This window comes from Lytechinus pictus, chromosome 11 (assembly GCF_037042905.1).
Source record: "Lytechinus pictus isolate F3 Inbred chromosome 11, Lp3.0, whole genome shotgun sequence".
Classification (NCBI taxonomy): Eukaryota; Metazoa; Echinodermata; class Echinoidea; order Temnopleuroida; family Toxopneustidae; genus Lytechinus; species Lytechinus pictus.
Window position 1 is genome coordinate 17,316,949 of NC_087255.1, and position 144,179 is coordinate 17,461,127.

The 144,179-nt window shown below is 37.5% G+C and overlaps 2 protein-coding genes and 4 pseudogenes across 2 annotated transcripts; all 6 read left to right on the forward strand.

Moving 5' to 3' along the window:
* Window positions 1–1,652: 1,652 nt before the first annotated feature.
* LOC135153097 (deleted in malignant brain tumors 1 protein-like) lies at window positions 1,653–11,518 on the forward strand (annotated as a pseudogene).
* Window positions 11,519–12,073: 555 nt separating this feature from the next.
* LOC129271877 (deleted in malignant brain tumors 1 protein-like) lies at window positions 12,074–41,551 on the forward strand (annotated as a pseudogene).
* A 4,816-nt stretch (window positions 41,552–46,367) lies between these two features.
* On the forward strand, window positions 46,368–52,121 carry LOC135153098 (deleted in malignant brain tumors 1 protein-like). The gene is made up of 6 exons (XM_064107037.1): window positions 46,368–46,551; window positions 47,555–47,866; window positions 48,591–48,947; window positions 49,354–49,686; window positions 50,086–50,424; window positions 51,907–52,121. Exons 1-6 carry the CDS (start codon window positions 46,368–46,370, stop codon window positions 52,119–52,121), a joined length of 1,740 nt encoding a protein of 579 aa, XP_063963107.1.
* A 9,617-nt stretch (window positions 52,122–61,738) lies between these two features.
* Window positions 61,739–70,384, forward strand: LOC129270905 (deleted in malignant brain tumors 1 protein-like; annotated as a pseudogene).
* A 6,136-nt stretch (window positions 70,385–76,520) lies between these two features.
* On the forward strand, window positions 76,521–102,921 carry LOC129271899 (deleted in malignant brain tumors 1 protein-like; annotated as a pseudogene).
* Window positions 102,922–116,639: 13,718 nt separating this feature from the next.
* Window positions 116,640–131,341, forward strand: LOC129271883 (deleted in malignant brain tumors 1 protein-like). Its single transcript, XM_064107038.1, has 7 exons — window positions 116,640–116,946; window positions 118,243–118,614; window positions 122,122–122,451; window positions 123,951–124,289; window positions 124,477–124,797; window positions 130,363–130,695; window positions 130,998–131,341. Exons 1-7 carry the CDS (start codon window positions 116,754–116,756, stop codon window positions 131,339–131,341), a joined length of 2,232 nt encoding a protein of 743 aa, XP_063963108.1. The 5' UTR covers window positions 116,640–116,753.
* Window positions 131,342–144,179: the final 12,838 nt, after the last annotated feature.

Sequence of the window (144,179 nt, forward strand, 5' to 3'; positions counted from 1 at the left end):
ATAAAAGACTAGTTTCCTCAGATGTTATGTAATATCAATTGCATAAGTTTCAATTTTGAATGCTTCATGAGGACTAAAAAAAACCCAATATTTCTTTCACGAGTGGGTAAGAAATAATTTGTATGTTGATGCACTTAAGGTACAACAAAAGTTTTTTTTTTACATTTTTTAAAGAAAATTACATTTAATTTAATTCTTAACACATGATGTTTGGGGAAGCTGCGCGAAAATGACGTCAAAAATAACAAAAAATCAAATTCTAGTAATTTTCTAAATCTATTTTTCTCAAACCTCTACGTATGTTCCTTTTTTTAAATAAAATATTGTTAGGATGAACCTCCCCTATAAAGAATTTAGCTTTTTTAATGCTCAATTGAGCTACATGTATATAGAATCAATTTTTAATTTGAACAGAAGTCATCTCGCCTTGCCATTCGCAATTACATGCATATGTGCAATTTAACCAGGATTAAAAAAAATATTTTACAAGCATTTGTATACCATATTGCCTATCGGCAGAAGTAAAAGGCTAAAAAAAAAGAATGATTACCATGCATTCGGTGTATATCCTCACACAACGCTAAATGAGGACTACACGGTTGATCGTGGATGACCGTTTGTGATGACGTCTGGGATCTTAGAGAAGCAAGGGTAGTCTGCAGAATGTTGGGGTTCAACGGAGCTTTGGAAACGTCTGGTTCGGTTAGGTTTGGGCAGGGAACCGGTGATATTATGGATGTATGGTGTTCCGGAACTGAGGAAAGCCTGTCGGACTGTCCACGCCTCGGGAAAATATCTTTTTGCGGTCATATCGAAGATGCAGGTGCCAGGTGCTATTCAGGGGGTATGTAAAAATTGTCATTGCTTATCGATAAGCATGAATCAAATGGTCCCTTTGATTCAATATAAATAAAGTGAAATTTGAATCATATTCATTCAAGCAAACTCCCCTTGCTTAAGATAAAAATCAGGTTAATCATTTACAGATAAATTGGCATGTCCAGATTCAAAGCATAGTAATATTGGATTACTCTTAATTAATTCATTCACGGTCTTTGTTGGCTTGCAAATCCAAATGACTATGACGTAAAAATTGTTCTGCACTTGTATTACGGAAAACATTGCCATGTCAGGAAAATAGACTGGAATATCAAACACATCAAATCCTGAGTATTAAACAATTCCAGAACATTATATGCCCTACACAAACTTTTCGAGACATTGCTACACCGAATCCGACGTCTTAACACACATTAAAATTTGTTAAATGCAAGAAAATGAAGCTTAAGTTGTTCCGAAAATGGTGGTAATGTAAATTAATGTTGAAGCGTTTATATTTCTGTAATATTGCATCATGCATGTCCTACCTCCCTTGAGTATATTGGCTGGATTGAAAGAGTCATGACAATCTTTTTAAATATATATTTTTAAATTTTCACTTGGTGTGTTATAAACATATATCTATCCAAGAGAGCAGTGAAATATAGCTTTTCTCTATCAGTCATCCTCGTAATTTTGCGATAAGCAAAAACACCACATACTATGCAAACCACTGGATTTGGCCGAATCACGCTAAACACGTTATTAATACAAAGTCACGATTGAAGGTCTTGTACGGTGGATCATGGATGACCGTCTGTGGTGTTATTAGGATGTACTATGTTTGGGATCTAAGGGAGGCAAGGGTAGTCTGCAGAATGATCGGCTTCGACGGGGCGTTGACAGCGCCTCGTTTGTCTAGGTTTGGTCGGGGAATCGGTAGTATTGTTGATGTCCGTTGTTACGGAACAGAAGACCGCCTGGCAGACTGCCCCTATGTCGAGATTGATTCTTCATGTGGGCATCAATACGATGCGGGTGCCGTGTGCTATTCGGGAGGTATGTGCTCAATTTACATCCGTCAACCAATAGTACTTGCAGATGTGGGCCTACATTACTATGAAATAAAGAAAAATCTTTTGAGCTAATGCAACAATATCAAAATTTAAATTACAAATTAGAACTTGATTTTTTTTCTAAATTGTCTTGTCCTCTTAATATGAAATACTTACACATCAATTAAAGTAATAGCTGGCGATAGCATAGAATACTTGCAGTGTTCCTATACATGTATCAATTGTTCAGTCTTTAAAACGAAACAATTCATCAAATTCTAGTATCTGAAATGATACCGTCTTTATCATTATTACTAAAATGGAATAACAGAAGACGAAGTAATATCTAGTGACAAAATTCTATCAGGAAATTTAGATTAATGTCTCTTCAATGGCTCGAACAATCTTGAATGAAGAGTGGAAGTATTGTATGCTGGATGGTGGATGACCATCTGTGGTGACAGTTGGTATGGTTGGTGGAATCTAAGGGCTGCAATAGTTGTTTGCAGAATAGTCGAGTTTGACGGGGCGTTAGAAGCTCCTCGTTTGTCCAGTTTTGGTGCGGGAACTGGTTATATTGTTGGCGTATTTTGTTTTGGAATTGAGGAAAGCCTGACGGACTGTCCCAACCTTTGGAAAACCCCTTTATGTGAGCGTAACAAGGATGGAGGTGTCATGTGCTTCAGGGGGTATGTAACAAAGTTCATTGCTTATCAATAGTCATGAATCAATTTTCAAATTGTTCTTTACAGATTCAATATGATTAAAGTGAATGCCTGTGCTTGTATATTCGTGAACAATCTCCACTTGATTTAGAAGTGATAGGTTTAATTCATCACATAATAAATTTATTCGAGCAAAAAGTATTCAAACTGTGCAAATCAAAATAACAATATTGAATGAAGAGTGGAGGTCTTGTACAGTAAATCATGGATGACCGTCTGTGGTAGAGGGTGGTGGGATCTAAGGGAAGCAAGGGTAGTCTGCAGAATGCTCGGCTTCGACGGGGCGTTGGCAGCGCCTCGTTTGTCTAGGTTTGGGCAGGGAACCGGTGATATTATTGATGTCCGTAGTTGTTACGGAACAGAAGACAGCTTGGTAGACTGCCCATATGTTTATATCCATTCCTCGTGTGGGCATCAATACGATGCAGGTGCCGTGTGTTATTCAGGAGGTATATGATCAATTTTGTATTCGTCAACCAATAGTTCTTGCAGATGTAGGACTACATTATCATTACTGAAATACAAGAATTTTAAAAGTTAATATCACATTATGAAAATTTCGATTACAAATAAAAAAATCAATGTTAACAGCTTGTCCCCATATGTTATCTTTTTATAGAAGTAATAGCTATCACAAGCGTAACAGTTTTGCGTTGTTTAAATTGACATTGTCCAGTCCCTTTGAAATAAAATAATTTATCAACATTTGGATATCTAAAATGATATTTCCTCTTCAATCATGGCGATGACTCGAAAAATGTTGCATGGAGAGTGAAGGTCTAGTACAGTAGATCATGGATGACCGTCTGTGGTGATTGGAGGTGGGCTCTATGGGCTGCAAGGGTAGTTTGCAGAATGCTTGGCTTCGACGGGGCTTTGGAAGCGCCTCATTTGTCTAGGTTTTGGCAGGGAACCGGTGATATAATTGATGTCGGTTGTTACGGATCAGAAAACAGCTTGTCAAACTGCCCAGTTCTGAGGAGGGAACCTAGTTGCAAGCATCAGTATGATGCAGGTGCCGTGTGTTATTTGGGAGGTATAAACAAATTTAAACTTAAAATTACACTTTAAATTAAAATAATGAATCCTATGCATTCTCAGATTTTTTTTTTATAATGTCAGTTTGTTTTGGTCGTCGATGTGCCAGCTACAAAAGTTGACTGGTTAACCAATCCTCATCATGTCTTTCCAATCAAGATTGACATCCTGTCAAGGGTTTAAACAACGCTGAAGGAAGGGTGGAAATGGTGTACGACTGATCCTTGAGAATAGTTTGTATTCGTGGCTGTTGTTAATTTCTTTGGGATCTACTCGATGCGACGGTGGTATGCAGAATACTAGGGTTCGAAGGGGCGTTGAAAGCACCTCGTTTGTGTAGATTTGGTCAGGGAATTGATGATATTATTGATGTCCGTTGTTACGGAACAGAATACCGCTTGGCAGACTGTCTATTCGGGAGCGCTTCTTACTGTAGGCATCACCAAGATGTGGGCGCCGTGTGGGCGCCGTGTGTTATGAAGGGGGTGTAACAAAATATCAGAATTTTCACATTACAACCTACAAAATAGAATTACAATGTTACTCCTGCTATTCTACATCGTTGCATTTCAGTTTCAGAGGATATCAGCACAGACACGTTGAATCATATGAAGAATAAAGTGTATCCATACATTATTAATAATTAATATTTAGAAAGATCTGGCCATTGGCAGAGCAATTTCATCTTATTGTTTTGATAATACACATGCTTTTATCCTGTTCAAATACTCCACCTTTATAAAAGAACACAAATCATGACAATTTCAGGGAAGAGTATCAAAAGATGTGTACAAATCAAATTAAATTCTTCGTACGTGGAAATAGTCCGCTGTATCTGAGAACATCCATTTCTTCCAGACACCCAATTTCATTATTAAAATTTGTTTGATATTTATACATAGTCAAGAGGAAATGTTCTTTTAGAAAATAACACTTGTTCTTTTGAATATTTTTGGAATGACTTTTAATCATTTAGCCCACCCGAATCCACTCCAAGTTCGTCTGGTCGGTGGATCAAACGATGCTGAAGGAAGAGTAGAGGTACTGCATCGCGGATCATGGGGTACTATCTGTGATGACTGGTGGGATCTGAGAGACGCCAGGGTGGTTTGTAGGATGCTGGGGTTTGATGGAGTCTTGAAAGCTCCGAGATCTGCTCGGTTTGGTCAGGGATCTGGCCGTATTCTTCTTTATGGCGTCGGGTGTGACGGAACTGAAGACAACCTGGCAGACTGTGCTCACGCAGGGATTGGAGATTATGGTATTTGTGGTCATGCATGGGATACATGGGCAATGAGTATTGCTAGCCTAAGGTTATATCTGGTATCTTATTTCAATTCTTTGTTTTATGGACTCGTGTTGACGAAGCAGTCTCAATACACATGTCCTATGTCAGTTTAAAAAAGGTGTGCACTCAAAGAGCGATTCTCCTTGGTGCTGCTATCGTCTGATATACATGTTTAGAATTTAATACTTTGTGTACATGATGTAATGTGTGTTCCAGTGGGATTGATTAAAACTGAAGATTCGATGTATTTTACAGTGGATCGTGGATGACAGTTTGTGATGATTTCTGGAATCTGAATGCTGCCTGGTTGGTATGCAGAATGCTAGGGTTCGACGGAGCTTTTGAGACGCCTGGTTCTGCTAGGTTTTGCAGGAACGGGTGGTATTATTGGTGTCAGTTGTTATGGAACCGAATACAACATGGCGGACTGCTCCTTCTGGATAACATCTTCCTGCTGGCATCACGAAGATGCGGGGGCCATGTGTTATTCAGGGGGTACAGTATGTAACAACATTGCTTATGGATATGCATGAATCAATTCTAAATGGTTCATTACAGATTCAATATGATTAAAGCGAATGCCAATGCTTGTATATTCGTGAGCAATCTCCACTTGATTTAGAAGTGATAGGTTTAATCAATCACATAATAAATTTATTCAAGCAAAAAGCGTAATGTTCAAAGTATTCCAAGTGTGCAAATCAAAATAACAATGTTAAATGAAGAGTGGAGGTCTTGTACAGTAGATCATGGATGACAGTCTGCAGTAGATGGTGGTGGGATCTAATGGAAGCAAGAGTAGTCTGTAGAATGCTCGGTTTCGACGGAGCGTTGGCAGCGCCTCGTTTGTCTAGGTTTGGGCAGGGAACCGGTGATTTTATTGATGTCGATTGTTACGGAACAGAAGACAGCTTGGCAGACTGCCCAAATGTGTATATCACTTCCTCATGTGGGCATCAATACGATGCGGGTGCCGTGTGCTATTCGGGAGGTATGTGATCAATTTACATCAGTTAACCAATAGTACTTGCAGATGTGGGCCTACATTACTATGATGAAATCAAACGATATCTTTTGAGCTAATGCAACAATATCAAAATTCTGATTACAAATTAGAACTTGATTTTTTTTTCTAAATTACCTAGTCCTCTTATTATGAAATTCTTACACATTAATTAAAGTAATAGCTGGCGAATGCATGGATTGAATTCCTAAAGTGTCCTAATACATGTATCAATTGTTAAATACTTAAAATGAAAATTTAAAAAAAAAATCTAGTATCTTACTAAAATGGAATAACTGAAGACTAAATGTTATCTAGTGACAAAATCCTATTAGGAATGCAGATTAACGTGTCTTCAGTTGCTCGAACAATCTTGAATGGAGAGTGGAAGTCTTGCATGCTGGATAGTGGATGACCATATGTGGTGACAGTTGGCATGGTTGGTGGGATCAAAGGGCTGCAATAGTTGTTTTCAGAATAGTCAGGTTTGACGGGGCGTTAGAAGCTCCTTGTTTGTCTATGTTTGGTGCGGGAACCGACTATATTATTGGCGTATTTTGTTTTGGAACTGAGGAAAGCCTGGCGGACTGTCCAAACCTTTGGAAAACCTCTGTATGTGAGCATAACGAAGATGGAGGTGTCTTGTGATATGTAACAACGTCACTGCTTATCGATATGCATGAATCAAATTCCAAATGGTTCATTACAGATTCAGTATGATTAAAGTGAATGACAATGCTTTTTAATCGTGAGCAACCCCCGCTTTATTTAGAAATGTTACGTATAATTCATCACAGAATAATGAATTTATTCAGGCTAAAAGCGTGATGTTCAAGTATTCCAAATAAATTATAAAAAAAAGTTGAATGAAGAGTTGAGGTCTTGTATGCTGGATTATGGATGACCATCTGTGGTTGGTACGGTTGGTGGGATCTAAGGGCTGCAATAGTTGTTTGCAGAATACTCGGTTTCGACGGAGCGTTGGCAGCGCCTCGTTTGTCTAGGTTTGGTCTCGGAACCGGTGATATTATTGCTGTCTATAATTGTTACGGAACAGAAGATAGCCTGGTAGACTGCTCTTATTTCCGTTCCTCGTGTGGGCATCAATACGATGCGGGTGCCGTGTGCTATTCAGGAGGTATATGATACATTTTACATCCGCCAACCAATAGTACTTGCAGATGTTGGCCTACATCACCATGATTGAAATAAAAAAAAATTATATTTTGAGCTAATGCAACAATATCAAATTTTTTATTACAAATTAAAACTCGATTTTTTTTCTTCAAAATGTTCTTGTCCTCTTCTTATTAATTAGATTAGTAGCTGGCGATAGCATATAATACTTACAGTATTCTAATACATGTATCAATATTATTGTTCAGTCCTTAAAATGAAACAATTTATCAAAATTCTAGTATCTAAACATGATACCATCTTTATCATCGGACTGTCCTAACCTTTAGAAAACCTCTTTATGGGAGAATAACGAAGATGGAAGTGTTATGTGCTATTCAGGGGGTATGTAACGGCATTCATTGCTTATCGACATGCATGAATCAATTTCCAAGTGGTCCCTTTCAGATTCAACATAATTAAGGTGAATTAAGAATTTTACCCACTTAAGCAAACTCCCTTTGGTTTACACAAAAATCAGGTCAATCATTTACAGATAAATTGGCGTGTCCAGATTAAAAGCGTAGTAATATTGGATAACTCTTAATTTTAATATTCACGGCTTTTTAGGCTGGCAAAACCAAAAGATCATGACACAACATTGTTCTGCACTTGTTCTACGGAACACATTGCCATGTCAGGAGGATAAACTATTTTTTTTTTCAAACGGCATATCAAATACATCAAATCCTGAGTATAAAACAATTGCAGAACATTAAATTCCCTACGGAAACTTTTTGAGACATTGCGACACCAACCATGCCAACTTTGTGGCTTGACAACCAATCCCCACGAGCCCCGGTTACGTCATACAAAGATGATCTACTGTAAACACACATTAAATATTCATGAAATTCAAGGAAATGAAGCCTAAGTTGTTCTGAAAATGATCGCAATGTACACTAAAACTGAATGGTTATTTTTTTTCTGTTAGGACACATTACATCATGCATTTCGTCCCTCCCGTAAGCATTGGTTGGATTGAAAGAGTCATTAAAGAAATTGAATTTTTACTTGGTAGTTTATAAACATATATCTATCCAAGAGAGCAGTGAAAGATTTTCTCAATCATTCATGTAATTTTGCGATGAACAAAAACACTGCACACTATGCAGATCATTGGATATGGCCGAATCACGCTAAAACACGTTATCAATACAAAATGACGATTGAAGGTCTTGTACGGTGGATCATGGATGACCGTCTGTGGTGATATTAGGATAATTCGTCAAAGGTTATATGTTTGGGATCTAAGGGAGGCAAGGGTAGTCTGCAGAATGCTCGGCTTCGACGGGGCGTTGGAAGCACATCGTTTGTCTAGGTTTGGTCGGGGAATCGGTAGTATTGTTGATGTCCGTTGTTACGGAACAGAAGACAGCCTGGCAGACTGCCCCTATGTGGAGATCGATTCTTCATGTGGGCATCAATACGATGCGGGTGCTGTGTGCTATTCGGGAGGTATGTGACCAATTTATATCAGTCAACCAATAGTTCTTGCAGATGTGGGTCTACATTACTATGATGAAATACTGCAACAATATCAAAATTTCTATTACAAATTAAAACTCGATTTTTTTAATTCTCTTGTCCTCTACTTATGAAATACTAACACATTAATTAAAGCAATAACTGGCGAAAGCATAGACTACTTGAAGTGTCCTAATACATGCATCAATAAAAAATGAAACAATTTATAAAAAAATCTAGTATCTTACTAAAATTGAATAATTGAAGACTAAATGATATCTAGTAACAAAATTATATCAGAAATGCAGATTAACGTCTCTTCAATGGCTCAGTCTTGCATGCTGGATAGTGGATGACCATATGTGGTGACAGTTGGAATGGTTGGTAGGATCAAAGGGCTGCAATAGTTGTTTGCAGAATAGTCAGGTTTGACGGGGCGTTAGAAGCTCTTCGTTTGTCTAGGTTTGATTCGAGAACCTATTATCTTATTGGCGTATTTTGTTTTGGAACTGAGGAAAGCCTGGCGGACTGCCCAAACGTTTAGAAAACCTCTGTATGCGAGCATAACGAAGATGGAGGTGTCATGTGCAACTTAGGGGGTATGTAACAACATTCATTGCGTTTCGATTTGCATGAATCAATTTCCAAATGGTTCATTACAGATTAAATATGATTAAAGTGAATAACAGGGCTTTCATATTCTTGAGCAAACTCCACTTGATTTTAATAGATACATTACGTTTAATTAATCACATAACAATACATTTATTCATTCTAAAAGCGTAATGTTGAAAGTCTCCGAATTGTACAAAAGAACAATGTTGAATGAAGAGTGGAGGTCTTTTATGATGGATCGTGGATGACCGTCTGTGGTGATTGGAGGTGGGATCTAATGGAAGCAAGGGTAGTCTGCAGAATACTCGGCTTCGACGGGGCGTTGGCAGCGCCTCGTTTGTCTAGGTTTGGTCTCGGAACCGGTGGTATTATTGGTGTCGGTTGTTACAGAACAGAAGACAGCCTGGTAGAATGCTCTTATTTCCGTTCCTCGTGTGGACATCAATACGATGCGGGTGCCGTGTGTTATTCAGGAGGTATATGATCAATTTTGTATTCGTCAACCAATAGTACTTGCGGACGTTGGACTACATTATCATGACTGAAATACAATAATTTTTAAATTCAATAACACATGAAATTTCGATTACAAATACAAATTAATTTATGTTAATCGCTTGTCCCCACTATGTTACATATTTATCGAAGTAATAGCTAGCGATAACATAAAAAAATTGCTTTGTTTTGATGGACATTTTCCAGTCCTTTTAAAATTAAAATAAATTGTCAACATTTGGATACCTAAAATGATATCGTCTCTTCAATCATGGCAATGACTCGAACATTGATCAATAGAGAGTGAAGGTCTTGGATGACAGTGGGATCTGAGGGCTGCAAAACCTGTTTACAGAATGCTCCACTTCGACGGGGCGTTAGAAGTGCCCCGTTTGTCTAGGTTTGGTCTCGGAACTGGTGATATTATTGATGTCGGTTGTTTTGGAACAGAAGACAGCCTGACTGACTGCCCACATGTGTATATCCTTTCTTCTTGTGCATGTTGTGCATCAAAACGATGCGGGTGCCGTGTGCTATTTGGGAGGTAGGCCTATATGTGACCAGCCATCCCAAAGCCAACGATAAGTCGCCCAAAATGAATCTTTTATTGAGTTTGAAATGCACATCCTAAGCTTTAAAATGAAAATGATTTATGTTTTGTTTAATTATTCAACGATTACCCACGCAAATATTTGATTGCATGCAGAGGAAACTACGCGAGATCTTAGAAAAATATGGAGAAAATAATGTTTGAAGTTCTGAGTTCACTCAGGTATGAGATGTGCACTCTGTGCAATCTCAGAAAAGCTTGTGTCAAAGAAACTCTTGTCTTGTTTTCTATTCAACTTTACAACTTGAAATCTTGACAGTATCTGGAAGAATAATTATTCCTTTAGATGTTTTTATTTATTTTTCTATTTTAACACAAAAGCCCTTGTAATATAATTTATCAACATTCTAGTATCTAAAAAGATATACCGTCTTATCATGGTTACTAAAATGACATAAGTGAAGACTGGAACATGTTATGAAGGGGGTATACACTTTTTGTAAATACTTGCAAATATCAGAATGTTCACATAACTATCTACTATTATACACCGAGGACATTTCAATTTCAGAGAATATCAATACAAACACTTCTAATCATATGAAGAATAAGACTATTTATACTTGATATTCAGGAAGAGCTGGCCATAGACAGATCAATTTCATTTTATTAATTTGATCATACATATGATTTGTACTGTTCGAAAACTCCACAACCTATTAAACTTTCAGGGGAGAGTATCAAAAGATCTGTGTAAATCAAATCAGACTCTTCCTATGTGGAAATGGTCTGCTGTTTCTGAGAATGCCCTCTTCCACCGGCCACTCCATTTGATTTATCAGTATTTGTGTTCTGTTTGAACATTGTCGATCTAAAATGTTCTTTTAGAAAATAACAATTGTTCTTTTAATATCATATGGAATGCATTTTAATTATATAGCACACCCAAATCCACTCCAAGTTCGTTTGGTAGGTGGATCAAACGATGCTGAAGGGAGAGTAGAGGTACTGCATCGCGGATCATGGGGTACTGTATGCGATGAGTGGTGGGATCTGAGAGACGCCAGGGTGGTTTGTAGGATGTTGGGGTTTGATGGAGCCTTGGAGGCATCGAGATCTGCACGGTTCGGTCAGGGATCTGGCCGCATACTTCTTGTTTACGTCGGGTGTGACGGAACAGAAGACAACCTTGCAGACTGTGCTCATCCAGGGATTGGAGATTACTGTAATCATGCTTGGGACGCAGGCGCAATCTGTTATTCGTTTGTATTTATTTTTAATCCATAAAGCTGCCTGGAGGTGGAACAATTATTGACCTGATCAATGGTTCCGGCTAAAGATGGAGCTTAATTGTCATGATGCAATTGAGATGGTGACTCCATATTGGACAGTGCAGTTAGAAAAATTCAACGTGCTATTTTACAATTGCTGTTCTATTTGAACTAACTTATTGGTTGGTAAAAAAAAAAAAAAAAAAGAACCAGGAGGTATATGATCAGATCTAAATTTATCAACCGATAGTAATTGCAGATGTAGGCGTGCATTACCATGACTGAAATACAATAATTTTTTTATTCAGTAACACATTATGAAAATGTTGATTACAAAAAAAAAAAAAAAAATCATCTATGTTAATAGCTTGTCCCCTTATGTTATATATTGATCGAAGTAATAGCTAGCAAAAGCATAAAAGTTTTGCAATGTTTAAATTGACATTGTCCAGTCCTTTAAAAAAAAAAAATATCAACATTAGGATATACAAAATGATATCGTCTCTTCAATCATGGCGATGGGTCGAAAAATGTTGAATGAAGAGTTGATGTATTGTATGCTAGATCGTGGATGACTGTCTGTGGTGACTGGTGGGATCTAAGGAATGCAAGAGTAGTCTGCAGAATGCTCGGCTTTGACGGGGCGTTAGCAGCGCCTCGTTTGTCTAGGTTTGGGCAGGGAACCGGTTATATTATTGATGTCGGTTGTTACGGAACAGAAGACAGCCTGGTAGACTGCTCTTATATCCATTCATCGTGTGGGCATCAACACGATGTGGGTGCTGTGTGTTATACAGGAGGTATATGATCAGTTCTAAATTTGTCAACCGATAGTACTTACAGGTGTAGGCCTACATTGCCATGACTGAAATACAAGCATTTTTTAATTCAATAACACATTATAAAATTTCGATTACAAATACAAAATCATTTATGTTAATATCTTGTCCCCATTATGTTACAAACTTATCGAAGAAATAGCTAGCGATAGCATACAAATTTCTGCTTTCTTTTGATGGGCATTTTCCAGTCCCTTAAAAAAAACTATTTATCAACATTTTGGATATCTAAAATGATATCGTCTTTTGAATCATGGCAATGGTTTGAACAATGTCGAATGGAGAAAGGAGGTCTTGTATGCTTGATCGTGGATGACTGTCTGTGGTTGGGGGTGGGATCTAATGGAAGCAAGGGTAGCCTGCAGAATGCTTGGCTTCGACGGTTCGTTGAAAGCGCCTTGTTTGTCTAGGTTTGGTCTCGGAACCGGTGATAGTATTGGTGTCGGTTGTTACGGAACAGAAGACAGCTTGTCAAACTGCCCAGTTCTGAGGAGGGAACCCAATTGCAAGCATCAGAAAGATGCAGGTGCCGTGTGTTATTTGGGAGGTATAAACAATTTTTACACTTATTAAATGAACCATAGGCATACTAGGATGCTTTTTATAATGTCATTTTGTTTTGGCCATCGATGTGCCAGCCACAGAAATTGAATGGTTAACCAATCCTCATCATGTCCTTCCAATCAAGATTGACATCCTGTCAAGGGTTCCAACAACGTTGAAGGAATTGTGGAAATAGTGTACGACTGATCTTTGAGAATAGTTTGTATTCGTGGCTGTGGTTAATTTCTTTGGGATCTACTCGATGCGACGGTGGTATGCAGAATACTAGGGTTCGAAGCATAGAGCTAAGAGCTCTATGGTTCGAAGGGGCGTTGAAAGCACCTCGTTTGTCTAGATTTGGTCAGGGAATTGATGATATTATTGATGTCCGTTTTTACGGAACAGAAGACCGATTGGCAGACTGTCTATTCGGGAGCGCTTCTTACTGTAGGCATCACCTAGATGTGGGCGCCGTGTGTTATGAAGGGGGTATAGAATTTTCACATGGCTACCTACAAAATAGAATTACAATGTTACTTCCGCTATTCTACGTCGGGGCATTTCAGTTTCAGAGAATATCATTACAGACACGTTGAATCATATGAAGAATAAAGTATATCCATACATTATTGATAATTAATATTCAGGAAGATATGGCCATAGACGGAGCAATTTCATCTTATTGTGTTGAAAATACACATGCTTTTATCCTGTTCAAATACAGCTTTAAAAAAGAACACAGATCATGACAATTTCAGGGATAAAAGTATCAAAAGATCTGCACAAATCAAATTAAATTCCTCGTATGTAGAAATAGTCCGCTGTTTCTAAAAACATCCTCTACTTCCAGACACTCAATTTCATTATTAACATTTGCTTGATATTTATATATTGTCAAGAGGAAATGTTATTCTAGAAAATAACACTTGTTCTTTTGAATATTTTTGGAATTACTTTTAATCATTTAGCCCACCCGAATCCACTCCAAGTCCGTCTGGTCGGTGGATCAAACGATGCTGAAGGCAGAGTAGAGGTCATGCATAACGGATCCTGGGGTACTATCTGTGATGACTGGTGGGATCTGAGAGACGCCAGGGTGGTTTGTAAGATGATGGGGTTCGATGGAGCCTTGGAAGCACCGAGATCTGCTAGGTTCGGTCGGGGCTCTGGTCGCATTCTTCTAACCTTGGTCGGATGTGATGGAACTGAAGACAACCTAGCAGACTGTGCTCATCCAGGAATTGGAGATTGGAGATACTGTAGTCATGAATGGGATGCAGGGGCAATTTACTGGCTCTTACTTGTTGTATTTCAGGTATTTCCTCATGCGTGCAACACAGAAATGTAAATCTTTTTATTTTTTTAATGGCATTTCAAAGATAAGATTTCAGAGCATCTATTAACATCAAAATCAATTCTAAATGGTTCATTACAGACTCAATATGATTAAAGTGAATGCCAATGCTTTTATATTGTGAGCAATCTCCACTTGATTTAAAAGTGTTAGTTTTAATAAATCACAGAATAATAAATTCATTTAAGCAAAAAGCGTAATATTCAAAGTATTCCAACTGTGCACATCAAAATAACAATGTTGAATAAAGAGTGGTCTTTTATGCTGGATCGTGGATGACCGTCTGTGGTAATTGGCGGTGGGATCTAAGGGAAGCAAGGGTAGTCTGCAGAATACTCGGCTTCGACGGGGCGTAAGAAGCGCCTCGTTTGTCTAGGGTTTGGGCAGGGAACCGGTGATGTTATGGATGTCTATAATTGTTACGGAACAGAAGACAGCTTGGCAGGCTGCTCTGTGGGGCTCTATTCTTCCTGTGGGCATCAATACGATGCGGGTGCCGTGTGCTATTCAGGAGGTACATGACCAATAGTTCTTGCAAATGTAGAACTACGTTATTATGTCTGAAACACAATAATTTTAAAATTTAATAACACATCATTAAAATTTAGATTACAAATTAAAAATCAACTATGCAAAAAAAACTTGTCCCGATATGTTATATATTGATCGAGTAGTAGGTAGCAAAAGCGTAACAGTTTTGCGTTTTTAAAATAATTGACATTGTCCAGTCCCTTTGAAATAAAAGAATTTATCAACATTTGTATATCAAAAATGATATCCTCTCTTCAGTCATGGCGATGGCACGAATAATTTCGAATGAAGAGTTAAGGTCTTTTATGCTGTATCTTGGATGACATTCTGTGGTTGGGGGTGGGATCTAAGGGCTGCAAACGTTGTTTGCAGAATTTACGGGTTCGATGGGGCGTTGGAAACGCCTCGTTTGTCTTGGTTTGGACAGGGAATTGGTGATAGTATTGACGTCTATTATTGTTAAGGAACAGAAGACATCTTAGTAGACTGCCAATATGTGTATATCACCTTCTTATGTGGGCATCAATACGATGCGGGTGCCGTGTTTTATTCAGGAGGTACGTGATCAACTTTATATTCGTCAACCAATAGTTCTTGCAGATGTAGGACTACATCATCATGACTGAAATACAAGAATTTTCTAATTCAATAGCAAATTATGAAAATTCCGATTACAAATAAAAAAAATCAACTATGTTAATACATGTAGCCTGTCCCCACATGTTATCTCTGGATCGAAGTAATAGCTAGCAAAAGCGTAACAGTTTTGCGTTATTGAAATAATTGACATTGTCCAGTCCCTTTAAAATGGAATAATTTATCAACACTTGGAAATAAAAAAATTATATTGTCTTTTCAATCATGGCAATGGCTCGAACATTTTTTAATGAAGAGTTGAGGTCTTGTATGCTGGATCATGGATGACCGTCTGTGGTGATTGGTGGGATCTAAGGGAAGCAAGTGTAGTCTGCAGAATGCTCGGGTTCGACGGGGCGTTAGAAGCGCCTCGTTTGTCTAGGTTTGGGCAGGGAACCGGTTATATTATTGGTGTCCATAGTTGTTACGGAACAGAAGACAGTTTGGTAGACTGCGTATATGTGTATATCACTTCCTCATGTGGGCATCAATACGATGTGGGTGCCGTGTGCTATTCAGGAGGTATATGATCAATTTTGTATTCGTCAACCGATAGTTCTTGCAGATTTATTACTACATTATAAGAGAAAGGAATTCTTGTATGCTAGATCGTGGATGACCTTCTGTGGTTGGGGGTGGGATCTAAGAGAGGCAAGAGTAGTCTGCAGAATACACGGGTTTGAGGAGGCGTTAGAAGCACCTCGTTTGTCTAGGTTTGGGCAGGGAACTGGTGGTATTATTGATGTCGGTTGTGTCGGAACAGAAGACAGCTTGTCAAACTGCCCAGTTCTGAGGAGGGAACCTAGTTGCAAGCATCAGTATGATGCAGGTGCCGTGTGTTATTTGGGAGGTATAAACAAATTTACACCTACAATTGCACTTAAAATGAAAATTATGAATCCTAAGCATTCTTAGATGTTTTCTTTTTTATAATGTCAGTTTGTTTTGGCCATCGATGTGCCAGCTACAGAAGTTGAATGGTTAACCAACCCTCATCATATCCTTTCAATCAAGATTTGCATTCTTCCAAGGTTTCAAATAACACTGACGGAAGAGTGGATATAGTGTACGACTGATCTTTGATAATAATTTATAGTCACGGTAGTAGTTGGCTTAGATGGGATCTTCTCGATGCGACGGTGGTATGCAGAATACTAGGGTTCGAAGGAGGTGTTGAAAGCACCTCGTTTGTCTAGGATTGGACAGGAAATCGGTGATATTATTGATGTCTATTGTAAAGGAACATAAAACAGCTTGGCAGATTGTCTTTTTGGAAGCGTTTCTTACTGTAGGCACCACAGAGATGTGGGCGCCGTGTGCTATGAAGGAGGTATAAACTATTTATACCTGATGTAACTTGATATTCAGGAAGAGCTGGCCATAGACAGAGCAATTTCATTTTAATGATTTGATCATACACATGATTTTTCCTGTTCGAAAACTCCACATATGAAAAACACGCAACCTATTATACTTACAGGGAATAGTATCAAAAGAACTGTATAAATCAAATGATATTCTTCCTAAGTGGAAATGGCCGGCTGTTTCCATTTGACAATTTTTTTATTATCAGTATGTGTATGATGTTTGAACAATGTCAAACTAAAATGTTCTTTTCGCAAATAAAACTTGTTCTTTTTTATACATATTCTGTGGAATGCCTTTAGCCCACCCGAATCCACTCCAAGTTCGTCTGGTCGGTGGATCAAACGATGCTGAAGGCACAGTAGAGGTTCTGCATGATGGGTCATGGGGAACTATCTGTGATAACGTGTGGGATCTGAGAGACGCAAGGGTGGTTTGTCGGATGCTGGGGTTCGATGGAGCCTTGGAGGCACCGAAATCTGCTAGGTTTGGTCAGGGTTCTGGGCGTATCCTTCTAACCTTGGTCGGATGCGATGGAACTGAAGACAACCTAGCAGACTGTGCTCATTCAGGATTTGGAGACTGGAGTGTCTATCGTGGTCATGCAAGGGATGCAGGGGCAATTTACACTGCAGTCTAAATCTTACAAAGCAATGTAGACACAGTCCTGTATCGGAAAAACCGCTTATTTGTATTCAAATAGCGATTCCTCTTGGTGTGATTACCTATTAGGCGCAGCGTTCCTTATCAAATATAAAAATGAATACTTATTGTTCAATCGCTTACCTGTTATTGGTGTAAATGTGTATCCCCATGGGAATGCTAAAAGCTGATATGTTGTACAGTACTTGGTAAATATATATCTATTATATAAATTAATTCCGAGCTGCCCATGGTACATGGTACATTCCAATGATGTGCACACTGTACACATCATTGGATAGCCTCATCAGGTGCAACAAATATGAATATTTTTGCTGATTTCAAAGGTCAAATTATATCGTCGATCCATGCAATTCTTCTGACGTCTAGTGCGTCATAAAGACATTTATACGTACAAATTTTCGTTTCTATTAACATGATGGCATTGTTAGGTATAATCATTCTTCAACAAAGATATTTGTTTCGTTGGTGGTTCCAAGAACTCTGAAGGAAGAGTCGATGTATTTTACAGTGGATCATGGATGACCGTTTGTGATGATTTCTGGTATCTGAATGCTGCTAGGGTGGTATGCAGAATGTTAGGGTTCAGCAAAGCTTTGGAGACGCCTAGTTCTGCTATAGGTTTGGGAAAGAAACCGGTGGGATTATTTATGTCGATTGTTTTGGAACTGAAGAAAACCTGACGGATTGTTCATACCTCAAGAAAACTTCTTCATGTGGGCATCACAAAGATGCGGGTGCCGTATGTTATTTAGGGGGTAAAAACATTTTTTTTTTCTAAGGTTGGCCAGCTTTCCCTGGAAAACCGCTGTTAGCGACAGTTCATTTCCTACTCATTCAAATTCATATTTTCTCCAATTTTAGAGGACAGCACCATGACTCCCCCCAAAAAACAATCACATTACAAAATGCCAAATGTAGAATTTGTGATGCTATTTTTCGTCAACATGTTCAATATTGTTCACCTTTGTAATTAATCATTTAGTATAGTTATGCGCCTTACTGTTGTAATCTGCTATACATTCTGTTAAAGTAAAACATAATTATACTGAATTAATATGCAAAATGAATGAAAAATTCAAGAAACATTCGGTTTCTAGATTAAATTAGGGAATGTAAATGCTTTATTCCCTTTAGTTCTAACATTCATCTGAGTTTCTAATGAAATTTTGTTCTAATCCCCAGCACACCCAAACCCATTCCAAGTTCGTCTGGTCGGTGGATCTAATGATACTGAAGGCACAGTAGAGGTTCTGCATGATGGATCATGGGGAACTATCTGTGATGACTGGTGGGATCTGAGAGACGCCAGGGTGGTGTGTAGGATGCTGGGGTTTGATGGAGCCTTGGAGGCACCGGGATCTGCTAGGTTTGGTGAAGGTTCTGGTCGCATTCTTCTAACCTTGGTCGGATGTGATGGAACCGAAGAAAACCTAGCAGACTGTGCTCATCTAGGGATTGGCGATTACTGTAATCATGCATGGGACGCAGGTGCATTTTATTACCTCTTAATTTGTATATTTCCTTATGCGTGTATCATATAATATACAAATATTTAATGTTGATGAGTGCGATCGTTCCGAATATTGCATGAGTGTGCAAGTTGAAACAGTCTATTCAACGACGCGAAGCGGAGTTGAATAGACCTTTTCAACTTGCAACGAATGTAATATTCGGAACGCCGCACGAATACAACATTGAATATTTATTTTATACAACACCGATAGCGTACAGTTTAGACTAGATCTAGATAGGCTAGATCTATAGGTCTAGTCTATGACTAACGCGCGTTAGGTCTTATTTTGCTTACAATGTTGTCTTTTGAGCGTCGAGTAGATTTACTCCAGTAATCCCAGGAGAGTCAGGTACTTTCAACATAGATCCATAAAGTCATAGATCCATGAAGTCCAATTTGTGAACGAATTCCATAAAATCCAGAAGAAAATCCAAACGGTAAGCAGCCGCACCCTGGGAATAATTAGCTTAGCAACGTACGTACGCGCATTGTGCTCAGCTTAGCAACGTGTATGCGCAGTGCTAGTACGTACATCGGTCAGAGATACGAAAACGTGATTACGTATATGCGCGTATACCGCTAATTCACTTAACGTGTACGGGGCATGTCCATGGGTTCAGTGTGCCCAGGGATCTTGCAGTGCTGGCTCAATTACTTCAGCGTGCTATAGTCGACTATAGCACGAGCGTGCAATAGTCGACTATAGCACGGCTAGCGTATCTTAGCGTGCTATAGCTGATTCCTCTGAATGTCATGTGACACGCTTTCATCCAATCAGCTGTCAAGGATCTATCCATGTGTTGTATAAAACTGAAAAGGTATCGTTAAGAATGATCAACCAGACGTTGTTCTAGAACAAACACAATAATCGTGGAGGGGCTTGTACTAATACTATGGAAGAGAATTAAGACACCGGCTATGGAGGAAAAGGGTTGGCATTTGTGCCGAAAGCGACCCTATTTGTGTATCTTTATTGGTCCAATTATTGTTACCGACATCAATGATGATAAAAGATATCAAGATTGAGTGCTCGGACGGTGGGAAAAAATGTTATTTCATCATCAAAATAAGCTACATGCTCAATGGATTCTTTAAAAACACCATGTACATTCATACTCCCTACCTTAATAGTCGTAAACGCGTGCTCCAACACAAAGTGCTTACAAGCGGTCTTAAAGCTTTGTTGCCCCATTATATCGCAATTTTTTATCCCACGAGGAAACACTGAGCGTGGTAATTCAAGTGTCCACCTCAGAAGAATGATGATATACACTCTATTTATTTGCAGCTTCATTTTGCTGTGACATGTTTCGTCTGTTCTGACTAGACTTATTAGTGAATGTGATCCTGTAAAAATTCCATATGTTGTTTATTTTATCAACGCAGATTTTTTTAAGTGAACAAGATCATGAAGTTTTAACCCTATCTAGGCCGGGGTATTTTGGGAGTTCATATGGCCGGGTGGGGGGGGGGGGGGGGGCTCGGAGCCCCCCCCCCCGACCAGCCTACATGTAGATAGGGTTAAAGGTTGCCCATCTTTTCGGGAAGCCATGAGAGGAAAATGGTAAATTGAGAATTATTATTGCCTTGCCTACCTTACTTTGCCAAAGCATGTGTCCATTTGTAGATTCAAGGAAAATTACTGTTCTTTTCTTACAGAGTCATCCTAACCGAGGATAATGGTATGCATTTGGACATGCTTGAACCTTCTGATATCAATAAGGTATTACATTTTAACGATGGTTCGACCCCAAAATATATGTGTCTTATTAGATCATTCCACTGCTGCATCAGGTCTGCCGTTAGATTCACCTGAAACATTCGATATTGTTGACCGTGACATTATCGTCAACGTAAAATCATCCATCGGGATTCGTTTTTGAATGGTTGAAGTCTTATCGGGGTAGACGTCAGCAGTTAGTTTACGTGAAAAAAAAAAAATCACATACTCGTCAGCCCAGATGTGGCGTTCCGCTATGGACAATTGGAGACCCAATTAAAGTGATGCTTATCGCACTGCCAAAACTCTAGAAACTTGCTTAAACATGTGCAATGAAGTTACTCTCAATAAAACGTTATACAGGTAATAATTTCGTCGAAATATTTTGTTATATTTTCAGTACATTATAAAGCGTCAGTTACCATCAAAGTGATCAAGGAAGAGCAAGGGATCTATTATTGCATTCTAACGAAATCTGGATGCTAAACCATGGCGTCAAGATATCAACGAAACTATTTTCCCAACTCTGATGCGATCTTAGGAAAATACAGCAAATTATCAGGTATTTAGAAAAGTAAAATGATTTAGAAAGGTAATTTTTTTTCCCAATCTAGAAATTTATAACCAAATTGTGTCTTGTGTTAACCATTTAGCACGATACCTGGTCTAAATTTTGTGATATATATATTTCAAAGTCGATGGCAATTTTATCTGATGTAGATTTGAAGAAAATGAAAGTGTCATTTAAAATCCAAAAATCCAAATTGGCTTTCGAATGTTGAGTTACGTAATCATGGTAATGGAGTGAGTGAATTTATATATTTCATCGCCCATTCCTTTTAATGCACACACGAAACATGTCACTGAAAAAATACAAGTCAAGCCATTTTGAAAATCGTGAAGATGTGCAAAATGCAAAGAGTTACTCTATGTGGAAAATATAACTAACTGTGAAATAGTAAAGCATGAAAAGAGAGATAAATGCATTTGGATTGCCAGTATGTATATTATATACCCATAATTTCCGTAATGATTTTTAAATCTAAATGGAACAAATCAAATTTTGTTCCAACTATGAACTTATTTGCCAATGCATTGAAACTGTACACCGCACTGAACTTTTGCCAGCCCTAAGATCATTAAAATTTTCTAATTATTATGGTAGTATTATTTACCATATTGTTGAGCACGATGACGCAGAAACAACCCTTTTATATAGAGACGGTTTATCATTATAATGGACAATTCAAATGCCGTAAAACAATATCAGAAGCCAAGAAGATTATGCTCTGAAGTGAAAGACATTTCTCTAAAATTAACCAGAAATATTTATTGATTAGTAAGTATATATAACTCCGTTTTGCAATCTAAACAAACTGACGATTGTTTTATCATGCATACAAAAATACCAAAAGTGAAAACTTCCATCACGTTTCTGTTAGAAATTGCAGGGTCTAAATGAATGAAAATGTGCGCTATATGAAGCAGAAATGGTAAACCCTCACAATCGCGATTATCCGGCGGAGCCCGATTAAATCAATATAGCTTCATATAGAAATAATAAACGAGATTACCCGAATCCTTTTAGAAATAGGGAAATGATTCGGAAATTTGTAATTCTTTATGTGATAATAGAAGACATTGAACGTTAAGTACAAAAGCTCTTATCAAGTAATCGAGCTGTCGTATTGATAATAGGGAATGTATAGACCCATAGATATTGAATTCTGGTTCCCACAGTAACCCTCATAGGGAAACCAAAACCTGTCAAACGCTTGTCACAATTCAGTTTCAAGAGACCATTTTAGACACAGGAAAAGAAAATAGAGTAAAATGAACTGTTCACATCCGTTATTTCAGAAGATCACTGTACATTGATTAAAAACAAATTATTTGACATTTTAAGGTCATATTTTAATTTAAAAAAAAAACGACTGAAGGATTTGCGCAGGTCTTCTGCCATCCTTGATACGAGGGCCGGCTTTAGTTCATTCAATACAGCAGTTTTGCCATTTTCTCTACATGAATAGTGCTATAAGTACAATGGCGGTTACCTACATCTTATTCATGATTATCTCAGTCCCATATATATCCAAGGCAGTTACGTCAGTAATCACTGGTAAGTAGACTGTTACTGTACAGGATTAGCCAATAAAAAAAAGGAAGAATATGACAAAATTTTATTTTTCTTGCCTCCCACCAGTTCATCATTAAACATTTTAAAGGGTGGTATGGTCCAGTGGTTTGAGCATTGGACTCATAATCGCAAGGTTGTGAGTTCGAATCCCCACTCTGTCATTGTCTCCACTTTGATACCCGAGAATGATACATGTCGTTTATAAGGTCAGCCATTATGACTGACTAACCTAGACGTAAAATGTTTCCTAGGTTATACACCAGCTAGGCGTTTACCAGCAAAACGCGGTCCTGCCGAGTCCCTACGAGGGTTACCATAGACAAAAGTTAATATTCTAAAAAATGAGCGGAGAATCTCATCAGGGTGAAGGACAAAATGTAATGGAGCCATCCGCTCGGTCAAATCAGGCCATATCTAATATATTTCACTGTACGACGCTATACATCCGAAGAATATAGCGAGAATGATTACCAGTCAAGCTGTTACCTTCTTTTATCAAGATGTATGTCTGGTCGGGGGATCTAATAATGCAGAAGGAAGAGTTGAAGTCCTCTATGACGGATCCTGGGGAACCGTCTGTGAAACCTGGTGGGACGAGAACGATGCAAAGGTCGTGTGTACCATGCTGGAATTTCATGCGGTCCTAGACGTAACACGATCAGCCAGATTTGGTCGGGGATCTGGTAATATTTTCCGTGTGGATTGCTGGGGTACAGAGGAAAACCTGGAGGAATGTCCGTTCGTAAGGATCACCACTTCCTGCGAACATCACATGGACGCAGGTGCCATATGCTACGTAGGAGGTAAGAATACTACAATTCACTATCATGACCATTGTCCAAATAGTCACACCAGGACTTCTCTTAAAGAGAGGTCAAGGTGGACATCACACAATACATGTTCTGTTTATGCCCATGGAAATCATGTCTAAAGCAGCTGAAAATAATGCTTCAATTAAATCCATTTTGAAAAATGTAGTCCTTCCGAATCGACTCGAAGTTCGACTTGTCAATGGGTTTAATGTTTCTGAAGGAAGAGTGGAGATCTTGTACAATGGATCTTGGGGAACTATATGTGATACATGGTGGGATCTGAGAGACGCAAGTGTCGTTTGCAAGATGCTAGACTTCGACGGAGCCTTGGACGCACCTGGATCGGCTAGGTTTGGTCAGGGATCTGGAATGGTTATTCTCGATAGGGTCGATTGTGATGGAACAGAAGACAATCTTGCAGACTGCGGTTATTCGGACGATGCCCGTTACACTTGCAGTCATACAAGCGATGCAGGAGCTGTTTGCTACTCGGGAAGTAAGTTTTCCTCATATAGTAATAGACCTATAACTACGTAAATGATATGTTTCCAAATGAATATAACGGACTGCATTAAAAAGAAAAACAAAGATTGACGCAAAGAAAATTAAGGCTCCAATGTCAATATACACCATATGCACATGATTGTACAATGGAGGCATTTCCATCTTCATGACTGGACAGATCTTTATTTGTTGTCGGTAAACCTAAAGTATACGTATTCACCAATGATGTAACAATTTGTTGGCGTAATACATAAAAGAATATTAACCGAACGTTTGCTGGAGCATGGTAATGTGTCGTCTAATGAAGCTTTTTAAATTTCTTGCAGATCATCCGAAACCGTTACAAGTTCGTCTTATCAGTGGATCTAACGATGCTGAAGGGAGTGTACAGGTCCTGAATGGCGACTCATGGGGTACTGTCTGTGATGACAGTTGGGATCTACGAGATGCCAGAGTGGTTTGTAAGATGCTTGGGTTTGCTGGAGCCTTGGAGGCACCGAGATCCGCTAGGTTTGGTCAAGGATCTGGTCCTATTAGCCTTGATGCTGTCGGATGTGACGGTACAGAAGAAAACATTGCCGAATGCATTCACCGAGGGCTTGGAGTACATTACTGCGGACATGATGAAGATGCTGGTGCCATTTGCTACAAAGGAGGTATGGTGTACTGGAACATGCACGTTTTGATATGTATGCTTAAATATTATTTGTAGTATCAATGATAAGAATAGTAAGGTTACTAGGCTCGAATCAAGAAATTGATTTGCAAATCATCCATATGTAATGTGTAAAGTGTGTAGTTGATTTATACCATTTATTAGTAATTTCCAGAGATCCGAACGTATCCACTAAATAATTGATTTTAAAAGTGTAGAACTGACTCTGTTTAAATGTATAACGTGTTTAATTCGAATTGTGTGTATATTGACAACGGATTTCCTTTCCATGTACTGTAATCCTCGATTGCTGACTTCTTTCCGCCTCAGAGCATCCCAAACCTTTCGATGTCAGACTTTCTGGTGGATCCAGCAGTGCTGAAGGCAGAGTGGAAGTCTTGTACAATGGATCATGGGGAACTGTATGTGATAATGGATGGGATCTCAGAGATGCAAGGGTCTTCTGCAGAATGCGAGGGTTTGATGGGGCTTTGGACGCACCTACTTCTGCAAGGTTTGGCCAGGGTTCTGGGGTTATACTCCTAGATCTCGTTGGTTGTGAAGGAACAGAAGCCAATCTTGCGGACTGTGCACATCTAGGGATAGGTGTTAATTACTGTGGACATGACGAAGATGCTGGTGCCATCTGTTATTCAGGAAGTATGATTTCAGACTTTTACTATTACATGTATAACCACATTATCAATTTGTCAGAGTAAATTGTTGGTAACCATCCTAGAATATAAAGAGTTTTTGGCAGTTTGCAGCCGTAATGAATCGTTCATTTGTAATACATTTTTAATAGTTCGGTCTCTGGAAACCGATTTTTTTACCACCCTCAGTTCACGTCAGTGAATTTAGAAATAAAAATATATTTCATTACATTAAGTAGACCAGTAAAGACTCGTTACGGAACTAAACGATCACGTCTATTATAGAAGTTTCGTTATACACGTCATCCTTCCCGATATCTATATATCTTTAAATAAAATAATTTAAATATTGATCTTGACTGGGACAAGATGAAATTTGTTTACATATATAGGGCCTTATTTTACACGAGATACAAAGGGCTTTGAGATGCCATCCGTGGTCAGCATTGGAGATAAAAATATATACAAATTAACAAACTCCAGTGCATACGTGATCAGGATATAACAAGATAAAGTAGATCTGCAAGTTTTACTGTGACTACCACGGCTATATGATATAATGAAATAATTTCTATAATTCTTTTTTTCTAGATCATCCAGACTCTTTAAGAGTACGCCTTATTAACGGATCCAGTAACTCTGAAGGAAGGGTGGAAGTCAGCTACAACGGTACCTGGGGTACAATCTGTGATGATGGGTGGGACTTGCAGGATGCCAAGGTCGTGTGCCGGATGCTGGACCTTGGCGAGGCTTCGGCTGCACCGGGTTCAGCCCTGTATGGTGAAGGGTCTGATGAAACATTTCTTTCTCTCGTCGGGTGCGAGGGCACGGAAAAGAATCTTGCAGACTGCGGACACCTCGGGTTTGGAGTGCACAGCTGCAAACATAACGAAGACGCTGGTGTTGTGTGTCTCGTAGGAGGTACTATTATTTTTTTTCTCACAGTCTTTTGTATCTCAATTCTTTAAGTGAACCTCTAATTATTACAAGAATAGCTTACAGTGGTACAATATATGAATATCCAAGAAGAAGGATATTCATGTAACAACGCATGAGGGAGTTTAGGGCACATACAAGACTCAAAGGTCAGGTCATGGAATAGGGAAATATAATACACAAATAATTTATCGATATATTATGGTATCGACATGTATGACTAGTGATACTATTCTTTGGGCGTTTTAGTTATTATTTCAACAATTTATGAAATACAAAATTACGTACAAACACAAGGAAGGGTCACCTTTATAGCAAGACATTATGTAATTTTATTTTAAAAAAACCTGTTGATTTACGGTGAAGCAAATTAAGAATACATGTGAGGAAATAAAAAATAATTTTTATTTAAAATACAAGACTGTATTTTGTATTGGTAAAAGAGCATATGGGAACTACCAACCCTCATGCACTCTGTGTCGAGCAGGTATTCAGTGACCAAGTGTTTGTCATTATACAAAACTTATGGGCAAAAACATTAAAAATTCACTCTTATCACTACAGCCACACGAACAAAACCGATTCTAAAACGACCCATAAATCGTTAATGAAAATTACATCATTAATCTATAGGTCTTGATTAATGACTGTAATGACAATTACTTTTTGCTACCTCTGGTCGGACAATATGAGCAGACAGATTGCTCACTTTTATAGGGGAAGGTTGAAAAAAATTGCAACATTTCTTGAATGATTTGAAATTACTCGACTGGCCGCATGGCATGTGGCCGCAACTGTGACACATAATAAACATATTCTTACATACTCATCTTGTACAAATTTTTGTAATGGGAAATTCTGAGGATTCCACATTTTTAAACTGCTATTTCGCCAAATTTCAGGACAAAATAAAGCTTTGATATATATTTCGTCATATGTTTAATATCTCTGTTTTCTGAAGGAATTCGCAGAGTTTGAAATAATGTATTCCTGTTCAGTATAACATCTAAATCTGTTCATACGAAATAAGGATTCAGTGCAAAGGCTAGTTATTGTGGTGCAGTGAATCGCGTCTTCAGCTTTAAATCTATCGTCAGTTTATATCACAGTAGTGTTATTTCCGTAAAGTGCTCTTGCCGAACATGTTTACGTTATCAAAAAACGCACCCCATAAGTAATTTCGTGATTGAAAAACGAAGTGCCAATCTCTCTTTTATATTTGCAATCCAATCCAGTTCGACTTGTCGATGGAGCTAATGAATATGAGGGAAGAGTTGAGATTTTTCACGAAGGGTCTTGGGGGACTGTATGCGATGATTTATGGGACCTGGACGATGCTACCGTTGTGTGCAGACAATTAGGATTTGACGGAGCTTCGGCTGCTTTACCCGGTGCAAGATTTGGTCAAGGTTCTGGAAACATATTTCTGGATGGCGTTCGATGCAACGGGACAGAATCCACCCTCAAGGATTGCAAACATAAGGGACTAGGTGTCCACGACTGCGGGCACAAAGAGGATGCCAGTGCCAGATGCATCGTTGGCACTAATACAGGTGAAGTATTAAAAACACAGAGCTAATAGAACTTCTAACAATGCCTGTGGATCTAGCACGTATAAACAGTCTCGAATCTAATTACTCTACAGGAAGATTACATGCAAAGCACGAAGAAGACCATCACACTTAAAAATATATACTACTTCATGATCATGATGATAATAAAGAATATTGAAATGAATTAGTATGCCTATTGATCTACTGATCTATGTCATCATAAGTAATGGACCCAAATTCACCAGCACATTCCTATCAGTTAAAGATGAGACAATGAGCCCACATTCAAATCGGAATCAATGTTTTCTTTTTAGTAAATGGGCCTTAACAATATGACCATACACCCTCACGCACCCACCCACACGTATGAATGTTTTGTTCGAATTACTATTTCGAATTTACGGATTCCAACCGAACTAATCTTAATGGATCACATGCCTGCTAGTGCACTGGAACTTCTTACTTCAGAATGTTCGTTCCTAAATCATCTTCTTTGTCTTGTTTACCTACTAGGTTCAGGCACGTATCCCCATTCTGAGGTGTCAGATGTAACGATGTCTTTCACGCCTTCTACCTACCATGAGATGCTAGCTGTGTCCAATACTTCAGCTGTAACAGTTGTGCCAGTCACCCAGACCATTTCGAATAACCTGACAATCCCTGGTACAACGGATCTACCTAACACGCGAAGTCTAATGGCAGAACTTCCAAAGATATTTCTGCTCGGACTAAGTGTTTTGTTCTTCAGCATCATTCTGGTATTATTCTTCTGGTTCTGTCATCGTAGAATCAGCCGGAGAAGGGAAGAGAACGATTTAAATGCCGATATCTATACCGATGTCCCTCATATCGGCGCACTCAAGGCCAACTCGCTCATTTCTGCTTACCAAGACTTAAACGCTCCTCCTCGGTTACCAGATAGACGGAAAGGTGATATGATTCCTTACAATATCGATTCAAATAAAGAATATGATGGCTATGATAAAGCAGATCGGAATAGCTCACAATATACCACCGGCAAAGAACTCCATGATTACATGGATATGAATCCTGTATATGACACACCTCACGATGGAAATGACTCCGATCCCGATGGGTACATCCTTCCAACGGAGAATGCATCGGATGAGAAACCGGGATCAAAGAGGGATGAAGCATTACCTGGCAATAGATCAAATAGATCTGACTACATTCACATGAACACTGTTTATGAAACGCCATCAGTGGGGAAAGATGAATACGTTGACGAATATACACTACCGTGTGTGGAGAATTACAAAACTGACTCAAGAGAGAATGACAGGGGACAAGATAATGGGAGTGATCATTAGTAAACATGGAAATGAGAGAGAGAGAGAGAGGGAGGGGGGTATTTTATTATACAGAACTAACACGCAATGAATGAAATACCAAAAGCAGACGAAGGGATTATTCACTATTAGACTTTTACTTCATTTCTAGTTCACTGCTTTAATACTCCTGGTATTTGGTAGATACAAATAAAATAAAAAAAATGTTATTTCTGGGACATTAATGGTAATGGTCTTTTGAGAGACAGAGTGGAAATAACAACATATATAAGAATAAGACAAAAGTTGAAAAAAAATATATCTTGTTATACCGCTAATTATGCATTAACAATGTATCTTTAAGTTTGCTGAATAAGAAAAGGAGGCAGGAACTGTCAAAGCTAAAATGAAGGACCCTCGTTAATCAAGACATTATATCCTCATGCCTGCCTAATTTGTGTATCAGTATCATCTGTTTTAAAGGTCTGGACCGTCTGGTGTTCTACTGTTCACTCTTGTTTACTGTAAGAGTTCTCCAAACATTGAATTCAACAAAGTTGATTGTTAAGCTCATCAACAATAATTTATCGGACATGAGTGATTTAACCCTTTCTAAATGCTTTTGAATTATAATCCGTAAAAAATCATTTTGTTGTTCTATGAGATATAAGTCTTGGATTGTGTATTTTCTTTTAATACAAAATATGTTTCTATAAAAGTGTCCTATATTACATGTAAATATTGAGGAAATAAACTTCAAAGTTTCTTACATAAATTATGTTCTCCTACAACACTTGTCCATGCAACCTGTAAGACTCCGCAATAATGATCAAGCATAGGAACAAACATTATTGTACACTGGAGTGCAATAATGGATAAGAGTAATGGAATTCTATCATTGTTGCAGATTTCCAGAAAAGAATAGAAATGCAAACATGAATAATATGCGTTGGAATTTCAAAAATACAAGTTGAACATAATAAACTATACAAATGATTAAACTAAAGATTAAAATAATTTTCACTAATAAAGAACGACATGATAGTAGTCGATCTTAAAACTTGCAAAACGATAATGGCACCCAATATTCAACGACAATGTACCCAACCCAAATATGACGTCATGGCCCAACATTTTGATAGTAAATGGGCGAGATCTTATGAACAATATTACAATTCTATTAGCTTGGCACGTCGTTATTTTAAGGTCTCGATTTTAGGTGCTTAATAATTCATTAATAATGATTATTCAAAATGCTACTTTAAAGAAAATAATCACCAGTATCAATTTTATCCTAATATTCAATTTTATATAATTGTGTATAATTTTCATATAGCGCTCATCTATCGCTACAGAGTCTACCGTATTTTCTGTCAACTTGTATGAGCATAATATATTATGATAAAATGAGATCTCACTGTTTTTCTCTTTAAAACATCCCTCCATACAACATAAACATGATAAAGGTGTAGACTAGTTTTTAATTGCGAAAAAATGACAAATATGTGAAAATACATTATGCACATCGATGATTCCTAGCACTATTGCCGACGTCAGAGGTAATGTAGTTTTGCTACAGATTCTTTCCGAAGCAGTAATTTTTTGTGTTCGTTCTTCTTTTGTGAACCGTTTTCCGTCACTCTACGTCAGATTCCGCCGAAATTTCATTAATCGTTTTTCATTATCAATTTTAGAAATATTGATGAAAGCAATACGAACGTAAAATATTTTTAAATGACACTTTTTATACGTTTACTTTAAAATACACAAATACAATTATAATGAGTATATTGTGGAAAAAAGAGACGATTATTTTAGAAATTGATATAATTTCTGTTTGATATGAAATATTGCAGGTATTTTCTACGGAAACATATAGCAACATATAGCAAGATGAAATGAAATTGTTCACCTGGCCACTTGAGACAGTCGTATTTTTGGTCGAGATGTTGCTAGTATTACATTACGTTTACCTGGAGATTACAGATCTCAATGATAGCTTCGATGTTATATTTTGAATAAAAATGATATTTTATTATACCGTCACGCGAAATTGTTTCTCATTCGAGTACACACAAACTATTACACCCGGAATGGAGTAGATTACAAACATGTTAGATAAGAACTATACAATTTCAGTAAATCAAGACAGATGATTTTCCTATGAAACTATTTTTAGAACACAAGAGGACCTACCAGTTGGCAGGTATATGTTTATATTTTTTACCTCTGGAACGTAGCTAGGTTAGAGTTCACCAACAGCAAGGCAAAAAACGTACAAGAATTAAATGGCAAATGATATGCTTGTTCATCTCAAATGCAGCTGTTAAGAGAGAGAATTTTTAATGTATGCATACATCGGTCGTTTCTTGATCTATATACTCAGATAAACGGTGAAAATATTTTAATTAAATAATTAGAACATGGTCGTAGTTTGAACTAACTTTCATTCTAGCTGACAAAATGGTGAAATAATCATAGCAACATCTCTCCAAGAACCAACCTCCCGTTCAATAGCGTTCCAAGTGTGGTATTGGGGTGCGTCTTTCAAAGGTGAAGATTTTTTTTTCCATTGGATGTATTGTTATTATGTTGATGACCCAAAGAAATGTAACATTTTACGTAAAACTTTAAAATTTAATCTGTATTGGGCTGTCGTTGTGTGAGCCGAGGTCAAATGTCATGAATGTAGTAAATTAGCTCCAGCTGCTATTAATGCGCTCGGTGCATTAAAGGATTTAATAATACCTGGTACCCTTTCACCTTACTTGGGTTGAGTCATGTTGCACAATGTGGGTAAACTTATTTTTGAAGGAAAACACGCCATGGCTGGGATTCGAACCCACATCATGCTGATTGAAAGACGAAAATCGCAACCACTAGACCGCAATGCCCCCATAAATTAAAAACTGGGTCATTTTAAATTCATACACAATCAAATATGAACTCGTTTATTTCATTAATCTACAAACTATTCAATATTCTTAATTTATCATCGATCTTCTGTTCCCAAGTACATTCACGCTTGTAATTTTATACTACTGTAGGCCTTATGTAAAAATTTGATTTTATTATCATTCGATCGATAAACGCTTATCCATCAGAGGAAAACGCAAAACTAAGTTGTTTATATCTATTTTCAATATTATAACATGTGAATGACAGAAAACCCAAATTATATTCTATATTTTTAGTTTGAGTCACAAACCCCGACACATGCAGTACACTACGTTTTCGTTACTGAAAACACGAGAATCTTGCTGAGATAAATACTTTTGATAACTGATTGCCTTGTTGAAAGATATTAAAATAAATCAAAATACTTAAAATGAAAATCATTATGCACACTCAAATTGATAAGTGAAATACGATATTTTTTACACGTTCATTCAGGACCGTTAAATTGAAAAGTAAAAAAAAATATTGAATTAAAATCACTCAACACATGACAAGAAAACACTTTCATACAATCAAATAAGTTTACTGCATTTGACTTTTGTAAAGTGGCTTTGAGGCATTTCTAGTGACTTAAGTGGTTTCTGTCGAAACTGGAAGAGCTGACAACTAAGTGTGGAATCTGCATTTTGCTTTGTAGTAATTTCGGCTTCATCGAGATTTCTCTTGACGTTTCTTTCCATGCCAGAAAGGGATCTGCAAACTCGAACTGTTGTGTGTTTAATGCAAATAAGGGTAAGAAAATACGCATTTATCTTTCGTCGTTGTTGTTGTATAATTCGCTATTCTATTATTAAGTAAGAATAATAAAAAAAATATTACACGACGAATTATTCACAATGAATTATAATGCAATCATATAAAAATGGGTGCAAATGATATTCAAATTAATCAATATCAGTAAAATCGATCCTTAAGTGCACATAATAATGAATTTGATCACACCTTTTTTTTTTCTTTCATGAGTACACCGAATGAAAATTCAGATATGCATTCGTCATAGGTACGTACCCATATACAAGAAATAGATAATCATATTTGATTTAATTCCGTTTTGTTCATTTCCGATTTTCAATGAATATAATAATGCCGTTAAGGGTCGTCCATCTTGATATATAAGAGAACAAAATAAGCATATTGTACAACGAGTGTTTGTACTACTACAGTAAACATACTGATCAAACAAGATAGCATTATACGAAAATCGTCAGTTCATGAACATGAGACTATTACGAAATAATTTAGTTTAGTAGTCTTTTTTGAAATACGAGTCGTATCAATGTAGCCGCTAACATTAATACAGGTACACACGGTTAAAATACACAAATATCAACAACAGGAACAAAACCTACCACCGTTTTAAGGCGTATTTAAAGAGTCTCGAATATTCCGTCAAATCGTTCCATCAGGAAATTTAATGTCTATTATCAGGAATCACCTACTCCACATCCATTGACAATACGAAGTAAACATTTATTTTTGAAGAAAATGATTGTAATTTTGATTCATTAGGAAGGTGTCTGATACAAGTAGCCTATGTAACTAAAATCTCGACGTCTTGGCCAACGCAGTCTTAACTCTTAATCATGTTAATGGTTGCTCGTAAGTGTTTTGAAAAAAGTCTACATGCAACAATGATCTTGATTGGTCATTGGCATTTAGCGATTGAATGCTAACCTTTTTGTTCCGGAGCCCAGGACATATGATTTTCAAGCAAGATAGAGTTTCAAATTGGCGTGTGTGTGTGGGAGTGCGTGAGGATGTGTGTGTGTGTGGGAGTTGGTAATTTTCGAAGCCACTTGGTTGAGATTCTTTGGCCCGTATTCTGAAGTCAGTTTAACTTAGACCATGGTCTAACTCTGCTAAAATTATGGGAAGCCAAATATGTCAGAATTTTTATTAAGTTATATTATTCTTATGTTTACTGTGCTCTATCCTTATTCATCCATGGTGAAGACAATCATCTTTTTATACTTCCTAGACAATTATGAATGATTTGAGACCCAATTGAGCTGAAATATGATATATCTACTGTTAGTGATCTTTGTAGCAATTGGCTATCCATACTTAAACCACAACTTTAAACCTGAGTTTAATTTAAACCCGACTTCAGAGTACGGGCATTTGTGCCGAAGTAGTATACACGGAATTGCTCCTTTCAAATAACCGTAAGTTGAGATGCTTAGATGTCTTTAATTTCAATTTTTACATTACTGCATCTTCAATCTATCAAACATTTTTGTTTGTTTGAATATTTTAAGTATGACAAGAAATTATGATAATGCCAAGTTCTGCCTCCAAACATCGTTTGGCGCAAATTGATTTGACTGATTTTATTGCTGACATAATGGAGAGCGATTTGTCACCAAAATACTGTAATTATATTTAATGAGACGTTGCAGTATTATAAAAACAGTTTAAAACCAAAGTAAAGTTTCTATTTCGGTGATGGAAATATTTTAAACTAATCATGTATGGTTAGTTTAGTATTGTTCAATTGAATTCAATTTCAAATAAAACATGGTTTATTGCTGTATGGAAACATGTCACCAATTGCTGAATAGATCATGTATATAAATAATCTAAATATACATAACTTTGCAAATACAAACAACTACTATCGGTAATAAATGCAAACAGTTGATCATTAATGTAATACCACATGTCTCTAAAGTAATTATGCTAAGCGTTTTTGTCGTTCAAAAGTGAGTTATCATAAAGCGCTGTAAATATATATATAAACAGTTTCGCGAAGATGTTGCGATGAAACGACAGTTGAGTTTAGGGGCAATGCTGCTAAGTAACGACGGTTTTTTAAAATCTTTTTTATATTATTATTCCACGTGGATTATAAAGTCACCCTGTGTTTATTGCTGCGTATAAAGTTGTGATTTTAATGCGTTGAAAGGTGTGATTTTTCTTCAAATCCTGAACATGCTGAATTGAATTGTATGATAAGATCATCTTAAAATATACAGTCTTTTCGAAAATAAAGATGCACGTCGGCACATATCAAATGCAATATGGCATAGGTATCAACTAATCAACAAGGAAATAAATAAAAACTACGTGGACAATAAATTCTAGGTATTTGTCAAGATGATCCTGGAGTTATATCTGTAATGACTGGTGGAATCTGATAGACGCCAGTGTGGTTTGTAGGATGCTTGGGTTTGATGGGGCCTTGGAAGCACCGAAATCTGCTAGGTTTGGTCAGGGTACTGGGCGAATCCATCTTAATTGGGTCGAATGTTATGGAACAGAAGACAACCTAGCTGACTGTGCTCATCGAGGGATTGGAGATTGGAGTGACTGCAGTCATGAAGAGGATGCAGGTGTCATTTGTTACTCAGGAGGTGTGTTACCACAAACAACTCAGAACGAAAATACCTCTAAATATATTCTCTTGATTAAAAAAAATCAGGTTTGTATTTGATTGTCTCACCTTTGTTTTGGTTTCGGGCTCATAGTTCGCTTTTTTTCAGCAAAAAATATACTTAAAGCTTATCCATGAAATAAATTATATCCGCTGCATTATACTCATCATAAAAACGAATAAAAAAAAAAGAAATATGTAATTAAACAGACGAAAAAAATAAATTGAATTTAATTACATTAAATGAAATAAATAAATTATACATACATCTTATCAAGAAATTAAAAGACTTTGTGCGTTTTGTCATTAAAATGGCCTTGCCATAATCAGAATTGTCGACCAACTTCCTTGTTCTTTTCTCAGACCCCTTTAAAACTCGTCTTGTTGGCGGACCTTCCGATGATGAAGGGAGAGTAGAGGTTTTGTATGACGGATCCTGGGGAACTATCTGTGATTATAACTGGGATCTTAGAGACGCCAGGGTGGTTTGTAGGATGCTGGGGTTTGATGGAGCCTTGGAGGCACCGGGATCTGCGCGATTCGGTCGGGGCTCTGGTCGCATTCTTCTAACCTTGGTCGAATGTGATGGAACAGAAGACAACCTAGCAGACTGTGCTCACGCAGGAATTGGAGATTGGAGTAACTGTGGTCATACATCGGATGCAGGTGCCATTTGCTACTCAGGAGGTGTGTTACCACAAACAACTTGGAACAAAATCTGATAAAAAACCATTAAAATAGCTAAATATTTCTAATGCTTTATTTGTAAATTATTCAGGTGATTTTATTCTTTAAATATAGGAGTGCTCTGGAGTTTGTTATTTCAGCGACTTCTGTGAATAGGAGTGAATTAGGCGATCCAAGAATGTACATATATATATATATGCACATAATACTCTATGTCTCAAGGTTCGCATTTCCCCCTCAAAACGGCTCCGATCTTGTTTCAACATTGCGAGGTTTCGAGCCGAATGAAAAGACAAAATTATAGGGCCAATACATCAATATCTTGTACTCACTACATTATCCCCCCTCAAAAAATTAAATGATAAAGATATAAATCAATGAATGAAATAATAAATTAATTTATAGATAAACAATGAATGAAACAATTATCCGTTTGTCTATCAAATACATAGAGCACCCAAATCCATTTCAAGTCCGTCTGGTCGGTGGATCTAACGATGCTGAAGGGAGAGTAGAGGTACTACATGACGGATCCTGGAATACTATCTGTGATGATTACTGGGATCTGAGAGACGCCTGGGTGGTTTGTAAGATGCTGGGGTTTGGTGGAGCCTTGGAGGCACCGGGAGATGCTCGGTTTGGTCAGGGATCTGGAATAATTCTCCTCGACAACCTCGGCTGTATTGGTTTAGAAAGCAATCTAGCAGAATGTGCACACCGTGGGACTGGAGTTCATGACTGTGTACACGCCGAAGATGGAGGCGCTATTTGTTACACAGGAGGTAGTTGAGAAACTAAATGTTTAATAATCACTGTTTTTACGATCATAAGTACATGTTGTTGGCGAGATTTTAAAATACACTTAATGATTAAGCCATTAAAAAAAAGGTTCTCCCAAATGGTAATCTGCCGATCGTTCAACACCTGCTTGCCTACTTTCCATTTGGTTCCATCCCGTTTGGTCTTAATTGCTATTTAGGCCATTTATTATTTCTTCTACTAGATTTTCAGAATTTATACATGTATATTGTATATCATGTATTTGGCCAAGCACCATCCAGTCCACAGTGTTAAAAAACTCTTCATAAAGCATTTTTTTTTTTATTTGACAAAGGAAAAAACACCGATAAGAAGACAAAATGGGAGTTTTATTTATTTTTCTTCATTTTTCAATTTCAATTTCAATTTTTGCTGTGTGTGTGAACACCACTATAGAAAAATGACTGACGTAAGAGAATAGGGAATTTTCGCAACTGCAACGGGGAAGGAGTCTGCAATGTGGTAAAAATCTATTGAAAATGCAAGTCAAATCAGAATGGACAGCCGAGAGATTTTTGTCAAAAGTCGGTGTACCGGACAGCAGATTTTGACCCGACCAGAAATTGCAAATATGTCATTTGTCCAGAGTCCAGGGCGACACTGCTGTTTTGATTCACCAATTGTCGACAGATGCTGCTTCGTCATGAAGGGCTTTTGACAATACATTCTCTGCGTTCTAGAAAGCGAAAACTCCCTATTATCAATGTCATTTTACCAAATTTTTCTTCTTTTTTTATCAATTCTATTCTAAATTATCATAGTTGGCTTCCTTGGCGATCCTTGTAAATAGTTGCAGTAAACATGCTAGAGGCAATTGTGTGCGCTTTGATGTTAAGATATAAATGCTACAAGCATATACTCAAAGCTTAAAACCGGGCTTTATTGCTGATTTATTGATATCTTACATCCCTGATACTCATTTCTTCTTCAGATAAACAGCATCAGTGTATGGCTAGATAATAGAAAATACGTTTTTTTTTTTTTTTTATACCAAGTGAATTGCGTAGTTTAACTAATTCAAACAATATCCCTTCCGAGTCTACTGTCTTGTTTGCCTTTTTTTTTTTTTGGGGGGGGGGGTGTTTTCTTCCTCTTCTAACATTGTGTCTATTTCTTTTCAATAATTGGTTCGCTGCTTTCTCACACCTTCGCCACGCGTCAGTCAAATAGTAAATAATATTGTAGGTCATTGGTGTTTTCTTTTTATTAAGTTGCGACTCAAAGAAATTAAATTTGATTGATTTTATCATTTACTTAAGAGCACCCGAATCCATTACAAGTTCGCCTTACCGGTGGGTCTACCAATGTTGAAGGCAGAGTAGAGGTACTGCTTGATGGATCCTGGGGTACTGTTTGTGATATCGACTGGGATGTCAGAGACGCTAGGGTGGTTTGTAGGATGTTGGGGTTTGATGGAGCCTTGGAAGCTCCGCGATCTGCTCGGTTCGGTCAAGGATCTGGGCAAATCCTTCTAACTTGGGTCGGATGCGATGGAACTGAGGACAACCTAGCAGACTGTGCTCACGAAGGGATTGGACGGTACTCATGTAGCCATTCGAGGGATGCAGGAGCTGTTTGTTACTCAGGAAGTACGTTGTTCTCCCCTACAAAAACACACCCACATACTCACCCAATTTCTATCCATCCTTTGGAGCAGTGATAACGGAGTGTTCTTAAAATTTCTTGGGGCAATCTATTGTGTAATATCCATTCTTCTCCCGCAAGTCTTTTTTTGTGAACTGAACGTTTCGGCGCCATTTTTTAAAGATCTGTTACCCTAAATATTGTTCCATTAAAAAAGAAGACAAAATCAATGAAAGTACAGATTCTAGATATTTATCCAGAAGAGGTAAAGTATCCAAACTTTGCCTACTGGAAAAACTTAAAGGATACGATTTACAACGAAAATATAAATGAACAAGATAAGTATATTAAACTGCGAGGATATTTTTTCTACGGTTATTATGTATATGATATTGCATTCATAGACACACTTTACACTTTAAATCTGCTTATGTATGTTAAGTTTGTGGGAACCAACAGCAAACTTGGCCTTTCAAAGTTAGAAAATAAAACAAAGGTGTTTGGTGATGTCGAGATCCAAGGAACCACATCTATGTATCTTTTGAATGTTGATGAAATGTTGTTTTAAGTGATAGTTATGTGGTTTGATAATATCATCACCTAAGATTAAGAAACCTGCATGGTCTGCTTTTTTCTCTTAATACCAGAAGTATCTTTCACGTTTTCTTTTTTTTCTCTCAGAAAATCCAGACTTGTTACGGGTTCGCCTTGCCGGTGGATCAAACGATGCTGAAGGCAGAGTAGAGGTACTGCATGACGGGTCCTGGGGTACTATCTGTGATGGCTGGTGGGATCTCAGAGACGCCAGGGTGGTTTGCCGGATGATGGGATTAGATGGAGCCTTGGAGGCACCGATATCTGCAAGGTTTGGTCAGGGGTCTGGTCGTGTTCTGCTGAATTATGTCAACTGTGAGGGAAGTGAAGACAACCTGGCAGACTGTGCTCATGCAGGGATTGGACTGTACACATGTAACCATGCAAGAGATGCAGGAGCCATTTGTTATTCTGAAGGTAGTGGTAGATTTTCTCCACTTAAAATTAGTTATCTTTTTTTTCTTTTGCAACATACACCAAAAGACATTTGAAATGAAAAGGTACTAAGACATTATATCATAATATTATTATCCCTAAATGAAGTATTGTAATGTGGCTCCAGAAATGGTATTAATGAATCCATTGATAAGTTATACAAACAATTATAAATAAACTCTTTCTAATTTGCAATGGTATCTTTAATTACCGCCTTGAAACTTTAACTTAATTGATTGTTCTTAATATGTATCTTATATCTTAATAGGTCCTCTTTCCCATATGCCTCTCACCACTGTCGGGTGTTTACTTCAAGGTCTACTTCAACGCTTTATATTTTGTAACATATTTTCCTTATTCCTTCTATTCCTTCATCTTTTATTCTGTTCTTCTGCTTTGCCAGTAAAATAATCACTTTGATGGCTACAAATTTTAACTGCAATTACCCCTGACAATTGTTAGTATGAAAAGTCAATTCCAAAGATGAATTGTACGCCTGATATAAATGATATTTTGTTATTTTTCTCTGTGATTTGAACTATGTTAGTTTTATATTGTGTATCTTGTAATATCCTACTTTTTCTTAATGTTTCGCCAAACATCTATAAATGTTTTTTTCTTCTTCCAGTTCTTACTAGTACTTCTAATTTCGAGACGAATATGTGGACTTTGGTCCCAAGTACAGAACCAGAAGGGCTCACAACCGATATGGGTAACACTTCTCTGAACAGAAATCTTAACAAACTTGAAAATTTCAATCTCGATGAGCCTACAAATCTACCATCAAATAATGTCCATGGCGAACTTTTCCTGTGGCTCGTAATTTGCATTCCTGTCTCGAGTTTCATGGTTTTAGCAGCCTTTGTATTTGGTCTAGGTCAAAGGCGGATGAAACGAGTGAAACAGAGTTCTGAAACTAGTACATACATGGATTTGATGCATTCAAATACTGTTGCCCGCCAGGACTTAACATATCAAGATCTGAGTTCTCCACCAAAATTACCGGAACGCTGGTCAGCCATTATTTTTCCACATAACAAATCACAAATAGCCTCAGCAGAATATGAAAGTCCGACCGACGTCAGTCACGAATACACGGACCTTAACACCATTTTCGAGAAAAAATCAGTTTCTCATGATGAATTTAATGATGATTATCTTTCAACAATTGCTAAAGATTCAGAGCCAAGGGTGTATATGGAGATAGGAAAGAAATCAGATGAAACATATTATGAAAATCGAATAAGGGTGCAACGAAAAACAGAGAATATTAGGCAGGATGCTGCTCATAAGTATATGGACATGAGGCCAATCGGACAAAGGATCTCAGAAACTCAAGACACAGTGTTAGACAGTTATCTTCGACCAACCCCTGCAAGCATGTCCAAGTCATGTTTGCACTTATCAGAAGGAACACCTCCCTCTGATGTGGCAGAAAATGACAACATCACTGTTCAGGATAAAGCTCACAAGTACATGGATATGAATATTCTGTATCAAAAGCCTGCATATGGTTCAGACTTAGATCTTGATGGCTATCTTCTTCCCGATATCACGTCAGCAAACACTGACCAAGATATTGACGGATATCTTCTTCCAAGCTTTACATCCACCAAACGCAAAGTGATTCCGAATAACCAAAGCAATATCAACAGGTCCAACCAACAGCAGAAGTGAATTAAGTATTAAAAGAACATCGCAATCTAGCGGACAAAATGGGAATCATGATTACATGGACATGAAATATGCTCGCCAAGATCCCAAAGTGTACAAGACCATAAGGCATTGACGAGTCATCTCTGACAACTGACTTCTATATAGGAAACGAACTTTCTTTAGATTACGCTCCTGACTAACAGGGTTATAACTTTAGAGCAAATACCAACAAGAAACTGAACCCCACAAAGATGTCATTAAAATCGTGACTAACAACATTACCATTTTTAATGCACTTTCAAATGTTCTTATACAGTTACGTAGATTTACCTCTGCTTTCTCACTACTTATGTGCTGTATTTGTTTAAATTTGTAATTAATATTCCCAACACAATTAGCAGTATATATTCCATGTTCACATGCCATTATGCATTTACCCATGATATATATATATCGAACCCTCTTGGTCGAAACGAACTTTATTTTCTCCAAAATCTTGAAAAAAGAAAATGATATCCAAATTTCATTTTTAATGAGGACATACATTATGAATCCATATCACACAGACATGTCAATTTCAATATAATGACAATCAAGGAACATCATGAAATAATTACAAAGGGATGTACATATTCAACGATGAGATAACATCATCATGGACGTTTTCGCACTTTTGTTTTTCATTCTTACCAACAAACGAGAATATGTAATGAACTATTGTACAAAACACAACTGATATACGTTGGTGGTTTTCAACTAATTGTGCAACACAAATCAATCCACTTCACTAACAGAAGTCAATATATCAATACTCATGCTAACGAATTCTTTGTGTTGAGGAAAAGTGGTACAAATCATAATCACTACTCGCTAAAGGAGACAAGTTGTTGGAAATTACGTCTTGGCATCATAAAACAAAAATTCGTTTGCTACACATGATGATAACGATGAATTTATAACAATAATAATAATGAAAATGTATTTACATTGTACTTTACACGTGCTGTTTTCTAAACGCCATTTATGACCGTCTGCCTTTGTTTCCTTTAAGCAAAGGAGTTTGCTGGTATTTCGCAAACAATCGTTTACATTTTCAGTTTTTTCCACTTAAACAAATTAGAAGCGGTCTAATTGTATTCGAATATTGATATGTTGTACATAGCAGTTATACAATTTATGTACTACTTGGTTAAGTTTGTTTTATATATATAAGTGGAAATGAATCAAATCTATAAAATCAAATAATATTCATATAGATTGATGGTTTCCCTTATTTGAATGTGGCATCTATATCTTGTATGATAATGTGTTCCTGTAAATAGTTGTATCTACCCCTAATCCTACCGGGTACCCATTCACCTCACCAAGGTCGAGTGCAGCACAATTGGGGTAAATTTCTTGCTGAACGAAAACACGCTATGGCTGGGATTCGAATCCACGAAAGTCGTAACCACTAGACCACGACGCGTCGCGACGCCACCCAAAAGTAGTCACAAAACTTCAATTGGTTCTTGTTATACATGTTTTTTGGCTCGGCGCATTTGCTTGTTGCAAAGTGGAAAATTGTGATGATTTATGGCAGCAATCAGTCTTGCACTGAGCAACATGATGTTGATTACCATAAACATTGTCATTTCTGTATAGCGTGGTGTATGGTTTTCCTAACATTATACAGATGTAGGCCTCCTTTATATTTTTGGGCGCCCATATTACATATTTCTCAGGACACTCAGTATTCTTGCCGGTAGACAAATTTGCAAGATTATATCATATTCGGCAGAAAGAGCGATCGAAATTTTGTTTTAGCTTTGAAATGAGATTATCATAATTAAGTATTTTGATATTCATACCAGACTTCTAGTTAGTGGAGGATTCAAAGGGGAACATCCGGTTTGTGCCACCCCCCCCCCCCCCTTGAAACCTAAAATAAAAGTGGAAGGAAAGGGAGAGGGGAGAACAAGAAAAGGAAGAAAAAGGAGCGGAGAAAGAAAAGGGATAAGGAAAGACAGGAAATAAGGAAAAAATGAAAAGAAGGTAAGAGGTGGGGGATTAAAAAACGGTAGGGGAAAGAGAGAGACAAAATAAAAAAACAAGATGGAAAAATGAAGAAGAACAGGAATGAATCCAAAATATCAGTTGTTATGTCACAATATTGTGAATCTAAGAGCCCCAAAGTCCTTACCGCCTTTTCTATCGAATTAAATAGATTTTGAAATGAAGTGAAGATATATATGCGAACCCGAATCTGGAGGCACAGACCCTTGGTTTTCACACTTCGAATAGTGCATACTGCAGAGGCTCAAGTATTGAGACTCGATTCATCATGTACTGTTCACCACAAACATCTAGGCTTTGCTCTAGACGTGGTATAATTGGTTAAAGTGTCAAATTTGAATATGTGCTTACAGACTAGGCGGACCCTTGGGCCGCAGCTGCGAAGCCCCCTATTTTTAGTTTAAGTCACAAACCCCGAAACATGCAGTACAATACGTTTTCGTTACTAAAAACATGGGAATCATGAACAGATAAAGATACTTTTGATAACTGATTGCCTTATTGATTGTAAGGATATTAAAAGAAAACAAAATAAAGAGTATCATGCGCACTCAAACAAAAACCGATGACAATGAATCAAATCATTCAAATCATGACAAGAAAACACTTTCATACAATCAAATAAGTTTACTGCATTTGACTTCTGTAAAGTGGCTTTGAGGCACTTCTAGTGACTTAAGTGGTTTCTGTCGAAATTGAAGAGCTGACAACTAAGTGTGGAATCTGCATTTTGCTTCATAGTCATTTCGTCTTCATCGAAATTTCTCTAATTGACTTTGCCTACCATTCCAGAATGGGATCTACAATTTCGGAGTGTTTGTGTTTAATGCAAATAAGGGTAAGAAAATACGCATTTATCTTTCGTTGTTGTTGTTGTATCATTCGTAATTCTATCAATAAGTAAGAAAGAATATAAAAAAAACACGACGAATTATTCACAACAAATTACAATGCAACCCTTAGTTGCTTATGCATAAATCATATGACAATTTGTGCAAATGATATTCAAATTCATCTATATCCGTAGAAACGATACTTCAGTGCACATAATAATGAATTTGATCACACTTTTTTTTTCTTTCATGAGTACACCGAATGAAAATTCAGATATGCATTCTTCATAGGTACGTACCCATATACAAGAAAGAAGATAATCATATTTGATTTAATTCCGTTTTGTTAATTTCCGATTTCCAATGAATATAATAATGCCGTTAAGGGTCGTCCATCTTCATATATAGTACAACGAGTGCATGTACTACTACAGTAAACATACTGTTTAAACAAGATAGCAATATACGAAAATCGTCAGTCCATGAACATGAAACTATTACGAAATAATTTAGTCTAGTAGTCTTTTATTGAAATAAGAGTCGTATCAATGTAGCCATTAACATTAATAGAGGTACACACAGTCAAAATACACAAATATCAACAACAGAACCAAAAGCCTACCACTGTTTTAAGGCGTATTTGAAAGCAAAGTAGAGTCCCGAATATTCCGCCAAATCGTTCCATTGGGAAAATTAATGTCTATTATCAGGAATCACCTACTCCACATCCATTGACAATAGGAAGTAAACATTTATTTTTGAAGAAATTGATTGTAATTTTGATTCATTAAGAAGGTGTCTGATTAAAGTAGCATATGCAACTAAAAACTGGACGTCTTGGCTAACGCAACCTAAACTCTTAATGGTTGCTTTTCAGTGTTTTGAACAAAGTCTACATGAAAAATGATCTTGATTGGTCATTGTAGCGATTGAATGCTAACCTTTTTTAAACGGAGCCCAGGACGACTTTCAAGCAAGATAGAGTGTGTGAGTATGTGTGTATGTGTGTGGGAGTTGGTTGAAATTCTTTGCGCCGAAGTAGTATACACGGATACTCCTTTCAAATAACCGTAAGTTGATATGTTTAGATGTCTTTAATTACAATTTTTATCTTTTATACTATACCACCAATCTATCAAATGTTCTTTTTTCGTTTGAATATTTAAAGTATGACAATCAATGATGATAATGCCAAGTTCTACCTCCAAACATCGTTTGGCGCAAATTAATTTGACTGATTATATTTATTACATAATAAACAGCGTGTTGCAAAATTATAAAAACAAATGAGTTTAAAGGCAAAGTAGAGTATCTCTTTCGGTATTGAAAATATTTAAATCTAATTATTGAATTCAATTTCAATTAAAACATGGTTTATTGGTGTATGGAAACATGTCACCAATTGCTGAATCAATCACGTATAAAAAGAATCTAAAGATACATAACAACTACTGTCGGTAATAAATGCAAATAAATAGCTGATTATTAATCAAATACATGTCTCTAAAGTAATGATATATTACGCGTTTTTGTTGTTCAAGAGTGAGTTACCATAAAAGCGCTGTAATATTACAGTTTTGTAAAAAAAAGTTTCGTGAAGATGTTGGTATAAAACGACAAGTGAGTTCAGAGGCAATGACCAGTAACAACGGTTTCCTTTCTTTTTTGTGTTATTATTCCACATGAATTATAAAGTCACCCTGTGTTTAATGCTGCGTATAAAGTTGTGATTGTAATGCGTTAAAAAGTGTGATTTTTCTTCAAATACTGAACATGCTGAACTAAATTGTATATAAAATTGTCATTTAATATACAGTCTTCTCGAATATAAAGATGCATGTCGGTACATCAAATACATATCAAGTATCAATTAATCAACAAGGAAATAAATAAAAACTATGTGGACAATAATTTGTACGTGTTTTTCAGGTTCTGACAAATCTATTTATCTTGAGTCAAAATAATGCTTCAATTAATACATCGAATAACGCATCTTGAGGAAAGCTAAATTAATTCATATTTCAATTCGACAAAGCCCTATGCGTAAAAAAAATCGGTACAAATTATTGTCTACGGAGTTCTCATCAGTGGAACACATATTACGGTAGATCATGGATGACCGTTTGTGGTGGTGACTAGTGGCGTCTCGTAGGATAGTATGCAGAATGCTCGGTTGCGACGGGGCCTTGGAGGCGTCGAGATTAACAAGTTCTGGTCATGGATCTGATGATATTGTCTTCGTCGACTGTTCTGGATCAGAAGAGAGTCTTGTAGGCTGTTACGATGTATCTGATGCTACGAGTTATTGTGAACACAAATGGGATGCAGGTGTCATCTGCTACTCAGGAGGTAAAAAAGTGTGTAAATAATACCTGAGCTTTTGTACTCGTATACTAGGTATACACAGGAATTCAAAAAAGACTCGTACAGCACTTACATACAACACCTTCATGTTCACTATCCCTGAATTCTGGAATTCATTTCCTGTGAATATAAGAGAGTTTAAGCTTAAGTACATTTGAAAAAAAAAAACACTATTTGTTTCTTACTCACAACAGCCCTTCGATCATTTGACAATTGTACATGTCCTACCTCCGACTGTAGCCTTTTGCCACTCATTTTTTCCTTTAACATCCTGTTGTATCGTATTCTTACTTCGTGGAGCGCCCACCCCATACATCTCTGTTTCGTCATTTTCGGCTTCCATGACCAAGCATACATTATCATCCCTGAAATTATCTTTCTGCATACACTTCTTAATATCCTATATAGGTTCCTGTAATATTTGAATTCTGTTTGATAAAAAACAGCATTACACAAGCATCCCTTCTTAGCTGGTGTTCTTTATCCTTAGTTCTTTACTTCTTTTTAAGCATATATACAACTATTCATCGCTTTAAAGTATTTGTTCGTATTTTTATTACCAATGTGTAAGTTTAAGCTCATTATTTTTTTTTTTAATAATTGATTTGCATTGATTTATGAAATGTTTTAGTACTTATGTATCTCTGATTTGTATATTGAATAATATCCATTCTATATTATACAAATGAAATAAACCAAATAAATCAAAATTCAAGTAGATTCAAGATCTTTTGGGCCAAAGAACCTTAATTGTTTCATGCATCATGATTCTTATACCCATTACAGTTCACCATAAAAAATAATAGAAACAATAAATATACATAAATAAAAAAAATAAACAAATATTTATTGTGTTTCTCATCAACTAAACATTAACAAGTAATTAAAGGACTTCGTGTTATGATATTGAAAACAAATGCCCCATTATCGAAAGTCAATGATATAATTATCGACCACCTTCTTTGCTCTATTCCAGACCCCTTTTAACTTCGTCTCGTTAGTGGATCTACCAATACTGAAGGCAGAGTAGAGGTCTTTTACAACGGATCTTGGGGTACTGTATGTGATGACTGGTGGGATCTGTTAGACGCCAGGGTGGTTTGCAGGATGCTTGGGTTTGATGGATCCTTGGAAGCACCGAGATCTGCTAGGTTTAGTCAGGGTTCCGGGCAAATCCTTCTGACTCAGGTTACATGTTATGGAACTGAAGACAACCTAGCAGACTGTATTCATCGAGGGGTTGGAGACTGGAGTTACTGCGGTCATGGCAGGGATGCAGGCGCCGTCTGTTACTCAGAAGGTATGTTCCCACTACAAACTCTGAGGAAAAAATCTGAGATCTAACAAAATATACCTTGAAATATTTCTATTCTGTTCGTTCTATTTTAAATTTCGCTTTGTGACTTTATTCTTTAAAATGTACGAGTCGTCTTAAGAGAGAGTGAAAAAAGGGGATACTTAAGGGAATTAAAGTTTTTTTTACATAATTTATTCAACGCCCAATTTCTCATTAAAAGGGCTCTGATTTTGATTAAGATTGCAGCTATTTAGCCCATATAAAGTTTAGTTTAATGTGTATATTTGAAAAAAAGTTGTTCCGGTGTTTATTTCGAACGATTCAAGTTGGTTTTCATTCATTTTATATTTGAGGCGCTCATAGTAGGCCACTCACAAATCTGGTGAATGAGAATGAAGACTAGACTATCTTTGAATATAACTTCATCCATAAAGATACACAAAGGTATATCGAAGCCCACATCCTGTCCTCAAGAAGGCACTAGATCTATTTTGATTCATTTCAGGCCAAATTAATAGGAAAAATCTCTAAGCCAAATGCCTTTAGCACATATCCATGAAATATGTTATATCCATGCACTTCATTATCCCACTACCGAAAAAAAAAAAAAAAAATACATAAAAATATTCAATGAATGAAGTGATAACTACATACTATACATATTAAATAATTTGCGTTTTGTCCTTAAAGAATTATCCGTTATTGAAAATGGCCATGACATAAATAGGATTCTCGAACGCCTTTCTTTCCATATACTCAGATCCCTTTCAAGTTCGTCTTATTGGTGGATATAACGATACTGAGGGCAGAGTAGAGGTTTATTACAATGGATCCTGGGGAACTATCTGTGATCATGACTGGGATCTCAGAGACGCCAGGGTGGTTTGTAGGATGCTGGGGTACGATGGAGCCTTGGAAGCAGCGAGATCTGCTCGGTTTGGTCAAGGATCTGGTCGAGTCCTTCTAACTTGGGTCGGATGCGATGGAACAGAGGACAACCTAGCTGACTGCTATCATCGAGGGGTCGGAGATTGGAGTTACTGCGGTCATGGCAGGGATGCAGGTGCCGTCTGTTACTCAGGAGGTGTGTTCTCACTAAAAAAACTCTGAGAACAAAATCTGAGATCTAACAAAATATACCTTGAAATATTTTTATTCTGTTTGTTCTATTTTAAATTTCTCTTTGTGACTTTATTCTTTAAAATGTACGAGTCGTCTTAAGAGAGAGTGAAAAGGGGGGGGGGGGATACCTACGGGAATTAAAGGTTTTTTTTAGACAAAATTTATTCAACGCCCAATTTCTCATTTAAAGGGCTCTGATTTTGTTTAAGATTGCAGCTATTTTGCCCTTATAAAGCTTAGTTTAAAAAACGTTTTTTATGATTATCTTTTGAGTAATAAAAATTGTGTGATTGATAATATTCTCATAGGAGATTAGAAAATGTGGGCTTATTATTAATTCAACCAGGACCATTCGTATTTCCGTGCAGCAAATCCACACCCATTACAAGTTCGCCTTGCCGGTGGGTCTACCGATGTTGAAGGCAGAGTAGAAGTCATGCATGATGGATCCTGGTGTACTGTTTGTGATATGAACTGGGATCTCAGAGACGCCAGGGTGGTTTGTAGGATGCTGGGGTTTGATGGAGCCTTGGAAGCAGCGAGATCTCCTCGGTTTGGTCAAGGATCTGGTCGAATCCTTCTAACTTTGGTCGGATGCGATGGAACAGAGGACAACCTAGCTGACTGCTATCATCGAGGGTTCGGAGATTGGAGTTACTGCGGTCATGACAGGGATGCAGGTGCCGTCTGTTACTCAGGAGGTGTGTTCTCACTAAAAACCTCTGAGAACAAAATCTGAGATCTAACAAAATATACCTTGAAATATTTTTATTCTGTTTGTTCTATTTTAAATTTCTCTTTGTGACTTTATTCTTTAAAATGTACGAGTCGTCTTAAGAGAGAGTGAAAAGGGGGGATACCTACGGGAATTAAAGTTTTTTTTAGACAAAATTTATTCAACGCCCAATTTCTCATTAAAAGGGCTCTGATTTTGTTTAAGATTGCAGCTATTTTGCCCTTATAAAGCTTAGTTTAAAAAACGTTTTTTTATGATTATCTTTTGAGTAATAAAAATTGTGTGATTGATAATATTCTCATAGGAGATTAGAAAATGTGGGCTTATTATTAATTCAACCAGGATCATTCGTATTTCCGTGCAGCAAATCCACACCCATTACAAGTTCGCCTTGCCGGTGGGTCTACCGATGTTGAAGGCAGAGTAGAAGTCATGCATGATGGATCCTGGGGTACTGTTTGTGATATGAACTGGGATGTCAGAGACGCTAGGGTGGTTTGTAGGATGTTGGGGTTTGATGGAGCCTTGGAGGCACCGAGATACGCTAGGTTTGACCAAGGTTCCGGTCGAGTTCTGCTAAAGTATGTCAACTGTATAGGAACTGAAGATAACCTTGCAGACTGTGCTCACGCAGGGATCGGGCGGTACTCATGTAGTCATGCAAAAGATGCAGGAGCCATTTGTTATTCCGAAGGTCATGAAGGTAGTGTTAGATTTTGTTAACTTAAAATTAATTATCTTTTTATTTCCATCAAAACAAATCGTTTGCAACAGACACCAAAAAACATTCGAACTGAAATAGTACTAGTACATTGTATCATACATGTAGCTTTATTATCCCTAATTGAAGTATTGTAATGTGGCTCCAGAAATGGTATCAATGACTTCATTGAGGAGTAATACAAACACACATATATCAACTCTTTCTAGATTTGCAATTTTATATTTAATTACCGCCTTGAAACGTAAACTGGTATGATTGTTCTTAATATGTATCTTTTATCTAAATAAGTCCACTGTCCCATGTGACTCTGACCACTATCAGGTGTTTACTTCAAGGTCTGCCTCCACGCTTTATATTCCGTCACATACTTTCTTTCATTCCTTCTATTTCTTCAGCTTATATTCTTTTCGTCTGCTTTACCAGTAAAATAACTATTTTGATGGCTACCATTTTAAAATTCAATTACCCCTGAAACTTGTTAGTATCTTGATAAGTACTTATGAAAAGTCAATTCCAAAGATGAATTGTACGCTTGATATACTGTGAGTGCTTTTTTGTTATTTTTCTCTAAGATTTGTAAAGTGTTAGCTTTATGATTATATTATATAAATCTTGACATTTCCTATGTTTTTCTTCATATTCCACCAAACATCTATAATTTCTTTTTTTTCCTTCTTCCAGTTTCTACTAGTTCTTTTAATCTCGAGACGAATATGTGGACTTTAATTCCTAGTACAGCACTAGAAGGGCTCGCAGCTGATATGGGTAACAATTCCCTGAACAGAAACCCTAACAAACTTGGAAATTTCAATCTCGATGAGCCTACAAATCTACAATCAAATAATGTCCGTGGCGAACTTTTCCTGTGGCTTGTAATTTGCATTCCTGTGTCGGGTTTCATGGTTTTAGCAGCCTTTGTATTTGGCCTATGTCAAAGGCGGATGAAACGAGCGAAACCGAATTCTGATACTAGTACATACATGGATTTGATGCATTCAAATACTGTTGCCCGTCAGGACTTAACTTATCAAGATCTGAGTTCTCCACCAAAATTACCGGAACGCTGGTCAGCCGTTATTTCTCAACATAACAAATCACAAATAGCCTCAGCAGAATATGAAAGTCCGACCGACGTCAGTCATGAATACACGGACCTAAACACCATTTTCGAGAAAAAATCAGTTTCTCACGATGAATTTAATGATGATTATCTTTCAACAATTGCTAAAGATTCAGAGCCAAGGGTGTATATGGAGATAGGAAAGAAATCAGATGAAACATATTATGAAAATCGAATAAGGGTGCAAAGAAAAACAGAGAATATAAGGCAGGATGCTGCTCATAAATATATGGACATGAGGCCAATCGAACAAAGGATCCCAAGAACCCAAGACGCAGTGTCTGACGGTAATCATGTACCAACCCCTGCAAGCATGTCCATGTCATGTTTGCACTTATCAGAAGGAACACATACCTCCGATGTGGCAGAAAATGGCAACATAACTGTTAAGGATAAAGCTCACAAGTACATGGACATGAATATTGTGTATCAAAAGCCTGCATATGGCTCAGGCGTAGATGTTGACGGTTACCTTCTTTCCGATATCACGTCAGCAAACACTGACCAAGATATTGAAGGGTATCTTCTCCCAAGCTTTACATCCACCAAACGTTAAGTGATTCCGAATCACCCAAGCAAAATCAACATGTCAGGCCAACAACAGAAGTGAAGTAAGTGTTAAAGGAATATTGCAATTTAGCGGACAAAATGGGGATCATGATTACATGGCTATCGAATCTGCTAGCCAAAGATTCCAAGATACCAAAGATTACTAGTCTTGACGAATACCTCATCCAACGTTCTGGAAACGAACTTTCAGATAAAGCTTACGTCCAATGGGGTGACATTTATTTTATAGCAAGTGTCGGCAAATAATTAAACCACTTACCATGAATAATACTGGAATGCGTCCCAAGAAGGAATGATTCATAAATGCATGGATATCAAACACATTTTATTTTCCAGTCTCCAGACACGCTACGGAATTTGTGAAGATGCTTTGAGGTGGTTCCAATCTTATATCCAATATAGGAGACATTTTGTTTTGATTAGAAAATCAAATTCACGGACCTGCTATACCAGCTATGGAGTACCTCAAGGCTCAGTTGTCAGACCTTTGGCCTTTAGTTTATACGCTGCTCCACTTTAGGATGTCATCACTCACCATAACATAAGCTGCATGATGTATACTGAGAATACGCAAATGTACATAGTCCTAAAAAACAGTGAGCAGCAAGATGCCACTACCAGACTACAGAGGTGTGTCCGAGATGTGATTTCTTGGTCAACTGATAAAGGACTTAAACTTAATTGTAATGAAACTGCAGTGCTTCATCTCACTAGTAAATTTAGAAATAGTAGACAGATAGAAGGAATAGGACTTGATAATACCTATGTTAAATGTGTAGAAACTGCAAGAAATCTTGGTGTACAACTGGATAGAAAACTAAGTATGAAAGCTCAAATAAACAATGTATGTAAAACTAGTTCGTTTGCCTTGTATAGCATTTTGAACATTCGCGGGTTTTTAACAGAAGCCACAAAGAAATTGGTTCATGCTCTTGTAATATCACACATTGACTTTTGTAGCCTTTTGTATCGCCTCCCTGATAATCAAATTCATAAACTTCAAAGGGTCCAAAACTCGGCAGCGAGACTCATAACAAGAACGAGGCGCAGCGAACACATAACACCCATACTACAAGAATTACACTGGCTTCCTGTAAAATCCTGTATTGAATACAAAATATTACTCCTAAAAAACCAATGCTTACAAGGTCATTCGTCATTCTATCTCAAAGAACTAATTGAACAGTAGGCCTATGTACCCCAATGAAAATTAAGATCAAACAACAAATCTCTCCCAGTAGTTCCCCAAATTAATACTCAATTCTACGGCGCTCGTTCATTCAAAATATACTCTGCTGAACTTTGGAATAAATTACCCGATATTGTTAAACAAGCTAATTATGTATAATCATTTAAGTATCTTTTGAAGACATTCCTTTTTGTAAAATAAGATATACATTTACCTATTAATTGATTATATATTTGCTCCTCTGTGAACAGGCTTTTCTTTTTTTTTCTTCTCCATTCTTTCTATTCTTCTTTCTAAATCGCATAGAGACATGATTATATCATCGTTATATAAGCAATGTTTATTATTATTATTATTATTTCCGCTACTCATGCCTCTTCAAATAAGTGGACAAGGCCATGCAGTCTACTTGCAAAGACGTAGATTATAACTTTGTACTGAGTGGAAGAACGGAAAGAGAGATACATGAATACATAACCATTGGACCTACCTACACAAAACCTTCAAGTGACAAAGACTGATTATAGATGAATATGGGCACATGTATATTTCACCCGCGACTGTACAATCGCAATGTAGAATGTAACAAACCATTTGATTTCAAAATCGAATAATTAACTCTATGCCTTAGCACATTTTTAAAGTTAAGTCGATTATCAAAATCATCGGAAGACTGACAATACGAAATCATTTCAAAGTCAATTGTGCCGATTTCTACCCCGCGCGAATATCTCAGAAAACTACTTTCGAAGAAACGATTAAACGGGGTAACAGCCCGGGGGGGGGGGGGGGGGGCAGTCAAATGTATTGCTGTACACACGCGTTGTCAATTTTTTTTCCAAGTACCCGGTACCCCCTAAGCGAGTTTTTCTCCGTGTGCATTAAAAACCCCTAAACAAGTTTTTTCGGGGGCTTTATTTACACATTTCGGCCCCTAAACAAGTTGCCGCCAGAATATTACCCAGGGGAAAGGGCTCGGGGAAAAAACATACCGTAAACACGTTTGGGTAGTCTTAAAAAAAAGCTTTGGAAAAACATATCCTAAATGCGTTTGACACTGCGATTGACCATTGACCAGTCTTTCAAAACTACCCCTTTAAAAAAAACGAGTGCACGCTCGGCCCGCGACCAAAACTGGGAAACACCCCTTTAACCCTAAATAGACTGGGCTATTTCGATGCCTAAGAAGACAGGGGGGGGGGGCTGATTCAGTCCCCCTTATGATCTCCGCCGTCGATCGCGCGATCGCAACGACACTTGGCACACGCGTTACCCATGGCATAATATACAAAACTACGAGATCAAATTCTTCGAAATATCTCATTGCTAATTAATTATGCTAATTTATGCGTAAAATCAAAAGTTTGCTTTAATTAACTAAATAATGCCCCTAAAATGCTAATGAATCTGATCAAATGTACAAACAAAAAATTCTAAATCACATTTATTTTCTTATGTATTTTAGTGTTTTCCAAATTTCTTATGTATTTCTATGTTTTTTTTACTTTCTGTTTTTTTATTGCATTAATAATATATATATATTTTGACCATAAATAAGATGGAATTCATTGATTTCAATCTGTAAAAGGAAAAATAATGATACATTTATGAATTTTGGCTAAAAACACTATTTGCATTGGATTTGTACACAAATTCACGTTTTTGTGCAATTTTGGGTCTGCATGCACTTACGAAATGTTAGGGTCGCAATTTTGGTCTCAAACGTTGAGCGAGACTTGAATGTAAAAAGTCAGTGAGCGACGCGGTCAAGAAATTTCGCGAGGCAGATTTATCACGAAAAATGTCGAGGGGGCTGAATCAGCCCCCCCCCCTCCAGTTTTCTTAGGGTTAGCCCCGTTTTTTGGTCACGCGTGTGAACAGCAATATATTTGACTGCCCCTGGGGGTAACAGATCCACAGATATCAACATACCCTTTCGAACTGCCGACACCTCCAATATTGGTCAAAAGGCCAAACAAATCATGGACATAAGCTTGTAAATATCGATAGGTACTGGATCTGCTATGCTTAAATTTGTCGTTATTTCCTGACTAATAAGAATAAACGTTTATGCATTTTCTTATGTATTTATATAATCATAGAAAGGGATATAACCATCCACTTGGTATAAACGAATTTTCATCTATAAATATGAAATTGGAAGTAATTCCAAGAATCACTTGTATCGAAGACATATTTTATGAGATTTATAGACATTTCAATATCAATTTTATGACAATCAATGGAAGCCTTCGAATTTGTGACAAAGAAATGGGCATACACACGGAGAAATATAGGTGCAACTTTGCACCTTCCTCAAAGGCAGGGGCGGCGGAACATCAGGCTCGGACAAAGAAAGTGGAGGGGCACCTTTTGTCTGCCAAACAATAGGTGCCCCTCCACTTTCATTGTATGAGCCTGGCGTCCCGCCGCCTCTGCTGAAAGGTGCAAATTAGGGAAAGAGTTCCATTGTATACCCCCATCAAAAAATAAAGATTGTCGAGACCTTTGGTTTGTTAACTTTATATTTTTCTATGGATTTTTAAGTATTGCTTACCTCGCTTGGGACTCGAACTCACCTCGTTCATGTCGTTGTAACTGCACTCAAGACCTCTTCCCGTTATGCTAGCGAAAAGCGTTGATACCGGAAGGGATTTTTAAGCGATTATATGCCGATAGTTTGACTAGTCTAGACTTCACTGACTAAATAAACCGATGTCTATGGACAATGAATTACACGCACTCGATCCTGCTCGAAAATTTGACGGAATAAAGCCATATATTGGTATGTATTTCCCCTCTCCCATCATATATGTTCTATATCAGGGTTAGATATATTATTTTGAACCATATCCATATTTTTATTTAAGGTGGAGAATATCACCCAATAGGTGCTTATTTGCATCAAGAAAGATTTAAAGTTACACCTTAAAGGTACTCCCATTATGGAATCTGGTCTGCACTTTTAAAGGTGCAAAGTTACACCTAAGACTGTGATGGATCCAACTTGATACGTTTTCCTATCACGATGCCACCGTGCCTGGTCATCCGCATTGTCCGTTTGGCCAAGTTGGTTACGGAATTCTTCTGCGCTGCATAATCAGAGTCAGTGATTTCTACCTCTAGCTTTAATTCTGCAATAAATTAATTGGCACAAACAGAAAAGAAATGGTGGATCGTTTATTGAAATAGTTACGAAATGACTTTATTTGCCGAATGACCTGATTTATTTTTTAGAACATATTTATCCAGGTACAAAAATTCAGCATAAAACTGTTTTTCATCAATGACCTGGTGAAAGCATAAAGAACAACGAAAATCATCATATCATACATGAAACTAAACTTTGAGTAAAGATAACAATGCTTGGTAACATAAATAAACAAATATTTTCACTTTAATGATAATATGAATAAAACTGAAATATTTAAGTTATCAAAAGGGAACAGTTAGTAATTATAAAACTACTAATTGTATAATTTATTCACTGATAAATAACACTGAAATGATTTCCCCACAAAAAAATACTTAGATAACTTTTCTTACAATTACTCTCACCAAACCAGTCACGACAAGCGTAACGTGTTGATAATATTCGAATTATGCAATTATTTTATTAATTCACAGACCCCTCAACACGTACGATTTCTGCGTAGATTGTTACCAGACCCTGTAAACTATATACCGCATTATTTAGGAGCAATTTCGCAAGTTAAGATGTAGTTTTATTGTCATTACACTACACAAGACGCACACTCTTACACACACAAAAACATTGCCGAGCAGGTTAACTTTGCGAGCATTTTTATTAGGATGAAGAACAGTAACCTACATGTAGACTATACACGAGGTTCAAACTTGCACCCCAACCACCCGCTGCGGTCCTGCGCAGACGCGGTGGCGAGTGAAAGGTGCAACTATGCTCGCTCTGCACCTTTTCCCGCAAAGTTGCACATTTCTTGCACCCCTATTTCTTAGTGTGTACAGATTGATATACTGGTGTAATGTCTGAGGAAACAAAAGCAAGTTAGACACTTTCGCGCTTCTTTTATTGTTGAAAATAAATTAAAACACGACATACACTATTGTGAAGAACACAAATAATGTATATCACAGTGATAAAATGTTAGGTTTTGCACTTAAATAATATTCACCAATTGTATTGAATGCTATTAGTAGACAATATACTGTATATTTATATAGAAATTCCTTTTTTTTTTAAATAACCCCCAAATAAAGAAGAAATTGTTACTCTCTGGCCAAATGTTTAAAGTTGTTTGATAGTCAGTCTTCACATTGGTAGAATTGAAAGGAAAAAGAAGAAGAATGATAATAATATGTACATAGGTTGCAATACGTCATGTTCTAAGCGCTAAATATGTTTTTTTTTCTATGACAGTTCGCTATGACATTATTACCGTAAGGAAAGACATCTACATTATCAAGGACTAATTTTGAATATGAGACCAGCAATTAATGGCACCGACAAATATTGATGCTTTTTTGCCAAGTTTTTTTTAGCAAAGACGAGATTATTTTCTAGCAGACCTAATGTTTAATTGTATCAATGTTAGAAATGCCAGTTCTCTCAGTTTAGTTGTACCAAAACTAATTTAGAATGATTCATTATGCCGGTGCGAAAGTCTGGAAGAAACCTTTTATTTATTTGCAAAACTGTAATTCGCTAAACAACGTCATGCCTACAGCATCGTGGACATAATGTAAAGTGAGGAGGAGGAGCCGTGGTGTATAGTGGTACTGACTCTCGCCTTGTAAACAGAGGGCAGTGTGTTCGAATCCCATCGCGGTCTGGCGTCCTTTGGCAAGGCGTTAATACACACTTTGCCACTCTCGACCCAGGTGCTCAATGGGTACCCGGGTAGGATGTGAAAGTAATTGTAACTTGTCCAGTGATGTGTGCGCCTCATCGGCGACTGACTGGAATACTTCCCAGTGAGTGAAATATGTGCATACATCGCGTGCGAGAATGACTGATTGAATTCGATGATCGGGGTAATATATATATATATATATACGTAAAGCGCTAAGACACGTCGTTCTGATGTATCAAGCGCTATATAAAAGCAACATCATTTCTTTAAAGATATTCCTAGCCCTGCATGTTAACCTCCTCGTCGTAAAAAAAAATAACATAACCCCTCTCTTATTAACCTCTCTTATTCAATGTATTGTTTAAATGTATTTGATTATTATCGTTCTAATGTTTGCATTCCTTTTGTATTGATTGTAATGATAACTTTTCATTGTTTCTATTTAATTGATTTATTGGATCATTATATTTAAGTTACACTAATTTTCTACGGTCACATGCTGTTAACTAACGCTTATGCAACTATGTATATTCTATTTTACAATAATACTTTGTTTATATAATAAATGTAAAACAGTGTACCATTCTGTTCGTTATCCTGTCAGTACACACAAATTATATTGATTGCATTGCATCATGAGAAAACTGTATATTATTTCATGTTAATAGAAGGAGATTGATAAATAGAGAAACGAAGGAGAAGATCGAGATAGAGATCGCAAAAGAGAGGGAGGAGGGGGGGGGGGGGTAAATGAGTGTGAGAATTTTTTTTTAAAGCCACCATTAATCATCAACATTGTAAACATGATATATGATACACACCTAAAAATTTTCTTTCTACATGAATATTATATTTCTTATATAAAATACATTAATGTTTCATTGTCAGATTATTTTTACCGCGGTTGAAGTCTATTATCAACGCATTGGTTACATTAGGTCAAATTCCATAATGGGCTGCATCAGTGGTGCCTGAATTATTGACAAAAATATTGACACAGGTGACTTAAGAAACTAAAGATTTACCTCAAACAGGCTTCTTGCAAAAGCTTCTTGGAAATTAGTTGCCTCAGCGAAGGTGGTTATATCACATTTGTGGAACAATCTTGGATACAAGACAATGAAGACAATCTGCAGATCTGTATGCAGAAGGAATCACTGAACTGGAGCAGCTTACGTGAGTTTTCAGAATGCTCTTCCCTGTGCTTTTGATAATTCTATTTATGGCATTTGGAAATCATTGAACATGTAATCTGCTTTATACACCTCACACCCAATATAATTTGATCACATGCACCGTTTCAAGACATCTGTGGTTTTCCCTATAAAGTATTGAGCTGACTGACGTCTTATCTCACTGGACAAGTATCGCATTTGATAAGCATTGGGGTGGTGTCACCTAACACCATACTGGGTAATACGGTGTCCCACAAGGATCAGTAATGGGTCCACTGCTGTTACGATGTACTAAAAGACAGTATCCGACATTAAACATGTATAGATTATCACGTTAATGCTGACGACATCCGTTTTGGGTGAAGTTTGTTCCATTTTTTCTGGTTGACCTATCTTCAAAAGCCACTGGTTAAAAACGTAACAATCTAACCAACTCTATAACAACCAAACTGACTTATTGGAAGCCATGCAAGACGTTCAATTATAAATGACATCGAATAAACTAAAATTAAACCAAGATCAAATTGAGCTTGTAGTATTGCTTTAAAAGTCCAGTGTCCTCTGCTGAAGGACTTTACACTAGCCTTAGATAACACCACAGAGTTGAACCTGTCTTTAATGTTGGAACCCTTTGTAAATTCCATGCTTCTGAATTAACAAGTTTCAAATGTCAGGAATATTCTCAAATACGTAGTCTAAGCCAAATCGAGAAATGCCTTAATAAAGAGTGCTGCTTATATTTTTGGTTTTCTGGCTCTGTCATACCTTGACTATTATGACATTATACAGGTGTTAATTAAAGAACATACATCGTCTTCAATGCTCCAGAATTATCCTGCATGTCTTATCTTTCGTCAGTCTAAGAGCACTTAGACTTTACCTGACACTCATCAATGGCCGGCTCCATGTACAACATAGTCAATTGTTCCAAATATACTTGATGATATATCCCCTTTATACAATTCCAAGAGTCCAGTTGTAATGTATATTCGAACGCCAGTACCAGTAAAGTAAACCATATCCCAAGATTTCGAGCCAATGATGACAAGCAAGCTTTGTTTAAAAGCCACTGGTTAAAAACGGAACAATCTACCCAACTATGTAACAACCAATTACACTTGGGGTATTCAAATCTGGTCTAACAACGTAGCGTTTCTGTTAACTGCTTTTCAACGTGGGTCCTTCGTTTGTCTTTTACCAGTTAAATTTACTTTTATAGAAATAAAATGAGGTCAAGGACCGCTTTAAAAAAATAAGCATTATAAACTTTTTGCATAACAAAGTGAAATATAGGATAACTAAATATATAACCTACAATGTTGGAAAATCACTCCTTTAAATCTCGAGTCTCGAAAACAACTGTAATCTTTCTGCACAACTACATTGTAATTTTTTTTTCCGGGAATGAACCTTACACATTTCTTTTAATATTTTTTCAGTGTAATGCAATTTCACGGTAATTTATCGTTAACCTGTAAATGATCAAATTATCTTTAATGACTCTGAGCAATGGGATCTAGCGAATGTAAACATTGGTGAAGGAAAGGTGGATGTATTTTACGTTGGCTCATGGATGACCGTTTGTGATCTCTACGGTTGGAATCTACTCGACGCAAGGGTAGTCTGCAGAAGGCTCGGCTTCAATGAGGCCCTCGATGCGCCTCGAGCTGCTACCTACGGTCAGGGATCTGATGATATTCTCGTTGTCCACTGCCTTGGAAGAGAGGAAAGCCTGGCAGATTGTCCTGACATTTGGGTCGATTCCTATTGTGGACATGAATGGGATGCAAATGCCATATGTTTTTCAGGAGGTATCTTTTTTTGAGGTCTAAATATCTTTTAAGTTGCATGCTATCACCGTGATACAATTGGGGGATGCTGCTTCGTGAAAATCTTTAAATCATCCACTAGTTGTAATTTTATAAACAATATATTCATATAACGACTGATTATATTTTATTCAATTCTTACACTATAAGTCACTGGAAAAAACAAACTGTTCTTATACATAAATTCCGTGTAGGACTATTAAAAACACATTTATAATCAATATTAATTGTCGATCACGGTACCGAGCTTATTGCAAGCCTAAAACAAAATATGCACAGTGAAAATCAACAAAATTAAAGGACTTTGCGTTTAAATATTGAAAAGAAATATGCAATATCTAAATGGTCAATGATATGATGGTCGAGCAGATTATATAACTAAAATGGCTACCCTGTTAAATAAAACGATAAATAAAAAAAAAATCTCCTTCCTTGTTCAATTCCCAGATCCCTTTGACGTTCGTCTTGTTGGTGGACCTACCCATACTGAAGGGAGAGTAGAGGTCTTGTTTGATGGATACTGGGGTACTATCTGTGATGGTGATTGGGATCTGAGTGACGCCAGAGTAGTCTGTACAATGCTGGGGTTTGATGGAGCCTTGAGTACACCAGGATCTGCTAGGTTCGGTCTGGGATCTGGACGAATCCTTCTAACCTGGGTCGAATGCTATGGGACAGAAGACAACCTAGCTGACTGTATTCATCGAGGGATTGGAGATTGGAGTTCTTGCGGTCATGACAGGGATGCAGGTGCCGTTTGTTACTCAGGAGGTAAGTTCCCACAAACAAATCGGAACAAAATCTGCTATCTAACGATATAATATGCTATCTATAAAAGAATACCTACAAATTTTAGTTCCGGTATTAATCTGAACGATTCAAGTTGGTTTTTATTTATTTTATCTTTGAAGTTCTCATAGTAGGCCTACGCTTACTCAGCAAATCTGGTGGATGGGAGTGAAGACAATCTCTGGGATTCTCTGAATAGATATAGGCCTACATAATATAATATAGCTCACAACCTGGCCTCAAAATGGCTCTAGATTTATTTGATTTCACGGTTCAGGCCAAATTAATTAAATTAAATGGCGTTAATACATGTCCATTAAATGTGTTATATTCATGCACTACATTATCCCCACCACCGAAAAAATGAATAAATATACAGATACATAAAAATGATTCAATGAATAAATATATTAAATCATAAAAAAATAGATGAAATTAGATAAAATTAATGAAGTAATAGCAGCATGGTTAAGATATTAAATGACTTTGCGTTTTGTCCTCGAAGGATTATTCGTTATTAAAAATGGCCATGGCAAAAAATGATTCTCAAACACCTTCCTTTCCCATACTCAGATCCCTTTGATGTTCGTCTTGTTGGTGGATCTAACGAAACCATTGGTATAATTGTATTTAGGCCAATACTATTTCGTCTAATTTTCAGTATTTGTACATGTACATTGTTTATTATGTGTTTGATCTAGCCCGATTTGGTCTATTTCGTTAAAATAACTCTTTATAAAGTAGAATCATTTGACAGAGTAAAAAAAGCGATAAGTAGACGAAATGGAAACAAAATGTTTTTTTTTCTTTTTTAAATCTCAATTTTTGCCGTGTGTGAGAAGACTACTATGGAAAAAGGAATGACATAAGGAAATCAATAGAGGGTTTTCACATTTGCAACGGGAAAGAATTTCGCAATGTGGTAAATTTATTAAAAATGCAAGTAAAATCACAATGGGCAATTGAGAGCCTTTTTGTCGAAAGTTAGTGGACCTGGGTAGCAGATCATCCTAAGATTCTGACCGGACAAAACATTTGCAAATATGTCGTTTTTCCCAGAGTCCAAGACAATAATGCTGTTTCGATTCACCGATTTGCGACAAAGATTTCTTTGTCATGAAGGGCTTTTGATAATTAAAACTTCTGCGTCCTAGAAAGGATCTGCGTGGAAGCTGCGAAGACTTCCCATTGTCAAGGTCTTCGTTCCCAATTTTAAACGATGACAAGTTAGTTTTTCAATCAATTCTATTCGTAGTTATCATAGTTCGCTTCCTCGGCGATCCGAGTGAATAGCAGTAAACATGGTAAAGGCAATGGTACTCTCAAATCTTCATGAATCGGGTTTTATTGCTGACTTATTAATATCTTACATCCCCGACATTCATTACTTCTTCAGATAATTTCTATCAAAATATTATTAAAAAATGCGTTTCAATGAATTATTAATTTATACCAAGAGGAATTTATCGTTGAACTAATTCAACGATATCCCTTTCAAATCTACTGCCTTGTTTTTCTTCCTATTTCTAACATTGTGTCGATTTCTATTGATTGATTTTTTCACTGCTTACCGTTAATGGTCTCATGTCTTTCTCACACCCGTCAAGCGCTAGACATATCGTGATAAATGTATTTTCAATATTGTAAGTCTTTGGGTGTTTTATCTTTATTGAAGCAGTGACTTAAATAAATTAAATTTGATTTCATTTTCAATTTACTTAAGAGCACCCGAATCCATTACAAGTTCGCCTTATCAGTGGGTCTACCGATTTGGAAGGCAGAGTAGAAGTCTTGCATGATGGATCATGGGGGTACTGTTTGTGACATCAACTGGGATCTGAGAGACGCCAGGGTGGTTTGTAGGATGCTGGGGTTTGATGGAGCCTTGGAATCTCCGCGATCTGCTAGGTTTGGTCAAGGATCTGGTAGCGTTCTGCTGAAGTATGTCAACTGTGAGGGAAGTGAAGACAACCTAGCAGACTGTGCTCATACAGGGATTGAACGTTACCCATGTGTGCATTCCAGGGATGCAGGAGCCGTATGTTACTCAGGAGGTAGGGTTTGTCGCAATCTCAACGAATTGAGCTATTCAAATTGTACTCGCAAATTCGTACATTTAAACAAGCATTCCTTAAAATTTTGAATTAAATGTTTGGATTTGAACATATCAGAATCTCAATGAATTTCGTTTTCGGTTGCTTTTATCTGTTCATTCAATTCTACACTACAATTTATTCAAATTGCAACAGACCCATTCAGCATTCGTCTAATCAACGGCACCAACGATTTAGAAGGCAGAGTGAATGTACTGTACAAAGGAGAAATGGGAACAATATGCGATGATAACTGGGATCTTCGAGATGCAAGAGTCGTTTGTAACATGCTTGGATTTGATGGGGCTTTAGCCACACCAGGTAGAGCTACGTTTGGGGCTGGAAGCGGCAGAATCCTGCTTGATGACGTTGGCTGCAAAGGGATGGAGGATACCGTTGCTGACTGTTTCCATCGAGGACTTGGAGTCACCAACTGCAGCCATGACAATGATGCTGGTGTTGTTTGCTTTAGAAGAGGTAATTAATTCAAAACAGTGAAAATTCCTAAAACAAGAGCATCAACCAAATTTTGAGATCGGTGCTTTCGATGAGTTCCGAATTCCCTTACGTCAAGCTTAATGAAAAACTGTTATTAGCTCGAAGTATAAACTTTCATTCATGAGCAATGACCAACGTGATGACCGAAAAGCTATACACCGTTGAATTTATTCTTCGAAAAACAGAAACGGGTTCTTCTGTAGAGCCCCGATAAATTAGAAAAAAAATTTTTTTAAACGGTTATCAAAGAATTTAGCAGTGTCTGTATTTTCTTGCGTAAAGTGTTGTGTTTTACCAATATGCACAATTCATAATAACCAGAAAGGATGGATACAGTACAAGGATAACTATTAAAAATCGCGACAATATTTAAGGTGTGACAATCGTTAGCATTGGATGTAACCTAAATAAATTGTCTGTTTTATGTAGTTTTTGTGTAGTCCTTATGTTGGAAGGTGTGTGAAGTTCCATACACACTTACCATTGATTTTGTTCGTCTAGCTGGCAGACACACATTTGTCATGCTCCTGTTTTGCAGTCATATACGTATTATTTGTTTCTCACCAAACGATTATTTACCAGTATCTTGTTATGAAGTCTTTCAGGAAGTAGAACATAATGAATATTTGAATATTTCGCTCATCTTCATCTTTTAGCATGTTTAGAGTACATAGATAGACATATTGAACTCCATGTACTACCCTTCCATGTACTGCTGCAAAAGATCAATCTCAAAATTGACAAGCAAAAAAAAGTCTTCAACCGCAAATAAAGGACATTTCGTACCAGGAAAAAAACTGACAAGCAAAAAAAAAAAACAGGTCTTACAGTTCAAAAGAGGGGGCACACGTCTGTTTTTAATTGCATTTTTACATTACAAATGATTAATTTTGCTTCTCAAAGTGGGGGGGGGGGGGCACGTCCCCTGGATCAGTTGTGACTCGTCAGGGGGGCAATGGTACGTCCCCTGTATGGGTTGTGACTCGTCAGGGGCGGCACTCTGCCCTCCTGCCCCCCCCCCTTAGGTACGCTAGTGTCTCTAACAGAGACGTGTTTGACAGATTCCTCACGTGAGAAGCAGACCAGCCGATTTCCCAAGTTAATTCTTTTCTTGATAGTCAACATGTAATTTAACAAAATATACTTTTGGTTAGAGACTTCAATTTCCATATGGATATAAAAGACAATCCGGATAGTTTGGCGTTTAAAGATGTCTTATACTTTTTCAGGCTCCAGAACCATGCGGCTTTCTCAACCCATTTGTCAGGCGAAACATAGACCTTTCAATATCTGATGCAGGTGATCACATCGTCTCTAGACTAAAGAAAAACTACTTTCCTCAAGTAAGGAATCATCTACTTTCATGCAACATGAAAAACATGAACTTCATTCTATTCTGGCAGGATAATGAATTTGTCAAAGAGACCTGAGGTGAACTTTCCGGATGGTATAGTAGACCTGTATAACATACATGCACCGGTGAAAGATAGACACGTCGTTGTTCGACCAAACGCTTCCTACTATGATTCTCTTCAGCTTGCAAGGCAGGAGCGACGACGCGTCGTTGTGAGCGGTGCATGCTGAAATCTAAAACTGAGATTGATAGACGGATTTACAGGGCTGAGTGTAAACGCTCCTCGGATAAATAAATAGTCGTTCAGTCATCCTACTTTCCATCAGATCTGAGAACTGTTGCTTGAAGTGGATAAGACACAGACAAGTGATCATGACTGTAAGGGGCTCAACGAAAGATGCCATTCTTAACTGTCTAGATATGAAACTCTCCATGAAGCTGATGTTTTGAAACTTATTAAATTGTCATCATCTACAACTTCCCTTCTAGATTCCCATGCCAACTTCTATTACCAAGGAACATTCCCTAGTATTGCTACCATTGATAAAGAAGATTATCAACACTAGTCTCGAAACGGGAGTTTTTCCTTCTCATTAAAAAAAATCAGATGTGACACCACTCAACAAGAAAACTAATGTTTTGGCCGATGAGCTGTCTATCCATCGTCCAATTTCACATCTCTGTTTCATGGGGAAACTATTGAGAAAGCCCTTGTCCGACAACTCCAGAATACTTGTCCGCAAACGATCTGCATAACCAGTTGTCAGGCTGTTTATAGCCACACAACAGTGTTGAAACCGCTCTGCTTAGGGTGCAGAATCACATGTTGGTCTCTCTCGATGAAAAAATGAAGTTCTGCTGGTGCTCTTAGATTTTAGTGCATTTGATCTGATAAACCATGACATCCTGATTTGTATGGTATAGATGGTGCTGTGCGGAAGTGATATCATCCTACCTCTGACAACGTACCCATGTTGTAAAAGTTGAACGAAGTTGTGTCCAAATAAACCGACGATTTATCCGGGGTGCCTCAGGGATCCATACTTGGTCCATTACTCTACACGCTATACAACTCTCCAATATCAGCGATCATCAAGCCCCATGAGCTGGAGACAATGCTATACGCCGATGGCACTCAAATGTATTTAGCATTCAAGCCCCATGATCGACAGACTGCTATAAACAGGATTATTTGTCTTGCAGATGTCCTGTCTTGGGCTCGAAGAAATAGTTTGAAAATCAACCCAATGACTCGTTTCTCATCTAGGTTTATTCCCGCTTTAACATCAGCTTGTTTTGAAGTAAATGGGTTCGATGTACATGAGACAACGAAAGCACGCAGGCTAGGCGTACACATGGATCAACACTTTCAGTTAAAAGAACATGTTAGGATTACGACTCAATATGCAATGTATTCATGGAGAAGAAGTACAAAGATTTCGAATAACAATGAAAAGTTGATTCACACTTTTGTCTCATCTAGAAATGACTTTTGCACTTCACTTTTATATGGCCTGCCTGAAAAATATGTAAAAAAAAACCTTCAAGTAGTGCAAAATAGCGCAGCCAGACATATCATTTGTTGATAAGGGTCAGGATCCCGTAACGCCCTTGCTGACACACCTGCATTGGTTGCCTGCACATAATAGAATTGTTTTCAAGATTCTAGAAATATGCCCTAAAACATTAATTTGTCTGGTCTGATTACTGAATATTTACCACAAAGAATTATCCGCTATTTTAGCCATAATTTATTCATTGTGCCAATGTAAAACACAAGTTCGTTTGAGGATCGTGCCTTTCAGTGAGCAGCACCTGTATTATGGAATAAATTACATCAATTGTGGGCCCATAACTTGTACTTCCATCTTCCACAAACTGTTAAAAACAAACATGTTTTTGTGTTATTTTGTTCATGAAATGTGTATTATATTAATAGTTTGTTAATTTTCCATTTAATATTTATTTTTCTGATTTTTAGTTCTGGTATAAGACTAAATTACTTGTATGTTAGGTGCATAGAGATTCTGTTGAATAGCATGCGCTATAGAAGCATCCGTTATCATTATTAAGTCAGAACGTAAAGCTTTATGCATTATGATGCACTGTAACCTGTATTGTTTTTACCTAAGGTCATTCACCTCCATTCCAAGTACGGCTGGTCGGCGGAGAAAACGATGCCGAAGGCACGGTGAATGTTATGCACAATGGATCTTGGGGAACCGTATGCGACTTTAATTGGGATCTGCGTGACGCCAAGGTGGTTTGTAGAATGTTAGGGTTTGATGGAGCTTTGGAAGCACCGAGATCTGCAAGGTTTGGTCAGGGTTCTGGACGCATTTTTCTAAACTGGGTCGAATGCGACGGATCAGAAGACACTTTTGCAGACTGCATACACCCAGGAATTGGAGATTACAGTTACTGTGGTCATAACAAAGATGCAGGAGTCGTGTGCTTCCTAGAAGGTATGTTTTCTATTCTTTTCTCGATTAAGTTAAGCCCCACAATTAAATGAACCGCATTTGAAATGATACTTAGGCCATTGCTGGCAACCTGGGGCTACAGGTGTAAGCATATAGAAAGAAGAAACAATACATCAAGTTCTTCAATTAGTCTTACCTTGTGTAATTACATCTACCTTTGAAAATCAACAAATAGAACTATAATACCACTTAACAATTTCCAAAGTGTTCTGCAAACTAGACGATACAGATTACGGTATATTGTCCTTAACTTTGCCTTGGTAGTTCGACTTGCAGATGGAGCCAGCGATAATGAAGGAAGGGTAGAGATTCTGGTGGAAGGGTCTTGGGGAACTGTGTGTGATGATTTGTGGGACCTGGATGATGCTACCGTTGTGTGCAGACACTTAGGATTTATGGGAGCTTTGGCTGCGTTACCCCAGGCTCACTTTGGTGATGGTTCTGGTGATATCTTGTTGGATGGTGTTCAGTGCAATGGATCAGAAGCCAACCTCAAGGACTGTAAACACAAGGGGATAGGTGTACATAACTGTGCACATAAAGAGGATGCCGGCGTCATATGCAGAAATACAGGTAATTTAAAACTGTGGCTGACACTGAGTTACAAACCCATATCCTTTGAGTACTCATTCATCTTTTGATCAAGTTATTATTCACTATTACAGATTCATTTCATGTGAAATTACGTTAGATGCTACAGGGATCTGTCGTACTCGATAATTTCCTTTCAAATCCCAGTACTTGTCGTTCTCGCCTTAGATAACCATTCCTTACATTTTACCAAAAACATTTCCGGCTACGGCATTGCTATTTTTGTTAATCTTAATACGTTTCACGGGGATACCTGGATTAAAAAAATTAAATCCGTACAATATAATTTACATCATAAAAATTGTTTATTGGAGAGATATGAATTGGATAATACTCGGCTGAGAGCCCGTTTAAATAGAATCGATTGTTCAGCTTAATCTTAATCCGTGACCCAAAAGCACAATAAACTTGATTATCTGCCTTTTTCACTGGATATATAATGGACCATTACATAATTATGTGTGGCTGTGCGAGGGTGAAAGTGCGTGTGCGTATGTGTGTGCAAAATATGTTAGGCGTCAACATTTTCTAATTTTCATCTTCATTATCTCATATATCTTCATAGGTTTTACGACGTACTCAGACACTAGTAAATCTGATGAAATGTATTCCACAAATACACCATGGTTACAGTCGTCCAAGCATATTCAATACGAAACTACAGATCCACAGACAGTGACTTATAAAGGTCAAAATTTGAAAGTTAATTCAGAACCAGCTCTCGTACTTAGCTTTCACATGATAATAGTCATCGGAATTTGCACGCTTTCCATAAGCATATTAGTGATCTTATCAATCGTGTTCTGTATTTATAGATTAAAAAAGAGAATGGCTGCTAGTAATTCAGACAATGATATTTATATGGATGTCACAAATCTCTCGTCATTTAACGCCCTATCTACCAGTACGCCTTATCAAGACTTACACGCCCCACCCCGGTTACCCGATAGACAAAAGACTGGTGTGATTCGTCACGAGTATGAATCACAGATAATTATGGATCTCGCTGGTAATCACGATGCCGAAGACTTTAATAAACTTCAATATATCGGGAAAGGGAATATTCATGAATACACCGACATGAAAACCATTCGCCAAACATACCAACGAAACGAAGACAAGGACATGGACGGGTATTGCAGACCAGACACAGAAATGCCTTCCAGAGATGAAAAAGCAATTAAGGATTGTGGCAAAACTGAAATCCTAAAAATGTCTGATGACAATGTTGGAATTGAATTTTCGCCCAAAAGAAAAAATGAACACATGACACATGGTTATATGGATATGAAAACGGTTTACCAACAACCGAAATCCGGAGAGGATCTTGATCTCGATGGCTACCTCCTCCCAGACGCAACAAATTCACCGAATCATGGCAATGCTGTAAAATATGAAACAACACTTCTTAATTGAATAAATCGAACATTAATTTCCTCTGTAATAATGAAAAAGAAGATGCTATTCAGACAAAACCTAACAGAGTGGAAACGCAAGTACATGGACATTACGTTTGCTTTCATAGACGCTGTTACAGAAGACACGATAGATCCGAATAATATCTTCTTTCAGGTGACAAAAATTTGATTTTTCCTAATGAAGGGATATTTAGGAATACAATTTGACGCCGCCTCGAGATCATTTTACCCCCTGGTGCACATGGTCTGAAGCCTGTTTTATTGTGTGTCTACATTCAAGCTGGATTCACATCGCCTATTCACGTGACACAAGTCACGTATACATTATTATTGTTCTTACTTCGGTTCGTTAGCTATAACTGTTATTTCTAGTTAAGTGGTCATGCCGGCCTGAGACCACTTGGGGGTGATACACATACCAAATGCAGGACGGAAGCCAATGTGAAGCCGCTTTCAAACCACATCAACAGGTCGACACGGAAGTCGAGCTGCTTCCGAGGCCGGTTTCAGTTCACTTTCGGCCTATGTGTATCACCACACATACGTTTACAAAATGTTTCGTAACTTCGAAACCGCATATGAGGGTGACGCAAATTTGGTCTCAAGAGTTGCGAAACCTGAGAGAAAAGGCATTTAAAACGTCGTGGCGTAATATTTACCCATTTCAAATTTATCGCGAAGAACGTTATCGGGAACTAAATAATCCCCCGCGATACATAGTGTTAATCCTCATTCTCTTAATGAATTTATTATAGAAGAACCTAACTTACGTAATAACTTGTGCACTGAATTGTTATTGTAACATAGTCTGATGAAACCATGAGTTATTGAATGTATAATAAATCACCATTTTCCAAAACAAAACCTCTTCCTATAATATGAAACTGAGAGCGACGTCAAATTCCCATTATTAATGGAGGATGTGCGTTGTCGAAGTGAATTGTAACGATTATATAAAAGATTATGTATCTACATGTAGCATTTAATTTAGCATACAAGATTTCGCAGGTGTATACGTAGGCATGACATATACATGGATATAAATCTATGTTCGTAATGTTTTGAAGTTATTTAATCCTATTGTTGTCTCTGACACTTTTTTTACACACACACCTTCCCTCACCCTCACACGCACACGTATATGTATATGTATATATATATATATATATATATATCCACACACACACACACACGTATGTGTACATATATATAAATATATATATATACATATATATTATGCAAGTACTTCTGCTGCAAGCATTATATTGCATTGTCTTCAAATATTTGCAATATATACTGACGAATTAACTTATGTCATGTATGTTGTGATATTGGTGGCCTAAATAACACCAAAAATTATTTGATAGAATCGGCTAGGTTTATAGGAAGGTGTTTACCATCCAATGACCTGAAAGGGACAAAGCTATATTTTGTGTCTGGGGATATGTGATAGTGATAATGATGATACTTTTACATTCATTGAGTACAGCTGAAATAACAATCTAGATACAAGGAAACGTTCTTTATTTAATGTCATATGTTTATACGTATGAGATTCATCATCTACCTCTCCTCGCGGGTTTAAATTCCATTGAGTATGCCTAATTTGAATGCAATCCAACTTAATACAAAGTAAAGAATATGTATCTATGCAATGCGAATGTAAGAAATAGAAAAGTCACCACAATGTGGATTTTTACATCAATGTGAAAATTGTTTATGGACTGTTATGATTATATTAAATGTATCAGAAGTAGATCATCACTTTAATACTCTTATGAAATAAATACAAGAGAGGAGGACAATGCAAGAAGGTTGGAATAAAAAAAACGCTTTGGCGGTAACTCGTTGGACTTGGATAAAAATGATTGACACTTAGTGTTTTTTACAGTCAACCAATAACAATGAACAGAAGACGAAACATTATTATTTTTTGAAGTCAGAAACTTAACTGTAGGGTGAGTGGTGTGTGTCTGGGTATATGTGCGCGCGTGTGTATGCATATAACTTACATGTGAGGATATGCATTGGGCCAGTTTGGCTCCTTTGAGAAGGAAATACCTTTCCAAAAGCCCAACGCATAGGGAGACTTACATGAATCCCCATTCAACACAACCTTCCCCGTAGGTATGTCTCGCTGACATGTACAGGCCGCAAAGAAACGTTGTTAGCGCTAACGGAGCACTAACAGCACCGTTAGCGAGGTTTCGGCTGCATAGAAGCATAATGTTTCAACGTTGCATGTATCTATGTTAAACATTTCGATGGTCATGATGATCTTTGGAACAGTGGTCACATTCATTTTCTACTTCGGGGACTATTTAAAGAACAAATGAAACAATTTCATATTTTACAAAGTAATACGTAGGGAGGGAATGAAATGAAATTACCCGCTCACTTAATGTACATTATTTTAGACATTGACTTTAATATAACTTTTTAAAAAATTTTGTCATTCAATTCCATTTTCATGAATATGATTTTTGTTACTTAACTCCCTACCTGTCTACGTCCTTTTTCCCTACACCTCCTCTATAGAGTGAGGTCATTCTTTTACTCTGTACGACGAACCTACATCCAACTTTAATTATTGATTTTGCCGTCAATAGCACATTTTGCAAGGAATCTATGTCCAAATACTTATAATTCAGTAATTAACACCGCGGTAAAATATCATCACAAAGTAAGAATCAATGGAGATAAATCCGTTTAATGGTAACAATACATTGAGCCTATGGGATAAAGATCCCATTAATCCATACATACATCACTACGCGCAAATAATAGATTTGCCTAACTATATGGCTAAAACTCACTAATAACACTTGCGTCTAACGGCGCTTTCTGTGCGGTCATTCTGTTCATGGTGTTAGTGGCTGATTTGCTAGTGACCTGTTAGCGCTAAAAACACTACCACTACTCTTTAAAGGAGAATTAAACTCTTGGAGCAAGTTAGCTTTTGTGAAAGCAGAAAAATCAAAAAATAAGATCAACAAAAGTTTGAGTAAAATAGGACTAGCAATAAAAGAGTTATGAGCATTTGAATGTCGAGATCACTAATGCTATGGAGATCCTCCCATTGGCAATGCGACCAAGATCTGTGATGTCACACACGTACAACTCTCCCATTTGGACACTGAAAATATACCCCAAAACATTTCTTTTTGCTCATTCTAATCATATGACAAACGATTCATCAATGATATAATGTTGTGAAACCTCTGTACTTGTCATCTCATAAAGAGAACACCTCACATTGTGATAGACACTATAAAAGTGAGAATATAAGTGAAATAAGTACTAAAGTAATAAGGGAGTTGTACGTGTGTGATATCACAGATCTTGGTCGCATTGCCGATGGGAGGATCTACATGGCACTAGTGATCTCAATATTCAAATGCTCATAACTTTCTTATTATTCATTCAATCTTCCTCAAACTTTCAACAATGTGTTCCTTTGATTTTTCTCTTTGATATGGATTCAGCTGGTTTCAAGGGTTTCATTCTCCTTTAAATGTAAACGATTTGAAATAAACCCTGATCGGCTTTAAATAGTAACCAGCCGAATTGGAATTTATTTCAAATCTTTAGGATTAACTTTTAAATATCAAAATATTTAAATTCAAATCTTAAAGATTTATATTCAAATCCACAAGGTTTGAATCTTAATGTAATATTCGGCTGGTCACGATTCATAGCCGAACTGGATTTGTTTTAAATCCTTGACATCTAGAGTGTAACATTTCTGTGCGACCGCTACAGGGTTTTGTGAGGATTGTAGTTGACCAGTTTGGGTGTGAGTGAGAGCATCGATGTGGGGAGGGGGAAGGACTTTGAGTAATGTTGAGGGTGTATTCGCAGTGGCAAGTTTAAGATGCGCTTTGTTCAGTGAGAGTGTCAGACTCGCATGTGGGTAAATGGGAAGGCGCGTGGATAAGGATGTGACTGAGGGTACCTACATGTATGTGTAGATGACTGAATATGAGTGGTGGAGAGAGTGAGAGTGTGTGTGCATATGAGGCTATCAGTATAGTGGTGAGTATAAGAAATGTGTGTTTCTACGAGTCACAATGCCTTTATTTGTAAATGTGAGGGTGTGCGGGTGGATGTGTGTGTGAGTAGGGTATGGGTATGAGAGTAAGAGTGTGTACACAGGTGGAATGTTGGTCGAGTCTTGAGTGAAAGATGCATGTGTTTCTGTGTGTAGCACTGACATGTTGGTAAGAGTGATGAGTGTGCCTGTGCAAGTGAGAGTTTGGATTCAGTTATAAGTCTAAGATGTGTGTGTGTGTTTCTGTGACTGTCGCAATAAAATGTCTGTAAATATGAGGATGTGTGAGTTAACGTATGAGGGTGCCTATATGTGGATACAGGATTGTGTATGAGGGTGAGGATGTGTGCGTGTATTTATGCGAGGGTATGGATGTAGTAGAGTGTGCAAGATCTGGGGTTTGTGGGGGAACAAATGAGGGTGTTTATGCATGGATTTATCGGCAATTTGTGTGTGGATTTGTGCGTGAAAATAAAAAAAGGTGTGTGTGTTTGAAGGCCTATCTGGCTGATATACCGTATGCAACCGAGTTGTAAATAAAAGTCCAGGGTCCGATCCCCGGGCACTGTACTTATGCACGTCAGGAAGGAATTAAGCAACATTGCTATTTTAACCTACATGCATATAAAAGTAAATGCTATACACTTTCTTGGAAACTATGTGTGCACTTGTTTTAGTGGGTGGATGTGTGCAAGAGAGAAAGAGATGGGGGGGGAGAGTGGGCGTATTTTTTGCTTTGAGGTATGTATGTGTGTACATGATTGATGCAGAAATGAAGAGTTTAGTTGCAAAAGGGGTTAGGTCCACTCTGGACCATTCCGAGAAAAACCATGTTTTTTATTCTCACTTATTGTAATATTCTTATGAGAAACTAAATTGTCATGATGTACTACCCTATCATATGAACTTTGAATTTGGTATAAAAGAAATCTACCTGTCTTCAATTTTTTTCTATATATTTTATAAAAAAATTATTATTGTGGACCTAACCCCTTTGCAAGTAAACTGAAATGGACCTAACCACTTTTGAAAAAAAGGATTTTTCTTTGCCATTTGAGTTCACTTTTTAATAGGAATTTCAACTTTTCTTTGGTATCATCTTATAGAGCTACTAAAAATCTATACATTTAGACATAAATATCAAATTTGATGAAAAATGGACTTAACCCCTTTGGCAAGTGAGCTCTTCAAATAGAGAAATGACAGTTTAACAAAAACTTCACAAAAGGATGGTCATGACCTCATATCGTTTGACCTTTGACCCCTAGATGACCTTTCGCCCAATCATCTTTATAAACACCCACATTTGGTATTAATCAAGGATCATATGTACCAAGTCTGAGCACGATTGGTGCAGAATAAAGAAATGATAGCGAGTTGAGCAAAAGCCTTTAACATTTTTGTAAGAGACTAACAGACCAACGTGCGAACAGGACAGTTGGCTACTGTATCTCCGCGGAACTTCATTCAGCGAGAGAAAAATACGTGAGTATAAGGAGAGTAAAATTTTCGCTCAATTTCATCATGTCGGCAGTATCCATATTTTATCTTAAAAAATTAAATGGGGACAAGGGATTCTTAAAAAAAATCTCCTTGCATAACATAGCGAATTTTGGGAAACTAAATACATATAAGCTTCAACGTTAGAATATTCATCCTTTAAAAAAAAAAGTTCCAGCAGCAAAGTCTGGAGAATAGCTGTAATCTTACTGCACAACTATATTGTGTAGAATTACAGATAAACTGGTATTATAGGGTACGTTATATCACACATTTATTGTAATATTATTTTCCCCTATTTTTGAAATAGCTCGCTTCTTCAAAACCGCAGAAAATTTCATGTACAGCGTTTAAGAGAATAATTCTATTTTTTAAGCGTAATATTATTCCGCGGTAATCAATCAATAACCTTCAACCTATCAACCCATCTGTAAAAATATCTGATCAATCATGTCCATCGGGTCATTGAATGTAACATCGCTGAACAGCTGAAGGAAGAGTGGAGGTCTTGTACGATGGCTCATGGATGACCGTTTGTGGTGTTTACCATTGGAATCTACTCGAAGCAAGGGTATTCTGCAGAATGCTCGGCTTGAATGGTGCCCTGGATGCGCCTCGATCTACTACTAATGGTCAGGGATCTGATGATATTCTCTCTATCAACTGCTTTGGAACAGAGGAGAGCCTGGCACATTGTCCTGATATTTGGGTTCAATCTTCTTGTAGACATGAATGGGATGCAAATGCCATATGTTTTTCAGGAGGTATGGTAATCTGATCTTAAGGTCAAAGATTGTGTACGTTGCATGCTACATATATCACCATGATCACATTGGAGGAAAAACAGTTGCGATTCAGAAATCTTTAAATAATCTACAAGTTGTAACTTTATAAATAATATTAATATGTAACAAATAAAACATATTTTATTTATTTTATGGACTATAATTCATTGTAAAAAAAAATCACAGGCCTTCACCAGAAATCCCGTGTAGGCCTATAAAAAAAATACATCATTATTTTTTTTCGATCGTCGATCACGGTACCGAGCTTATTGCAAGCCTGGGCAAAATATGCAGAGTGCAAGAAATAAAAGACTTTGTTTTTTTGATATTGAAAAAAAATTTGCATTATCGAGAATGTCAATGATATGATGGTTTAGCAGTGTTTATAACTAAAAAGGGCTACTCTATTGAAACAAAACGATAAATAAATGAAATAAAATCTCCTTCCTTGTTCAATTCCCAGATCCCTTTCAAATTCGCCTTGCTGGTAGATCTAACGACGAAGGGAGAGTAGAGCTTTTGTATGATGGATACTGGGGTACTATCTGTGATGATGGTTGGAATCTGAGTGCCGCCAGGGTGGTTTGTTGGATGCTTGGGTTTGATGGAGCCTTGGGTACACCAGGAGCTGCTAGGTTTGGTCAGGGTTCCGGGCAAATCCTTCTGACTCAGGTTGCATGTTATGGAACTGAAGACAACCTAGCAGACTGTATTAATCGAGGGATTGGAGATTGGAGTTACTGCGGTCATGACAGGGATGCAGGTGCCGTTTGTTACTCAGGAGGTATGTTACCACAAACAACTCAGAATGAAATCTGGGATCTACCCTTAATTACCTCTAAAAAAAAATTTCTCTTGATTAATTTTTTTTTCAGGTTTCTATTTAATTGATTCACATTTGGGTTAGTTTCGCGCTCATGGTTTGCTTTTTTCAGTTAAAATGTACTTAATGCTTGTCCATGAAATATATTATATTCACTACATTGTGCTCATCATAAAAAATAATAAATAAAATATAAGAAAGTGAATGAAATGTGTAAATGAAACTGATGAAAATAATAATTACATTAAATTAAATAAATGAATAAATAATACATACATCTTATCATAAAAAGACTTTGTGCGTTTTGTCATTAAAATGGCCAAGCCATAATCAGAATTGTCGACCAACTTCCTTGTTCTTTTGTCAGACCCCTTTGAAATTCGTCTTGTTGGTGGACCTACCGATGCTGAAGGGAGAGTAGAGGTTTTGTATGATGGATCCTGGGGTACTATCTGTGATGACTTGTGGGATCTTAGAGACGCCAGGGTGGTTTGTAGGATGTTGGGGTTCAATGGAGCCTTGGAGGCAGCGAGATCTGCTAGGTTTGGTGAAGGATCTGGTCGCATTCTTCTAACCTTGGTCGAATGTGATGGAACCAAAGAAAACCTAGCAGACTGTATTCATCGAGGGGTTGGAAATTTGAGTTACTGCGGCCATGAAAGGGATGCAGGTGCCGTTTGTTACTCAGGAGGTATGTTACCACAAACAACTCAGAACGAAATCTGATATCTCCTAAATAACTAAATTATTTATATTGCGTTCAGGGCCGTAACCAGAAGCGTTTTGTTGGGGGGGGGGGGGGGGGTGTACCAGCTAAATTTACCAACTAAATTTGGCGTGACAGCGCCAACGTGAGCACAGGGGGAGTCTGATGGGGGATGTGCCCCCTTACAATAATCACATGCTAAGATATTTTGAATTTTTAGAATTGAATTAGTGGCATTTGGTGAATACTTTAAGGTGAATCATACAAAGATATTTGCACTGTAAAAATAAAAAAAAATTGATCAAAATAGAAAGGCTAGTGTGACGTAGTTGCTAACTTGCAGTATAATGATATGCCCTATGCATTAATAATATCAAAATCAAAGATTTGTTAATTTGTAATTGACCTTCTGTGCAAGATGTCTCAACTAAAATTTCAAGAGTGCTACTGCTAACATGTATCTCTTTCAGCCATTAAAAATGTTACAGAAATTATTGAAGTTACCTTTATCTTGTATGTTATTCTATATCATATTTTTAACGTCTTGGTTTTGATGACCAAGTTGTTAGCAAGCGATTTAAGTCGGCAGTATCTGTAAGGTCCTTTTCACAGTTCAGGAGTAGCAGGTTGTCCAGTCGCCGGTCTCCCATGGTTGATCTACAGTATAACAGTTCTTAATATACTTATATGTGACTGAAGGTGCGTTCATCCTTTGCAACACCTATTGGTGCTGTCATGAGAAGCTTGTAAGCATTCCAAGTGAGAGGAAGAATAGACTTCTTGTCAAATGCCAAAGTGGCTGCGTCAGCAACACTTTGCAGATCTCTTGCCACTGCCATGTCATGGAAACATTCTAGTTCAACTTTTAATGCCTCGTGATCTACTTCTTTTGGAAAGAGTTTACAAAAGTCAACAACATCTGCCAAAGTTGGAGTTGCTGGCGTTGGAGGCAAGAGCAAACGTGACATTGGCTTCACTTTGTCAAGTGTTGGCTGCATGTTCTCCTTGAATTGCAGTATCAGTGTATCCAATACGCTCTTGAACTCTTTCCTGTAGAATGCATGGAGTGATAATGCTGCTGCAGTGTGAGGAGCGTCATCAAGCCTTGCTGGTGGGCGTCTAACGCGATGGTGCCAATTTCCAATTTCCTGGCATATAGGTGCATGCAGCCTGAATTTGAGCATCCATGGCAGTGGGTGGTGTCACCATTCAGGCGCTCAAGTGACGAACGTGACAGCTGATTCTGTTAGCTCCAGAGCATCTATGATATTTAAATCTTCCTTCTGGAGTAATTCAGCGAGATTGCTTGTTTTCATCATCACGTTCTTCATAAACATCAGCGATATGATGAAATCTAAAGTCTTCATCTTCTTTAGTATACCTAAAGCTTGCGCACCCAACTGCCTGTCGGTAGGGGTTGCAGAAGTTCTGATTTCTTCCAAAGCTTTTAGAATGGCTTCATATGACGACCATACTGCTCTGATTGATTCTGCCCTTGCTGTCCACCGTGTTGACAGGTTCCGGAGCTTTAGGGCATTGGCAACACTTCCATGCACTTACTCAGGACATCATGTCGCTCAGGGCCGTAGCCAACCCCAACCTGCCCCCACTCCCACCCATCCCCACCCCAAGCACATTCTGACACCATAAATAAAAAAAAAATATTCGGCGACAGAAGTTAGTAAAAATAACTTTGCCAACTGCAAACTTGTAGACAAGTCTACACGTTGTAGACTTGTCTTCATGAATTTGTCAACTGCAGATTTACCAGTTTTTTAAGACCTGTGTTCTGTTCTTCTCAGATCTGAAACGGGGCAGTACTTGTACATCACTTTGCTGACTGGTAGAGCGTATAGTGTTCTGCCACTTTAGGCCCACTTTATAATTTGCCAACTATACTTTGGCTTTGATTATTCAACTTAAACCTTGGAAATTCATCCCACCCCATATTTCTTTACCTAGTCTTGCCTCTAATTTTACAAAACTAATGTGTTTGTTAAATCGTCAATAATTGCGGTATAATTTGCAAACTCACAAGCTTGTTTATATTGGGGGAGGACTGGAAGCTTACTTTGTGTATTATTATAGCTCCATCTTTTTTGTCCTTTTTATTTTGCTGACTAGTAGGGCTCTAAGCCTGGCTACATGGACTTGCCAACTGGTTGTCTTTACTCTATAAGTCGTAACCTTCTTCAAAGTTAGTACCCCTATTTTTCTTTCTTTCTTTCTTTCTCTCCCCCTCTCTCCTTTCTTTTTTCTCTTCCTTTCTTTCCCTCTTTCTTTTTCTCCCCTATCCTCCATTTTGCCAACTGGTACATGATTTTGCCGACTGCCATAAATGTTGGGGGGGGGGGGGTGTCACACCCCCCCATACCCCCCCCCCCCTCTAGTTACGGCCCTGATTGCGTTTTTTAATTATTATTCAGGTGATTATATTTTCTAAATGGAAGAGTGCTCTGAAGTTCATTTTTTCAGTAACTCTAGTAAATAGGAGTGAATTGGGCGATCTATGAATGTACCTAATTATATGCACAAATATATAGACATACTGTATATTTCGAATTTCACAACGATTTCCCTTGAAAAGGATCTGATTTTGTTTAAACAATGCGAGGTTTCGGGTCAAATGAAAATACAAAATTATAGAACCAATGCGCTAGTGTTTATACATCAACTATCATATACCAACTACATTACCCCCCCCCCCAAAAAAAAAATATATATATAAATACAATAGAAATAAATAAGATAAAATAAAATAAAGATAAAAAATAAATAAATAAATAAAAGGGGAAAAAATGATAGCACAAATATAAATTGATTAATATATAAACAATGAATGAACTAAATATCCCTTTGTTATAGCACAAATATAAATGAATTAATATATAAACAATGAATGAACTAAATATCCCTTTGTTATAGCACAAATATAAATAAATTGATATATAAACAATGATTGAACTAAATATCCCTTTGTCAATCAATTACTTAGAGCATCCAAACCTATTCAAAGTTCGTCTGGTCGGTGGATCTAACGATGCTGAAGGGAGAGTAGAGGTACTACATGACGGATCCTGGAGTACTATCTGCGATGATGACTGGGATCTACGAGACGCCAGGGTGTTTTGTAGGATGCTGGGGTTTGGTGGAGCCTTGGGTGCACCGGGATATGCTAGGTTTGGGCAAGGATCTGGCATAATTCTCCTTGATGAACTCAGTTGCATTGGCACAGAGGACAACATAGCAGAATGTCCGCATCAAGGGATCGGAGACCATGACTGTACGCACGTTGAAGATGCAGGCGCCATTTGTTACACACGAGGTAGTTGATAAACTAAATGCATAATCATTACTGTTTTTACGATTATAACTGCATCTTGTTGAAAAGTTCCCATATGGTAATATCCTTGTTGGTCTACAGTTGCTAATCGGGAAATTGACTATTTTATCTAATTTTCAGTATTTTACATGAACATGAAGGATTTTCGACAAAAGATAATGTACGTTCCATAGAACGCATGCGTAGTGGTTGTGAAAACTCCCTATTATCAATGTCTTTGTACCAAATTTTGAACGATTAAAAAATGTTTTTAATCAATTCTATTCTTAGTTATCATAGTTGGCTTCCTTTGCGACCCTAGTGAATAGCTACAGTATAAATGCTAAAGGCAATTGTGTACGCTTTGATGTTAAGATTTAAATGCAACAATCATATACTCAAATCTTCACAAATCGGGCTTTATTGCTAATTTATTGATATCTTGACATTCCTGATACTCAATTCTTCTTCAAATAAACATCATCAATGTATGCCTAGATAATATTTTTTTAATCGTTCTTATAAACTAGAAATTTATACCAAGTGAATTGTGTTGTTAAACTAATTCAAACGATATCATTTCAGAGTCTACTGCCTTTTTGTCTTTTTTTTTTGGGGGGGGTTGTTTTTTACACCTCCACCACGCGTCAGTCAAATGGTGGACAAATATACCGGGTTTGAGAAAGTATAGTGGAAGTACAATGTATTTTCATCCGGGTTTGGTTTGGCAATAACTATTTTAGTAACATTGCCGGACCAACCGATTATAAATATTTCTACTACACTTTCAAAAGAAACGCCCAGTATATTTTGTTTTACATCCCTTCCATAATCATCAAAGTTTGAACGAAAAATATTGGTAATCTTGTCCTAATTGGCCCATCTCCATGATCTGGAAAAAATCTAGATCAGCTTAGCTCTAATTTAAGCAAAATTCGCTTATCATTTTAAGGTAGCCGGTTCCATTATAGACTCCGCGCGGCTACCGTCGGGACGTCGCGCCGGTTCCCAAGCACCACTCAGGGTGGTTTGGTTTTGAGCGCCGCGACGGCTGTACTAGTGAGATCGATCTTCTAATAATTCCACATACCGGTTGTGAAGGTTGTGAACTAACCTTGCTGAACTAAAATAAAGCAGCCCGAATCATCCGATGATCGAATAATGGCCATTATTAATTTTATTTTCAGCATACAGATTCATTATAAACAATTGACATTTATTTATCAGAGAGTTTGTGATTTAGCTAGCAATGCATTTTCATTATTGATTGCGATGATAGCTGCGTCACCGGACCCCTGATAAAGCGTCTGCGCCGTTGCATCACTAGACTTGCCGGTGATTGTGTGGTTTTCAGTCGGACGCAAAATAGTAAATATATGTACATATATATATATATATATATATATATATATATATATATATTCTACTCTGACGTCAGGAACTATTTTGATATCCGATGAATTTCATTTTTCTGGCGATATCATGATTAGTCACGTGAAGGACTCTCGACCAATCAATTAGTAAGGCATATAATATATTTTTAATATTTTTAGTCATTGGTGTTTTTGTCATTACGTTGTGACTTAAATAAATTAAATTTGATTGAATTTTTAATTTACTTAAGAGCACCCGAATCCATTACAAGTTCGCCTTACTGGTGGGTCTACCAATGTTGAAGGCAGAGTAGAAGTCATGCATGATGGATCCTGGGGTACTGTATGTGATATCAACTGGGATTTCAGAGACGCCAGGGTTGTTTGTAGGATGCTGGGGCATGATGGAGCCTTGGAAGCTCCGCGATCTGCTCAGTTCGGTCAGGGATCTGGTGGCGTTCTGCTGAATTATGTCAACTGTGAAGGAACTGAAGACAACTTGGCAGACTGTGCTCACGCAGGGATTGGTCGTAGTTACTCATGTAGCCATTCGAGGGAAGCAGGAGTTATTTGTTACTCAGGAGGTATGTTCTCCCCCACACAAACACACCCACACACTCACTCACTCACCCAATCTCCATCCATCCTTAGAAGCAGTCATAACAGAGCGTTATTATAAAGTTTAGGAGGAGCGAACCAATGTATGTTCACCATTGTCTTACCCTAACTCTTTTTTGTGAACTGAATGTTCCGGCGCCACTTTTTACAGATTCATTCCCCTTAATATTGTTCTATGGCTTTTAACCAATCCAAAGGAAAACACAGATTTTAGACATTCATCGAAGTTAAGTGAAGCATCCAAACTTTGCCTTTTAGAAAAACTTATAAGATACGATGTTCAACGAAAATAAAAATGAACAAGATTTAAAATGCGGTAATTCTTTTTTCTCACAGTTATTGTTTATATGATAATGCATTCATTAGCATACTTTACACTTTAAGTCTGCTAATGAATGTTAAGTTGGTGGAAACCGAAACCAACAGCGAGCTTGGCCTCCTAAAATTGAAAAAAAAAACAATGGTTTGTGGCGGTGCCACGAACCAAGGAACTCTAACATCCCTAAACTACTCTAGTAAAAATCGTGCCAATAAATCTAAGTGGTCTTCTGACCTCTTTAAAGGTAAATGCCGATTTCGAATATTTACGGTGATTAACGCAAAGTATCCAAAATTGGGATTTTTAAAAGTCTTAGCTAGTATTCTGCCTAAAGTATATTCTTTCAGGAATATTCTTAAAGTTTTCATGGTATCAATGTCAATAAAAATCAAATTTGGAAGCGCATCTTACATGTAAACATTTTAATGATATCCTTTTCGAAAATCATTATTCATTGAACGTCATTTTTCTAAATATAATCCAAAATTGCGAGTGGTTCACGTGAATGCTAAGCATACACTCGAAAAACACTAAGTATTTTTTTTACCCAATATTGGGTAGAAAGGGAACATGCATGCTTGCTGGGTATTTTGTTTTTACCCCATATTGGGTTATTTCAACGCAACATAAAGCGTAAAATTTACAAAATAGTTTTTACATTTTTACCCAACCAACACTAGCGTACCTACGGGGGGGGGGGGGGGGGGGGGGCAGAGGGGCAGTCTGCCCCCCCCCCCCTGACGAGCCACCACCCATGCAAAGCCACCACCCATGCATGTATCCCTGCCCCCCTTCTGACGAGCTTGAAAGACCTTTTTGCCCCCCCTGACGAAAATCCTGGAAAATTCTAGGTACGCCAGTGCCAACCAACATGCAATTTCAAAATACATGCATAAGTGTATAGCTCATTTGAAGCAGTGTATGTCTTTCAAAGGCCAACTGTAAATACTCGCGACCTATAATATCATAACTACTGTATAATATTATGAATGTGAATCACCTGTCATGAACTTGCACTTAAATATTTTTTAGAACAACATTCGTTTATAGTGATACATGATGAGATGAAAGGTATTCTGGCATATTTTGAATGATGATGCAGGGGCGGATCCAACTTTCGCCAACAGGGGGGCCCGAAAAATAATTTTACCCATATTTTCCCCGATCGGCAGCTCAAAGTTTATTCTTATCGTTTCTTTGAAGGGGTAGTCCTAAACGTCAATTCTGAGCTTTACTTTTACAAAACATAAATAAATACTAACGTCATATAAGCCGTAATTGAAGAGTACGAACACGAGCTTATTTTTAAAGGAAATTTCATGTATTTTGTCCTGAAAATTGAACATCCTAAGTAATGGTTGTGATCGTGAACATGTAACATGATTGCTGCGAGTGCGAATCGTGAGCAGAAATCTTTAATATACGTTCTGGCCTGATGGAAACAGACCTTGAGGACTGTTTGCAGCTACCCATGGAAACTATATATATTTCAACAATCAAACAATGCGACCACGAAGTGCGAACTAAAAATTGTTGATATTTTGACCTAAACATTTGACATTCTAAACACTTTTTGTAATTATAAACAGGACAGGTATATAACTAAACAAATCATGAGAGCGCGAAGCGCGAGCGAAAAAAAAAGAGATTTAGACCTAAAAACGGGACACACTATTCATGTTTCGTAAATCACGAAAAGGGTGACTAATTGGGTATCTTCCTATATTAATAATGCGAGCGCGAAGCGCGAGAATAATTTTTTTGATATTCTGATATGAATCTGGATAATTCAAGCAAGTTTTGAATAAAGAAAATACTGCTTGGGCCTATCTATTGTGTGTGCATGTTTTTGAAACTTAGACCTAGAATCTGGGAATCTTAAATACATTTCTTTTATTATGAAAATCAATATTGCGCGAGCGCGAGCTGAAAAAAATTGATGGCGATCTGAAGAGGGTCAATTTAAGCACTATTTCAAGCATCGTAGGAAACTTGTGGATATGTATCGTACTTCACAAATGATGAGAGGGCGAATACATATATAAATACTGTGTATCAAACAATTATTTGCACACCTTCACATTTGATTATTATTCTAAGCAAGGAAATTACGCCATGGCTGGGATTCGAACCCACGACCATCTGTTTCAAAATCAGAAGACTTATCCACTGGGCCACAACGCTCCACTATATATAATATTAGTTAGTAAACTTATGCCTTATGAAAAACTATTTTGTCCATGTTTGAATCATTGTTTTATGGGTGTATAAATAATTGTTTAATACACTGTATATATATATATATATATAAATTGGTACGTATTGTTTATTTTTGAATTATCATAATTGATTAAAAAATACCCAGTAAGAAATTGGTGGTAGTAAATGCATACGGCAATAATTTGAACAGATCTAGCCAATCCTATGATGTTTGGATGTGTAAGAATATGTCTAGATTTAAGATAGGATCTAGATTGATCTAAATTAGTCTATATTCATTTTAAAGTCAAAGAGACGATAGAATATAATTATCTAGTATGACTCATTTACATATCATTGCTTAAACTTTTTAAGTTATATTAATCCGTTGCTAAATACAGTTAGGCCTAAAATTTAAGGCCTAACTTCGGCAACTCACAAGCTCTCTGCACCCAACCTGTCTGTGGTGATTCCATGCAACAGCCGATACACAATACAAATTTATAAAGGTCTTTATATCACCTTTATAACAAAAAATATTCAGTTCCATTCACTTATGGTTTATTTTCATAATAAACCAGGGGATCTGTTTTCAGTACAAGTCCAAGTTATCTGTGGAAAAAAATCTAATTAAATTACTATAGCCCCCAGGCTTTCACCCCTGACCTTGACTAAGGCAACATTCATAAGAATAAAAACATAATCATAATTATTTTATACATAAACTTGATATTAAAACAATAACAATTTATGAATATCATTGTCAAATTGATATGTATGAGAACAAGAATATATAGTGGAATTAAGAATAAGATTTTGATCAAATTGCAAGAAAATTTTGAAAAATTTATGTTTCAGGAATAAATATAAAGGCATGTTATATACAATAGTTGATTGGTCCCTTCCGACATTTGTATTACATTTCTGTATACTATGTGCAGGTATACATGACGCTAGAGTTTACAGGTGAGCTTAGTGATGGATAGCACTAAAAGTTTGCTTTATCGAGAATAGTGATAATGCTCAACAGAAAGAGGTTAATGCATTTGAAAGTATGTCTTTAAAATAGCTGTAATGATGTATTTATTTCAGCTTATTTTAATTCATTGAATGTATTTTATTAAAGACAAAAAAGTTATGAAATATGTGCATTATATTAAGAGATGTTATCAATTACAATGAGAATAATCTGTATTTCAGATTATTTTGAAGAAATGTTTTAGAAAGAGGGGAACGTAAGAGAAACGATATTGAAATTAAGAAAAGAAAGTTACATCAAAAGGAATATCAGAAGAGAAATAAACTGACTTGATAAAGAAAAAATATTAACCATGAAAGAGAGCGAAAAAGAGAGCAAAATAATAGAAGGAAATAATATAAATGAGAATATGACGAAGCCACAAAATGAAGAGAAGAATGCAAGGAGAAAAAAGTTTACCACTAATGAGGAAAAAAAAAGAAGACGAACATGTTAGAAATAAAATGAAGGATAAAAACGAGAAATTCAGAAATAAAGAAAGAAAAAAAGACGGAGATGAAGATTAGAAAGAAAGCAGAAAATACAATTTCCTGTGAAAAGGTTCTAACAAAAAATAAAAAGGGAGAAAGGAGAAATCGTAATCATTTGGTATACACTACTCGATTCAAAATGCGCATGCGCTGTACGGGTTTCCGCCCTTTAATTTCTTATGAAGCGAATAATCACTGAAAAGCATAAGGACGCTTAATAGTTTATGCCTCCTCACACGTCCACCGATCCATAAAGATGCAAGAAGCATAAGGGCGCTAACTTTTCAATCGACTGTATTATCTGGAATTGCTTATATTTTCTAGTAATTCATTCTTGATATGAGTTTAAAGACATCTTTAAGTTTTCTTGTGTGAAAAATTAAAGGAAACAATTAACGATAACATTGCGAAATCCATCTTTAAACATCGTCCACAAACTTTAAACGCGATTTTCTCGAAATCGTTTTTGCGCGCGTTAAATCAGTTAACGTCACTATGCTTCTCAGGCGACGGTGTGTTCTTCTAAGAAATATAAATTGTGTGATTCGATAATATGCTTACAGACAATCAGAAAATGTGGGGTTTTTTTTTCATTACAAGCATTTTTTCCCATCTTTTTTTCGCACAGCAAATCCAAACCCATTCGAAGTTCGCCTTGTTGGTGGTTCAAACGATGCTGAAGGGAGAGTAGAGGTAATGCATAACGGATCCTGGGGTACTATCTGTGATGATAACTGGGATCTGAGAGACGCCTGGGTGGTTTGTAAGATGCTTGGATTTGATGGAGCCTTGGAAGCTCCGAGATCTGCTCGGTTTGGTCTAGGGACTGGTCCCGTTCTCCTAACGTTTGTCAACTGTGAAGGAACTGAAGACAACCTAGCAGACTGTGCTCATCCAGGGATTGGTCGTTACTCATGTAGTCATTCGATGGATGCAGGAGCTGTATGTTACTCAGGAGGTATTTTCTCACCCCCCCCCCCGTCTCTCTTCTTTGAGATGCATAACCCTTACAATTATCGCGCCAAAAAAATTAACGGGGCTTCTAACTCCTCCAAAAAGAAAACACCGATATTAAATACCTAAACCTAGAAATAATGCATATTAGCATATCGATTCAATGTTTCTGGACTTTTGGTCATGTGCGTGATATCTGTTTGCCAGTTCCCTGCCAGTTATTATTATTATTATCATTTATTCGACCAATATAAAAAGTACATACACATTACATCAGAAAAAAAAAACAATTACAGTACATGAACATGCAAAGAAATGCGGGAATGGCATGTGGATCAGGGGGTACACAAGCGAAATTCATCACTGTTGCCCAAAGGCACGAACCCCCACACATGCAACTCCCAAGACATAAATCAAATATACAAATACTCTCACACAAAATATTGCACGTTGAAAAGGGGAATACTAAAAAGGGTGCCAAATAATTATTAAATAGATAGGCTTTGAGATGCATTAGGAAAATAAATACCACTGCAAAAATGTAGAAATATAACATAGTAAAACATTAACACCTCGGTGCTGAACAGTATTACGAAAGGAGCTTTCTAAATAAACTTGCAATAGAAATTGGACATTCAAATATATTTGATTAAACAGATCTTGTGTAACTGGAGTTCGGGAAAAAAAAAGGGGGGGGGGGAGTTGGAAGTCCAAAGTAGAATGGAATTAATATCGAAAACAATAAAAACATTTTCAGGATATAACCACTTAAATATCATAACGGTACATGTACAGTAAAAAAGCATGATAACATGATAAAACTAATCAGGCTAGGAAATTGGTACAAGAAAGCATAGGATTGACGAATCGAGGAGATAAAGAGAAAGGATAAGAGTATCACTGTACTAGCCTTAAAATATTTAAGGTAATTTACAAATCTAGAGAAAAGCATGCATTATGTGCATAGTGTATCATTGCATGATTTTGATAGGAGAGAAAGAGATTTATACAAAGTAAAAAGGAGAAGAGAGAGAGAAAGAGAGGCAGAGATAATGAAAAAGAAATGTCTCCAAGGCAAAGCCAAAATCATTGTATTAAGCAGGAAAAGTAGAAAAGCATAATAGTCCTAATCAGGAAATAGAATTGCTTGCTTTACAGACCTAAGGAAAGTAGAAGGAGAAAGAACAGCAACATCCTTGATGTCATTGGGTAGTGTGTCCCACAGTCATGGGCGGAAATCCCAGGGGGACAGGGGGGACGCGTCCCCCCTTCCATTTTGGAAAGGGGGGGGGGGACATAATATCAAATGTCCCCCTTACTATTTGTGGTCTTTTATTATGGAAAAAAATACATAAGTCAAAATCGAAATTATACACATGTATCCTCGAATTTCGAAATAAATATAACCAGATAGTTTTTGTTAAGAACTTGGATAGGAAAAGAAAAGGCATACCGGCCCGACTATATTCTCGAACTCGCATCTAGCCCTATATGCCAGCCAAAGAGTGATGACATTGGCATCGATGCCCATTGTCAATTTCATAACTAATAAAAATGACGAAAAAAGAAAATCGCCCCTGGACACTTATAAGTAAATTTAGTGTACATGTATAGATGGTAGACGAGAATGTTCCATACCCCGTAAAAACATACCTTTGTTCAACCAATTCATTTTCCCTTTATTCCAAATTTACTTGGAATATATATAAGAATATTTTCATTGTTCGCGTACTCAGTAAAAATAATAGTTTTTATGAGTTATGATTAATCCTTCGCAGTGAATTTTTACTATGTTTTTTTTTATTTGTATTTAAATACTCTATTAACGAGACTTTTATATTCCATTTTTACACAAAAATCCTGCCGTACGTGGGAGGGGTCATCAGGTCAAAGGGGCGAAGCGGCGGCCCGCCTCCTATTGGCGTCGCAAAATAGGAAGGTGGGGAGAAAAATAAGAAGAAAGATAGGACGAGGAAGAAAATTAAATGATGGAAGGGGAGGGTAATAATTAAAAGAGAAAACTTTCAGGTCATTGTATAAAAATTAAAAAAATCGCTCGCACTTTGCATTAATACACAGCCATCTCTTTATTTCAAAACGTGCTTAAATTTTTTCTTTCACTTTTTACATCGAAATATATAAAATCGAATCATTTATTTCGGAAGATATCGATCTTTTTCATAATTTGTAGGTTTAAATCTTAAAAAAAAAATTAGCTCGCGCTTTGCGCTCGCATTGTTTATTAAGATAAACTGCTTGTTCTTTATTCCAAAAGTGCTTGAAAGATCCAGTTTTCGCATTAATAGTTTAGATTCCTATCCTGTTCACAATTTTTTTTAAATGACTAAGAATGTCCAGTTTAGGTTGGAAAGTCAAAAACTTTCACCTCTTGCTTCGCGCTCGCATTAATTGTTACCTGTTCATAATTATTTATTTAAAGTACTAAGAATGTCTAGTATTTCGGATGGAAAATAAAAAACTTTCAGCTCGCGCTTCGCGCTCGCATTAATTGATTAGATTCCTATCCTGTTCATATTTTTTTAAGGCGCTCTGTGGGGTAAGTTGTGCTACTATCTGGGGTAAGTTGAGCCACAAAAACTATGTACAAAATGTATGCGGGAAGAACCGGCATGTCAACGTTTTATTTAAAGACTTTTCACTTGCTAATTCTCTATAAATGCTAACATCCTCTAAAAGTAAAAGAACTGTCATGTGAATTTGCTTTGTTCTGGCTCCATATCAATGGCTTTTAAGGTTTTTATTTTTGTTTTTCATTATACATTACCATAAGAATTACCATGGCACAACTTGCCCCATGTTAGCTGGCATACATTACCCCAGTCCGAACTGAATGCGATATTTTCACATCCACACATTTCTTATGCATCCATCATGTAAAAGACTATGACAAGAATGAGAATCCATACCTGGACTAACAATATTGTTCTTATTTCTTTGTTATATTTAAAGACATGTGTGGGTAAAAAGCACTTTTCTATATCACACCATTTTTACTTTTTTTGGCTGAAATTTGTATTTTTCCCTCCATAAAAGTACTTTTTGTTTCAAAGTTGAAACCAATGTGGTGGGGTTTATGGTCATCAATGCATGACACCACCACAATGCCCGACTCATTCATTATTGGCCTTGGGGTGGTGGCTCAACTTGCCCCCATGCTCATCTTACCCCGCCTTCCCTATATAAATATATATATATATATATATATATACATATATATATATATATTTGTGTGTGTGTGTTTGAGTTAGTAACTATGTAGAACATAAAAACGGAAAACTCAATTGTGTCCCCCTATCTTTAAGGAGAGATTTCCGCCCATGCCCACAGTCGAGGTAGTCTTCTGGAGGGGGTGCAGAAGAGGGATTGTGTCCCAGAAGAAAGATGTCGAAAGGAAAGAACTTCCATATGACGTGGGTTAATGAGTATGTTTTCAAGAAGAGATTCAGTCACATAAACCTGATAGGCACTTGTATGCAAATGAGCATAACAAGTAGTCCCTACGAGATGTGAGTGATGACCAGTTAAGTGCCAGAAGTATTTCATCGTACGGCATTTCGCATCGCCTCTGCTTGAGAGCTAAGCGGGTTGCTGTACGCTGAATCTTTTCAATTTTTTCTAGATTGAGTTAAGGTCGTCGGGTGCCAGGCAGGAATGCCATATTCAAGGATTGGCAAGATGAGAGCTTTATACAATGCGAATATGGCATTGGTAGAAGCACCACGTGCAACAACTCGGATAAAACCAAGCAGACGGTTCGACCTAGAGACAATTGATTCAATGTGGGGTTCCATGATAAGTCTGAACTAATTGTAATACCCAAGTACAAGAATGAAGATACGGAATATATGCATGCGTTTCCTAAAAAGTAATGAGGATTTTGGATTCTTTTCTTCCTGGTCACATGCATAACTTTAGTCTTTTGTGGATTAAAGGACATACCATTGCTGGCAGTCCACTGTATCATTTTGGACTATGATTTCGTTAGCATCAGAAGAAATAACACGGAATAAAAGAAGGTCATCTGCAAAGAGAACAGCTTCAGAAGAAAGGGAAATGGAGATGTCATTAATGAAGAGATTGAATAGCTTGGGCCCCAAAACACTCCCTTGCGGAATTCCGGATGGGACATGAATCCAAGGAGAGGTAGAACCCTGAAAGAGAACAGACTGATAGCGGTGAGAAAGGAAAGAACAAATCCATCTCCACAGGTTACCCTGAATGTTGAATTGAGAGGATAATTTGGCAAGAAGAGCATTGTGAGGCATTTTGTCAAAAGCTTTCGACATGTCAAGAAAAACTGCGTCGATTCGTGGTGGGGATCTCTTATCCAAGACAGTCGCCCATCTATGGAGCACATTCACCAGCTGAGTAACACAACTCTTCCCTCTGGTGAAACCATGCTGGTATCTATTAAGGAGACCAAACGAATAGACATGATTATCAATAGCCTTCACGATAATCTTCTCAAGCACTCTGCACAACACAGATGTTAGTGCAACTGGTCGGTAATTAGTAATGTCGGATGTTTCACCTTTCTTAAAAACAGGGCTAAGATGGGCCCGTTTCCAAGAAGATGGAACAGTTCCACTGTGGAGAGAAGCATTAAACAAAATAGAGAGAGTACATGAAATTTCAAGAGCAATGTTACTGAGTACACTGGGTAACAAGCCGTCAGGTCTCGGTGCTTTGTTCTTGGATAGGCGAAGAAGAGCAGAATGAATATCAGAGGTGGAGACGGACAGGTCAGAGAGAGGAGGGATAGGCAAAGTGCATGAAGAAGGGGCCTTAGGAAGAGGTAAAGAAGGACAAAAAACGGAGGAGAAATAAGTGCTGAAAGCATTAGCAATGTCCCAAGGTTTACACATGTTAATATCATTTAACTTGAATTTAGGAGGTGGTACAGCATGCTCTCTATTACGATAAATGACCAGAATTTACGCCTGTTATCTTTACTAGTAAAGAGAGAGTTCACAAAGGTCCAGTAAGATTTCCTAGTTTCTTCCTTTACCTTATTTCTAAGAACTTTGTAAGCAGTCCAATCGTCAGGTCTTTTAGACCGTCTAGCGATTCTAAACAAAGAATAGCCACCTTTCGCAAAACTCAGGGACGGTAAGATTAGGGTCCCCTAACACAAAAATTAACGATTTATCGTACATTCGAATTTCACGAGTAATTGTACATTATAATCAATGGAATCAATCATACAAAACTGTTCTACATTCATTGCTAAGCTTTGTGATACAGGCCCTATAGATCTGCTTTTCGTGTGCAAAATTCTTTCACGCGACACCCGTTTTCATGCATGTGTACGTCTGGTCATCATCGTATATGCCCCCTGAGCCGGCGGCGAACCTCTACTAGCGAAGACAGCTGGCTGGAGATATTCGAAATGCAGGGCCCACAATAGATTATGACATGGATAAGAAAGTGTTTTTTCAAACAAATCGAGTACATATTGAGGAAAAACTTACTGAATTAAGGCTTAGATATAGATAATAACAGTCCATCGAATCGATATTGTATTTAATGTGGATTATTGGTGGATCACTGGCAATTGATTCCATGGGTCAGATGACCTCTCCAGCTGAAACCATTTCGCATGCATTGATATCTACACAGCATGTATACGTCTGAATGCCAGCCGAAATTGCGGGTTTTTTCTTTTGTTTACTCCTTCTACACAAACGATATGCCTCTAGCACACATTAGGCGGTGCTGCACCTTCCCGAGTTTGCTCAATCTCGAGATTTTAGCCCGATCGGCCTACTTCGCGATTAATCTCGAGATTCAAGAAACCCCGTCTCCACCATCGCAAGAAGAGCAATTCCTGCTCGAGCGAGGCAACAAGCCCAATATTCCGAGCATGCGCACTTTCGGATCTTGGAGTTTCAACGGCCCGCGCTTTTGAATAACTTCCCGCGATACAAGCAATGTACTCCTTTCACTAGCACTTTCGCCGAATTCGACCGGTGTTACGCAACAATCCTCTCAGCTCAGCGAGTGAAGAAGTGATGTATTCTTCGTTAAATATGATGGCGGAGTAGGAGGCAACGACAGAGCGGAGAGAGAGAGGGAGAGAAGGAGGAAAGAAATGCTCACATTTTGCGAAGGAATAAGACGACACTGCTGTCAGTGTTGTTATTGAATATGACCATCGTCGATGAGCGCCTCCCCCTTCGGTCTGGTCTCTCCCCAAATCCATTCACTGGTGGGACACCATCGAACGCTATTCGCGATAATATCTATTCGCATGTATAAAGTTTACTTTCGCACGTGTTATGTTTTGACCAAGGCGGAAGTGGAACGCGAATTGCATTATGGACTGACGTCATGAATAAATTACCCCGAGTCCAATCTCGAGTGCGTCTGCACCTACGAATTAGCGGGATAATTCGTAAAATAGCGCGCTATTTTGCAAATAAACCCGAGTTGACTTGGGATTGCAATCTCGAGATTAATCCTACGAACTAGCGCGATAATTGCGTCTCCACTGCAAACTATCTCGAGATTTTTCAGATCGGGATAATTTGCCGGATCAGAAATAGCGCGCTAATTTGAAAACTCGGGATGGTGCAGACGGCCCTTATGTAATGGGCATTATGTTTTACTTTCCCCAGAAATGGGGGATTAGATTCAAATTCCCGGGGGACCACTTCCATCGATGAGTGGATACCAGGCATGACCATGCGGTTTCGAAAAGCACCCTAAACAAGGGAAGCAAGGCTTTTCCAGAGAATGCAAATGCATCTCTTAAGTATTTGGCTTGTGAAACCCTACAAGTATTGGAAATATATCACTTTTTCAGTATTTTAAACATCGTTTTTAAACATCCTTATAACGTTACAAAGGCCTATATACGTAACGTACTTGCCCACTCTGTCCCATTTTACGCGTGGTCGCGCCTGGTATCCACTCGTCAATGGAAATGGGCCCCCCGGGCGGCCTCTCGAGCTCTGGGAGGAGCCAAATGTGGCTCTGGAAAGTCGTCCTAAATCGGATATATCGCTATTACCATAGTAGCAACCATAATTTTGCACACGAAACGCATATTGAATGTTTCTGTTGCAGATGCGAAACGAAAAAAAATATCTTGTCACACAATTTGTATTGCAGGACAGAGTTTTACGACCATGACGACGGGCCAAAAGTCTGTTCCAAAATCAACTACCGTCGTAAATAGGCGTTCGCGTTCTCCAACGAAAGGTCGGGAATGTTTCTGCAAGACGAGTTTCTTTAGTTCTGTTGAGATCCAAGGTGAACATTTAGACTTCTTCTTCAAGGTACTTGGGATAGCATCGTTGACGGCAGCATGAAACAAGTCAAGAAATACTTCGTAGCTTTCCTCAATGTTAACCGGATCAAAGAGAGAATTCCATGGTAATACATGTAGGTGTAGAGTATGCCGAACATGACCAAAGTCTGCCTGTTTCAAATTAAGAAACGATTGGAGAACTGAAGGCGTCGGAGCTGGCTTTGGTGATCGTAGGCGAACACTTACTGCCAGGTGGTCAGACTTCACAGGATTAGCCATGGTATTAACATCCAGGAGAGCGTATTGACGGTTGGTGAAGACAAGATCGATAATTGATCCCTCAGTGGAAGATCCATTCGACAATCTAGTTGGAGAGGATACCATCTGAATCACATCAAGCTCATTCATCATTGATGACAAGTGAATCCGATTTGAAGAATGAACATTTGGCGACATATCAACATTGAAGTTACCTAGAAGGAGACATCCATCATAATCATCAGGTTTGATTACATCTAATTCAGCTTGCAACCTATCCAAATAAGATATGTTGCTATTGGGAGGTCTATATAACACACCAATCAGCCATGTGTCAGAACCATTCTTGAGGGAGGCCCAGATGATTTCAAGACAGCTATTGTTTACCTTCCGTTCCGGTATCAGGTACTGCTTTATAGCAAGCAAGACGCCACCTCCACGCCCATTACCAGGGCGATCGCGACGAAATATAAGGTTATCTTGTGGAATACCCAAGGAGGCATCGTAAACATCGTCATTCAACCATGTTTCATTAATACATATGATGTCTGGTCGGGAAGTACAAATATACGATTCGAACTCGGGTACTTTCTGACGTAGACTTCTGGCATTTAGCAGAATGCAACTTAATTGAAATTGAAACACATATGACACAATGGAAAGGGAAAATGAAGAGAAAAAGTCCATTAATAATACGATTGGTTTTCTCACGGATTTTACTTTAGTTTTTAGCACCAAATATATTCCAATGAGTTTATACTACTATCCACTGGCACTATGCCCAAGTGTGATATGGGGTTAGAGCGAACCGCGAGCTAGCGTAGCCCTACTATTTAAAACATAATAATTTGTGGTGATGTCTAGATCAAATGAACCACATCCATGTATTACAATACTTTGTGCGATATGATATGTTTAGAGACAATCAGGAAATTAAGGCTGTTTCGTTTTAAATGCAACCAGTATATTCCCTGTTTTCGCACAGCAAATCCAGACCTATTACAAGTTCGCCTTGCCGGTGGGTCAAACGATGCTGAAGGCAGAGTAGACGTTATGCATAACGGATCCTGGGGTACTGCATGTGATATCAACTGGGATCTGAGAGACGCCAGGGTGGTTTGTAGGATGCTGGGGTTTGATGGATGCACCGAGATCTGCAAGGTTTGGTCAAGGATCTGGTCGCGTTCTGCTGAACTATGTCAATTGTGATGGAACTGAAAACAACTTGGCAGACTGTGTACATGCAGGGATTAGTCGTTACTCATGTAGCCAATCAAGGGAAGCAGGAGCCGTTTGTTACTCAGGAGGTAAATTTATCTCCCCATTCTAAGATGCCTAACATCCCCCCCCCTTAGATGTTCGTTATTCTAAACAAAGTATAATTTTCTTATATTCACCTAGGCCTACTTGACACTTTCACTCTGCCTATGTAAGTGGAGTTGTAGTGAACCACTAGCTATTTTGAACATATAAAGTTGAACTTAAAAACTATAGGAATCTATGGTAGATGAGATGTTCTTTTGAGTAATATTGATAATAATAATAGTAATAATAGGCACTTATATAGCGCCATCTAAAAATATTATATTCTGAGGCGCACGTTAATACTCTTTATACTCTTAATACAATTTATTTCATGTTTTCGCACAGCAAACCCAAACCCATTCGAAGTTCGCCTTGCCGGTGGTTCAAACGACGCTGAAGGCAGAGTAGAGGTACTGTATGACGGATCCTGGGGTATTATATGTGATGATGACTGGGATCTCAGAGACGCCAGGGTGGTTTGTAGGATGCTGGGGTTTGATGGAGCTTTGGAGGCACCGAGATCAGGAAATTTTGGTCAGGGATCTGGTCCCGTCCTGCTTACGTATGTTAGCTGTGAGGGGACGGAAAGAAACCTAGCAGATTGTGCTCATCCTGGGATAGGACGTTACTCATGTAATCATTTAAGGGATGCAGGAACGGTTTGTTTCAATGGAGGTTAGTAAATTCGTCTCACTGGTTAGCAACATGAAGGAAAAGTCTTACCAATACAAATATAATTGTAAACAATAGTAGTAAGTTAGTATACAAGTTCATTGAGTTTTATACTGTTTTAAAACAGTTTTACTGCAATGCTGGCTTGAACGGGCCGGATATTAAAAAATGTATTCCAGTATCGAACATTTTTAAGAATGAAGTTTGATAACTGATTTCCTCTCTGAATAATTTCAGGGGGTGCTATATCAAGAATATTAAAAACTGTCTACAATAATGTTTGTAGCAATTGCGATACCATAACTAATAAAAGCACAAAAGAAATTGGTTGCTACAAATTTCATGAACAAACAATTCTTTCATGAAAAATCAAAGCTAACTGTCACCATATCGTCGTAGATCTATGTCCTGATATGAACATAAACCCACCTTTGTCAAATCATGAGATCTTAGCTAAGAAAAAACTATCAGATTGAGCATCACCTACACATAATAAAAACATGTTGGGGCAGTGTATTTTTTGTTGGGAAAAGACCCGACATCTAGTTGGAATGTCATACTTATTTTGCTCATTTCTCAGAAAATGCACGTTCTCTTCCATAGCCATTGTTCGCATATTTTTTTTCTTTACACACAGACACTTTGGTGGTCATTTTATTGGATTCTATTCATGGCCTTGGGAAGCGGGTGTGCTAGGGGTGCTGAAGCACTCCCAATATTTTCTTGCCGGGTGCTGCTTGTGTTATTTTGCAAAGCTAGCACCCCATGGAATGTGGTAGCTGTGGCTGTATGGATAAATAAAACCAAAGGAAACCACATTTTAGTGAAACTTTTTTTTTGGGGGGGGACCTGTCAAATTCACATCGGCACCCCCAGTAAACAGGAAAAAAAATCGTCCCCAGATCCCTGATTCTATTTGACATTTTGCTGACATTTATCTTCTAGTGCGCTTGTCTATTCCTTTACATCTTATCAACATAACCATTCATGAAACACAACAGAACCATTTCAAGTTCGTCTTACAAATGGAACTCAAGGCTCAGAAGGAAGAGTTGAAGTTTCGTATAAGGCATCGTGGGGAACTATATGTGACGATAATTGGGATCTACGAGATGCAAGAGTCGTTTGTAACATGCTTGAATTTGATGGAGCTTTAGCCGCACCTGGTAGTGCTACCTTTGGGGCTGGAGGTGGAAATATCTTGTTTGATGACGTTGACTGCAAAGGGAAGGAGGTTACCCTTGCTGACTGCTTCCATCGAGGACTTGGGGTCAACAACTGCAACCATGACAGTGATGCTGGTGCTGTTTGCTTTAGAGGAGGTACGATTATACAAAGTACTATTCAGAAACATTCAGGACATGGAATGTTGGCATCCGCAATACATTGTTAGTCCTGTATGTTACTCCAAAGGAAAATATTTAAATCAGTTCACCGAGAGAGAGGGGGGGGGGGCATACTCATGATTCTATGCTCTTTAGACGTGAACTCCTGCTATCAAATTCCAGAGCTGATAAAATATACATTTATTTTTCTTACACTTGCAGCGCCATTTCTAGTTCAGCTGGTAAATGGTTCTGACGACTTTGAAGGACGAGTAGAGGTCATGTATGATGGTTCCTGGGGAACCATCTGTGATAATGAGTGGGATCTGAGAGATGCCAGAGTCGTGTGTAAAATGTTAAACTTTGATGGAGCGTTAGCCGCACCAGGCTCTGCAACATTTGGCCAAGGCTCAGGAGACATACTTCTTGATGATGTATCCTGTGACAGTACACATGACAACCTGGCAGACTGTTATCATCGAGGAATCGGTGTTTCAAATTGTCAACACGAAGAAGATTCTGGAGCTATTTGTTTCACAGGAGGTATAAGCGGTCTTTACATTCTACCATCATATTCATATTCCATATCAAGATTTGCCATCAAAAAATTTCAATAGGATTCGTTGCATCCATTTCTATACGAAAGTTAAGTTTATAAAAGTGTACACTACAACTGAAAAATAAATCGCAAATGCAAAAATAGCCTTCCAATGAGTTGGTAACGCCAATGGAAGGTTAAACCGGGATGTTCAATATAGTTCACATGAAATGTATATAATATTTAATAGATCCTTCTCAATTATTTCGCTAATGTCAATACGCAATGACTATTTTAATTTGAGTGTTTCCCCCTAAAAATCCACAGAACCATTCACAGTTCGTCTCAGGAATGGATCAAAAGCGTCGGAGGGGAGGGTAGAGATTATGTATGACGGATCCTGGGGAACCATTTGTGGCAGTAGTTGGGACCTCATCGACGCCAGAGTTGTATGCAGAATGCTGGGCTTTGATGAAGCTTCAGCAGCACCCGTTTCTGGAGAGTTTGGCCGAAGTGAAGGTGACATTTTCCTTTCTGATGTCCAGTGTGACGGCACAGAAAACAGTCTGGCATATTGCAATCACGCAGGCATAGGGGTCAACAATTGCAACTACGCCATTGATTCGGGTGCTATCTGTTTCTCAGGAGGTACATTTCTCTCAAACATGTACATGTTATTGAAATCCTAATATGAAGGTCGGGTTTAATTCATGAAAATGGGATTATGTGGGTATAATAAACTGCATTATATATATATGTATATATATATATATATATATATAATATTGACTGGCCCAGGGTTAAAAACCAAATATATTGCTCGCAATAGAATCATATTGGCTCGAGTCTTTAGACGAGGGCAATATGTTTATTTTAAGGGTAATATGTTTTATGTTCCTCGAAATAAAAGCCAGTCAATATTATTATCCAAATAAGACATCTAGAGCATTTTTATTATATTTTACCTTTTAAGAATGGGAATCGATTTTGTCATGCTGAACAGACTGGGCCTGTGAACTTTACCATTGTGACGTAATTGAAATGTCGCCTCCCTGGCCTGGGGACGCATTATCCAGCATTGTCTCATCTTCATTAACATTATGACGTATAACACTGCGTGGTTCAACATGTTCAATAGGACGCCTGTAAGGACGCGTAGAATAAACTGATGTAAGCTCTGCTTATTTTGCCCGCTACATTTCCACGTATTTTCTCATTGACTTCCCTTAGCGGGCAATAATTTGGGTCCATGGATAAACAATTGGAAACTTATTAACCGCCATTTGATCACAGTCATAAGCAGGCATGTATTAAAGTTGCCCTGCTCAGATGTCTGTTAGAGTTAATGATGGCAAATATACACCAAACATAAAGAGGACAATGTAATGACCAGGACTTAATGAATCATAGGTTCATGCAATATTGTCATATATTCTTTGAATAGGAGCAATACATGGAGAAAGGGAAGAGTGTTTTTCTTTCCCCTGCTTGTTTAAATACGTTATTATGTTGGTTTTCTACATCACTTATATAGTACGTCTAGTTGGAGGAACTAATAACGCTGAAGGTAGAGTGGAGATTTTACACGATGGCTCCTGGGGAACTGTGTGTGATGATTCTTGGGATCTCAAAGAAGCGGAGGTCGTTTGCAGAATGTTAGGATTTGTTGGGGCTTTGGAAGCTCCGGTTGGTGCTCACTTTGGTAAAGGATCTGGGGCCATCTTTCTCGATGAAGTGCAGTGCAATGGAACTGAAATTGATCTTGAACATTGTGATCATGACGGCATTGGTGTCCACAACTGTGCCCACAACGAAGATGCCAGTGTTATATGTATCCAGCCAGGTATAGAATTATTGTGAATGGTATATTACAGCTGCGTATTTTAAGCAGTTTTGTTTTCTGCAGAAATCCTTTTTTTTTTTCAAACGTTATCTCTTGGTATTAAAACAATGATTCTTTCATTTTATTTTCCAGGGATAAGCGGTGAGTAGAGTACATGTTTATAAAAAAAGGAGAGTCCTGTTCTTTTAATATCCATTGGTAAAATTTTCTTTCCACTATTATATCAATTCCAGATCTCACAACTAAGTTTGTAAGCGACAAATCCAGCATATTTACGACCAAGGAGTCCACTCAAACGACATCTCCGAACTTGTTTCAAGAAGACCTAAAAATAATCATTGTATACGGGGTATGTGTCATTCTTTCGAGCGTCTTCGTAGTGGTAACACTAACATATTGTATACGGATGGTCAGGAAGAAAAGGGCGAGAAGCAAAGTAGAAAATGAAATTTACATGGATTTCCAAGACATAGGATTAAATAAGGGCACGATCACACGCTCTACTTATCAGGAATTGAATTCTCCACCAAAACTTCCAGAGCGACCTCTAACGATGATTGGTAAAGGAAGTACGATGAGATCGTCTGGCCAGCGGTTTAATAACGACGATGAGCAGGTTCTGACACACCATGACAGAAAACGTGACAGTGGCCACGAATATACAGAAATGGGAACCACGAACAATACTGTTTCCGCGAACAATGAAGAACATAGCTATGCTTACAATATCCATCCAACAAGAAGGCAAGAAGATTCACGTGAGTCGATAAGTAATGGGCAGTTCATCAGTCAAAACAAACCACACGAGTATATGGTTATGAACACTGTGTACAAAAAGATTGATGTGGGAAAAGATGAAGATATTGACGGATATCTTCTTCCAAGTAAAACTAGCGAAACGCAACAATTCCCGATTCGAGCTGAACATGCAAAAGCAACCATGCCCGCAGATAACGACAAGATATCGGAATCAAGACCTGATTGCTCCGAATATGAAGACGCACGGTTGCAAAAAGAATTACAAAATACAAAACGACTTAGTGTACATGAATATTTAAATATGACCACTTTTGGCCAAGGAATGTCAAAGGAAAATGAAATGGACACTGACGGCTATCTTTTACCTACCGCTTCTGGTGTCAGTCGTGAAATGAACGACTAAAAAGTTTATTCCAATTTAATTCATGAAGTTTATGAATTTACTACGGTCCTCTAACTTCTATTTTTCATGTTAGAAAGTAGAAATAGGATAGAGAGTAGGACAATGTGTATTTGTTACGAATCTGGTTCTACTAAATACTATCGAAACCAAAGCTTCTTTTATGCCAGATAATAACTTATAAAAGAATTTTAAAAAAATGAAATGAAATAATTGATTAAATAAATCCACTCTCAGATGAGAACATAAATTGATGGCACAAGATTCAACTTTATTGTTGAGTTGATGAAAATAAAACACAGCATTTGTTAAAAGTTCAAAACATCCACGTCGACTTCAAAAAGTCTAATACAATTATAAATCATGAATATTTCAATTACATCATTATTTTGATCCCGATTACTAAAAAGGGGTCGTTCACTAACAAAACTCCAAAATAAATTATTCCTCATCCACCTATTATTCATGTTAAGAGCATATTGGTATGCCATGCATTAGGGTCGAATTAAGTCTTATCATCTTAATTGATCTTAATCCATTAAATACAAAGTGTATTTCTGGCGGGATCGAAAGCTATTGAATAAAAAATCGATTAAAAACATCAATGGACTTCAGTCACATTTATTGACTTTCGTAAACTAACGAATGGTAAAAAGAAATACGCAAAATAGTCAAACAGATTAAATGGTTATTTTGGACCTAGCCAAAGTTTAATAATTTTGGGTTGTGCTCCCATGTTGCATAGAAACGTTCATTTTGATAACAAGACCTCTGCCACCCTATCTCAATGTTAAGCAACTGATTTTTATTTCGCACAGACAGATGAGCCAGTCCTAAATTAGAAAAAAAAATATGTACAAGTGCAAAAGGCAAACTAGCATCTGATAAAAAGACATCACCACAAAGGCTGTATGACAAACAAGGTGGTGTGACTGCCGATATTGAAGAGCGCCATTAGCTCATCAATAGCAACCTGAAAATAAATGAAAATTAATAAAAAGGTAGTGTAGTATTTCAGACAAGTTTTGATGTAAAAACCTACGCATTATGGTTCAGAAGAACGGACAAGTCACATGAGGGGTCCAGTCAATGATTTTAATCTAACGAAATTGTTTGAAAGGATAACAACTTTTTAGTTTTTTTTTTTGTAGATATTATAATTGTGTCACATATAATGACTATAGTTATTGTGTTTTCCTTCTTTAATTAAGAAACAATGGGATGAATGTTTAGAATTTTGAAGTATAATATCAATCGAGTGTATCCGATCAACGAAAATACGAAAAGAAAAGTTTGCCCAATAAACACCACCGGCATTCTTCCTGGCACAGCATGGGATCCGGATCGCAGAAATGAAAATCGGAAAGGAATTGTTTGTGGTCTTAACTCCACAGCAAGCCGCCGGGTACTCGAGATCATGAGCGGAAGAAATGTAAATAACTTGAGTTGGCAAATAACCTGGAAGTGAATTAAATGTTAGTAGACTTGTTTTATCTGTACTGAAAGAAATACATGTAACTTGTATATGTTTCGTAGACTCGTGATCGATAGGATTAATATTGCACAGAATTATGATAATTTAATTAAATTTGATTGAATATTAGTTATTCCTATTACCAATTAACATTGCCCGTATTCAAATGAACAATTCCAAATAGATGGTAAGGATACGACCGCGAACATTTATTGAAATTTAGCATTCCCATCTCACATGATTGGCAGTATTTTCTTTCATTCAATTCAATTTAATCGTTTTATGTTACGCTTTAAATTTGTTGTGTTTACAATCATTATACAGTTGACATCGTATTTCTTAGTAACATGCTATTACATTTGAAATACATATAAGGATTAACAAAATATGAATTGAAAGGAAGAAAGTGCCAGAGCCTGTACAATGTACATGTAGGTCCCTTGAAAGCGTAATTAGATATATATATAGTAACTGATTACTTGAAAGGTAATCGATTGACTGTAATAGCAAGAGCTATCAATAACTAATGGCGCTGGAACTAGGATAAAATAATATTTTTGTCTATAAGATATACATACATAGTGGTTTCTCAGACAATAAATCGAATGAGCTTTAACTACAAGAATTTGATTTTGAAATGTATTCTGTCTTTGGGAAGGGAACTGGATGAGACTACTTACTCATAAAAGTGTGTTTGTATTCTTGTTATATCGGTTGAGATTCACTGGACTCGGAGAAAAGAAAATGAGACTTAGTATGATTACAGATAACCAATAACAATGAATAAAAGAAAACTGAACATTTCGAAAATTCAGAAGTTTTTGTATTTGGAAAGGCCCCCATTCCACAGAAAGGGGATCTGTGAAGGGCCATTGAAAGACCAAAACTTGCCAAGGTCTTACGGCAGTCTCCAAAATCACTGAAATTTGTCATCTCTGTGGAATTGCTAGGAAGGACCCCTTAAAGAACTCTGAAAAACTTATTGATATTCTTTGTCTTACTGGGCTTAGACTAGTCCTATAGAGTTTTTTCAATGGTATTTCACAGATATCTTTGCAACAAGTGATCTTTCAGAATTCGTTCTATGGACCTTTCAATTATATGGTCTTTTAATGATATATTAATGATCTTTAAATGATCTCTCACGAGTCTTTAGTGATCTCCGTAAAAGTCTTGAGAGACTGTCAACAGATCTTGGAAAGACTACTAAGAACTTTGAAAGTCAATGTGAAGGTATGTGTTGACCAATAAAAGGTGTGAGTGAGAGTGTCTATATGTGGACGGAGAAAGGACTTTGAGAGTTATTGAGGATGTGGGCGCAGTGGCATGTGTAAGATGTGCTGTGCCTAGTGAGTTACAGACTCGCATATGGGTAAAGATGAGGGCGTGTAGATAAAGGTGTGAGTGAGGGTATCTATGTGTAGATGTGGGTGAGCGCGTGTACAAATGGGACTGTATAGTGGTGAGTGTAAGATCTGTGTGTTTCTATGAGTCGCGATTGCATGATGGTAAATGTGAGGGTGTGCCTATGCATGAAGGGTTGCGTGTGTGTGTGCGCAAATGAGGGGTTTTTGTGGTATGAGGGTGTGTGTGTCAGTGGGTAACTGTATCATAGGGATGAGAGAGTGATGAGTTTTAGATGTATGTGTTCTGTAAGTGTGCAGCACAGATATGGTGGTAAATACGAAGAGTGTGTGGGTGAATGTCTATGGGTGAAGGACTGCGTATGCATTAAGAGAGTGAGGGTGTGAAAGTGAGTGTTTTGGGTGCAGTTGTGAGTATAACTTCTGTGAGTGTTATGTGAGTGTCGCAATAACACATCCGTAAATGTGTGGGTTGACGTGTGAGTGTGCCTATGAGTGAATGAAGGATTGCGTGTGAGGGTGAGAGTTAGCGTGTGTGTGCATGTGATGGTATGGGTCACTGGGTGCAGTGACCGAGAGTGTTAGATCTGAGATCGTGGGAGAACAAATAATAACGTATAATGAGGGAAATTATGTTGCTGACATGCCAGCCGTGGCAGAGTGGTCTATTACCACTTTCAGTGACTCGCTGGTCCAGACCACTGATCTCTCCCTTATCTGGATGGGAAAAATAACGCTGATTGGCCTATTCCGTGTTGAAGCACCGATAGTTGGTACCTCCGCACGGCCAGTTCCTCCAAAACAGCCAAAATCGGAGTAGAGTATTGTTCACGGCAATAGTGTCAATTCTTAATTATACTTACCAGATCAACTCTTATTGCAGCACTTTTCAATGTGAATTTATACCTGATACAAAGTTAAAGATGCCTTCCTGTGCCGCGTATGATTGCACTAATCGGGACGACCGTGGAAACAGAGAAAAGGGGATTACTTTTCACAGCTAAGACAAGCTGGTGAACTGCATAGTTGTAATCTTTATGTAGTCCCATGTGCTCAAATACATGTGTGGTAATTCTAAATTACCATAGGAAGTTTCCAAAACTTTAAAACTCCAGGGGGGGGGGTTATCGCCCGGGGGTTATCGATTGTTGTGATTTCTCTGGAAGCGTGATGAATTTAAACCATGATTCAAATAAATATTCAGTTTATTAATATTCATAACTGTCACCAAGTTTTATGAGCTTATCAGTCATGTTTGGACAGAGGAATATCACGAGACACGAAAATACTGACTGTGTAGCCTGTATTCTGAAACTTGACTTAAGTTAAGTTAAGACAGGAAATCTGCCGTTTCGGAGGAGTTTTTTTTTTAATAATTTTTGGCGAAGCACAGATCCTGACCGAAATAGACAGATTTTTCTGTCAAGGACTAGATCTACAAGGTATTCTGAAAATTATTTTATCTTTTATTTGTGTTAATTTCCTTGGAAAGGACAGTAAAATTTACAAGCTAGAAGTACATCATACGGTAGGACTTTAGGAGGCTAATGTAACTTGTGGCATGTGAATTTTTGATATTTCTCTGTCAACAATAGATCTAATTATTTTCCCAAGAACTTGTTTTTTTTTTAAGTACGTAAAAAAGACATTAGGCTACAGAGACGGATTTACAGACTTCAGAAATTTCACAGAACTTATTTTGAGATGATGAATGTCTTCAAAGAAAAAAAAAATCTCGGTGGAGCAAAAAAAGGGGGGTTATCAACCAAAAATTTAGGGGGGTGACGCAAGAAAAATAATCTGACAAGCAAAAAAAAAAGGTTATCAACCCAAATTTAGGGAGGGATGCAAAACAAAGGAAATAATCTGACAAGCAAAAAAAAGGTTATCAACCAGAATTTTAGGGCGGACCACAAGAATTTTAGGGGGGTCCACCTGAATTTAGGGGGGATGCAGGAAACAAAATTGACAAGCAAAAAGAACAAAAAAGGTTATCAACATAAATTTTTGGGGGTCTGTCCCCCAACCTAAAATTTAGGGGGGACAGGACCCCCCGCTGCCTATATGAACAAACTGGGGAGAGGATAATTGAAGAGGGTCTATCGATGTGACGGAGGGGGAGAGAGAGAGAGACACTCTTAAATGGCGAGTGTACCTCATGGAATAGAGTATTTTAATAGAGAGAAAAACCACACAATATGCTGAAAATTTAATCAAAATCAGAAGTAAAATATGAAAGTTATGATATTTTAAAGTTTTACTTAAGCGATGAATTTTTCGGTGTTATGCTTGTTTGATTTTGTTGGGGGGTGGACTTAAATAAAATGGGGTTTCAAGCCCAGTGTTTATAAGCCTGCATAACCTAGAAAGTCCTCGCCCTATCCCTAAGATGTTATTTGGCAAACCTCCAAAATACCCCTAGACAAGTCAAGGATTTCATCCATTCTTCCATAGGTGAAAAAACACCAACCCTTTCAAAACTATGTTTCCGAAATGTACTGGGAAAGTACCATGGTTTCACGAAAATTGCGAATTCTGGCACCTTAAATATATAAAGTTTGGTATCATGATGAAAAGCGATGAGAGCTTCAGTGTGCAGACAGCTAGCGTATCGCTCACAATGCACATGCTAGTGGAGCGATCGCGTTCCTTTTGGGGGAACTGGTATGGCGGACAATAGAACTCGGGGGCTTCAAACAAAGGACCCTCCCCGCATATCCAGTTAGTGGAGAGATCAGTGGTCCAGACCAGGTCCGTCCCAAGTCGTAAAATCTTGAGTTTATGAGTTGCATGAACTAAAATAATCCGCGCCATGCCAAGGCTACACTGTTAGAAAATTTTTCCTTAAAACAAAAGAAGTTCCTGCAGCAGAGTCTCGAGAACAGCTGTAATCTTACCAGATTGCGTAATCTTACAGGAAATTGGTATTTGGTGTATGGAATCTTACAAATTTCCTTTAATAAAACATCCTTTTCCCCTTTTTAAACAGACCTGTTCTGCTAAATTGCAGAAAAATTCCTGTTTTATGAATTTACAGAATTATTCTGTTATTGCTTTCTGCAAAATCTTCTTTTATCTGTAAAATCAAGGGTTTTTAACAGTGCTACTTTTATCAGCATCAGACCAGCACCATCGTAAAAGAAGCGTAAAAAGTAGCCCGGATCTGCTACTTTTTCTGAACGGTTGTGGTGCGGACTATTTTAGTGCTGGCCTCGTGCGGACCAAGAAATCATGAGTAACTGAAATAAGTGGAGCGCCTCCGGCAGTCTCTACTGCATTACGCGATTCGACATAGCAGCAGTGCTGACTTTGAAAACAGCTATTTAATAATTATTCACAAAAGAAAACACTCAAATAATAAAATACTACGATTGATCCAATCAATCTTAACTCTATGGAAATCCATCAGTGTCATATTTTTTTCTATAGGAAATTTGCAAAATGTCCTTTGTAAACAAACATAAGCACAGTGAATTTTCAAGAAAACAATTGATACATGAATGTACTTCATATTTAGAAATTATTATGAACAAACATGAATAATACACGTTGACATTGCGGCCGTCCATAGTTGCGATTGATCGTATCAATCGTAACTCTTTGTAAGACGGGGCCCTGTTCTGTAAAATTGTATACAATCTTTCCTGTTATAAGAATTTGGGTATTTTTTTCTGTAAAATCTATTTTTACATGTTCTTTGGTAAAATTTTCTGTTTTTCTAATAGTGTAATCATAAACATGATACGTATCTCACTAAGCAAAAGTTGCGAGCGCGAAGGGCGAGCTGAAATATTTGGGTTTTAGGAATGCATGAAGATCAGGTATACAGCAATAATTCACTTAATAACGTAAGCATGGACTCGAAATGTTTTATATTCAGACAATTGAAAGGCGGCAATAATTTTTAGTAGTCATGAAAACAGCAGCATATGTCACTACATAAAATGATAAAAGCTTGAAGTGCGAGGAAATATATTTGGTGTATATTGACTTGAAAACGGGATGTTGAACATGATTATATATCACATTAAATAGACAGTGTGAGCACCAGTAGTGATGAACACATAGGCCCTAAGCAAATTATGTTTCATAAAGTGTTGTATGTAATATAATATGATATACAATATTTTTTTTTCTTTTTCCCCACTTCATTTATCTTTTTCTCCCTCTTTTTCTCCTTTCCCACGTAGTAACGCCACTGAGTGCACTTGTTTGAAGGGTGTGTATGTGTGTGCAAGAGAGAGAGAGAGGGAGAGGGAGAGAAAAAAGAGAGCACGGGTATGGTTGGTCTTGATGTAGCTTTTATGAAATCAAACCATCAATCATAATTTCTGAAAGTATGATCATCGTATGCATGCATTCCTTAAAAACCTACTCAGCAATTATAAAGTATTTGCAATTGTAGTTTGGAATGTATGCTTGACAGCTTCTTAAGTTTTGCAAAAAGTCCATGCATAAAATATTTCCAAACATCGCGCACATTTCAAAAGAATAATCACCAGGAAAAAAAATCAAATTCAAACCTAACAAACTGACGGAAAATCTATAGCTAAAATTTGATCGATGAAAATGTAAAGTAGGTCAAGATATTTTGTCTGTATCGTCGCTATCGGAATCTCAAAATTCAATGGAGACCGACGAGTGCGTGTTCTGCAAAAGTGTAACCTTATTTCGTGCACATCAGTTATATGCAGATTTAAATAAAAAATAGAGTAAAAATTGTGAAATATTTATATCAAATGGGCGAAAACATGATATTCTCTCATTTTCCCCCGATAAATTCTCAAAATTCATGATCATTATTTTGACTTGTTTTCTATGCTGTTGGATTTGAATATTTGCAGTATCAAACACTGCAATGCACTTTCGATTAATGGATCAATCAAACTTCCCTTACTTCTCCTTGATTTGAAGCATTTTTAAAATCAAAATCCTTAATGGAACAAAATACAATAATTTCAATAATAATTTTTCGCCTTATGTCACTAATGGGCTAGGAACCACATTATACACTCTATCATTAAGAAAAAAATGTATGGTAAACAAATTTGCAATAGGAACAAAAATAAATAAATCGAAAAAAATGCATGCATGTGCGCCTCTTCAACTTGGTCAATGGCTCCAACAATGATGAATAAAGATAGATTGGAGGACATATACGGCAGTGCCATCTGCTACCCAGGAGGTAAAACAATAATAAATAATGGGCACACGTTTGTGCTTGTATGAAATTCTAAAGAAAAGCTACGATGGTTTTTCATAGCCTTACCTACATACATATAATAGTTCCCATTAACATGATCACGGTCGAGAAATTCTATGCATAAAAAGAGCAATATCTATAGCTTTTTATTGACAAATACCTCATCCTAAGTTCTGGAAACGAACTTTCTTCAGGGGGGGGCACTTCCATTGACGTGTGAATACCATGCGTGACAAAAAAAAACACTTAAAGGGAACATTTGTTCAAGGGCACATTTACATACGTATCGTAATATGAGTAAAAACACTACACTTGTAGTGAATTAAGGTTTATATTTACATTTAAGTAGCTGTTTGTAATGTACGTGTATAAGATATTTGCATCCAAGGGAACTGATGCTGCGCTAGCGCCATGAGCGCCTCTGGACGGTGTGCGCGCTCAATAAGATATCACTATTATTATTTATTATCATTATTAAAAAAGGGTATATATTTCGCTAGGAAAACTACGTGTTTACGGTCCTCCTTTTTGCCCCCACGTCCGTGACATAACTATATTGTTTGACTTGTTTACGGGGTCAATTCAGGGAATACTTGTCAAGGGTACCGTTTTGTTTCGAATGCTTTGGGGTAAGGTTTCACACGCCACTGATACTTGTTAAAGGGTCAATTTTTCAGAACATGGAAAATACACTTTTAGGGTGCTTTTCGAAACCCCATGGTCACGCATGGTACCAGCCTTCAGATAAAGATCACGTCCAATGGGGTTACCCTTAATTCATAGCAAATGTCGGCAATGAATCAAATCGTTTACCATACATAATTCTGGACTACGTCCCAAGAAGTTTATGGATATCAAAAAAAGCTGTACTTTCCACCACTCATGCCATGTATATTGTTAAAAATAAAATGGAAAGGGGGAATGTACTTGGAAAGACGTAAACTATAACTTTGTACAAATTGGAGGAAGAGGGGTAGAGCTACACAAATACATAACCATTGGATCTAGGTACAAATGGCCTGCAGATGACAAATTAAGACTGATTATAGATGAGTGTGTGTGTATATTTATACATACTTCTCTCACGACTGCGCAATCGCAATGTAAGAGACCATTTGAATATAAAATCCCATTAACTCTCAGAATAAGCAAATGTTTAAGTTTAAGACGACGGTAAAGATTATCGGAATACTGTCAATACGAAATCATTTTGAATTCAACTGCGTTGATTTCTACCTTGCGCGGAAAGCTCAGAAATCTACCTTCGAAAAACGATTAAAAAGGGTAACATATCGAAGGTTATCAACATATTATTTGGAACTGCTGACACCTCCGGTAATGGCAAAAAGGCCCAAACAAATCATGGACATGATGGGCATAAGCTTGATAAATAATAAGAGATAGAAGTAATCATCCTCTTGGTCGAAACGAACTTTCTTCTGGAACTCCTATGCTTTAGAATGGATATTCTGTGATTGATAACTTCCTGACCAATAAAGAATACAAGTTTATAATTTTATAATACATTTTCATATGTTGATATCCTCTTGGTCTAAACGATAGTCTTCTACAAGTGGCATGAAACTGAAAGTAAGGCCAAGAATGACTGTTATCGATGACATAATTAATGAGAGTATAGACTTTTCAATTTTACTTTTATGACAACTATGACAAGAAAACTAACACACAAGTTGATGTATAACTGGTGAAGGAAACAAAACTAAAGTTACGCACTTTAGCAATTCGTTTATTCTGGCAAACACATAACAGCGCCATTGTGAAGAACCAAAATAATGTATATATAGTGGTAAAATATTACCCTTTTCACTTAATAATCAGCAATTGTACGGTATGTTATCAGTAGACGATATATACTATCTATTCCTGATAGAACTTCCTTTCTGTTGAAAAGTATTTGATGAAAAAAAATTACTGTTTGGCCAAATGTGTATAGTCGTTTGATAATCTGTCTTTACATTGCTAGAATTGAAAGAAATAGTGTCTACGTAGCTCGCAATACGCCACGTTCTTAAGCGCAGAATATTTTTTTTTATGTGAGTCTGATGATATTACTGTGGGGGAAAAGATATCTCAAGGATAAATTGTGAATATGACACCAGCAATGGCACCGACCTAATGACGAATTTGTTTTGATAGTAAAAACGCGAGTTCCCTCAATTTAGTTGTACAAAAACTTATTCAGTGAAATCCCATAATGGGTTGCATCACTGGTCCCTGTATTATTTACGAAAATCTTGACAAAACGTTTTCCTCAAACAGGCTTCTTGCACAGCAACTTGGAAATTAGATGTCTCAGCGCAGGTGGTTATATCACATTTGTGAAACAATCTTTGATACAAAAAATACCAGGAAGACAATCTGTGTACAGAAGGAATCGTGGTACCGAGGCAGCTTAGGTGAGTTTTTCAGAATGCTATTCTCTGTGCTTTGATAATTGTATTTATGGCATTTTGAAAAAAAAATGACATGCCATCTGCTTCCATGGCCTCCACTAAGTCAGTAGAATCCGGAAAAGATGGAACAAACTTTACCCCATCTGCTTGTCATCTCCTTAGACTCAATATAGAGTACCGAAATGTGTCGTCATCAGTTTAAACTTGTTGATATAAGCGTTTTTTATAACATATTTTGGTATAGCATGATGAAAAACCTCCTGAACCCAAATTTGGTGGTAATCGGTCCATGGGGCCCAACTTATGACCTCATGAATACATAATTTACCCCATTGCAGTCAATGTATTATTGACCTGGTCTCTAAACATTTAGAATCAGGCCAATAATACACTGGATTCAATGGGGCTAATTATTTATTCATGAAGTCATATTTAAGGCCCCCATGGACCGATTCCCACCATATTTTTGTAGTGGTTTTTTTTTTGTCATGCTCTACCAAAAGATTGTATCAAAAACGCTGGAATGCCAAAAAAATAAAAATAACAATATTTTTTTTTAATGTGACGTCATCACATCCGTTGATCACACCGTTTAAAGTCATCTGCGGTTTTATTTTTATAATATTGAGCTGATTGACATCTTATCTCATTGGATAAATATCGCATTTGATAGCCATGCGATGGTAGAAATTAAGACCTTACTTGGTTATACGGTGTTCCACAGGGATCAGTAATGGGTCTACTAGCGTTTACGATGTACTAAAAGACAGTATCCGGCAATGCATGTAAAGATTATCACCTTAATGCTGATGACATCCGTTTTTGGGGTAAAGTTTGTTCCATCTTTTCCGGATTCTACTTACTTAGTGGAAGCCATGGAAGATGCTCATTTATGAATGGCATCGAATAAAATAGAATTAAGCCAAGATAAAAGTGTACTTGTAGTATTGCTTTGAAAGTGTAATGTCCTCTGCTGAAGGACTTTACACTAACCTTAGATAAAACCACATGGCTGAAGCTGTCTTTAATGTTGAAACCCTTGGTGCTCTTTTGAATTACCAAGTTTCAAATGTCAGGAATATTCTCAAATACGTAATCTAAGCCAAATCGAAGAATGCCTGAATAAAGAGAGCTGCCTATATTTCTGTTTGTTGACTATTATAACATTCTTCCTTATGGTACTATATGTGTTAAATAACATTCATCGTATTCAATTCATCCGAATCATCCTGCGTGTCCTATCTTTCGTCAGTCTAAGAACACATGCATCTTACTTGACACTCACCAATGGCTCCCTGTAAAACATAGCCAGTTGTTCCAAATATACTTGACATCTACCCCCTTCGTACAATTCCGACCTCATTCATGTAAAAAGAATCCAGTTGTAATCTAAATTCAAACGCCAGCACAGTATACAGTAAACCATAATCCCAAGATGTCGAACAATGATGGCAAGCAAGCCTTGTTTAAAAGCCACTGGTTAAAACCGGAACAATCTACCATGTATAACAACCAATTACACTTTTAGGGTATTCAAGTATGATCTAAGAACGTAGCTTTTCAACGTTGGTCCTCCGTTTGTCTATACCAGTTTAATTTCCTGCGATTTCATTATTTTTTTATTTCTTTGTATTAATTTTGGATTTTTTTTAAGGCGCTTTAGAAATGCTATAATAATCATAAATATATCTATCGTTTTTACCCCGTCTTTCCTGATCCTCAATGTTTTATGGGGATGTGATTTCTTTTGGACAAAGAAAAACTATTTTTGAACAGTTTTTTTTTCAAAATATTTTTTCTTTCTCCCCCTTTTTAAAATTTCCTGAGTTATTTCATTTGCTTTTGTAATGAGATACACGTCTAAAATGTTTTTTTTTCAATTATCGATCACACTGATATTCCAACTTTTGAAAGCCACGGTTGGAAATTCGATACATTTATGGGGATTTTTTTAGATGAAGCGTTCCTTAATACTCTGCTTCTGTGATGTTCTAAGGCCTGATCTTGGCCCTTTTTTATTAGAACAAGTTGTGACTTCCAGTTATCAAACTTCGAAATAAGTAACAATTAACATTAATCAGGGGTTATGAAATGTTGTGAACATTTGATCTTTATTGATCAAAACGGAGTAATCGATATTTGAATATAGGAACTTATCAATTTGGGTGGCAAATAAGGACTTTTTTAAATTTATTATTTAAGATGGGACTGTACGGTCTGTTCTACAATTTGTATATATAACAAGAAAGCCAAGGTGGTTCACAAATGGGAGGTCGGGAGTTCAAACCCAGGCCGCGTCAGACCAAACGACGTTAAAAGATGTGAGTTGCTGCTATTAAACCGGTGTGGCGTTCAACAATGAAAGGGATAGAGCCTCGTCGATCTGGCGCTGCACGGCGGCTGCCGGGCCCATGATCACTTGGGCAAAGCAAATTTTCGGAGCATTTTATGTCTATTTCGAACAATAAAACATGGACGGATTTTTGGATCGTGTCTGCAGTATCAATATTAATAGAGACAAAATGGGGAGAAGGACTTATCTAAACAATAAGCATCATAAACTTTTTGCGCAACACAGCGAATTATAGGAAAACTAAATATATAGCCAACACTGTTGGAAAATCGCTCCTTAAAAAAAGACAAACAAGGAAAATTCATGCAGCAAAGTCGTGAGAACAACTGTAATCTTTCTGCACAACTATACATTGTATTTTTTTCCGGGAATGAAACCTTACACATTTCTTGTAATATATATTTGTTTTCAGTGTAATGCAGTTTCGCGGTAATCTATCGATAATCTGTAAATTACAAAATTTTCAAATGTGCATTATCGAAAATGTCAATGATATGATGGTTTAGCAGTTTTATAACTGAAAATGACTGACATAAGAGAATATGGAATTTTCGAAATTGCAACGGGGAAGGAGTCTCCAACGGGGTAAAATGTATTGAAAAGTTCACAAATTATTTCCACTAAAAAGGATCTGATGTTTCAACAATGCGAGGTTTCGGGTCGAATGAAAATACAAAATTATAGACAATGCACTATACATCAACTATCTTATACCCACTACATTACCCCCCCCCCCACACACACACACACACACCCACACATACACACACACACCCTCCCCCGCAAAAAATATAACACAGATATCAATAAATTAATATAAATGAATAAATTAATTAATGTATGAACAATGAATGAATCAAATATCCCTTCCTTGATCAATTACTTAGAGCACCCAAATCCATTTCAAGTCCGTCTGGTCGGTGGATCTAACGAAGCTGAAGGGAGAGTAGAGGTACTGCATGATGGATCATGGGGTACTATCTGCGATGACTGGTGGGATCTTAGCGACGCCAGGGTGGTTTGCAGGATGCTTGGGTTGGATGGAGCCTTGGAGGCATCGGGATCTGCTAGGTTTGGCCAGGGTTCCGGGCAAATCCTTCTGACTCAGGTTGCATGTTATGGAACTGAAGACAACCTCGCAGACTGTATTCATCGATGTTTTGGAGACTGGAGTTACTGCGGTCATGACAGGGATGCATGTGCTGTTTGTTACTCAGGAGGTGTGTTCCTACAAACAACTCAGAACGGAATCTGATATTTCCAAAATAACTTAATTATTTATATTGCGTTTTTTTATTATTATTCAGGTCATTATATTTTCTAAATGAAAGAGTGCTCTGAAGTTTATTTTTTCAGCAACTCCAGTGAATAGGAGGGAAGTAGGCTATCTATAAATGTACCTGATTATATGCACACATATATACACATACTATATATCTCGAAGTTCACAATGATTTCCCTTAAAAAAAGATCTGATTTTGTTTCAACAATGCGAGGTTTCGAGTCGAATGAAAATATAAAATTATAGAAACAATGCACTCAGTGGCGTAACTACGGGGGGCACGTGCCCCCCCCCCCCCATCAGCTGACCAAAAAAGGAAGGGGGAGGAGAAAAAGAGGGAGAGAGGAAGAGAAACGTAATGGGAAAGAAGAAATTATTGTTCATTATGAGGTTATATTATATCATAATTATATTACATAAAAACATTTTTCTCGCAACTTTATGAAACATAATTTGATTAGGGTCAATGTCTTCATTGTTCCTGGTGCTCGCATTGTCTGTCAAAATTTAACGAGATATAATAATCATATTGTACTAAAACCTCCCGTTTTCAATATACTTTGTCGCACTTCGAGTTATTATTGTTTTATGTACAATAGTATGCTTCTTTTTCATGACTACTTAAAGTGAATGCCCCATTTTGGGTCTTAATATAAAACATTTCTTGTCCGTGCTTATGTTCGCATGGATTGGTGAGATATGTCTGCTCTCCATGAATTCCTAGAATCAGTCCCTTAAATGTCTCTTTTTCTGATCTCAATATATAAAATGCAATTACTCAAAAGGCATATGTTAAATAATTGGAATGATATCATTTTTTTCCAGATCCCTTGCACGTGAAACACACATGATACAATGCACAATGGAAAAAGAAAATAAAGAGAATAAGTTCATTAAAATACGATTATTTTTGTCACGGATTTCGTTTTACTTATATAATTGAACCACGTATATTATGAGTTCATAGCTATACTCTACACTGGCAATATGTCTATGCGTGATAAATAATTATGTGGAATTAGAGTTAATCAAGAGCTAGCGTACCCTTACTAAGTTAAAATAATGATATTTTTGCCGATATCCAAATCAAAGGAACCACACATAAATGCTATATATAAAGTGATATATTGTACGTTATGTGAGTTCATAATATGATTAGAGACAATAAAAAAAAATAGGTCGTTTTATTTTGATTACAACCAATATCTTTCGTGTTTTCGCACAGTAAATCCACACCCATTACAAGTTCGCCTTGCTGGTGGGTCAAACGATGCTGAAGGGAGAGTAGAAGTTATGCATGATGGATCCTGGGGAATCATATGTGATTATGGCTGGGATCTGAGAGACGCCAGTGTGGTTTGCAGGATGCTTGGGTACGATGGAGCCTTGAAAGCATCGAGAACTGCTAGGTTTGGTCGGGGCTCTGGTCGCATTCTTCTAAATTATGTCAACTGTGAAGGAACTGAAGACAACCTAGCAGACTGTGCTCATCCAGGGATTGGACGTTACACTAACTTATGTACCCATTCGAGGGATGCAGGAGCTGTATGCTACTCAGGAAGTATGATGTTCACCTTTTCTCTCTCTATATCTCTCTTTCTCTCTTGCGATGTCTCTTTAGATGTCCATCCCTCAGCGCTTTAGTGCCAACAAATTCGTGTGGGATTCTAGCCGAATCGGTATTCCAAAAGGAATACCGATTTTAAATATGTTACACTGGAATTTATATATTTTAGCATACATGCATTGATTCATTTTTTTTTACTTTCCTGATATCATTGACCAAAAAATACTATAAAGGCCTATAGTATTCGAGCATGTGAATTGCACTTTTTTCTAAAACAGTTTATCAGTTTCAACCCTTGTACTGAGAAATGTTATACAAAATACGGGTGGTCCAACTGCCTACAAAACACATATGACACAGCGTATAATCAAAAGGAAAATAAAGTGAATAAGTACATTAGAATACGAAGACCTTTTCTCACGCTTTTCGTTTTTATTGTAAACCTAGTAAAAAGAATGAAATTTCTACGATTACAAATAAAATAATAACAAAATAATACAATCACCGATGACAACAACTAAATTGCAAAAGAGATTAATTCAGATATTCCACGTATTAGCAACAATCTGGCAAGCACATTCCCTCTAACTCAAAAATCTTTCAAAAGCTTTCTTGGCAACCCAAACCCTAACTCTATATTCTATAATCCTACAAACACACAATAAATTATCAATATTGATAACAATCTACAAGAAGAGCCATGGTTTCGATGGTAATCCTAACTTCCTACTCAAGAAAGGTATCTTAACTATCGTCGATCCTTGCGTAAAAATGACACTTTTTCAGCGCTTCAAATACTGGCGGCAGTGTGCCCCAGGCCCCTAGGATCACCGCGTCTGATTTTCCTGGGCTTTCCCAAGGACTTCGACACCATTACCACGAAATACTTTTTCATAAACGTTATTTTTATGATATTAGGGGGAAGGCCTTGGAGTAGTTCAGGAGCTACCACACAGACAGGTCTCAATTTGTATTAGTTAACAACGCTATTTTTTATATTCTTCCTATTGCGTGTGGAGTATCTCAGGGTAGCTTACTTGGCCCTCTTCTTTTTATCACTTAGTTTAATGACATTAAAAAAGTTCACATTTACAAACATTCATACTTCACGATTCGAACATATTCTTTTCTTATTAAAAATAAAACCAACTTGTAAGTATTGTAAACTCAGAACATATACATGTGACTGACTGGATCAAGGCTAATAGATTATCACTTAAAATGTAAAATACCAAATGTATGCTATTTAGTAACAAAATACATATCTTACCAGACAATCTCATTTTTAATAACACTGTTCTTGAAAATGTTTCTGAGACCAGATTCTTGGGTGCTATTATTGATAATAAACTATCGTGGAAACCACACATCGAACATTGGAATTATCAACAACTCAAATATTTTTTCCCATCGCGCGCTCTACTTACACTATATCATACCTTAATACTACCATACATTAATTATGGTATTTTGGCATGTGTTTGTGCAATCTAAACTCAATTACAAAGGATACTAATGTTGCAGAAGAAGGCCTTAGGATACTTTTTTTCAAACTCCATTCAGATCCCACACAGATATCATATTTTTCACTAATAATGTTCTTAAAGTGAATTATTTATACATTTTACAACTAGTACAATTGATGTATAAACTAAATAAAGATGATCTCCCCACATTTGTTAAATATATTCTGTAAAACTCCTTCATAAACAACGAGGCAACGTAACTGTTATCACATACCCCCAACCCGTATGATATATTAGCAAAAAACTCTTTTGGTTTTTTAGACTAGTGTATTGGAATTTGGCACCCAACTACTTTAAAGAATCTCCAAGCATTAATATCTACAAACGCAAACTTAACTAGAATTTTATTATTTGTCAATAATTTACATCAACATGTCAGCCAACACATAATCAAAACTAAAAGTATTAAAGTTAGATCTTTTACTATCAAGAGATTTGTCAAATAGTATTCTAAATAATGATACTATATGCCTACCGGCCTATGTAACTGCCATCAGGGGCGATGGAGCGAAGTTGAAAGTGGGGGGGGGGCATAAGGAAAAAGGGGCAATTTTTCTTTCGAAAAGGGCGTTATCTGAAAAAAAAGAAAAAAACCCGACTTATCTACAGTAGCATAATGGGCACAAAATTTTGAGGGGGCTAGATATGTCGCATCACGTATAATTAATGAGAAGTTGCGACCGAGCGAGCGAACGAAAGTTTTGGCACTTTTATAATGAAAATCTAATTTTGTGATACATTTGGATTACTCGTAAAATTTTTGTCCTTCATAAGCAGTAACATTTATAAATGGGAATATTCTTTTCTTGTTTCAAACGGGGCACTTGTCAACACATAAACTAGCCCTTCTCAGGTGAAAGGAGCACAGAGCACTTGTGTGAGGGGCACTTTTCCTAGGTAAAAAGGGTCACTCATACAAGAAAGGGCACCTATAAGAAGGCAAAAGGGCACTTGCTTACGGCATAAAACGATTCCTCCTCAGGTGAAAGTGGCACAGAACACGTTTGTAAGGGGAGGTTATTAGGTAAAGAGGGGCAATAATTCGAGAAAGGCGATTACTTACTAGAAGGCAAGTGGGCACTTACACATAAAACAAGTCCTTCTCAGGTGAAAGGGGCACTGAACACGTTCATGAGGGGGCATTTTTTGTAGAAATTGGCACTGGTTTACAAGAAATGGCAATTGGTAACACCTCAAACGGGTCCTCCTCAGGTGAACATGGTGAAAGGGGCACATTATACGTTCGCGAGGGGACATTTTTCTTCCATAAAAAGGGCACTTTTAAGGGCTTCAAAAAGTGAGAGGGGGGCACTGTGCCCCCGGCCCCCAGGATCGCCGCCCCTGGCTGCAATGTTCCTTTTTCACTTTCAGTTTTATTTGTACCACTCTCCCCTCCCTCCCCCTTCATTTGTCTCCCTTTTCTCCTTACTATAATGTCATAATTACTCTTGTTTTTATTCTTTTTAAACTTATTATCAATATTGTTGTAGTTGTTGTAATTATTATTCAAATTACTTTCTCTCAATATTATAGTTTTATAGTTGCTTTTTCGCTTTACTTTTATATGTTGTAGATTGCTTCTTTAAGCTCGTCTTCAGTACGTCTCCATTATTGTATATAGTTTTGTTAATCAGGTATTGAAATTTTGTTATAGGGGCTTTCCTTTCTTAAAAGCTTTTTTTGTCTTGGCAAGTCCCACTGTTTTGTTCCATATACTTTTTGTAGCCAAAATAAATGCACCTCACTTTAGTTCCTGTTTAATTAATCTTCTATATTTTCTTCAGTTGATATCATTAAAGTGTCTTTCTTACAATTTGTATACTGTCACTGTGATTGTATTTTTTTATTTTGTTGAACGGAAAAGTATAAATCTAATCTAATTTTATTATATTGTGTTTTAATCTGATTGAAACACTAGCTTGCTTGTCCTTATAAAGCTAAAAATAAACCCCGATAAAATCAGCAAACATGGGCTGTTTGTTCGTTTAGTACAACCAGTATGTTATGTGTTTTCGCGCAGCAAATCCAGACCCATTACAAGTTCGCCTTGCTGGAGGATCAAACGAAGCTGAAGGCAGAGTAGAGGTACTACATGACGGATCTTGGGGTACTATCTGTGATGACTGGTGGGATCTTAGAGACGCCAGGGTGGTTTGTAGGATGCTTGGATTTGATGGAGCCTTGGAGGCCCCGAGATCTGCGAGGTTTGGTCAAGGCTCCGGTCGCGTTCTGCTGATGTATGTAAACTGTGAAGGAACTGAAGACAACCTAGCAGACTGTGCTCATGCAGGGATTGGTCGTTACTCATGTAGTCATGCAAGAGATGCAGGAGCCATTTGTTATTCTGGAGGTAGGTTAGTGGTCGATTTCGTGAACGATTTAAGCCTCTAAATTCAATTTTAATTCCATTAAAATGATTCTTTTGCGATATGCACATATAAAATGTTTCACATGAAAGACTGCAATGTTGTTCAACCCTTTGCAGGTTTCATTTTTTCAATTTATTTAATTTATATTTTAATTATTTTCCCACCAACATGAAGGAAAAGTCTTTGCAATACAAATACAATTTTAAATAATAGTAGTAATTTAGTTACATGTTCATTGGATTCTAACCTGTTAGAAATAGTTTTACTACAACTGCTGACTTGAATGGGCTGGATATTAAAAATGTATTCCAGTATCGAACATTTCAAAAAATGATTTTGATAAGTGATATCCCCTCTGAATACTTTCTAAAAATCAGGTTGCGCTATATCAAAAAAATTTGAAAATGTCAATAATATGTTTGTAGCATTAAGGCGATACCATTACTAATAAAAGCATGAATGTTGATACCAAAATAAATCAGATGCTGCAAATTTCATGAAAAAATAATTTTGTTTCATGAAAGAGTGCATAAAATCGAGGTTGATGGACGATTTCGTTAACGATTTAAGCTTCAGAATACATTTTTAATTGCATTAAAATGATTCGTTTGCGCAAATAAAATATTGTGACATGAAAGACGGCAATGTTGTTCAACTCTTTCCACGTTTCATTTGTCAATATGTTCATTTAATTTATATCTTAATTATTATCCCGTGGGTAATAATCTTAATCGCTGTATTGGCTCAGTTGGTAGAGCGTCCGTCTTACAACCGAGAGTTCGGGAGTTCAAACCCATCCCCGTCAGACAAAAATACGTAAATCTGCAGATGGGAGTTGCTGCTACCTTGTTAGGAGTTCAACATTCAAGGGATAGAGCCCCGTCGATCTTGCGCTCCACACGGCTCCCGGGTGAACAATCAATTGGGCAAAATGAACTTTCGGAATATTTAATTCCTATTTCGAGCAATGAAATATGGATATTCTTTTTTTTCCATTTTGCTTTATTTTCCTTTCTGAAATATTTACCACTATGGACCTACCCACATTAGCGTTTGTGTTTGGTATGTGCGTTTGATTGGATCTCTACTTCAATGCTCTATATTTTGTAGCATAATTTTCTTCATTCCTTTTATTCAATTAAGTTATATTCATTTTATCCACCTTGCCGGTAAAATATCTATTTTGATTATAGCTTTTCATTCACAAGCTAATCTGATTCTAAAACCATTCTACTTACGATATACCGGCAGTGAAGTATGACTAATGCAACGCTTTTCTAAGGAATTCGCCTCATAATTACGCGTTAGTATTAAGCATTAATTCCACAAATAAATTATACGTCTTGTATGAGTGATCTTATGTTATATTATACATGTGCTTTTGAGTAATATGATTTGTGTGATTTGATGATATTCTTAGAGACAATCAGAAAATCTGGGTTTATTTTTAATACAAGCAGTTTCATATTTTCTCGCGCAGCAAACCCAAACCCATTCAAAGTTCGCCTTGCCGGTGGTTCAAACGGAGATGAAGGCAGAGTAGAGATCATGCATGACGGATCATGGGGAACCATATGTGATCATGACTGGGATTTTAGAGACGCCAGGGTGGTTTGTACGATGCTTGGGTTTGATGGAGCCTTGGAGGCACCGATATCTGCAAGGTTTGGCCAAGGTTCCGGTCGCGTTCTTCTAACGTTTGTCAACTGTGAAGGAACTGAAGACAACCTAGCCGACTGTGCTCATGCAGGGATCGGACATTACTCATGCAGCCATTCGAGGGATGCAGGAGCCGTGTGTTACTCAGAAGGTAGGTTTTGTCGCACTCTTAACGAACTGAGAAATTCAAATTGTACTCGCAAATTACGTCAATTTTAAACGAACATTCCTTAAAAATTTGACTTAATGTTTGGATTTGAACCTATCAGAATCTCAATGAATTTCACTTTCGGTTGCTTTTATCTGTTCACCAAATTCTACACTACAATTTATTCAAATTGCAACAGACCCATTCAGCATTCGCCTAATCAACGGCACCAACGATTCGGAAGGCAGAGTGAAGGTACTGTACAAAGGAGGAATGGGAACAATATGCGATGATAACTGGGATCTTCTAGATGCAAGAGTCGTTTGTAACATGCTTGGATTTGATGGGGCTTTAGCCACACCAGGTAGAGCTACCTTTGGGGCTGGAAGCGGCAAAATCTTGCTTGATGACGTTGATTGCAAAGGGACAGAGGATTCCCTTGCTGACTGTTTCCATCGAGGACTTGGAGTCAACAACTGCAACCATGACAGTGATGCTGGTGTTGTTTGCTTTAGAAGAGGTAATTATTTAATTCAGTCAAAATTCCGAAAACAAGAGCATCAACCAATTTTTGAGATCTGTGCTTTCGATGAGTTCTGAACATTCCCTTCCGTCAAGCTTACTGGAAAGCTTTCATTAATTCGAAGTATAAGCTTTCATTCATGAGCAATGACCAACATGATAACCGAAAAGCTATAAACTGTTGAATTTATTCTTCGAAAAACGGAAACGGGTTCTTCTGTAGAGCCTCGATAAATAAAAAAAAACATGTTAAAACGGTTATCAAAGAATTTAGCTGTGTCTGTATATTCTTGTGTAAAGTGTTGTGTTTTACCAATATGCGCAATCCATAATAACCAGAAAGAACGGATACAGTAAAAGGATAACTATTAAAAATCGCGACAATATTTAAGGTGTGACACTCGTTACCATTGGATGTAACCTAAATAAATTATCTGTTTTGTGTAGTCCTTATGTTGAAAGGTGTGTGTAGTTCCATACACACTTACCATTCATTGTGTTCGTCTAGCTGGCACACACACATTTGTCATGCTCCTGTTTGCAGTCATATACGTGTTATTTGTTTCTCACCAAAAGATTTTTTACTAGTATCTTGTTATGAAGTCTTTCAGGAAGTAGAACTTGATGAATTGTAAGATGCAATTTTAATCTACTTGGGTTATTCTAACCCTGGAATATTTCACTCATCTTCATCTATTAGAGTACATAGGTAGACATATTGAACTCCATGTACTACCCTTCCATGTACTGCTGCAAAAGGTCAATCTGAAGATTAAGCTTTATCCTGGTTCTGCTGAGTGAGCATGGAGCAACAGAATGCCCAGTGAGACCTGAATAGCAGCATCAGGAATACGTTTGAGGGGTTAAGGATCATCCTTGTTCTATTATTGGCCTTCGCAAATTTTGAAACTTCATTTCAACTGTTATAATCTTAATGTGCACATACAAATGGCGGCCAGAGGTATAAACCAATGACGGAACTGAGTCACCTGAAATATGTCGGACATAGAATTTACTTCTATTCTAATTCAACAGCCATGATCCGAACTCACCCCTTGGTTTGTTGCGATATTGAGACGATCCCTGGCCCAAACGCTACGAGTTTGGCCAACTCATTGACTTAGAATACAACCCTCTTGCAAATAAAAACCTTCGGAGTCTACCTGGAGGAATGTGACAAATTTTGGGCAACAACAATATAACTTTATCACATCGGGGTAAGTGTGGAGGCATCAGAAAGCGACCACAGGTAACGGATAATGATGCACCAGGTGGGTCTTTCGTGACATACTGTTTTAAAGGAGTAAAGAAACTGAAGGTAAACAAAAGATGACTAGGACTCTTAAAAGAAAGTACCTTAGATTACAAGAATAAGCAAGTTGTGAAACTGGTTCTTGATCAGTAAGAAGATATATATTCTTGCTCTAACAGAGACGTGGTTGACAGATTCCTAACGTGAGAAGGAGACCAGCCGATTTCCGAATTCACTTCTTTGCTTGAAAGTCAACATGTAATTTCACAGAATATACTTTTGGTGAGAGACTTAAATTTCCATACGGATATAAAAGACAATCCGGATAGTTTGGCGTTCAAAGATGTCTCATACTTTTTCAGGTTCCAGAACCATGCGGCTTTCTCAACCCATTTGTCAGTCCAAACATAGACCTCTTAACATCTGATGCAGGTGATCACATCGTTTCTAGACTGAAGAAACACTGCTTTCCTCAAGTAAGGAAACATCTACTTCCACGCAACATGAAAAACATGAACTCCATTCTATTCCGGCAGGATAATGGATTTGTCAAAGAGACCTGAGGTGAACTTTCCGGATGGTGTCGATTAAGTTGACCTGTATAACATACATGCACCGACAGACGCGTCGTTGTTCGACCAAACGCTTCCTACTATAATGATTCTCTTCAGCTTGCAAAGCAGGAGCGACGTCGCGACGACGCGCGTCGTTGTGGGCCGTGCATGCTGAAATCTAAAACTGAGATTGATCGACGGATTTACAAGGTGGGGTGTAAACGCTTCAAGGATAAATAAATAGTCGTTTAGTCATCTTACTTTCCATCAGATCTCACAACGGTTGCTTGAAGTTGATAAGACACAGACAAGTGATCATGACTGTAAGGGGCTCAGCGAAAGATGCCATTCTTAACTGTCTAGATATGAAACTCTCAATGAAGCTGATGTTTTAAACTGATTAAAGGAGAATGAAACTCTTGGAGCAAGTTAGCTTTTGTGAAAGCAGAAAAATCAAAGAATAAGATCAACAAAACTTTGAGTAAAATAGGACTAGCAATAAAAGAGTTATGAGCATTTGAATGTCGAGATCACTAATGCTATGGAGATCCTCCCATTGGCAATGCGACCAAGATCTGTGATGTCACACACGTACAACTCTCCCATTCGGACACTGAAAATATACCCCAAAACATCTCTTTTTGCTCATTCTAATCATATGACAAACGATTCATCAATGATATAATGTTGTGAAACCTCTGTACTTGTCATCTCATAAAGAAAACACCTAACCTTGTGATAGACTCTATAAAAGTGAGAATATAAGTGAAATAAGTAGTAAAGTAATGAGGGAGTTGTACGTGTGTGATATCACAGATCTTGGTCGCATTGCCGATGGGAGGATCTACATGGCACTAGTGATCTCAATATTCAAATGCTCATAACTTTTTTATTATTCATTCAATCTTCCTCAAACTTTCAACAATATGTTTCTTTGATTTTTCTCTTTGATATGGATTCAGCTAGTTTCAAGGGTTTCATTCTCCTTTAAATTGTCATCATCTACAACTTCCCTTCTAGGACCCATGCAGTCAGACCGCAGGTCCCTATGCTAATGAGCAAAAACGCCAGATTCATCCAAATCATCTCGTGGCTGAATCCTCCTCTTTGCAAAATCTCGTGATTTATAAGATTTTTTTCCTCTAAGAATTTACCTCAAGTGAAATGAAATATCATTGCACCATCAGATAGAGTAAATGTTACTCTTTCATATTGGTCATTTATTTTGTATACAATAATTTGATAAATATGTGAATTTCTGGCCTGAAAATGTACCATAAAACTGGATTTTCTTCATCTGTTTTCTTTAGAAAATTGTGCAAAACTTTTTATTTGAGCCTCAATGATATCTATATCACCATAAAGCTGAACTTCTGTACTTTCTAACAATGTCACTTTTGATATTCGGCGCCTTTTAATCGGGTCAAGATCACATTTTTCCCATCAAGGTACAAGACGGGATTTCTGAAATTTTGGAGTAGCATGAAATCCAGAGTTCTGATTGGCTGGATAAGGTTCACAAAACAACAGGCGCGGTTAATTTGAGGAGATCACCACATGGGGAGTGTGACCTTCCCGTGAACCCAGGCACTGGAACCGTTGAAATCGGCCAGTGTGTGGTCTCTTTGACCAATCAGAGTGCAGTATTCTTGTTTTAAAGCTGCCTTATGTACTTGGCAAATGAAAAGTGTGATTTTGACCCGATTAATCCAATTCTTATTTTGAAACCTATACCATTTTAAAGCATACATATTAAGCTTTATCATGCTTTGAAAATAATTTGGGCTCAAACAATAATAAAGTGTAAAAATAGCCCCTTTTGTCAGGTGAAAATAATTATTTTTAGCACATTTTAGATCAAAAGTTTCACCTACTTTATATAATTTTTGAATAAATTCAAACACATCACCTGAAAGAATGATTCTTTTTCTTTAGAATGATACCAAAATCATGAAATTCGATGTACAATTAGAGCAGCAACGACCGAATGAAAAGAGGTATTTTGGTCCGCATCAAGCTCATTTATTATGCAAAACTTCTGTAGTCATGAATATAACTTGGATGAAAGAAGCCACTTTTGGGGGACCTGCCTATATACTGCATGCCAACTCCTATTACCAAGGAGCATTCCCTAGTTTTGCTACCATTGATAAAGAAGATTATTAACACAAGTCTCATAACGGGAGTTTCTCCTTCTTCATTAAAAAGGATCAGTTGTACATGTAACACATGTTTCGGCCGATGAACTGTCTAACTATCATCCGATTTCAAATCTCCGCTTTAATGGGGAAACTAATTGAGAAAGCTCTGGTCCGACAACTCCAGAATACCTGTCCGCAAACGATCTGCATTACCAGTTGTCAGGCTGTTTATAGCCACACAACAGTGTTGAAACCACTCTGCTTATGGTGCAGAATGACATGTTGGTCTCTCTCGATGAAAAAATGAAGTACTGCTGGTGCTCTTAGATTTTAGTGCATTTGATCTGATTAACCATGACATCCTGATTTGTATGGTATCGATGGGGCTGTCGGAAGTGATATCATCCTACCTCTGACAACGTACCCATGTTGTAAGTGAACGAAGATGTGTCCTACTAAACTAACTATTTATGCGGGGTGCCTCAGGGATCCATACTTGGTCCATTACTCTACACGCTACACAACTCTCCAATATCAGCGATCATCAAGCCCAATGTGCTGGAGACAATGCTCTATGCCGATGGCACTCAAATGTATTTAGCATTCAAACCCCATGATCGACAGACTGCTATAAACAGGATTAAAGTTTGTCTTGCAGATGTCCTGTATTGAGCCCGAAGGAATAGTCTGAAAATCAACCCAATGATTCATTTCTCATCTAGGTTTAATCCTGCTTAAACATCAGCTTGTTTTGAAGTAGATGGGTTCGATGTACATGAGACAACGAAAGCAGGCAAGCTGGGCGTACACACGGATCAACACTTTCAGTTAAAAGAACATTTTAGGATTACGACTCAATCTGCAATGTGTTCATGGAGAAGAAGTACAACGTTATGGAATTACAATGAAAAGTTGATTCACACTTTTGTCTCATCTTGAAATGACTTTTGCAATTCACTTTTATATGGCCTGCCTGAAAAATATGTAAAAAAAACACACCTTCAAATAGTGCAAAATAGCGCAGCCAGACATAGCATTTGTTGATAAGGGTCAGGATCCCGTACCGCCCTTGCTGACACACCTGCATTGGTTGCCTGTACATAAGAGAATTGTTTTCAAGATTCTAGAAATATGCCATAAAACATTAATTAGTAAGTTACCATTATATTTGTCTGATCTGATTACTGAATATTTCCCACAAATAATTATCCGCTGTTTTAGCCAGAATTTATTAATTGTGCCAATGTGTAAAACAAGTTCGTTTGAGGATCGTGCCTTTCAGTCAGCAGCACTTGTATTATGGAATAAATTACTTCATCAACTGATGACCCATTACTTGTACTTCCACCTTCCACAAATTGTTAAAAACATACTTGTTCTCGTGATAAGTTATTTTGTTCATGAAATGCGTATTATAATAATAGTTTGTTAATTTTTCCATTAATATTTATGTTTCTGATTCTTAGTTCTGGTATAAGACGAAATTACTTGTATGTTAGATGCATAGATATTCTGTTGAATAGTATGCGCTATAGAAGCATCCGTTATCATTATTAAGTCAGAACGTAAAGCATTATGCATTATGATGCACTGTAACCTGTATTTTTTTACCTAAGGTCATTCATCTCAAATCCAAGTACGGCTGGTCGGCGGAGGAAATGATGCCGAAGGCACGGTAAATGTTATGCTCAATGGATCTTGGGGAACTGTTTGCGACTTTAACTGGGATCTGCGTGACGCCAGGGTGGTTTGTAGAATGTTAGGGTTTGGTGGAGCTTTGGAAGCACCGAGATCTGCAAGGTTTGGTCAGGGTTCTGGACGCATTCTTCTAAACTGGGTCGAATGCGATGGATCAGAAGACACTCTTGCAGACTGCATTCACCCAGGAATTGGAGATTACAGTTACTGTGGTCATAACAAAGATGCAGGAGTCGTGTGCTTCCTTGGAGGTATGTTTTCTATTATTTTCTCGATTAAGTTACGCCCCACAATTAAATAAACCACACATTATTTGAAATATGGGAATTAACTAAATTTATAGGCCATTGCTGGCAACTTGGGGCTACATGTGTGAGCATATAGAAAGAAGAAGCAATACCTCAAGTTCTTCAATTAGTATTACCTTCATGTAGTTGCATCTAACTTTGAATATCAACAAATAGAACTATAATACCACTTAATAATTTCCAAAGTGTTCTGCAAACTAGATAATTCAGATTACGGTATATTGTCCTTTACTTTGCCTTGGTAGTTCGACTTGCAGATGGAGCCAGCGAAAATGAAGGAAGGGTAGAGATTCTGGTGGAAGGGTCTTGGGGAACTGTGTGTGATGATTTGTGGGACCTGGATGATGCTACCGTTGTGTGCAGACACTTAGGATTTGTGGGAGCTTTGGCTGCTTTACCCCAGGCTTACTTTGGTGAGGGTTCTGGGGATATCTTGTTGGATGGTGTTCAGTGCAATGGATCAGAAGCCAACCTCAAGGACTGTAAACACAAGGGAATAGGTGTACATAATTGTGCACATAAAGAGGATGCCGGCGTCATATGCAGAGATACAGGTAACTTAAAACTGTGGCTGACACTGAGTTACTAACCCATATCCTTTGAGAACTCAATCATCTTTTGATCAAGTTATTATTCACTATTACAGATTCATTTCATGTGAAATCACGTTAGATGCTACATGGATTTGTCGTACTCGATGATTTCCTTTCAAATCCCATTACTTGTCGTTCTCGCCGTAGATAACCATTCCTTACATTTTACCAATAATTTTCCGGCTACGGCATTGCTATTTTTGTTAATCTTAATCCGTTTCACGGGGATACCTGTATTTAAAAAATAAATCCGTACAATATAATTTACATCATAAAAATAATTTAATAGGAGAGATATGAATCGGATAATACTCGGCTGAGAGCCCGTTTAAATATAATCGATTGTTTAGCTTAATCTTAATCCGTGACCAAAAATCACAATAAACTTGATTATCTGCCTTTTTCACTGGATATATAATGGACCATAACATATTATGTGTGGCTGTGCGAGGGTGAGAGTGCGTGTGTGTATGTGTGTGCAAAATATGTTAGGCGTCAGCATTTTCTTATTTGTATCTTCATTATCTCATATATCTTTATAGGTTTTACGACGTATTCAGAGTTTTTTTCAGACCCTAGTAACTCTGATGAAATTTATTCCACAAACACACCATGGTTACAGTCGTCCACGCATATTCCATACGAAACTACAGATCCACCCGGAACTCGGAGCACCGCAATCAGCACACCTCCCCATCCGTTAAACACAGTGACTTATAAAGGTCAAAATTTGAAAGTTAATTCAGGTCCAGCTCTCGTATTTAGCTTTCACATGATAATAGTCATCGGAATGTGCACGCTATTCATAAGCATATTAGTGATCTTATCAATCGTGTTCTGTATCTATAGATTAAACAAGAAAATGGCAGCTACGAATTTAGACAATGATATTTATATGGATTTCACAGATCTCTCGTCATTGAACGCACTATCTACCAGTACGCCTTATCAAGACTTACACGCCCCACCCCGGTTACCCGATAGAAAAAAGACTGGTGTGATTCGTCACGAGTATGAATCACAGATAATCATGGATCTCGCTGGTAATCACGATGCCGAAGACTTTAATAAACTTCAATATATCGGGAAAGGGGATATTCATGAATACACCGACATGAAAACCATTCGCCAAACATACCAACGGAACGAAGACAAGGACATGGACGGGTATAGCAGACCAGACACAGAAATGCCTTCCAGAGATGAAAAAGCAATTGAGGATTGTGGCAAAACTGAAATGCTAAAAATGTCTGATGACAATGTTCGAATCGAATTTTCGCCCAAAGGAAAAAATGAAAACATGACACATGATTATATGGATATGAAAACGGTTTACCAAAAACCGAAATCCGGAGAGGATCTTGATCTCGATGGCTACCTTCTCCCAGACGCAACAAATTCACCGAATCATTGCAATGCTGTAAAATATGAAACAACACTTTTAAGTTAAATAACTCAAACATTAATTTCCTCTGTAATAATGAAAAAAGAATCCTATTCACACAAAACCTAACACGACTGGAATCGCAAGTACATGGACATGACGTTTGTTTTCAAAGACGCTGTTATAGAAGACAAGATAGATCCGAATAATATATTCTTTCGGGTGACAAGAAAGAATTCGATTTTTCCGAATGAATGGACATTCACGGATACAGTTTGACGCCGCCTCGAGATCATATTACCCCTTGGTACACATGGTCTGAAGCCTGCATTATTATTGTGTGTCTACATTCAAGCCGGCTTCACATCGCCTATTCACGAGTTATCTGACTCTTCATTGTAAACATTTTATATCGTTCTTAATTCGGTTCGTTTGCTGTAACTGTTATTATCTATTTCTAGTTAAGTGGTCATGCCGGCCTGAGTCCACTTGGGGTGATACACGTACCGAATGCAGGACGGAAGCCGCATGAAGCCGCTTTCAAACCACATCAACAGGTCGACTCAGTGCCGGTGTCAGTCCGGCTGTTACAAAAAAGGGGTGTTACACGGAAGTCGAGCTGCTTCCGAGGCTGGTTTCAGTTCACTTTCGGCCTTTGTGTATCAAAACACATACGTTTACAAAATGTTTCGTAACTTCGAAACCGCATATGAGGGTGACGCAAATTTGGTCTCAAGAGTTGCGAAACTTGAAAGAAAAGGCATTTAAAACGTCGTGGCGTAATATTTACGCATTTCAAATTTATCGCGAAGGATGTCATCGGGAACTAAACAAAATCCCCCGCGATACATAGCGTTAATCCTCATTCTCTTAATGAATTTATTATAGAAGAACCACACTAACGTAATAAATTGTGCACTAAATTGTTATTGTAACATAGTCTGATGAAACCATGAGTTATCAAATGAATAATAAATCACCATGGTCCAAAAACAAAACCTCTTTCTATATTCTGAAACTGAAAGCGGCGTCGAATTCCAATTATTAATGGAGGATGTGCGTTGTCGATTGAAATGTAACGATTCCTTGAATATAAAAAAATTCGAAGGTGTATACGTAGGCATGTATATGCATGGATATAACCCTATTTAACCCTATTGTTGTCTCTGACTCTTTTTTTTTTACAAACACACCTTCCCTCACCCTCACACGCACGTGTATATATGTATATATATATTTATATACACACACCCTCCCTGACACTCACACGCACACATATGTGTGTGTGTGTGTGTGTGTATATATATATATATATATATATATATATATATATATATTATATTATGTAAGTACTTCTGCTGCAAGCATTATTGCATTGTCTTCAAATATTTGCAATATACTGTATACTGACAAGTTAACTTATGCTGTGATATTGGTGGCCTAAATAAAACCAAAAATTGTTTGATAGAATCGGCTAGGTTTATAGGAAGGTGTTTACCATACAATGATCTGAAAGGGACAAAGCTATATTTTGTGTCTGGGGTTATGTGACAGTGATAATGATGACGCTTTTACATTCATTGAGTGAAGTTGAAATAACAATCTATACACAAGGGAACGTGCTTTATTTAATGTCATGGTTTTCTTCCCTTGAATATGCCTAATTTGAATGCAATTCAACTTAAGACAAAGTAAAGGATATGTATCCATGCAATGCGAATATAAGAAGTAGAAAAGTCACCACAATGTGGATTGCTATATCAATTGGAAAATTGATTATGGACTGTTATAATTATATTAAATTTCTCAGAAGTAGATCATCACTTACTCTTATGAAGGAAATACAAGAGAGGAATATAATGCAAGACGCTTGAAATAAAAAACGCATTGGTAGTAACCCATTGGACTTGGATGAAAATAAATGACACTAAGTGTTTACAGTCAACCAATAACAATTAACAGAAGACGACAAATTAACATTTTTTTTTAAAGTCAGAAATGTATGTGTAGTGTGAGTGGTGTGTGTCTGGGCATGTGTGCACGCAGATAACTAACACTAACAAGGAAATACCTTTCCAAAAGCCCAACGCAGAGGGAGACTCAAAACACTCCCCAACCCCTCGTGTGTTTGTCTCGCTGACATGTACCGGCCGTACAGAAACGTTGTTAGCGCTAACAGTGCACTAACATCGACGTTAGCGAGGTTTCGGACACACAGAAGCATAATGTTTCAGCGTTACATGTATCTACATGTATGTTAAACATGTCGATGGTCATGATGATCTTTGGAACAGTTATCATATTAATTTTCTACTTTGGGGACTATTAAGAACAAATGAAACAAGTTCATATTTTACAAAGTAATAATTAGGGAGGGGATGAATATGAAATCACCCGCTCACTTAGGCGTCTTGTCAAATGTGTGTGTGCGTCTTTACCTTTATATTCTACGGCGAACCCGCTGAGCGTGCCATTGTCCATTTTTCTTTCCTACGGGTCAGTGCTCTTGCCATTCAAGACGCCAGCGTGCCCTTTTGCAGCGAAAACGGAAGCGTCCGCTTTTATCTTTTCTTTTGACACCCCCGGTTGGCTCTCCGAGAAGATGTTTTTGCATGAGCGCCCTCTATGTCCACGATATCGGTGTTTTAGGCCCGATCTCTAGTCACTGATCCGAATATCGTTGTGTCCTTGTATCGGTGTGCCTAGTCCAGTGGGGTATATATTTTCCAAAGTTACGCTTTCACAATTTATTTTGATAATTTTTTGTTTCGGGTTTCAGTATATGACAAAGTTCAATAAGATTTAGATTTCATTTCTTTAATAAAACAATTAAGCTTTAGCCCTTTAGCACGAGCATTTTGTTTTATTTTGAAGAATATACCGTTAAGAAATTGACTTTCTAAAAGTAAGTGTTCATGCGCGGGTGAGATTTTATTTTATCACACTGAGCCCACACAGTCAGCATTGTCGGGTGAAAAGGAAAAATATGGAGTTGTCCTTAACATCTTTGTAAACGAAATGCAAAGCCCCTCACAAAAGATGCAATATAAATCATACCTGGGTCCAAAAATGATGGCATTTAAATTTATACATTGAAACGCTACTGTGACAAAAAAAAATTAAATACATAAGATGCAAGCGTTTTTTTTTGTGTGTGGAAAAAAGATGAACACTAAGGACATCGTTGAAATTCAAATTTGAGCTAAACATAGGCCTATATCTAATTTGGTTACAGCCCGATAGACCGCGGGTCCGATAGACCGCGGGTCCGATAGTCCGCGGGTCCGATAGACCGCGGGTCCGATAGACCGCGGGTCCGATAGTCCGCGGGTCCGATAGACCGCGGGTCCGATAGTCCGCGGTGTGTGTAAAATTATGATCAGGATATAGTGAGATCCAATGCCATCAAGAGGTCAAAAGGCCAATGATACGAGTCCATGGGGTTCTATAACGATGACCCAAAGGACAATCGCCCCCTGACATCTACTTCAAGGAAAATATTATCCCCATATTTTTATCGTCAGTGACTGTTACCACCCCCCCCGGAAATTTACCCTCTAGACGCTATACGGAGCCTCTAAAATGCCATCGACTTGACGACATGGTGAGATACTTTATCTTGCCATGTCGACTAAATAAGCTTATTATGTCCGCATGGCGCGATATGTTATCCTGCCAAGTCAGTCCACTTATAAAAAGTTATATGTCAACATGGCGAGATATTTTATCTTGCCAAGTCGACTTAAATAAGTTACATGTCAACATAGCGATATATCGGGATTCTCGCCGGGACTTGTACACTTCATATCTCGCCATGTGGACATATCGACTGGACAAGATAGAATATATCGCTATGTCGAAATAATAAGCGTATTAAATACTCAGTCGCGGGAAGCGGGGGGGGGGGGGGCTTTCCCCCTAAATTTTAGGTGGGGGAGGGTCCCCCTAGATTTTTAGTTGAGAACCTTTCTTTTGCTTGTCAATTTGTTTTCTACGTCCCCCCCCCCCAAATTGAGGTGGACCCCCCTAAAATCTTTTTGTTCCCCCCCCCTAATTTTGGTTGATAACCTTTTTTTTCTTGTCAAAAAAATTTGGTGGTCCTTCCAATAAATTTTGGTTGATTTGCTTGTCAAATTTTTTACCTGTGTCCATCCCAAAATTTCAGGTGGACCCCCCTAAACTTTTTTGCCTTCCGCCGCCAATGATTAATTAAAACATGGCAAGATAAAGTACCACGCCATGTCGTCACGTTGATGGCATTTTCAAGGCTCCGTACTAGGGGTAATTATCCGAGGTAATTATCTGGAGGGTAAATTTCCGGGGGGGGGGGTATCAGTCCCCGGCGGTAAAAATATGGGAATAATATTTTCCTTGAAGTAGTTGTCAGGGGGTGATTGCCCTAATTGGGTTATTGTTAGAGAACCCAGGCGCGGATCCAGGATTTCGTGGGGAGGGGGGGGGGGGGGCAAATTTGACCTGATTTTTGGCGCCCATATGTGTACTTTTCGAAAAATGGCGCCCACTCCCTCCCGGCCAGGCTAACTTAAGTGCCTTATATGGATTTTGAATTATCTTATAATCACATTAAAAAAAAACCAAAGACCACTTTTTCATGTCTTCTTGAAAAAAAATACATGAATATATAATGTAATATAAATGGGAGCGCGAAGCACGAGCGATGGGGGGGGGGTTCAATTTGGTTTAACTTCTGTGAACGGGAGCTGTAGTTTCTGTACTGTTGTGTTAGAGTACCCTTCAATAGTATTAATGATAACCTCTTGGGAATAATGCAATCTCGAAGCAATCGACTAATTCTCCTCATCAGTGGCGTATTTATTCAGCATGGGTGCACGGGGGGGGGGGGGGGGATGGGGGTGGCGAGGGCACCAAGTTAAAAAAAAATGAAATGGGGGGGGGGGGGCTAGACGTCAAAGAAAATCTGAGATTTCATTCTTAAAGACAAATTGAGGTATCTCACAAGGCCTAAATAAATAATGAGAACGCGAAGCGCGATCTGATTTTTTTTTAATAGATTTTTCATGTATTATATCCTGAAAGCCTAAGTCAGGGGCGGACCCAGCTTCCGCCAATAGGGTGAGTGGCCATTTTTCACCCATATTTTCCCCGATCGGCCGCTCAAAGTTGATTTTTTTTTCGTTTCTTTGAAGGGGTTGTCCCAGTGCCGTAATGAGCCAACAATTTCGAGGGGGCTCGATATGGTGTATCGCATAAAATTAATAAGAAGTTCCCAGTGAGCGAAGCGAGCAAGCAAATATGCTGACATTTTTATTACAAAAATACAAGGTTGTGATAGATTTTGACATAATATTTGGAAAATAATATTATATTTCATCCTAATCCCTTTTTTTTTCTCTCTATTTTTTTCTTAGTCTTGATTCTCTCTTTTTTTTTTTTGGGGGGGGGGGGCAAAACGCCCATGTCCTAACAGTCATTTCCTAGCTTTACTTTATAAGCAACATAAATGTGTAATAATCTCTTAAACCCTATGTAATCTAACAATGAAATTTCATGTATTTTGTCTTGAAAACTGAACATTTTGGGCAATGATTGTGATCTGAACAGGACGCATATGTAACTACCACGAGTGCGAATCGCGAGCAGAAATGTTAAATATTCGTTCTGGCCTGGTCGAAAAGGGACCTGTTAAGGATGTTTTGCAGTAAGCCATTAAGACGATACATATTTCAACGATTAAATAATAAATAATTAAATAGATATTCCAACCTAAAAAGATGAGATTTCAAATCCCCCAATGGGACATTCGATTCATGTTTGTCAATCATGAAAAAGGATGGGTAATTTTTGGTATCTTCCTACAATAATAATGCGAGCGCAAAGCGCGAGCAGAAAATTTTTGATATTCTGATTCGAAACTGGATAATTTTAGCACGTTTTGAATCAAGCTTTGTATCTCAAAAACATGCGTGCGCGTGTTTTAGAGTTAGACAGAATCCTGGCAATCTGAATACATTTCATTTTTCATCATAAAATCAATAATGCGAGCGCGGAGCCCGAGCTGAAAATAATATTTGAAATTCCGATATGAAAAGGGTCAATTTAAGCACTGTTTACAGCACTATGTATATAGGGATTTTGATAGCACTATATAAATAATGCGAGCGCGAAGCGCGAGCTGATATTTTATTATTTATTTGACCTAGGATCAAGACATTTTAGGCCTAAGGAAATTTTGTCATCATATAAGAATGATGACTATCGTCTATTTCTTTTCCTAAAACTTGTTGATATTTATTTCTGAAAAAGGGACAATTTAGTTATTATGAATTCATACAAATTTTATTTCATACTTATTAATCTGTTAAGCCTAGTGAGTGTCTAAAATTTGTTGACAGTGCATGAGGCCTGAAAACTTGATATTTTAAGTATTTTTGTAATCATGAATAGGATTCATTGGTTGATATATTTTTAGCAAATAATGCGAGCGCAAATCGCGATCCGGATTTTTTTAATTGGGGGATTTAAGTAGTTCGTTATAGAATTAATATATAGGTATACATAACTCACCAATGAAAATGCGAGCGCGCAGCGCTAGCTCATAGGCCTTTATTATTTTTTTTACAATCGAGACACTTGAAAAGGTATATTTAGAGAATCTTATATGAAATATAAAAAGACAATAGGTAGGCCTACTTGGCAAATAGTGCGAGCGCACAAAATGTTGCAAATGTTGATTCAAACCATAAAACGAACATTTTCCAGAGCACTTAAAAACATAAATTGGTAATTAAAACAAAATAATGAAAGATCGATGTCCGAGCTGAATTATGTTTTGTATATTGATATCAAAACTTGATATTTTAAACTACATATCAGCCTATTGAGCAAGATACGTATCTCATCGAACAGGCAATGCGAGCGCGATGCGCGAGCGAAAATTTAATATAGTGACATTAAATATTTTTACAAATTGTTTTCCAAGTCTTCTCCTGACCTTATTTTATTCACTCGTCTTCCTCCTTTTATGTTTCGTCTTCTTTTTTCTCCTTTCTTTCCCCCTTTATTTTCTTTCCCCGTTTTTCAGAATTTATTTGCTCTGTCAATAGGGGGAGGTTGCCCTCGTGCCGCTTCGATCTGCCTATGTTAGTAGTTGTTATGATGAACACGATGCATATCTATTAAGAAATGAATGCGACCGCGAAGCGCTAGCTGAAAACTTTTATAATGATGAAATGAAAAATACAGGTTAGAATATCAAATATTTTCAGCTTGTGCTTTTCGTTCGCATAAAAAACTGTAAGGTCGGGATGCGTATATAACTAAACAATTTATTGATGCCAGCGCGAAGCACGAGCTCAATTTTTTTATACACTGACTTAAGAAGGACTAAGGTATAATTCCTATTCTAATTGCTTGTCCCTTTTCTCTTCCTTTTTTCTGTTTCTTACCCCTTTTTTGCGCCACCATGGGGGAGGGGGCAAAATCTTTGCCCCCTGGATCGGCCTATGCATGTTGACTTGAAAACCACTAACACTTACATGTGGGATTGAAGCAGACGATGCATACCTCATTAATCAAATATTGCGAGCGTGTAGCGCGAGCTGAATTTTATAACCCTTTTTTGTGACCCTGAACAGGGTATCTATCTCGCTAAACAGACTTAAAACTCGAAAACCTTGTTTTTTCTGTTATCGTAAAAACGGCATATTTTAATTCAGCCGCATTAATTTAAGTTTTTTGGGCAGGACATATATTTCACTATAAACAGACAATGCGAGCAATGTTGCGACCCCGGTCGAAAATGAATTTGCATGAAGCCCTCTAAGTTCAAGGTCAATTTGGCGCCATCGGTTGAACATAAACTTGGCGCCCCCATGTGAAATATAACTTTGCCCTCCCTCCCCCTCTCTGAAACATGTATTTGTCGCATTATGGTCAAAATTCAAATTAGCGCTCCCCTAGTTCGAACATCAATTCGGCGCCCCATAGTTCGAACGTCATTTTGGCACTATCAAATCGACGTCCAGGTCAACATCTCCTTCTTCCGTTTCCCATCTCCTTTTCGTCCTCTTATCCTCATTCCCCTTCCTTCATTTCTCTTTCTTTCTCTCTTTCTTTCCACCTCTTCTTTTCCCCCTTTTCTTCTCTCCCCCCCCCCCATCTTTTCTTTCCCCCTTTTCTTCTCTTTCCCCCTTTTCTTCTCTTTTTCTGTCTTTTCTTTCCCTCTTTTCCTCTCTCTTTTCTCGTTTTTCCTCTCTTCCCCCTTACTCTCTTTTTTCTTATCTTTCTTCCCTTCTTCCTCTCTCTTTAAATATTTTTCTCTTCCTTCCTCTTTTTTTCTTCTTTTTCCTCCTTTTCCTTTCTCCTTTCTTTTCTTCTCTTCCTTTTCCCTCCTCTTTTTTCCCTCTTCCACTTTTTCTCTTTCCCCCTTTTTCTCTTTTAATCTTTTTTTCTTCTCTCCCTCCCTTCCTCACTCTCTCTCTTTATTCTCTTCTTTTCCCCTCTTCCTCTCTCTCTTTTTTCTTATCTTTCTTCCCATCTTCCTCTCTATTTAATTATTCTTCTTTTCCTTCCTCTTTTTTCTTCTTTTTCCTCATTTTCCTTTCTCCTTTCTTTTTTTCTCTTCCTTTTCCCTCCTCTTTTTTCCCTCTTCATTCCCATTTTTTTCTCCCTTTTTTTCTTTTTCTTTCCTTTCCCCTTTTTCTTCTCTTTTTTTTTCTTTTCTTCCTTTCTCTTTCTTACTCTCTTTTCTATTCTCTTCTTTTCCCATCTTCCTCTTTCTTTTTTTATTCTTTCCCTTTTCCCCTCCCCCCCTTTTTTTGAGCTGGGGTGGGGGGGGGGGTGAGGCAGTTCCCCTCGGCCCCCCATGGATCCGCACCTGATAGAACCCCATGGCCTCATATCATTTGACCTTTTGACCTCTCGATGACATTTGATATATCTGATCATAATTTTACACACACTGCGGACTATCGGACCCGCGGTCTATCGGACCCGCGGTCTAACGGACCCGCGGTCTATCGGACCCGCGGTCTATCGGACCCGCGGTCTAACGGACCCGCGGTCTATCGGACCCGCGGTCTATCGGGATGTCCCCTCTAATTTAGCCGAAGTGCACATCAATTTTACTCTTATTATACATGTTTAAAAATTGCCATGTTAGAAACTAATATATTCACACATAATACAGATGCCATGCAAAACAAACGAATAAAATATCATTAATTTGAACTTTAAATATCAAATTGGATGCTCAAGCAGTCATATCGGTCATCCCAGGACCAAAATCCAGTTAAAACCAATTAGGGCAAAACCAATTGAAACCAGTTGGCCAACTGGTTTCAATAGGGAAATTGGAACAACTGGTTCCAATTGAAAACCAGTTGCCAATTGGTTCCAGTTAAAACCAATTGGTTCCAATTGAAAACCAGTTGCCAATTGGTTCCAGTTAAAACCAATTGGGCAACTGGAACCAGTTGGCAATTGGTGTCAATTGGTTCCAGTTGTTCCAATTTCCCTATTAAAACCAATTGAATCCAATTGGAGGCAACTGGTTTCAATTGGTTCCAGTTGAAACCAATTGGAGGCAACTGGTTTCAACTGGAACCAGTTGAAACCAATTGGTTTCCAACTGGATCCAATTGGAACTTCCAGTTGGAATAAACTTAATTAGTTACAAATTAATTAGCATTTGCACTAACTATTGCTCATGCCAACATAGAAGCAATGTTATATGTCTATTAATACCAATGTAAAGGGCATTGATAAAATACAGACTTTCATATGTATATATTTATATGGAAGATCTTCAAATATATGTATTTTTATTTGATGTAATTTGGTAACAGTTAGTGTGATACTAATTATCCTTTAATCTGTTTTAATTATAATCTATAACATTTATGAACATGGTTTTCACTGCTAAGTATTCTAAATACTTATCTTTAAAAAGTGTGGTACTTGAAATTGAAAAGAATTAAATAGATACATTGTTAATGATGATGAATCTCATAAAACAATAATCTGTGCACACTGGCAGATAATATGCAAATTAACTGGTTTCAATTGGATCCAGTTGGGTAACTGGAAAATTTCCAATTGGAAACCAATTGGAAATCATTTCCAGTTACCCAACTGGTTCCAGTTTTATTTCCAGTTACCCAACTGGTTCCAATTAGAATTCATTTCCAGTTACCCATCTTTCCAGTTAGAAGTCATCTCCAGTTACCCAATTCAACCAATTGGTACCAGTTAGGATTTCCAGTTACACAACTGCATGGTTCAAGTTAGGATTTCCAGTTACCCAACTGGTTCCAGTTAGAAATCATTTCCAGTTGGAAGTCATTTCCAGTTACCCAACTGGTTCCAGTTAGGATTTCCAGTTGCCCAACTGGTTCCAGTTGGGATTTCCAGTTGCCCAACTGGTTCCAGTTGAGACTTCCAGTTACTCAACTGGTTCCAGTTAGAAATAATTTCCAATTGGAAGTCATTTCAGTTACCCAACTGGTTCCAGTTAGAATTTCCAGTTGCCCAACTGGTTTCAATTGGTTTCAACTGGAAATTGTTAAATTCCAGTTAAAACCAATTGAAACCAGTTAAAACCAATTGAAACCAGTTGGAAATCCAACTGGTTTCAATTGGATTTTGGTCCTGGGATTGTAGATTAAATGCACAATTCTTGAATTTCATTGCCCGAAATTCAGAACAAAAAGTACTTTCGTTACTTTGTAAGACAATTACAAACATCTTTACCTTCGAACGAAATCAAAAGCACTTAACAAATAAATGTTATAATTATTAAAGTTGAGGTAGTCTTGACCATGAATTGAGTTGAGTGTTAATAAAGGAATCATAGCGTCTTCTAATGAATCCCATTCTAAACTTTGAATGACCGATAAAAAATATCGCGTGAATTAAAATGCAAATTAACACATTTTAGTGACTCCGACATGATATTGGACATGAAAACCTATATTATCTTTTTACCTGGGATCCGTCTTTATTCTCTTATATAAATTTCCCCTGTGATCTACTATGTGCCCTAGTGTTTTTTATTACCATCCAGGAGCCACAGAACCGAAAGGGGTCTGGGGCTGAGGCCTCCACAAGTACCATGATTTTATGCATGATGTAGTGAATCCGGGGGGGGGGGGGTTATCCGGCCCGTGCGCCCCCCCCCCTTTGAGAGCCATTATCAATTTTGTTAATGTAAATATGCCATTTTTACACAAGACTAGTGTGCCCCCTTTGAAACTCACAGCATGTATTTTAATGAGAATATGTCGTTCATACACAAGTGAGGACCTTCACTTTAGCCTGGTAAACACCTCTTTTCCAAATATATTTGGTTATAAAAATGCACAGAGAGATGGTAGGCAAAGAATATAACTCGAATGTTCATATTAAGAGTCAACCTATCAAGAGGGAAGTTACATGGTTAATTAAAAATGTGTTGATAAAATATCACTCGA

What these genes read in the sequence shown, in the direction of transcription:
- LOC129271883 (XM_064107038.1), top strand. Translation starts at nt 116,754, where the DNA reads ATGCTTGGGTTGGATGGAGCCTTGGAGGCATCGGGATCTGCTAGGTTT. An exon ending in TTACTCAGAAGGTAGGTTTT is followed by an intron (nt 124,290 to 124,476) that starts GTCGCACTCTTA and finishes AAATTGCAACAG; the next exon opens with ACCCATTCAGCATTCGCCTA. An exon ending in TGTTGTTTGCTTTAGAAGAG is followed by an intron (nt 124,798 to 130,362) that starts GTAATTATTTAA and finishes TTTTTACCTAAG; the next exon opens with GTCATTCATCTCAAATCCAA.
- LOC135153098 (XM_064107037.1), top strand. Translation starts at nt 46,368, where the DNA reads ATGCTCGGTTGCGACGGGGCCTTGGAGGCGTCGAGATTAACAAGTTCT. An exon ending in CGCCGTCTGTTACTCAGAAG is followed by an intron (nt 47,867 to 48,590) that starts GTATGTTCCCAC and finishes TGACATAAATAG; the next exon opens with GATTCTCGAACGCCTTTCTT. An exon ending in TGCCGTCTGTTACTCAGGAG is followed by an intron (nt 49,687 to 50,085) that starts GTGTGTTCTCAC and finishes ATTTCCGTGCAG; the next exon opens with CAAATCCACACCCATTACAA.